The sequence below is a fragment of the Coregonus clupeaformis genome, chromosome 18 (genome assembly GCF_020615455.1).
Source record: "Coregonus clupeaformis isolate EN_2021a chromosome 18, ASM2061545v1, whole genome shotgun sequence".
In the NCBI taxonomy this organism is placed as follows: Eukaryota; Metazoa; Chordata; class Actinopteri; order Salmoniformes; family Salmonidae; genus Coregonus; species Coregonus clupeaformis.
In genome coordinates this window covers 56,112,228-56,256,406 of record NC_059209.1, presented here as the reverse complement: position 1 = coordinate 56,256,406, position 144,179 = coordinate 56,112,228, and the positions used below count along the sequence as shown (strand labels likewise).

The 144,179-nt window shown below is 44.6% G+C and overlaps 4 protein-coding genes across 6 annotated transcripts in view; 3 read left to right on the top strand and 1 right to left on the bottom strand.

The window, feature by feature from the left end:
• LOC121550450 (E3 ubiquitin-protein ligase DTX1) overlaps positions 1–48,017 on the top strand; it is a 60,738-nt gene extending 12,721 nt beyond the window's left edge. For all 3 annotated transcript variants that reach the window (XM_041862715.2, XM_041862717.2, XM_041862716.2), the window contains exons 4-11: positions 22,510–23,290; positions 35,533–35,594; positions 35,758–35,919; positions 39,701–39,762; positions 39,909–40,067; positions 40,442–40,603; positions 43,072–43,161; positions 43,286–48,017. In XM_041862715.2, coding sequence (XP_041718649.1) covers positions 22,510–23,290; positions 35,533–35,594; positions 35,758–35,919; positions 39,701–39,762; positions 39,909–40,067; positions 40,442–40,603; positions 43,072–43,161; positions 43,286–43,510 — 1,703 coding nt within the window. In that variant the 3' untranslated portion in view covers positions 43,511–48,017. The remainder of the gene's footprint in view (positions 1–22,509; positions 23,291–35,532; positions 35,595–35,757; positions 35,920–39,700; positions 39,763–39,908; positions 40,068–40,441; positions 40,604–43,071; positions 43,162–43,285) is intronic.
• Positions 48,018–51,004: 2,987 nt separating this feature from the next.
• LOC121551355 (rasGAP-activating-like protein 1) lies at positions 51,005–101,944 on the bottom strand. The gene is made up of 21 exons (XM_041863963.1): positions 101,344–101,944; positions 100,845–100,901; positions 89,899–90,012; positions 89,199–89,260; positions 80,879–81,008; positions 76,961–77,042; positions 76,690–76,830; positions 76,404–76,495; positions 63,259–63,376; positions 62,798–62,951; positions 61,667–61,731; positions 61,329–61,441; positions 59,820–60,012; positions 59,495–59,632; positions 58,471–58,615; positions 57,250–57,425; positions 55,886–56,023; positions 55,581–55,716; positions 55,246–55,366; positions 53,252–53,319; positions 51,005–53,114 (listed from the first exon to the last, which is right to left on the bottom strand). The coding sequence occupies exons 1-21, from the start codon at positions 101,439–101,441 to the stop codon at positions 52,966–52,968; spliced, it is 2,490 nt and encodes an 829-aa protein (XP_041719897.1). The 5' UTR covers positions 101,442–101,944; the 3' UTR covers positions 51,005–52,965.
• Positions 101,945–102,112: 168 nt separating this feature from the next.
• Positions 102,113–105,440, top strand: dgcr6 (DiGeorge syndrome critical region gene 6). Its single transcript, XM_041862672.2, has 6 exons — positions 102,113–102,384; positions 102,622–102,734; positions 103,041–103,201; positions 103,333–103,433; positions 103,620–103,760; positions 104,585–105,440. Exons 2-6 carry the CDS (start codon positions 102,625–102,627, stop codon positions 104,663–104,665), a joined length of 594 nt encoding a protein of 197 aa, XP_041718606.1. The 5' UTR covers positions 102,113–102,384; positions 102,622–102,624; the 3' UTR covers positions 104,666–105,440.
• Positions 105,441–107,797: 2,357 nt separating this feature from the next.
• On the top strand, positions 107,798–115,069 carry LOC121550565 (cationic amino acid transporter 4-like). Its single transcript, XM_041862877.2, has 5 exons — positions 107,798–107,979; positions 109,062–110,129; positions 110,419–111,137; positions 111,847–111,955; positions 114,401–115,069. Exons 2-5 carry the CDS (start codon positions 109,148–109,150, stop codon positions 114,610–114,612), a joined length of 2,022 nt encoding a protein of 673 aa, XP_041718811.1. The 5' UTR covers positions 107,798–107,979; positions 109,062–109,147; the 3' UTR covers positions 114,613–115,069.
• Positions 115,070–144,179: the final 29,110 nt, after the last annotated feature.

Here is a 144,179-nt window from a genome sequence, read left to right as displayed (position 1 = left end):
ACTATGACCCACCATGGACTAAGATTAAAGGCAGCAGGTATATCTTTGATCTGTGCAGTCACAGAACATGATTGATGAAGTTAACTATTAATTAAGTATGGTAACAGATGCTCTAATGAATCCAACTGTGCAGAGTAAACTGCTCACAGGTCTCTATTTCAGCCATACAGCACACTCATGCTTAGCAGCACAAAACGATAGTTAGACACTTGTTATGTTAAAGGTGGCAGAGGAATGTTAAGTCAGCAGTGGTGTCTTTGATCAGTAGGGTATGTGGTCTTTAGTGCAGAAAGAGCATTGTTTGACTGTATTAAGGGAGCTTTGCACAGCTAGCTTGGAGCACATGGCTCCCCTTTATCACTCACAGTACAGATCTCAGCATGGGCCTTTTATTTTGGTTCCAATCTTCCCTCTCTGTAGAACGCACTATTCAGCCACCACACTGTGTGCATTCTGCACTGCAAAGCTGAGAAAGCAGAGCTTAGTTTGAGGCTTTAATGATTGAATAGATGTAATGACAAACTGACACCAAGTTTATATTGGTGCTGTTTTATGTTTTGAATCATTATGGAAATAAATGGATGATACTGCCAAGAGTTTACATCAGCTCTCACCTACCCACATGAAAAAAAATACTATAGTATACTATCGGATAAATACTACAATATTCACTGTAGTGTTTTTGCGGACTTTACTGTAGTGTTTTTGCAGAAGTTTGTCTGCAAAAACACTACAGGGAATACTGTGGCATTTACTGTAGTATACTGTAGTATTTACAGTTAACTATCATATAAATACTGTAGTAAAATAAAACTTTAGTATATACTATTGTAATTAATGTAGTGTTTTTGCAGATTGTAGTATACTGTAGTATTTACTAAAGTGTTTTTGCAGACATTACTGTAGTATTTACTATAGTGTTTTTGTTTTATTATCTTTGACGTATAAGTGGAGGCTTTATCCTTCAGAAAACCTACTGGAGATACTAAAAGAGCACATTTTTTATAACCTGTAGGTAGGTAGGACTGGGGTCTGAACAGACGGTTTAGCGCTTCTGCTCTTTTCTATAATCTGTAGGGAACACAATATGGTTTATACTTGGCATGTAGGTTTCTCACTTATGGGTGGCACAAATTGCAACATGGGGGAGGGAAATGGGCAGGGTATACAGTTGAAGTCGGAAGTTTACATACACCTTAGCCAAATACATTTAAACTCAGTTTTGTCACAATTCCTGACATTTAATCCTAGTAAAAATTCCCTGTCTTAGGTCAGTTAGGATCACCACTTTATTTTAAGAATGTGAAATGTCAGAATAATAGTAGAAACAATGATTTATTTCAGCTTTTATTTATTTCATCACATTCCCAGTGGGTCAGAAGTTTACATACACTCAATTAGTATTTGGTAGCATTGCCTTTAAAATGTTTAACTTGGGTCAAACGTTTCGGGTAGCCTTCCACAAGTTTCACACAATAAGTTGTGTGAATTTTGGCCCATTCCTCCTGACAGAGCTGGTGTAACTGAGTCAGGTTTGTAGGCCTCCTTAATCGCACACGCTTTTTCAGTTCTGCCTACACATTTTCTATAGGATTGAGGTCAGGGCTTTGTGATGGCCACTCCAATACCTTGACTTTGTTGTCCTTAAGCCATTTTCCCACAACTTTAGAAGTATGCTTGGGGTCATTGTCCATTTGGAAGACCCATTTGCGACCAAGCATTAACTTCCTGACTGATTTCTTGAGATGTTAGTTCAATATATCCACAACATTTTTCTTCCTCATGATGCCATCTATTTTGTGAAGTGCACCAGTCCCTCCTGCAGCAAAGCACCCCCACAGCATGATGCTGCCAACCCCGTTCTTCACTGTTGGGATGGTGTTCTTCGGCTTGCAAGCTCCCGCTTTTTCCTCCAAACATAACGATGGTCATTATGGCCAAACAGTTCTATTTTTGTTTTAACAGACCAGAGGACATTTCTCCAAAAAGTACGATCTTTGTCCCCATGAGCAGTTGCAAACCGTAGTCTGGCTTTTTTATGGTGGTTTTGGAGCAGTGGCTTCTTCCTTGCTGAGCAGCCTTTCAGGTAATGTCGATATAGGACTCGTTTTACTGTGGATATAGATACTTTTGTACCTGTTTCCTCCAGCATCTTCAGAAGGTCCTTTACTGTTGTTCTGGGATTGATTTGCACTTTTCGCACCAAAGTACGTTAATCTCTAGGAGACAGAACACATCTCCTTCCTGAGCGGTATGACGGCTGCGTGGTCCCATGGTGTTTATACTTGTGTACTATTGTTTGTACAGATGAACGTGGTACCTAAAGCCATGACATCATTTTCTGGAATTTTCCAAGCTGTTTAAAGGCACAGTCAACTTAGTGTATATAAACTTCTGACCCACTGGAATTGTGATACAGTGAATTATAAGTGAAATAATCTGTCTGTAAACAATTGTTGGAAAAATGACTTGTGTCATGCACAAAGTAGATGTCCTAACCGACTTGCCAAAACTATAGTTTGTTAATAAGACATTTGTGGAGTGGTTGAAAAACGAGTTTTAATGACTCCAACCTAAGTGTATGTAAACTTCCGACTTCAACTGTATAAAAATGTAATACCGTAGTATTTATTTACTATAGTTAAAAAATGGTAGTGTTTTTTGCGGACTGTAGTGTTTTTGCGAACATTACTGTAGTACTACAGTATACTACAGTTGTGACGAGGTGTGAAAGAAGGAGTCAGGCGCAGGAGGTAAAATACCGAAGTCCAGAGTTTAATCCGTTTGCATAAATCAAACGCCCCAAGCGTCAAACAAAACTATACAAGGGAAAACATCCACCTTGGCAATAACACAGTGAAATGTAGCTCAACCGAGCTACACGCTCTCACAACAAACAATCACTCACAAAGACAAGGGGAACAGAGGGAACACTTATACACATACTAATTAGGGGAATGAGCACCAGGTGTGTGTGATTGACAAGACATGACAAGTGGAGTGATGAGAATGGGATCGGCAGTTGCTAGTACTCCGGTGACGACGAATGCCGAAGCCTGCCCGAACCAGGAGGGGGGGGGGCAGCTTTGGCGGAAGTCGTGATAACAGTTTACTATAGAATTCTATAGTAAGTACTGTAGTATTCTACAGTAAACTGTAGTATTTTTTCATGCAGGTAAAGACAAACATAATTAATTGTTTGGCACTTTGAAATTAAGTATTGGTGTAGGAGTGTTTGTTGGTGTTATTTCTGCATACTTTCTTTCCAAGCCCCAGAGGCTTGAAGGTCTGCCTTGTGCAGTCTGTCTGTTGCCAAGTTTTTGGTGTGGGAATCATTTATTCAAAGCCTCAAAGGCTGTCAGTCCCAGGGACTAATGAAAATGAGAGTGGGGATGACTGCGACAAGCCAGGGGAGGTACGATACACACCTGGCAGACAACCCGGGGTTCACACTCCCACACACACACTGACTCCTCCCTCCCTCCCATCCACCCATGGAACTACAATCACTTATTTTGAGTGTTTGCATCATGGCCACTCTGCAGAATATCATTGTGAGTCTCTCTCTCCTCTCTCCTTTCTCTCCTTCATCTCAGTCTTTCTCTCTTTCACCTGTAAGTGCTGCTAAATCGCTGTTCTTGGTCACACTCCAAGTCCTATGACTGGCCAGCAGGAGAAACATCCTGCCGCAGCCTGTGAGGTGAGTAATATTGGCCAGGTGTTCTTGGCACATGGAGCACTGTGCTGTCGATCCTGAATGGGGCATCGAGCGGCTTCACTTTCCAGATGTCTCATTAATAATGACAGCTAACACACTCTCAGGGGGTTTGTTACTACTGTCTCAAGGTGAATTGTCTTCAGGCAAAGAAATAGCCAATCCTGTTATGATTTACCAGTATTAGAACCCAAATGCAGACAAGTACACCAAGCCAGAGAAGGTTTAACAGGTTTATTTAAAATGTTCAATAGTCCAGGTTTCCAATAATAGGGGAAGAGCAAGTCCAGGTTACAGGGAGGGTAACAGATCCAGGTCAGGGCAGGTGTGGTACCGTAATGTCCTAGTGTCCGTGGTGAGTCCAAAAGAGAGGTCCGGTAGTGGAGAGCAGGATGGTGGTGGCAGGAGTGAAGCGGAGGCAGGAGTCAGGTTCCAAATATCTGTGGCACAGGAGAAAAGTAAATAGAACAGGCCAAAACACAAAGAGCAAAAATAAACAGGTTGAGTCGGCAGCGAGACTAACATGGTCATCTTGACTATGATCTGACGATGAGTGGTAAGTTTGACCGGGTCTTAAAGGCTGAGGTGATTATGGTGAATGAGCTGCAGCTGGAACCCTGACTCCCGCACACCAGACTTCACTCCTGCAATCAAGGACAGACAGAGGGGAGGGAGAGAGCAGAGAGAGAGCTACCTAGCAGCAGTAGGCCTAACAGTACCCCCCTCTACGGACGCCACCTGGCGGCCGACGGGCTGATCGGGATGTAACCTATGAAACTCTCGGACCAGAGCAGGATCCACAATGAAGCTCCTGGGCACCCAGGAACGTTCCTCAGGACCATAACCCTCCCAATCCACCAGGTACTGGAAACCACGACCCCGGCGGCGAACATCCAGAAGTCGCCGGACAGTGTAGACCGGACCCCACCCACGATCCTGGGCGGAGGAGGGGACGAGAGGGCGGGCACAGAGGGCTAACCGACACAGGCTTAATCTGGGAAACATGAAAGGTGGAATGAACCCGTAGGGAGGCAGGAAGCTGTAGCTTAACCGCGCAGGGGTTAACAATAGACAGTATCTTGAACGGTCCTATAAAACGAGGCGCCATCTTCTTAGACTCCACCTTCAATGGAAGGTCCCGTGACTTCAGCCATACCTCTTGACCAGGAGAGTAACCGGGAGCCTGGGACCGGTGACGGTTGGCTTGCCTCTGCATGTACGCCGAAGCTCGGGACAGAGCTACCCTGGCCTTCCTCCAGACCTTGAAGCAGCGGCGCATGTGGGACTGCACCGAGGGTACCGCCAGTTCCCTCTCTTGAGAAGGGAACAGGGGAGGTTGATAACCCAGAGCACACAGAAAAGGAGACAAACCAGAGGAAGCGTTAGTCAAGGTGTTATGAGCATATTCCACCCAGGGGAGCATGGAGCTCCATGACCCAGGGTTAGACCCTGTGACACAGCGAAGAGCGGTCTCCATCTCCTGGTTCGCTCTCTCGGCTTGCCCGTTGGTCTGGGGGTGATATCCAGAGGACAGGCTGGATGTAATGCCCAAAGCTTTACAGAAAGCTTTCCACACCTGGGAGACAAACTGGGGACCCCTGTCAGAGACAATATCCGTGGGTAGACCATGAGAGCGGAACACATGTTCAACCAAAATATCAGCCGTCTCTCTGGCAGTGGGCAGTTTAGGTAGGGCCAAAAAATGAGCGAACTTAGAAAAACGATCAATCACCGTAAGAATTACAGTCTTTCCAGACGAGGGGGGAAGTCCAGTGACAAAATCCATAGCGATATGCGACCAGGGCCGGCTGGGTATAGGTAGAGGTCGTAGATGACCAGCGCTGGCCTGGGTGGAGTTCTTACTTCGTGCACATACCGTACAAGCAGCAATGAAGGCTCGAGTGTCCGCCTCCATCGTGGCCCACCAGAACTTCCGTCGCACAAAGTCAAGGGTCCGCGAAACTCCAGGGTGACAGGTAAGGGGAGACGAGTGAGCCCACTGAAGTACCTGGGAGCGAGCAGACTCAGGGACAAACATCCGGTTAGGAGGACCCCTCCCAGGGTCAGCTTGATGATGTTGAGCCTGTCTAACAATCCCCTCGATGTCACATGTGACGACCGCAATACTGCAGGTAGGAGGCAAAATGGGTTCAGGGTTACTACCAGTATCAACAGCCGAATGAACACGAGACAGGGCGTCAGGCTTGACGTTGCGTGACCCAGGACGGTAAGACAGAGAAAAATTGAATCTCCCAAAAAATAGTGCCCACCTGGCTTGACGGGGGTTGAGCTGCTTCGCTGACTGGAGGTAAGCCAGATTCTTATGATCCGTCCAAACGATGAAGGGTTGTTCCGCCCCCTCCAACCAATGTCGCCACTCCTCGAGAGCCAGCTTAACGGCGAGCAGTTCACGATTGCCAACATCATAATTCCTCTCTGCCTGAGAAAGTTTCCTTGAGAGAAAAGCACAGGGATGCAGTTTGTTATCTTCAGGAGAACGCTGTGACAACACCGCACCTACCCCAGTGTCGGATGCATCCACCTCCACGACAAACTGGCGGTCGGGGTCCGGCTGCATCAGAATGGGAGCCGAGGCGAAGCGATGTTTCAGTTCTTCGAACGCTGATTCGGCCCCTTCATTCCAAGCGAACGGTCGTGAGATGGAGGTGAGAGCGGTGAGTGGCGCCGCAATGCGGCTGTAGTCCTTGATGAACCTCCTATAGAAGTTCGCAAACCCCAGAAATCGTTGAAGTTGTTTGCGGGTAGAGGGGCTGGCCAGTCCGTGACAGCAGAGATCTTAGCTGGGTCCATCCGCAACTCCCCCTGAGCGATGATGTAACCCAAAAAAGAGGTCTCAGACACATGAAATTCACATTTCTCCATCTTCACAAACAGTTTGTTCTCCAACAACCTTTGCAACACCTGGCGCACATGCAGTTCATGTTCCTGGGAGGACTCTGAGAAAATCAAGATATCATCCAGATAGACAAAAACAAACCGATTCAACATGTCCCGAAGGACATCATTGACTAGTGCCTGAAAAACAGCAGGGGCATTAGACAACCCAAAAGGCATAACCAGATACTCAAAATGTCCCAAGGGTGTGTTGAAGGCAGTCTTCCATTCATCACCTTTACGAATGCGCACCAGGTGATACGCATTTCGTAGATCCAGTTTCGTAAAGATGGTAGCACCATGAAGGAGGGGAAAAGCAGAATTAATCAAAGGCAGAGAATACTTGTTCTTAATGGTGATGTTGTTAAGTCCACGGTAATCAATACAGGGTCTGAGGGTCTTATCCTTCTTAGCAACAAAAAAGAATCCCGCTCCTACAGGTGACGAGGAAGGACGCATAATACCTGCCGCCAAGGAGTCCCGAATGTAGTTCTCCATAGCCTCCGTCTCCGGCCGGGAGAGATTGTACAGGCGACTGCTGGGGAGCGGGGCTCCTGGCTGGAGGTCAATGGCACAGTCGTAAGGCCGGTGAGGAGGAAGAGAAGTAGCTCTGTGTTTGCAGAAAACGGATGCCAGGTCATGATACACGTCAGGAACATTAGAAAGATCCATGGACTCCAGTGGAGGTCGAGGCACAGTACTGGCAGGAGTCAGAGCAGAACACAAACAATTCACATGACAAAATGTGCTCCATGAAACAATTCTACCTGTCACCCAATCAATGTGTGGATTGTGTCTTATGAGCCAGGGGATACCAAGGACCAGAGGGGTCTGTGGGCAGTCGATAATATGGAATTGAATGTTCTCCTGATGATTTCCCGACACTCTAAGACAAACAGGAACAGTCTGATGGGTAATATGGGTCAACAATTGTCCATTCAGACCCTTAGCCTGCAGCGGACAGTCCATAGGAACAGTCTCCAAATCCATTTGTTGAGCCCACTCTCTATCCAAAAAGCTTTCGTCTGCACCAGAGTCAATCAGCGCACTAACAGAGAGATTCTGGAACTGCCACTGGAGGGATGCCTGGAGCAGAATGCGGGGAGAAGAGGAAGAATCCGCTGCTCGGCTCACCAAAACTTCTCCCATTAATGATGAGCCGGCCCTTTTCCCGGACGAACTGGGCAGGAAGGAACGAAATGACCAGCTTCTCCACAATACAGGCAGACCCGAGCCTGAATGCGACGTGCACGCTCCTCTGAGGACAACCGTACCCGACCCACCTCCATGGCTTCGGGTTCAGTGCTCCTCGTATCGACTCGGGAAGACACGGCTTTCTCCGTAGGGAAGATGCGGGGAGGAGTTTGTTGATGACAGACAGGTTGCTTGGAACTAACACTCCTCTCCCGGCGGCGCTCCCGAATCCGATTATCCAACCTGATGGTGAGTGAAATAAGATTATCCAGCGTAGGCGATTCATCATATGACACCAATTCATCTTTTAAAGTCTCAGACAAAGCATTGATGAACACTCCTTGTAATGCCTCGTCATTCCAACCACTCACTGCTGCTAAAGTCCGAAACTCCACTGCCATCTCCGCCACACTGCGAGCCCCTGCCGAAGAGAAAACAACCGTTTCGCAGCCTCCTTGCCTCGTACGGGGTGGTCAAAAACCTTCCTCATCTCAGTGGTGAAGGCAACGTAAGCGTTGCAAATGTCTGACTGACTCCCCAGGCACGAGCGGAACCGCTAGTAGAGTTGATAAGGTAGGCAATACGGGCTCTTTCTGAGGCGTAGGTGAGGGGCTGTTGTTCAAACACTAACGAGCATTGAGTCAAAAAATCGCCACAGGTTCCCATGTTCCCGTCATAGCGCTCTGGAGCAGGAACAAAAGGCTCTCTGATCTGGGCTGAAGGGGTAGTAAGGGCAGACACTTGATTGGTGAGTAATTGAACCTGATTAAGCAGCACCTGACTGTCCTCAGCAATCGTCTTAAACAGGGTATCATGTTGGCCAAGTAAAATGCCCTGATTGGCTATGGCAGTCCAAATTTGAGTGCACTCTGGGGTGGTATCCAAGCTACTGTCTGCTGGGTTCATGATGGTCAGATCATACTGTTATGATTTACCAGTATTAGAACCCAAATGCAGACAAGTACACCAAGCCAGAGAAGGTTTAACAGGTTTATTTAAAATGTTCAATAGTCCAGGTTTCCAATAATAGGGGAAGAGCAAGTCCAGGTTACAGGGAGGGTAACAGATCCAGGTCAGGGCAGGTGTGGTACCGTAATGTCCTAGTGTCCGTGGTGAGTCCAAAAGAGAGGTCCGGTAGTGGAGAGCAGGATGGTGGTGGCAGGAGTGAAGCGGAGGCAGGAGTCAGGTTCCAAATATCTGTGGCACAGGAGAAAAAGTAAATAGAACAGGCCAAAACACAAAGAGCAAAAATAAACAGGTTGAGTCGGCAGCGAGACTAACATGGTCATCTTGACTATGATCTGACGATGAGTGGTAAGTTTGACCGGGTCTTAAAGGCTGAGGTGATTATGGTGAATGAGCTGCAGCTGGAACCCTGACTCCCGCACACCAGACTTCACTCCTGCAATCAAGGACAGACAGAGGGGAGGGAGAGAGCAGAGAGAGAGCTACCTAGCAGCAGTAGGCCTAACAAATCCCTCTTTACCTTTCTTTCCCTCACGCTGGCTATCAGTCTGTGAGACATTAGTCAATGTGAAAGGGAGTGGGGGTCACAGCAGAGATATGTATTGTCTCTGGTTGAAATGTGTGTGGGTTTTCACTGCAGATGGTTTCCAAGTTAATATGGACGCCTGAACAGACGATAGATCTGAAGCAAGGCAAAGATCACACATTGCAGCTCAATCTGTTAGATGGAACATTACCATGGGCATTTACATATGATGAATAATACAATTATTTAAATATTTTGATCAAATGCATACATTGAATTTAGTTATACTTTATTGTATTCCCTTGGGGACTTTGTCTTGCATCTCATGAAATATACACAGAGTATACCAAACATTAGGAACACCTTCCTAATATTGAGTTGCACCCCCCCCCCCACACTCTACAAGGTGTCGAAAGCGTTCCACAGAGATGCTGGCCCATATTGACTCCAATGCTTCCCAAAGTTGTGTCAAGTTAGCTGGATGTCCTTTGGGTGGTGGACCATTCTTGATAAACAGGGGAAACTGTTGAGCGTGAAAAACCCAGTAGCGTTGTGGTTCTTGACACAAACCGCTGCGCCTGGCACCTACTTCCATACCCCGTTCAAAGGCACTTAAATATTTTGTCTTGCCCATTAACCATCTGAATAGCACACATACACAATCCTTGTCTCAATTGTCTCAAGGATAAAAAATCCTTCTTTAACCTGTCTCCTCCCGTTCATCTACACTGATTGAAGTGGATTTAACAAGTCAAATCAATAAGAGATCACAGCTTTCACCTGGTCAGTCTATGTCATGGATAGAGCAGGTGTTCTTAATGTTTTTTATGCTCAGTGTAAATCAATATAGCCTCTTGAACATCTAATTATCTGCATAAGAATGACCTAGATACTTTTTTCCCTCAGAATAATGTATTTTTTTCGTTTGGTAAATGCATCCAAAGTTGTTTACTTTATTTGAGAAAGAATAAGCATCCTCCCTAGCTATTCAGAGGATACTACAGTTGAAGTCGGAAGTTTACATACACCTTAGCCAAATACATTTAAACTCCGTTTTTTACAATTCCTGACATTTAATCCTAGTAAAAATTCCCTGTCTTAGGTCAGTTAGGATCACCACTTTATTTTAAGAATGTGAAATGTCAGAATAATAGAAGAGAGAATGATTTATTTCAGCTTTTATTTCTTTCATCACATTTCCAGTGGGTCAGAAGTTTACATACACTCAATTAGTATTTGATAGCATTGCCTTTAAATTGTTTAACTTGGGTCAAACATTTCGGGTAGCCTTCCACAAGCTTCCCACAATAAGTTGTGTGAATTTTGGCCCATTCCTCCTGACAGAGCTGGTGTAACTGAGTCAGGTTTGTAGGCCTCCTTGCTCGCACATGCTTTTTCAGTTCTGCCCACACATTTTCTATAGGATTGAGGTCAGGGCATTGTGATGGCCACTCCAATACCTTGACTTTGTTGTCCTTAAGCCATTTTGCCACAACTTTGGAAGTATGCTTGGGGTCATTGTCCATTTGGAAGACCAATTTGCGACCAAACTTTAACTTCCTGACTGATGTCTTGAGATGTTGCTTCAATATATCCACAACATTTTCCTTCCTCATGATGCCATCTATTTTGTGAAGTGCACCAGTCCCTCCTGCAGCAAAGCACCCCCACAGCATGATGCTGCCACCCCCGTGCTTCACGGTTGGGATGGTGTTCTTCGGCTTGCAAGCGTCCCCCTTTTTCCTCCAAACATAACGATGGTCATTATGGCCAAACAGTTCTATTTTTGTTTCATCAGACCAGAGGACATTTCTCCAAAAAGTACGGTCTTTGTCCCCATGTGCAGTTGCAAACCGTAGTCTGGCTTTTTTATGGTGGTTTTGGAGCAGTGGCTTCTTCCTTGCTGAGCGGCCTTTCAGGTTATGTCGATATAGGACTCGTTTTACTGTGGATATAGATACTTTTGTACCTGTTTCCTCCAGCATCTTCACAAGGTCCTTTGCTGTTGTTCTGGGATTGATTTGCACTTTTCGCACCAAAGTACATTCATCTCTAGGAGACAGAATGCGTCTCCTTCCTGAGCGGTATGACGGCTACGTGGTCCCATGGTGTTTATACTTACGTACTATTGTTTGTACAGATGAACATGGTACCTTCAGGCGTTTGGAAATTGCTGATGAACCAGACTTGTGGAGGTCTACAAAAAAAAAATTCTGAGGTCTTGGCTGATTTATTTTGATTTTCCCATGATGTCAAGCAAAGAGGCACTGAGTTTGAAGGTAGGCCTTGAAATACACAGGTACACCTCCAATTGACTCAAATGATGTCAATTAGCCTATCAGAAGCTTCTAAAGCCATGACATCATTTTCTGGAATTTCCCAAGCTGTTTAAAGGCACAGTCAACTTAGTGTATGTAAACTTCTGACCCACTGGAATTGTGATACAGTGAATTATAAGTGAAATAATCTGTCTGTAAACAATTGTTGGAAAAATGACTTGTGTCATGCACAAAGTAGATGTCCTAACCGACTTGCCAAAACTATAGTTTGTTAAAAAGAAATGTGTGGAGTGGTTGAAAAACAAGTTTTAATGACTCCAACCTAAGTGTATGTAAACTTCCGACTTCAACTGTAGCTATATGTAATGATACATTTACTGTACTGTACTGAAAATACAATACTTACAGTTCGCACCAGTGTAGGCTAAAGACTATAACAGATAGAAGACAGTTATCCCATACTCTGGAATCTCCTACAGTGTCTTGCGAAAGTATGCACCCCCCTTGGCATTTATCCAAGACAAAAAAACAGAAAACTTGAGCGTGCATAACTATTCACCCCCCCAGTCAATACTTTGTAGAGCCACCGTTTGCAGCAATTATAGCCGCAAGTCTCTTGGGGTATGTCTCTATAAGCTTGGCACATCTAGCCACTGGGATTTTTGCCCATTCTTCAAGCCAAAACTGCTCCAGCTCCTTCAAGTTGGATGTGTTCCGCTGGTGTACAGCAATCTCAAATCAAATCAAAATAAAATCAAATTGTATTGGTCACATGCGCCGAATACAACAGGTGCAGACATTACAGTGAAATGCTTACTTACAGCCCTTAACCAACAGTGCATTTATTTTAAACAAAAAAAGTAAGAATAAAACAACAACAAAAAAAGTGTTGAGAAAAAAAGAGCAGAAGTAAAATAAAATAACAGTAGGGAGGCTATATATACAGGGGGGTACCGGTGCAGAGTCAATGTGCGGGGGTACCGGCTAGTTGAGGTAGTTGAAGTAATATGTACATGTGGGTAGAGTTAAAGTGACTATGCATAAATAATTAACAGAGTAGCAGCAGCGTAAAAAGGATGGGGTGGGGGGCAGTGCAAATAGTCCGGGTAGCCATGATTAGCTGTTCAGGAGTCTTATGGCTTGGGGGTAGAAGCTGTTGAGAAGTCTTTTGGACCTAGACTTGGCACTCCGGTACTGCTTGCCGTGCGGTAGCAGAGAGAACAGTCTATGACTAGGGTGGCTGGAGTCTTTGACAATTTTGAGGGCCTTCCTCTGACACCGCCTGGTATAGAGGTCCTGGATGGCAGGAAGCTTGGCCCCAGTGATGTACTGGGCCGTACGCACTACCCTCTGTAGTGCCTTGCGGTCGGAGGCCAAGCAGTTGCCATACCAGGCGGTGATGCAACCAGTCAGGATGCTCTCGATGGTGCAGCTGTAGAATTGTTTGAGGATCTGAGGACCCATGCCAAATCTTTTCAGTCTCCTGAGGGGGAGTAGGCTTTGTCGTGCCCTCTTCACGACTGTCTTGGTGTGTTTGGACCATGATAGTTCGTTGGTGATGTGGACACCAAGGAACTTGAAGCTCTCAACCTGTTCCACTACAGCCCCGTCGATGAGAATGGGGGCGTGCTCAGTCCTCTTTTTTTTCCTGTAGTCCACAATCATCTCCTTTGTCTTGGTCACGTTGAGGGAGAGGTTGTTGTCCTGGCACCACACGGCCAGGTCTCTGACCTCCTCCCTATAGGCTGTCTCATCGTTGTCGTGATCAGGACTACCACTGTTGTGTCGTCGGCAAACTTAATGATGGTGTTGGAGTCGTGCCTGGCCATGCAGTCATGGGTGAACAGAGAGTACAGGAGGGGACTGAGCACGCACCCCTGAGGGGCCCCCGTGTTGAGGATCAGTGTGGCAGATGTGTTGTTACCTACCCTTACCACCTGGGGGCGGCCCGTCAGGAAGTCCAGGATCCAGTTGCAGAGGGAGGTGTTTAGTCCCAGGATCCTTAGCTTAGTGATGAGCTTAGAGGGCACTATGGTGTTGAATGCTGAGCTGTAGTCAATGAATAGCATTCCTCTTGTCCAGGTGGGAAAGGGCAGTGTGGAGTGCAATAGAGATTGCATCATCTGTGGATCTGTTGGGGCGGTATGCAAATTGGAGTGGGTCTAGGGTTTCTGGGATAATGCTGTTGATGTGAGCCATGACCAGCCTTTCAAAGCACTTCATGGCTACAGACATCAGTGCTACGGGTCGGTAGTCATTTAGGCAGGTTATCTTAGAGTCCTTGGGCACGGGGACTATGGTGGTCTGCTTGAAACATGTTGGTATTACAGACTCAGTCAGGGACATGTTGAAAATGTCAGTGAAGACACTTGCCAGTTGGTCAGCACATGCTCGGAGTACACGTCCTGGTAATCCGTCTGGCCCTGCAGCCTTGTGAATGTTGACCTGCTTAAAAGTCTTACTCACATCGGCTACGGAGAGCGTGATCACATAGTCATCCGGAACAGCTGGTGCTCTCATGCATGCTTCAGTGTTGCTTGCCTCGAAGCGAGCATAGAAGTGGTTTAGCTCGTCTGGTAGGCTTGTGTCACTGGGAAGCTCGCGGCTGTGCTTCCCTGTGTAGTCTGTTATAGTTTTCAAGCCCTGCCACATCCGTCGAGCGTCAGAGCCAGTGTAGTACGATTCAATCTTAGTCCTGTATTGACTCTTTGCCTGTTTGATGATTCGTCGGAGGGCATAGTGGGATTTCTTATAAGCGTCCGGGTTAGAGTCCCGTTCCTTGAAAGCGGCAGCTCTACCCTTTAGCTCAGTGCGGATGTTTCCTGTAATCCATGGCTTCTGGTTGGGGTATGTACCTACGGTCACTGTGGGGACGACATCATCGATGCACTTATTGATGAAGCCAGTGACTGATGTGGTGTACTCCTCAATGCTGTCTGAAGAATCCCGGAACATGTTCCAGTCTGTGCTAGCAAAACAGTCCTGTAGCTTAGCATCTGCGTCATCTGACCACTTTTTTATTAACCGAGTCACTGGTGCTTCCTGCTTTATTTTTTGCTTATAAGCAGGAATCAGGAGGATAGAGTTATGGTCAGATTTTCCAAATGGAGGGCGAGGGAGAGCTTTGTATGTGTCTCTGTGTGTGGAGTAAAGGTGGTCTAGAGTTTTTTTTCCTCTGGTTGCACATTTAACATGCTGGTAGAAATTAGGTAGGTCATACCACAGATTCTCAATTGGATTGAGGTCTGGGCTTTGACTAGGCCATTCCAAGACATTTAAATGTTTCCCCTTAAACCACTCGAGTGTTGCTTTAGCAGAATGCTTAGGGTCAGAGTCCTGCTGGAAGGTGAACCTCCGTCCCAGTCTCAAATCTCTGGAAGTCTGAAACAGGTTTCCCTCAAGAATTTCCCTGTATTTAGCGCCATCCATCATTCCTTCCTTCTGACCAGTTTCCCAGTCCCTGCCGATGAAAAACATCCCCACAGCATGATGCTGCCACCACCATGCTTCACTGTGGGGATGGTGTTCTTGGGGTGATGAGAGGTGTTGGGTTTGCGCCAGACATAGCGTTTTCCTTGAAGGCCAAAAAGCTCAATTTTAGTCTCATCTGACCAGAGTACCTTCTTCCATATGTTTGGGGAGTCTCCCACATGCCTTTTGGCGAATACCAAACGTTTTTGCTTATTTTTTTCTTTAAGCAATGCCTTTTTTCTGGCCACTCTTCAGTAAAGCCCAGCTCTGTGGAGTGTACGGCTTAAAGTCGTCCTATGGACAGATACTCCAATCTTGTTGGGTGGTTTTGGATTTGTGAAATGAGTTTCTCCAAAGGCTCTGACCCCATCTCTAGGTAACATTGTTACGCTGCTTTACCCTTTGATGAAGCCCTCTGGACTTGTGTTCTGGCTAAAGCTGGGTGAAGCCTCTTACACCTCCTACACCAACTTCCTATAGAAGACTTGTCCCTGATTTAGAGCCTGAATATGACTTTTAGCCTCAACAAGCACATTCTCCCATTCTCAGGAGACCTGGTTGAGCTTGTCCTGTTTCTCTAAACACCCTGCTGGCTCAGAAGAGAGAGTTAATGCAGGACAGATACCTTTTTGTATCAAAATGGAATAATTGTAACATACACCAGATCGGAACAACATGGAATAATTTAAACATTCATCTTTTTTTTAAAGACACCAACATCCATTTGTTTGTAACAGGCTGCAGTGTCAAGACATTTCCAGTGGATGTAGGTTGCAAAGTTCATAGAAAAGAGTGCATTAGAATCTTTCTCTTCAGCCGTGTTGTTCCAGTAATAAATCAGTGCGGCTCTGTCTCTATCTGTCTGCAGAGGGAACAGTGTGGCCTGGCCTGCCTGCTGACCTGCTGCCTCACACCACATCTGAATGCTTGGACGTGTTAGAGCTGATCAAAGCTGACCAGCACAGACAGGAAATGAAAGTGACACCTTGCTTTTATGTAGGGTCTTCACAGATAAGGCCAGACACTGAGCCTGTCTGGCAGCTGGCTGGGTAGACCAGAGGGTTTAAAAAACCCTGTCTCAGCAGCACAGGGGATACTAGCCTGCCCACTCAACCAAAGCAGCATCATCCCACAGGAGGCTAAAGGACACCATATCCACACCAGCTATATCTGTTCATCTTCTATATTTGCCAAGAATGAATTGTATTATTTGATATGCAGTACTTAGCAATTGAATCACCTCACTGGGGCTTGATTAAATCCACCTATGAGCGTCTAGGTTCAGAAGGATTGCACTGCACTGCACTGGGATTGCATTGTCATATCCATTGACTCATAACCATTAGTTTGTGTTTTATTTGCATTTCCATGCAGCTAGTACAGCTCCCCTTGAGGCTGAGAAGGGAGTGCACAAACATCCCTCAACGGCCCCAAAGACTAGTATGCCTCTCAATTGGCTTTCTGCTGAGTTAGTGAACCATTTTAACTGCCTTACACGCTTGCTAACTGGTTGATGGCTGACATGAAATATCATCCTGTCACATAGATAAATACTGCTTGGAGCAGGCAGGGTTGTGGTGGAGGGGTTGCGTGTCCTTGTCACTCTTTCTTGTAGTGAGTGGAGTGAGAGGCTGTCTGCTCCACAGGTGGTTGGTGGCACCTTAATTGGGGAGGACTGACTCATAGTAATGGCTGGAACAGAATGAAAGGAATGGTATCAAACTCATGGTTTCCATTTGTGTTTGATACCACTCCATTCACCTCATTCCAGCCATTATCATAAGCCATCCTATCCTCACCAGCCTCATGTGGTCTTCTCACATGCAAGGTCACCTGTCAGAGATAGAGAGGAGAGGCGTCTGAGCTCCAGCACTCCACTGTGTCTCCAGATGGCTCAGACAGACACCTGCACTCACTTCCCCACCTGCCACCACCCACCACCCGCCTTAAAACAGTACAGTACTGCCACCACCCACCTTAACACAGTACAGTTCTGCCACCACCCACCCCCCACCACCTGCCTTAACACAGTAGAGTACTGCCACCACCCACCTTAACACCGTACAGTACTGCAGAGTGCCTGCTCTGCTAACAAGAAGGCTGCTTGCTGTATCCTCTGTGGCAGGTCTGGACAGTGTCTTATGGAGAGGCAGTGGCAGGCTGAGGCTTTGTGGCACCCCAGGCCCGGGGTTGAGTGGGGCTCTGTGTTTCCATCCCAGTGACGTGCTAATGATGCAGGCTCCTGCTAGACCTGCTGCCTGATGAGGGGCTTTGTCTGTGTGGCCGTGTGAAGTGGAAGTGACGACTTGTGACACACTCAACGGGGTGGCAGAGAAGGAGAAAGAGAGTACACTTGACAGAGCTGAAGCACCTTGACACAGGACAGTCACGACACACACACACAGTCTGGAGGGTTGTTTCGGGGTCTGTTGCATTGCTGCAGTACAATATCTGGCAGGTACCCCAAGACTAACTCAATTTGAGAACGTATGTTTTTTTTGGGGTCTTTGTTACCACCATAACTGCACAAGTAGCTGCATTGTAACTGACCGCTACCTTGTCTTGTTTGGCAGCCTGTCTTAGGAGGACTGAGTCATTGAGGGCTGCTCTGCAGTATTCACATTGTAAGCTTGCCTGGGTAAGAGAAAGTGAGACATCCTCATTTCATTCCAAGCTCTCTGCATATCATCAACCCTCCCCCGCCAGCCTCTTGCTCTCCTCCCAACCACCTGTACCTTTTCATCCTTTGTTCATCCATCACGTCAGCTAGAGAGAGAAGGCTGCTGCTGTAGGGATTCTAGGTTGCTTACCAGCACCATGGCTCCCTTATAGCTAAGCTCTGCATTATTATGTCAAAACTGTACAGTGGCTCAGCAGTATAGAAATTATCTTTGTTAAAGTGATCTGGGTAATTAAGTTTGAGGGAGCTTGGGTGGGATAGGATGGTGAGGAGTAGTATGTTGTAGCCAGTAACATTCTCAAGCCAGCTACTGATACCACACTGTCATCATCATTACATAGCTCTGTGATCCCAGACGAATTAGTGACATGCTGGTATAACGCTAGTACAGTATCTCAGTACGATGTATATTTTATTACTTTGTGAACATATTTGCTGATACTGTATGCATGTCATCCATATGTTTCAGGGGTCCTAATTGGTACATACCTAGAGATTGTATTTTCACTACTTCACAACAGATCTTTGACCTAGATGTTTAATCTCATCGACACCCTCCTAGTTCTGTGTGTTCTCTCATAACTGTATCGGGTTAATTGTTTGTGAAGGCCTTTTTCAGGAGATGAAAGTGATATTTCCTTTCAAGCTGCGCTAGTGGGGTTTATGGAAAACATCAAACATACCTCAATTACTTTATTGCCTGTATACAGTTGCAGCACATAATGGAATATTTATTGTTTATTCACTGCGTTCACTGATATACAATATTCGCATAGAGAATGTGTCCAGGATAATAAATCAATTTAAGTGCAAACTGATGTACAGCCCAATAAACATTTAGTTAGAAATTAGGTCGATGAACTGTACCAAATGGCTATATATCCCACAGCAGTAAAATGGAAAAGCTTGTCTATGTCAAACCCTGATTTAGGAAAGGTACAGCTATAATAAATCTTATGTTATGATATAATAGTGAGAAAAAGAGTGCACCTGACCCAGCACCACAGTGTTTGCCACTGGCCAGTCAGTTTGGCTGCTGTACAGATGTAGGATCTTAATTTGATCACCCTGTTGCAGGCAAACTTGTAGTGTACAGTATTTCAGGTTTAAAAAGGCTTCTGAAGTTTTCCCTTATGAAAAATGTAGTAACCCCTACAAAATTGTCCAGTAATTATAATCCACAAATAATTCACATTTCCTGTTGCTGCAAGATAATTTTCCTGCTGTAGCAAACTGCCTCAAATTAAGATCCTACATCTGTAATAAAACAAATACATTTACATTTACGTCATTTAGCAGACGCTCTTATCCAGAGCGACTGACAATACTACTTAGCTAGCTAGCATTCAGCAGCCTCACAGTGTACCTGTTACTGGCCTCTCTCCCTCTGTAGTTACAGGAAATCATGGAGCTATTTTTAATAAGCTCAGGGTGGCCCGGGGGGAATTGGAGAAGCTTGTCAATTGTTAGGATACATAATGGACCTGTATCTAGAGGCATACAGGGGCTTATCATCAACCTGTCTAGTGCAGCACTAGTGAGAGCATGAGTGCTGGGTAATGTGGACAACAAGAGTGTTGTCTAAGATCAGGATGGTGGCCAATGAGTGACAGGGTGGAAAATGTGAAAAATTAGTCAGAGAGTTGGTGACTAGCCAGGAGTGACAGGAGGGGAAAGGGAAGGCTGGCGTCAGTGGGAGATGAGAGGACAGGGGGCAGTCCTGCTAGCACTCTGCTCTGTGAGGACCTGTCTTCAGCTGAAGACCAAAACAACCCTATTAAAGAGAGTGATAGAATGATAGACTCTGTCAGGGAGGGAACAGATCTTCAGGAAGCCACAAAGTTTTCCACAACTAGAGGAATAAGAGTCTTAACAGTTTAATTCACCCTGAACTCACCTTTCCATTTTTCCATGTGTGAGCTAGGGTTAGAGTCCCACAGTGAGGCTTGGCACAGTGATACATGACACAGCCACGTCTCCACACCCAATGGGACCGCTGTTGTGTTGGGCAAGGACAGCTGGAGGATGTCATGAGGAGGGGGAGGAGGATGGGATGGGGGAGAGGAGAGGAGAGACTTAGGGGGAAGGGAGAGACCACTGCCAAAGGCACATAGGGTCAGACAGGAAGTGACCACTCTCTCTTGCCGTTTCCTGTCAGGAAGAGCATAGAGGGTCGGCTGGGTCGCACGGAGAGCATCAACAACTCAGCCTCAGTCTTTGGGCTGGAAACATTATATATACAACAGTAAATTAGTGCATGAGACAGACAGCCATATCAGGTGCTGTGAGGTTGTTTGTGCTGTATGTGAGTGGAGCTTCCAGTTATGGTTCCATGTGATTACTGTACTGCTCTGACCTTCACTCTCTCCTTGAGGCCCTATCTAACCCCAGTCAATACCCCCATCATAGAAATACGCACAGTAGACCAGATACAGTCCCTCAGCTAGAGGGTTAGCTCTTGTCTGTTCGACATTCCCATGTTTCTTCTTTTGACAGGTTATATCCTGGGGTTTATATGTGAGGTATATGATTAATGGTCTGGATTTCTCATGGGAATGTCATGGCCCTACATCATATCCTGTTGAAGTAATTAGCTGTAATAACCAGGGTAACATGATTTCCAATCAAACCTCCGTTTGGGCATGTCACCATTTTATAGAATATATTTTAGCAATGTTGTGTATGTTCTCTACATTAGCTTCCATTAGGGCATATGAATACCTAATTGGCTCTTAAAGGAAGGTAATGTTTATAGGGTCCTATAAAATCTGAGATACAGAACGCGGTCAGAATCCAGACATTAAAACGGAATTCAACAAAATTCAAAAATGCATTGAACTTAGTAGGGAATCAACTAAATGTATTGAAAATGAATTCATTTGCAAAAGTTTATCATAAGACATGAACACTAACGCATCAGTGATTCGTATTTCCTGCAACTTTCTGAAGAGGCAACAAGAATCCCCCATCTGTGTATGTGTGATGCGCACATCTACCATTTTGTGTAGCAGTTAGTGATGACGCTAATGAAAAGTCTTCTGGTAGATGGAAAGGCTTTCCCGAAAACCTTCACAATTAAATGTTAACTACAAAGTAGCTTATGCTTACCTGGCAGAATGATATCATGATTATTTGTGTCAATCCAGTTGGTATTTGTTTTGCAAACTCTACCAACACATGTGCGCTACAAAAACACCCACTAAAAAACAGCCTGGAATTAAAGGGTTACTACACCCAAAAATGTAAAAAAAAAAAAAAAAAGATACCCAGACCTCAAAGTGGTCTTCTGATGTAGCTTAAGCGTTGTTTTTTTTATTTTTTTTATTTAAAGTGTGGTTTTTGAGAGTGAAAACCTGAAAAAAACAGGGAAATGGAAACCTGGAAAAACAAACAAAGAAAAAGAAACTTTGGAATTTTATTTACTGAATCAGGCAAAAAAGAAAACAGATTTTTATAGGGCCCTATGTTTATCTTTCCTTGCTGAAGCTGAATTGATGCCCAGCAAATAAGTCTCCACACAATCAAATATTTATAAGTCTAGTGTTAACTCACCGTTTAACAAGAGAGTGTGGCGCTGCTGCACATCCATTGATTGGGTCTGAGACATGAGAACACACACACACACACACACATACACACACAGCCTAACAGGGAGAAAGAGAGCGTGTTTGTCTGTTGCATGTTAATGAATCCCACAGGAGAGAACACTAAGTGATAAAAGCCTACTCTGTAGAGAAGCTGTTCACCATTAAAGTGCACTCCGTCTCATCCTCTATCCCCACCTGAGGCTCTGGGTATACTACTGTAAATCAACATGCTAGATGAGTAATGGTAGTCAGGAGTGAAACAGTGAATAAGTGATGCAGTGAGTGAGCTCATTGAATGGATGAAACAGTGGTAGCTATGAGTGAGTGAGTGTAAATTGGTGAGTTTTATCCTAACATCAGGCATGGGAAGTAATGCGTGAGGGAGAGGGAGAGAGTGAAGAGAGAGTGTGTGGATGAAATTGAAAGTCAATCAATAGGCCACTGAGGCAGGGAGAATGAATGAAGGAATGGATGACTGACTGCCTGGGGAGGTGAGTGAGAGAGGCAGCTGGCTGTGTGTCTGTGTGCAGAGGTTATCATGCAGCCTTCCAAATGAAATGAGCCTCCAAGCCAAGTCCTTTAGCACCGTTTGCGGCAGGGATTCAAGGTCAGCGCTGCTGATTCTGCTGATGCGTTTTATTCTCTGGTGCCAGTGATGCTATGTTGTATGGCAGCCTTTTTACGCCAGCCTTTCCCCCCACCACACACATGTCCTTCCTTCCATTATCACCCCGTTGCTCCACTGCAAGGGAGTCTGCATTTAGCCGTTACATTTAAATGGGGGAAGGGTGGTGGTGGTCCTAGCCGTAGAGCCTGTATACCCTTGCTGGTGTGCCGCGTAGCAGGCAGGAGATGGATGGGGAGATGTGTCCCATGTGACCACAGTAATTGTGTTATAATGGAGGTGGGGGCTGAGTGGCCATCAGCAGGAGGGCAGAGGTACACATCCGTCTCCCCCTCCCCTTCTTCTTTCTCAACACAGAGACATGAAGAAAATTATGACTGTCTGTCATTTTCGCGTATTAGAATCTGGGTTACTTTTTGATTTTGAAGTATGCTTGGCCAATTTATTCAATGAGTTATACATTTAAATGCATGATTATTTAAACGAAAAGTGATTTGAGATCTTGGTAAGTGAATCATCTACGGTAGTTCCCTCTCTTCTGACCTCCTATCCTCTCTCTTTCTCCCTCCAGGCACCATGAGGCCGGTCCACAGGAACTTCTATGAGCCGTCGTCAGCCCCAGGGAAGGGTGTGGTGTGGGAGTGGGAGAACGACAGCGGCTCCTGGACGCCTTACGACATGGAGATCTGTGTGACCATCCAGAACGCCTATGAGAAGCAGCACCCCTGGCTGGACCTGACCTCTCTGGGCTTCTGCTACCTCATTGACTTCAACAGCATGGCCCAGACCAACCGGCAGAGCCAGAGGAAACGCCGCCTGCGCCGACGCATGGACCTGGCCTACCCTCTCATCATGGGCTCCATCCCCAAGTCCCAGTCTTGGCCTGTGGGCGCCAGCTCCGGCCAACCCTGCTCCTGCCAGCAGTGCATTCTAGTCAACAGCACGCGGGCCGCCTCCAACGCCATCCTGGCCTCTCAGCGCCGTAAGCTGTACGGGGGGGCCGCAGGAGCCACAGGGGCCACAGGCACGCCCACTGTGGTGCGGCAGAGTAACACCTTCGCCGGAACCACCCTCTGGTCCCCTACCTCCAGTGCCGGGAGCAACAATATACAGCATAACAACATAAGTGCAGGAGGTGGCAAAGCTAAAGCTGAACAGGTGCAGTCGCCCCTGTCTAGTGCCAACTTCCCCTGTTCCCCAGCACTGCAGTCCCTTCCACCCGCACATGGCCACTCCCACACCCATGCACACTCCCACGGCCACCATGTCATCATCAACGGGCAGAACAACCTGAACCGGCCGGGCACCCAGCGCATTTCCATGGGCACTGCTAGAGGAGCCATCCCACCAGGGTAACCATGACATCAATGATTCATTTTGATCACATTCCACTATAGATTTGCAAACCAAAACCACATCACTTTTAATATGAACATTAGAATAACACACAAGCAGTAGGAACATAACAAAAGCACATTCAATTAGTCTATAGATTGCTTTTTCAATGAGATGACAATAGATGAAAGTATAAAAGGAAAAAAAGAACACCATCTCGCTCTGTCTGTCTACCTGTCTACTGTGCCATACAGCTTTACAACACCTCTGCTGACATATACAGTGCATGTGTCTGGTGCATTGTGTTGTGTTGGATCACATTATGTCTCTTTGTCTCTCTCTCGCTCTCTTTCTCTCTCTCTCTCTTTTCTCTCTCTCTCTTTTCTATCTCTATGTTGTGTGTCTGCTGATTTACTGCACCTCTTGTTAACTGGGTGATCAATGGCTCTGCAGAGGGAGCTCCAGGTCCTGGGTGCATTGACAGCTCTACTGCCTCAGCTGCCTCTCTCTTCTCTTTCTTCTCTCTCTCCTCTTCTCTCTCCTCTTATCTCCTCTCTCCTCTTATCTCTCCTCTTATCTCTCATCTTATCTCCTCTCTCCTCTTATCTCTCCTCCACTCTCGCTTCTCTCGTCTGCTCTTTCTCCTGTTTCATCTCTTCTCTCTACTCCTCTCTCATCTCTCTGCACTGGGGAGTGTGGGGAACTGTTCTGCTCTACATTTGAATCTTAGCATGGTTGTCCTGGATATCAAGCTTACACTTGCCTCAGTAGACTCCGAATAGTTTTCTGCTCCATGCCTCTAATTTTACCCAGTTAATTTTTACCACACAGTAAGCTATGTGTCATTTTATTCTATGCTGAACACTGTATGTGTGTTTTGGGGTGGTTGTTATGTTGTTTGTGTGTGTGAAGGTGTGTTCTTGTGGGAGTGTAAGCCTGTGTGTGTGCATGTGTAAAGCTGTGCACCCATGTAGCTGTGGAAACCCATTTGCCATGGAGGCAGAGATAAACTGGGGAGAGATGAATAATGGATGAAGGAAAAATGGGAGCTTGAGCAGAGCGATCTGACCCGAGAGCAATTTAGTGAAGGGAACTAAAGGAAAGTAGTGTCTAGAACTGTAACCAATACCGCAGTTCCTATCCTGTTTTCTTTACTCAAATAAACCCTCTGGTGATCTCATTTCATTCCATTTCCCTTTCACAGTTAATGGGGAGAGACACAGTTAGACAGTATATATTGAAATGATACTGTCCTTCAGGCAGACACACTGACTTCACAAGGCCTGGTTCTGTGTAAGAGAATGTGTGATGTTGGCAGTTCATGGCAGCACATTACTGAGTGGATAGGTGGCAGCTGGAAACCTGAACATGTGAAACAGGCAATAGTGTATTATTGTGTGTGTGTGTGTGACAGCTGAGAACCCCTGTAGTGATTTTTAAGGGTCCTATCAAATCAGAGGGCTGGAGTGGATGGAGTGCTCGTTTCTCACCTCTCTGTGCAGTAGGCGGGAGGGAGCTGTGAGAGGCTGTAGGAGAAGACTGTGAGAAAAATGGAGAGAGACAGAGCGAGAAAGAGAAAGTGTTGAGGTGGAGAACAACATTTCCCATGCGAGTGGCTCTACACACACAGGATGAGTGTGGTTAACAACAACACACACGAGGACACAGACACGTGAACACCCAAACACATTCCCACAAGTGCATTGCAGACAGATAACACAGAAACCCACGCAGAATAAAAACATTTCAAGTTTGTTTTTCACACACCCACACCCAAATATCACCTGTTTTACACACCCTATAATATAACTACCTCATAAACACACTGCGTCTTTTCTGTTCTCTGTGCTGATTTTGAAACACACTCATTCAGGGTGGATGGTGCGAACTGGCTGAAATGAAAACATGCCTCTTTTCTGATGTGGCAGTAATTCTCTCCATAGTAAATGTTCAAAAAACATGTTCCACTCTGCAGCACTGTGTAGGATGAATTTCACACATGCCGGTAGTAGGCAGGTGCTATATTACACATTCATCCACATTGTAAGTTATCACCGATGACAAAGAATGCAGTTGAACTAGTAACCTTGTGATAACATCAAATCAAATCAAATCAAATTTTATTGGTCACATGCGCCGAATACAACAGGTGCAGCCATTACAGTGAAATGCTTACTTACAGCCCTTAACCAACAGTGCATTTATTTTAAACAAAAAAAGTAAGAATAAAACAACAACAAAAAAAGTGTTGAGAAAAAAAGAGCAGAAGTAAAATAAAGTGACAGTAGGGAGGCTATATATACAGGGGGGTACCGTTGCAGAGTCAATGTGCGGGGGCACCGGCTAGTTGAGGTAGTTGAGGTAATATGTACATGTGGGTAGAGTTAAAGTGACTATGCATAAATACTTAACAGAGTAGCAGCAGCGTAAAAAGGATGGGGGTGGGGGGCAGTGCAAATAGTCCAGGTAGCCATGATTAGCTGTTCAGGAGTCTTATGGCTTGGGGGTAGAAGCTGTTGAGAAGTATTTTGGACCTAGACTTGGCACTCCGGTACCGCTTGCCGTGCGGTAGCAGAGAGAACAGTCTATGACTAGGGGTGGCTGGAGTCTTTGACAATTTTGAGGGCCTTCCTCTGACACCGCCTGGTATAGAGGTCCTGGATGGCAGGAAGCTTTGCCCCAGTGATGTACTGGGCCGTACGCACTACCCTCTGTAGTGCCTTGCGGTCAGAGGCCAAGCAGTTGCCATACCAGGCGGTGATGCAACCAGTCAGGATGCTCTCGATGGTGCAGCTGTAGAATTTTTTGAGGATCTGAGGACCCATGCCAAATCTTTTTAGTCTCCTGAGGGGGAATAGGCTTTGTCGTGCCCTCTTCACGACTGTCTTGGTGTGTTTGGACCATGATAGTTCGTTGGTGATGTGGACACCAAGGAACTTGAAGCTCTCAACCTGTTCCACTACAGCCCCGTCGATGAGAATGGGGGCGTATAAACATGTAGATGTTTATAAGGTAGTTTAATGAGCTAGTTTATGACTGGATAATTTTAGGCTTAGTCTCACTCTCCTCGAACATGGTTGTTGTAATGTAGTCATGATTATCAGAGGTGGAGTAAAGAGCTTGCCTGGCTACCCAGACTCCTTGCTCCGGCCAAACGCTATGCCATGCCCAGGGATGTTAGTTTCTTGAGTCTGGATCTGAGAACCTCCCCGACCCTTCACCGAATGCGAACGCATTCGGGGTGGTCTGATTGGTCCAGAAACCGATGGGTTGGGCCAGAGCCAGAACACAGGTGGGTAAAGCGGCAGTTTAAAAGGTCGTCATTGGCTTTGATATTCTGATTGGTTAGAGACGATCCAATTGCTGATGACTTTGCGCCTCGTCACCACAAATGACTTCAGTGATGGCAGTCTCAGACTAAAGTATGCAGCGAACGACAGAGCAACGGAATAATTTGTATTTATATATATTTATATATATATATTTTTAGGGGTATATCAGCTTTAATATTTCAGATAGATTGTGGATTCAAGCAATATAATTGTCTGCATCATTTCCAATCCCCCACATATATTTTTTTGTAAATCTATATATTATTGTAAATATTTTTAAAATATATTTCCCTTTATTATTTTTCCCCTAACCCTACCCCCTAATTGGAGTAAACTAATGGACAACAATACTTAGGCTTCTACTTCCAGCTTATACATACTATATACAGTGCATTCGGATAGTATTCAGACCCCTTGACTTTTTCCACATTTTGTTACGTTACTGTCTTATTATCAAATGGATTAAATAAAACATTTTCCTCATCAATCTACACACAATACCCCATAATGTATTTACATAAGTATTCAGACCCTTTGCTATGAGACTCGAAATTGAGCTCAGGTGCATCCTGTTTCCATTGATCATCCTTGAGATGTTTCTACAACTTGATTGGAGTCCACCTGTGGTAAATTCAATTGATTGGACATGATTTGGAAAGGCACACACCTGTCTATATAAGGTTCCACAGTTGACAGTGCTTGTTAGAGCAAAAACCAAGCCATGAGGTCGAGGGAATTGTCCGTAGAGCTCCGAGACAGGATTGTGTCGAGGCACAGATCTGGGGAAGGGTACCAAAACATTTCTGCAGCATTGAAGGTCCCTAAGAGCACAGTGGCCTCCATCATTCTTAAATGGAAGAAGTTTGGAACCACCAAGACTCTTCCTAGAGCTGGCCGCCCGGCCAAACTGAGCAATTGGGGGAGAAGGGCCTTGGTCAGTTTGGAATCCGGCATCGTTTTGTGTATCAGTTCATAAACCATGTGCCATGTACATCGTTAATCTCCTCTCAACTATTTTGCAACCTGTATGGCGCTGATGCGAATTTTTTGGTCCTTAAATTAAACGGGATACTTTTTTATTTATCACAATTTTCTTTATCCTATTTTGGTCTTTAATGCAGGGCCGACAGACAAGTTCCTTACCTTCTCCCCTTTCCAATTGCCTCCTCCATTTCTGCAGTAATGCTGCAGTCAGTTGGTTGTAATATTGGATAGAGGAGACATTTCCATATATTTTTGTGAACTGCATGTGTGACACAACTCCACCAGTCCTATTAATGATTTAATTTACAAAGATTATACCATTTTAAAACATTTTTCCAAAATATATTGTATTTTTTATCAATTAGTATATTTGAGTTTAACCATAATATTTCTTTTAATATTTGTTCTGTATTTTCTGGTGGATGAAACTGAAATTGCAACCATATTTCTATAGCTTGTTATAAAAATTGCGATATTTTGGAGATAATTTCATTTTCAAATAACTGAAATTGAGAGGTTGTAATCTGAATGGCCATTCTTGAACACGGGGTGAGCTATACTTACTGATGTGCTAGAGAACCTGTTCGGATTTAAGTATGTTTTTTGTATGACTGAAGCCTTTAGTGAGAGGTCCAATGCTTTAATATTTAATCATTTCTGCCCTCCGAATTCATATTCTTTATATAAATAGGCCTGTTTAATTTTGTCTGGCTTGGCGTTCCAAATAAAGTGAAATATTTTTTGCTCATATCATTTAAAAAACAAGTCGTTAGGTGTAGGTAGGGCCATAAGTAAATAGGTAAACTGGGATATGCCTAAAGAATGAATCAGGGTGATTTTTCCACAAATAGACAGGTGTTATCCTTGGTAAACTATACAGATCCAATACGTAATATGGTGCACTTATCATACTTTGGTTTTAATGCAGAGAGGTTAGACAAATTATCTAGATCCTCTATGAGGCTGTGCAGGGATCCAAATTGCGGATTTCAAAGAAAACATGAATTGTCAGCATACAATGACACCTTTGTTTTTAAGTCCTGGATTTCTAGCCCCTTGATATTATTGTTGGATCTGATTTTAATAGCTAACATTTGATGGCCATAATAAATAGATATGCCGATAGTGGACAACCTTGTTTTACTCCTCTTGACACTTTAAAACTTTCTGAGAAATAGCCATTATTTACTATTTTACACCTATGGTTACTATACATGATTCTAACCCATTTTATAAGAGATTCTCCTAAATTGAAATGCTCCAGGCATTTATATATAAACTCCAGTCGTACTTTATCAAATGCCATTTCAAAGTCTGCTATGAATAGCAGGCCTGGTTTCCTAGATTTTTCCTAGTGTTCTATTGTTTCCAGTACTTGTCTTATATTATCGCCAATGTATCGTCCATGTAAAAAAAACAGTCTGATTAGGATGAATAATATCCGACAATACCTTTTTAATTCTATGCGCTATGCATTTTGCTAGGATTTTGGCATCACAACACTGAAGTGTAAGTGTTCTCCAGTTTTTTTAGGTGGACTGGATCTTTATATTTACCACTTGGGTCCTGTTTCAGTAATAATGAAATCAGACCTTCTTGCTGAGTATCTGATAGTCTACCATTTTTATAGGAGTGGTTAAAACATGTTGATAACAGACCTTTGATATACCTCAACTGGTATGCCATCCAGCCCTGGAGTTTTCCCATACTTGAAGGCTTTAATTGCCTTCACATGAAGCCTTCACATGAGTCTTTCTGTATAGCTGTTAATTTTACACTATTAATAGAAAAAAAATCCTTACAATTAACTTTAGTTAGTGGAGATGGATGAGACTGAAATGAAAACATATGCTTAAAGTACTTTGCTTCCTCTTTCAAAATATACTCCGTCATTTGTAACATGTTTCTGTAAATAGTTTTTGGTAGCATTTCTATATTGAAGAGTAAAACATTATTTGGTGCATTTTTCCACATATTCCATCCTGTTCGCTTAATTTTTTTATAATATATTACACTCAATCTTTCTTGAGTAAGTTCCTCCATTTCTTTTAGTTTTTTCCGTCTAACGTATTCTTTTTTTTCCTCAATTTCCTTTGTTAAGACAAACTCTTTTGACCTAAATTGTTTTAGTTTTAAAGATGAGTGTTGAATTCCATGTCCTCTAAAGGCACATTTAAAAGGGTCCCATACAATAAGGGAATCTGCTGTACCTATGTTATGTAGGAAAAAGTCAGTTATACATTATTCTGTCCTGGTTAAAAACAAGTTGTCATCCAGTAGGCTTTGATTAAATTTCCAATATCCTCGCCCTTGCGGAAATTCTGTAAGAGTAATGTGTATACCAATTATTTGATGGTCCAACCACATTCTGTCCCCTATTAACACTTTTTAAACTTTTGGTGCCAGCGAAAATGACATAAGAAAGTAGTCAAGACGACTAGCTTGATTGAGCCTCCGCCATGTATATCTCACTAGGTCAGGATATTTAAGCCTCCATATATCCACTAGTTCCAATATATCCATAATATTTGTAATTTCCTTAAATACATGAGGGTGATAGTTTGTAGTGTGATTTCCTTTACGGTCCATTGAGGTACTTAAAACCGTATTACAATCTCCCACCATAATAATTGAGTCATAAATTAAGCTTGATAAATTATTATATATATTTTCAAAGAAGCGTGGATCATCATTATTTGGACCATATAGATTAATGAGCCAAATATGTTTATGGTCCAATTGCATATTTAAAAGGATCCACCTTCCTTGCGTATCTGTTTGAACTGTTTGCACATTCGGATCAAAATGATTGTTAATTAATATCATCACCCCTTTCGAGTTTCTTTGCCTATGGGAGAAATATATTTAGTCCCCCCAGTCCCTTTTCCATACAACTTCGTCTAAAGGTGTAGAATGAGTTTCCTGTAAACAATATATATTATATTCCTTCTCTTTTAGCAGGTAAATATTGATCGTCTTTTCTTATTATCTGCTAAGCCATTACAATTATAACTGGTTATACTTATTTCACCACCTACCGTAATGAGATACAAGTTTTCATTATACTTAGCATAATATATGTTTGTAAACTTACCATTAAGAAGTACCATGATAATTGAATGTCCATATAACTGTAGCATGATATTTGCACTGTTAAGCATACTGTAGCTGCGACTAAGTAAACCTCTAATTGTCCTCCAATATTCCACCCGCTAAATCCTCTCCCCCATCTCAAGTTGGGTTGTCGTCCCAGTGACTGGCTGACCCCCCCTGTAGACATGGATCCTAGGGCCTTTAAGAGATAGGGGCCCATCCTTTAAAAAGAGCACATGGTGCCACCTACAGTACAGAACCAGATTCGCAGTGGAAGAATTTTGTGCGAGTCTTCAGGCTAGTAAAGACCACCACCTACTGGTCTGGCCTGGCATGTCACATTTGCTTTTCATATTGGGTTTCCATGGTTTTCATCTGCAATTCACTTTCCAACTGGCCTTTACTTTTGATCTTCTGTACCTAAATCAGAAATGTCAGAACTTGTATCAGTAAAAACAATCTCAAAGCTACGAACATATTCATCCAAAGGAAGAAGAAAGTGGAATTGAATAGATGTTAGTGTTCCAACAAGGCCTTTGATTCTCTGCCTATTTGGAGTGTATAAAGCACTCCTCTTATGAACATTTCCTCTGTTATCATACCAAGATGTTATACTCAAAACTTGCCATATATCTGGACATTGAGTTTCCTAGGGAGTTTGACAGTTACAGTAAAGGACAGAGAGGCAGTTTGCAGCTGATTTTTTAGTAATTTCAACATCAGCAACCCACTTCCTCATCTCAACTTTCTCAATTCACTTCCGCAGTCTAAGGTTTTGTGCTGTCGGACAGGAAATGTTAGTTTTACTTTATCCGTGTATGTACTAAAGATGGCTGCGGGGGATACATGGTAAGAGAGATCGTTTCTACTTGCACTACTAGCTTGTTTGATAATGAGACAGTGAATAGGGCGGCAGGTAGCTTAGTGGTTAAGAGCGTTGTGCCAGTAACCGAAAGGTCGCTGGTTCTAATCCCCGAGCCGACTAGGTGAAAAATCTGTCGATGTGCCATTGAGCAAGGCACTTAACCCTAATTGCTCATGTAAGTCGCTCTGGATAAGTGCGTCTGCTAAATGACTAAAATGTAAAATGTAAATGTAGTACTTTACTATGCAGTTGCCCAGCAGTTCTCTCTGCCCTTGGCTGAGTGAGTAGGGTTGGTTTGTCGCTCATGTCTCCTTGTGTTAAGTGATTATTAACAACGTTGTCCTCTGTTCAGCTAGCTATCTGATGAGAGGAAGCCAGTGGATGAAGCAGGGATTACACAGCCCTGTGTGTAGCCTACCCTTCTCTGCTCTCCACTAGACCCCTCAGCCCTATCTCCATTAGATAGAATTAAAGGAGAAATAACTGAATAAATCATGAAGGCCCATCCAGACCAAACTGATGCTATGTAAAAGTTGCTCTGTGTCATTATTGCTTATTTGTCTGTTTTGGGGGTGCTTTGTAAAGTGCATTACATTCTTCCCCTGGGCATAGCCGGGGTCAGGGTCTGCCTTCCTCTCCCAGTCCTCCACCACATCAATATGCGATTAAGCACTTTTGGAGTTTTCTCCTCTCCTCCACTTCCCCCTGTCTTTCTGGTGCATGATAAACAGATGAGGAGAAATAAGGGCTCCGTCAGCACTTCTGTAACTGGGCCTAATTTGGTCTCTGTATCCGGAGGAAATCACATTGCTCTCAGCCTAATTAATTCCTGCTCAAGTCAGGCTGGGGAGTCAGTCTGGGAGAGGGGAGGAGAAGGAATAGAGGAGAAGAGAGGGATGCAGGAGAGGAGGGGTAGACTGGACTGTGAAAAGTGAACAGAGGATGAAGAGAATGATAAGGGTTGATGGAGCGAAAGAGATAGAGGTTACTGGGTCTGTACTCACTCATGGAATTTACTTGAATGTGAAATACCTGAACACTGCTATGGTATTGTTTTAAGTGAAAATGTGTCCATATACTGCACATTTGTAAGGTACTACCTCCTGAACAAATCTGAACACCAGTTTTAATAATAGATGAAAATACAGCTAAATGATCAGTAGATCTTAGGAGTGACTGTGAGGCTTTTATGTGTGCAGCATGGCATCCAGCTGTGGACTCGTGACCATGTCCCTGACCACAGAGGGAGAGGAGCGGAGGGGGGATGTAGGTCAGCAGTGGCCCATCACATGAACCCCAGCCCCAGCCCTAGCCCCAGCTGCAGGAAGGACCATGTCACTGGCCCCAGAGACGGTCCTTTCCCTGAACCAGGTCAATGATAAAGAGCAGAGCAGAGAAGAAGAGGGATACTATAACCATATGCTTACAGATTACACCCTGAATGTTATCAGATCACAACATCTCAATTGGGTTTAGGTCTGGACTTTGACTAGGCCATTCCAAAACTTTGCATTTGTTGCTTTTCAGCCATTCTGATGTAGACTTGCTTGTGTGTTTTGGAATGTATGATAAACTTAAATGTTGTATAGATCTCCATTATGATTTTTCCGTAAAGCACATGGATGTGTGTGAAACTGATAAGCAAAAACTTGGGACTTAGTCATATATGCAAAAACTTGCCTTTTTGAATTTTGTCTAACGTTAGTAACTAGTAGCCTAGTCAAGGCTGCGTCGTGCAATATTGTCACACTAAACTTGTTACAGACCAAGCGGAACAATAGTAAACCTTGAATTTGGGGGTTGAAAATATCCCTCTGGTGGCCAAGTTGACCTATTTTAAGAAATGCCATTGGTTGGTGGATATAAAGTCTAAGATCTTTGGTTGGCTGATGAAGATTTTGTTACAGGAAATAATCATGGCCAGCTGGTTTTGTTATCATAGGGCTAACTGTGCCAGGGTATCCCATGGGAGCAGATAACAATAAACATTTTTAGATTTTATTTGGCTGATGCGGATTTTGAGACGGAGAAAAGGTTTAAATGTTTTAAATGTTTGCAAGTGTGGACCAGGTGTTACTAAGAATAACTCAAGGGTCTTGTTAAAAGCTTAAAGTTGGAGTTACTAGCGTCCCATATTCAGAAATTAAATGTGGCAAGAAATGCTGTTGTGTGCTTTTGTGCAACAAGAGATTATATGGTTGAATGATCTCATGGTGTTAAAACATTATGCTTACAAATGCTGTTACACTTCCACTGTCTCAAGATGCATCCTGTGTGCACTAGCGTGTGTGTATGCATGTGTGTGTACACATGTGTGCAACAGTGCCAAGGGCTCTTGTTGTATGTTGCTCTCTCCTGGTGGAAATGTGTTGTTTAATCATCCTCCATGAAATTCCTGAATTATACATGTATTTCAAGAGGCAGGCACACTTGATTTGAGATACTGTAAGTGCATGTTTAAATATAGGGAGGAATTCTCCCCGTGGGCAATGCCTAATTTGTTTTCTTTGTAAATGCCTTATTGTCTGCTTGAGCTGATTTGCCATTTTGAGGCGCTGTGTACAGCATGCACTGTAGACATGCCAGTACGATAATCTTATTGGCTTTTGGCCTTTCTCCAACACAATACATACTTTTTTTCAGCCTTCCTGAGCATACATGGGCCACACATGCACACAGCTGTCTGACATGCATCATGCTATAGTATAGGCCATTACCCAGCTAGCTGACCTTGTCCTGGCCACAGCTTCATATCTCTACTCCACTATGTAGCCTAGCTGGCATATCACTACACTAGTTCCCCTGAGAGTGAGTGGAGATAAGGCAGATCAGACCCAGAGTGTCCAGGACACGAAGGCCTTTGTTAATTCTGTAGAGCTCATTGAAGGGCTCCCCTGGCATAGGAACACAGGGTCTACTCACATCAAAGCGGCCTTTCGTTAGGGATTTGTGAGGGAGGTGCTGAAGAGATAATGGGCTAAGGGTCCTGGACACTGCCTGTACATGGAGAGAGAGAGAGAGAGAGAGAGAGAGAGAGAGAGAGAGAGAGAGAGAGAGAGAGAGAGAGAGAGAGAGAGAGAGAGAGAGAGAGAGGCCGGTGGGAGGGGCTGATTAGTGTGGAGCACTTATAGTCAGAGCTGCTATTGGGGGAAGGGATCTCTTAGATCAATGGTATTAACGTTACACAATACCTTTGGGAAAGTAAGAAAATGTTATTATTCTACTGTAATTCAGTGACATGCTTCTTGCATGTACTGAAATACTGTGTAAGTTAATACAGGATAATAATTCAATCATCAAAGCTGCTCTTTTTTCATTGCGATCATTGCATGACCGCTAAACTGTTTTGGCTGTGTTGACATCAAAATGGCTTCCTTTTCTTCTATGTGGTCCTCTCCATCACCACAGATCAGTTGTTATTTTCTCTGCACATAGAGTAGCAGAAGCAGCAGCAAAAGAGGCTCAGTCTGCGGTCTCTAACCCTAGCTCCTCTGACAGGTGACCTTTCCCTGAAGCCTGGTCTGCCCTGTGTGGGAGGGCACTCCATTACCAGACTGAAGCTGAGGCCGTGGTTTCTTAAAAGGGACACACACTCACACAAGCTCATCATGACCCACATGCTTTGTGCACAGCTCTCTATGACTTCCTATTTTAGATGTCTTTGCGAGTAAACAACAGTGTTTGTCCTCTGTGTGGAGTGTGTGTGAGTATGTGCTCTCTAAGTGTCATTCTGAATCATGCTCTGGTACAGCAGTGACTGTTGATGAGTCAGGCTGTCTTGTCTGTGTTTTTGGTGTAGTTGCTAGCTAGGACACGTGATGTGACCATGGACTCTTTCGCACTATGGCGACATATTCTACATCTGTGTAAGTGTGGCCATTCTGACTGAGAATGTACAGTACTTTATAACAGTGAATTGTAGTGTCATTATGTTTAGTCTTTTGAAAACCTGATGATTTCATATTGGACGTTTTTCTCTCTGCAGGGTCCCGGCCCTCCCTGTTAAGAACCTGACTGGCTCTGGACCAGTTCACCCAGCAATTGCAGGTAATGGTTCTATTTTTCTTATCTTTTGCAATTAAAAATACATTTTTCTCCCTGTAGGCTGCATTTACATGAGTTCTTTAGTTTTCGCATCCGTTCTTACTCATAATACTAAACCAACATGGCTATTTTCTTTCCTGTATGAATGTGTGTGTGTGTGTGCCAGGTATGACTGGTATCCTGATGTGTGCTGCTGGCCTGCCCGTGTGTCTGACCCGGGCCCCTAAACCCATCCTGCACCCACCGCCCATCAACAAGAGTGACATGAAGCCTGTGCCCGGGGTCAATGGCATCTGCCGCAAGACCAAGAAGAAGCACCTCAGGAGAGGTATGTACAGATGTAGGATCTTAATTTGATCACCCTGTTGCAGGAGAACTTTCCTGTAATGCAAATTGTAGTGTATTTGAGGTTTAAAAGGCTTCTGACGTTTGTAATTTCCACTTTGAAATGTCAGAGTTGATTCTCCCTTACGAAAAATGTATCAACCCCTACAAAAATGTCTATTAATTATAATCCATTCACATTTCCTGTTGCTGCAGGATTATTTTCATGCTGTAGCAAACTGGCTCAAGTTAAGATCCTACATCTGTATGTATGACAGGGAGGGCTCACAGGAACACTAGAGAGGAGGGGCTGTCATGGAGTGTGAGAGGAATTCAATTGAGACATTAAGATGTAAAGTAAATCTCTCCTCTGGATAATCAGAAGAATCAGAATAACTTTATTCACTAAGAACATTTAAACATACCCGGTATTTGACTTAGTGAGTAGGTGCTGCCAGCAATAGACAATATACAAACAGAATACAGACACAAAGTCAACATACAGAATATACAATATAAATACAGTAAACATACAGTCGTGGTCAAAAGTTTTGAGAATGACACAAATATTAATTTTCACAAAGTATGCTGCCTCAGTTTTTATGATGCCAATTTGCATATACTCCAGAATGTTATCAAGAGTGATCAGATGAATTGCAATTAATTGCAAAGTCCCTCATTGCCATGAAAATGAACTTAATCCACCAAAAACATTTCCACTGCATTTCAGCCCTGCCACAAAAGGACCAGCTGACATCATGTAAGTGATTCTCTCGTTAACACAGGTGAGAGTGTTGACGAGGACAAGGCTGGAGATCACTCTGTCATGCTGATTGAGTTAAAATAACAGACTGGAAGCTTTAAAAGGAGGGTGGTGCTTGAAATCATTGTTCTTCCTCTGTTAACCATTGTTACCTGCAAGGAAACACGTGCCATCATCATTGCTTTGCACAAAAAGGGCTTCACAGGCAAGGAAATTGCTGCTAGTAAGATTGCACCTAAATCAACCATTTATCGGATCATCAAGAACTTCAAGGAGAGAGGTTCAATTGTTGTGAAGAAGGCTTCAGGACGCCCAAGAAAGTCCAGCAAGCGCCAGGACCGTCTCCTAAAGTTGATTCAGCTGCGGGATCAGGGCACCACCAGTGCAGAGCTTGCTCAGGAATGGCAGCAGGCAGGTGTGAGTGCATCTGCACGCACAGTGAGGCGAAGACTTTTGGAGGATGGCCTGGTGTCAAGAAGGGCAGCGAGGAAGCCACTTCTCTCCAGGAAAAACATCAGGGACAGACTGATATTCTGCAAAAGGTACAGGGATTGGACTGCTAAGGACTGGGGTAAAGTCATTTTCTCTGATGAATCCCCTTTCCAACAGTAAAGCATCCTGAGACCATTCATGTGTGGGGTTGCTTCTCAGCCAAGGGAGTGGGCTCACTCACAATTTTGCCTTAGAACACAGCCATGAATAAAGAATGGTACCAACACATCCTCTGAGAGCAACTTCTCCCAACCATCCAAGAACAGTTTGGTGACGAACAATGCCTTTTCCAGTATGATGGAGCACCTTGCCATAAGGCAAAAGTGATAACTAAGTGGCTCGGGGAACAAAACATCGACATTTTGGGTCCATGGCCAGGGAACTCCCCAGACCTTAATCCCATTGAGAACGTGGTCAATCCTCATGAGGCGGGTGGACAAACAAAAACCCACAAATTCTGACAAACTCCAAGCATTGATTATGCAAGAATGGGCTGCCATCAGTCAGGATGTGGCCCAGAAGTTAATTGACAGCATGCCAAGGCGGATTGCAGAGGTCTTGAAAAATAAGGGTCAACACTGCAAATATTGACTCTTTGCATAAATGTAATGTAATTGTCAATAAAAGCCTTTGACACTTATGGAATGCTTGTAATTATACTTCAGTATACCATAGTAACATCTGACAAAAACATCTAAAAACACTGAAGCAGCAAACTTTGTGAAGACCAATACATGTGTCATTCTCAAAACTTTTGACCACGACTGTGCAACTCTGGAGTATAAGCTGATTCACAGTGAGGACATACAATTTACAGAGGGGATATATCTATATATGGAGAGGTGTACATAGTGCAAATGCAGTATAGTGCAGTTATTATTATTTCACCTCATTGATGGCAAGGTGCAGTGTTCGGCTCAATGCAAAGTCTCTTAATTCCTATGAGCCTCATGGCCAGTTGGTGAGGACCACGGTACCGGGGAAAAAACTGTTCAGGCGGCGGGGGGTTTTGGTCATGTTTGACCTGAACCGTTTGCCAGAGGGGATTCTTTGAAAGATGGGGTGTCCAAGTTGGGGGGGTCGGCGATGATCTTTCCTGCATGCTTCCTTGTCCTGGAGTCGTGCAGGTCCTCGGTGGAGGGCAGGTCAATCAATACAATGTATTTATAAAGCCCTTTTTACATGAACAGATGTCACAAAGTGCTATACTGAAACCCAGCCTAAAACCCCAAACAGCAAGCAATGCAGATGTAGAAGCGGGTAGCTAATGACCCTGTCAGCAGATTGGACAATGCAGTCCTGATGACCCTGATGAAGGGAAAGGGAGGGATTACAGTCACACTCACCACATTTAATGGGTTTCCCACCACATTGAAATTAACTATTTATTAAATTAGCTATTTCCACAACTATAATTAAGATGAATCTATTGTAGTGAGATGGGTTGATGATGATCCTGTGGTGAGATGTGTGGCTTTAGCTAAAATGGCGCCAGGCCAATGTCAATTTGATGCCGTTGAAACCACAGGCGTCCCCGTTTGAGTGTCTGTCCTAATTGGTCAGTGCAGGCGGTGGGTTTTTCAGCCCTGCATCACTCTGTTCCACCCAGACACCTCCGCCATCTCTCCCCTCCCTCCCCTTCATCACTCCATCCCCGGGCCGCAGACTCAGGCGGGGGCATTGGGACGGGAGGACACCACGGACTGATAGATGGGTTGCAGCCAATTATCATTATTTTTTTTACATTTTAGTCATTTAGCAGACGCTCTTATCCAGAGCGACTTACAGTTAGTGAGTGCGTACATTTTCATACTGGCCCCCCGTGGGAAACGAACCCACAACCCTGGCGTTGCAAGCGCCATGCTCTACCAACTGATGCAGCATAGCCCCCATGGAACGAGGCAGAGAGGGAAAGAGATTTGGGGTTATCCTGTTCCGGCTGCCACTCTAAAGGAGGCTAGAGAGGCCTTTGATCTAGCAAATGAAACCATCAAAAAGGCAATGCCGGAAAATGCATAATGCAGTCCTTCTCCCTGTCTCTCCCTCTGTATCTCTCTCTCTCCATTGCTTTCTCTCATCTCTCTCGCTTCTCTGTCTCTTTCACTCTCTTCCTCCCCCCTTCCCCCTTTCTCTCTCTCCCTCTCTCTGTTCCCCAAATGAGCAAACAAATGTGCTGGGGGAAGAGTGCCCGTCTGTAAGCGTATTAGAGGTGTAAGCTGTGGGTGAGCTCTGACAGCCATGCTAGCTTAGTTTCACATTGGGATTAGCTTGGTGTGTGGGTGATGGCTCATTGTTCTGTGTCACTTTGAAGGTGACCTCCTCTTCAACATCACACACAGTATTATTCACACTCTCTTATTGGACTGGTCTGTCTCATCATAATCAAGTAGGTCTATGGTACTTTAGAGCCAGACCAGTCACTGGGTTTACCTATTGCTCAAATAGACAGCATTCACTTCTCCTTATGCAGATCTATCTAGTCATATTTTCCTTTTAACCATATGCCTTCAATGTTGTGTTTTATTGCTAGGGAAAAACCCAGAGGATGTAGTGCGGAGATACACAGAGAAAGTGAAGGTAGCCCCTGATGAGGTAAGGAGAGTCCTGGGTGACACACACTTTAATGCGGTTTGAAATCAATATACTGTACAGTGTATCATTGCTATGCATCCCAACCCTACAGTAAGATACAGTAGCTGTTAGGGTCTAACTGGTGCCCACTCACTTTCCCTTCCCAGGACTGCACCATCTGCATGGAGAGGCTGGTGATGTCATCGGGTTACGAGGGTGTCCTGCAGCACAAGGGCATAAAGCCAGAAATGGTGGGCAAGCTTGGCAAGTGTGGGCACATTTACCATCTGCTGTGCCTGGTGGCCATGTACAACAATGGCAACAAGGTGAGAAAGGGCATTCGCGCCAGCGCTTGTTATGGTATCAATGATACCATATCATAATATGATATTGTATAGTAGTGGGTGAAATTACACATCCCATTTGATGTGATGTGTTATACTTTGATATCATTCGATTAGATGAGATGAGATTAGACTAGATTGAGATCAAACTCATTCAGAAGCAGGCCTTACTCTGCAAAGCACAGTTCATGCTCATTTGAATGCATAACCATTAAACAAAATTACAATTATTTTTTTATTTAAAGTCTATTTAGTACAGAAGATGGCTCTATGTCCATGAAATCACTCTAGATTAGATTAAATATGTTTGATTAGATTAGGAATGAATATTGAACATTTAATGTGTCCCTGTCCAGGATGGCAGTCTACAGTGCCCCACCTGTAAGGCTATCTATGGGGAGAAGACAGGCACACAGCCCCCTGGGAAGATGGAGTACCATGTCATTCCCCACTGCCTGCCTGGCTACCCGGAGGCCAAGACCATCCGCATCGTCTATGACATTCCTGCTGGCATACAGGTAAGCACGACACTTTACGTCCCACCCTTATATCCTTCACACTCACACAGTCCACTCATCCACTGGCTCTCCTTCCTAGGTCTATTGTCTTCCATCTACATTGGTATAAGACTGTTGTGTCTGACATGAGGATGCTTCAGAGGGTATTTGATTATGTGTTTAGTGTTGCTGAGGGGGTTGAAATGTCCCAAAGCCGCGTGACTGCATCCTCGTAAAGAGAGAGAGAGAACGATTCACCTCCTCTCTTTGCAGTGGGCGGAGGCGGTCGAGAGGAGGGAAGAGGGCTGCATATTTCATCCTGACTGCAGAGCGGAGCTTTAATAGAGTCAATGAAGTGACCTTTATTTTCAGAAGAGCAGGCTTAGTCTCCCTGGGGAGGGAAGAGGGAGACTATGTCTGTCTGTCCCCTGCCCTCCACACTGCATCAGCACATCACACCACAACCCACCCACAGTGCCCCATCACACCACTCACCCTCCTCACTTCCCCCTTCAAACACATCTTCACTGACAGCTGTACTCTGTGTAAGAAAGTCATGATATAGTAATGATACAGTACATTATGAAGTAGAGTGGAGTACAATGAGTATGGTGTGGCATGTCAACACATATCACCTGCATCACAGAGCATGGCAGTTACTTGTTTGTTATACAACTGGTATAAAGAACATGTTTCTTTATTTTATTTTTTATTTATTTATTTTTTTTTGGGGGGGGGGGGATAGATCAGCTTAATATTGCAGATAGATTGTAACTTCCATCAATCTAATTGTCTGCATCACTTCCAATCCCCCATGTTTTTTATATATATACTCCCCTTTATTACTTTTCACCCCCGCCATCCTTTCCCTACTTGGGGTAAATTAGTGAACAACAATGCTTAGGCCTCTACTTCCAGCTTATACTTACTATCAAAATTTTATGGACACAGTCAATTTTACAATAATTATATTTTGTTTGTTTTTCTTGATGAACATGTTTCTTGATGAAAAGTAAAAAGGTTTTGTTTTGGCAGTGGCATTCACCCCCCCAATTAATGCTTTGATAGAGTGCAAATAAACTCACAGAGTAGTCTGAGTACTAGTATAGAATCTTGTCCCAGGGGCACATTTGACATTTCCCTCTGACTGAATGTTAATTGAAAGAGAAAGAGCAGGGTTGTGAACAGGGGCGGTGTGTTCATTAGGGCGATATGGGCGACGCACTGCCAAACGGGAAAAGGAAGGGATTTTTTTTCTAATCAATTATATCACGGCAACAGTAGTTATCAGTGTTCTAATCTAGACGTCTGATCTGCCACTAAATGTCCAATCAGGCTAAAGTCGTGCTTCAAATGGCCCCGCCCCTTTTGGGGCGATTTCAGTCAGGTTGAAAATCGCCCCAGAAGTCTCTCATAGACTCTCATGTAAAATTTTTTTTTCAAATATCAGAGCTTTCAATACAATCTCTATGGGTTCCGGGAGGGCTTGCACTTACGCGCTTTCGTCATACGTAACATAACCATGAACGTAACTAAGAAAAGAGCGGGTAGCAGCGTCAATCAATTCACGTACTACTGTCAAGATGGCTAGCGTTCAGTGCAACTCGATTGTCTCTTTGAAAGAAGTTCCTTTTTGTCGGCGAACAAATCAAGATAAATTGGCAACGAAACAATTAGGACCTCCCAGACCAAATTTAATAATTCAGCAGGTTTCTACTAAAGGGGGGAAAGTCCTACACCCGAGGATTTTCCAAAAATTGGTACGAACGAAAAACCTGGCTAGCAGGCTGCGATGTAGCTAATGCAGTCTTCTGCTACCCCTGCTTACTCTTTCACCCTGAAGGCGGCACGGCAGACAGCACCGCTTGGACAGCGACTGGTGTAACAGACATGCACCATCTTTCAGAAAAGATTAAGAAACATGAGCTGTCAAAGACCCACATGGATAGCTGTTTGAGATTGTCTGCTTTGGGGAGAGTGAACATTGCCACTCACTCAACTGGATGAGGGATACAGGCTAGCTGTCCGCCGCCACAACGATGAGGTTAGCAAGAACCGCCACATCCTCAGCCGGCTAATCCAGTGTGTGAAGTTTTGCGGAGTGTTTGAGTTAGCTTTGCGAGGCAAAGATGAAACTGAGGGCTCCACCAACCCTGGTATTTTTCTTGGACTTGTCAACTTTGTGGCACAATTAGATGAGGTGTTTTATGGAAATGCATATTGTTTATGCAGTGTTGAGGAATGTGAAAGAACACCCTTGATTATTTTTACTGTGATAACTTATTTTGCTTTTGTAAGCCAACACTTTTGAGATCAGTCAATAAATGCTTCTGGTATTGACTTATATGCTGCCCCTGTCTTCATGTTGTTGCTGGACATACCTTTTTTAAAATGTGTGTAGGTCACCTAAATCATCAGAAAAATTGCCCCCCCTGAGAATTTTTTCAGGAGCCGCCACTGGTTGTGAATGTTTTTGTCCTTTTCACCAGGCCACAGAGCATCCCAACCCAGGGAAGAAGTTCAGCGCTAGAGGCTTCCCACGGCACTGCTACCTCCCAGACAATGACAAGGGCAGGAAGGTAAGACTTACAGTACTGTCTGTGTGTATATGGGAATAACATGTTTTCCACAATACATGCTGTAGTAGGCAACACCCTTGACTGGACTAGAAAAAGACATGTAAGTCTGTCTGTCTGTCCCCAGGTCCTGAAGCTCCTGATCATGGCGTGGGACCGCCGCCTCATCTTCACCATCGACACGTCCAGCACCACGGGCGAGTCGGACACGGTGGTGTGGAACGAGATCCACCACAAGACAGAGTTTGGCTCCAACCTGACAGGGCACGGCTACCCAGACCCCAACTACCTGGACAACGTCCTGACAGAGCTGTCAGCCCAGGGGGTGGGAGAGGACAACCTGAAGGACTGAGGGGGGCAGAGAGGCCACCGAGGACCACCACCCATACAATACTCCTCTCTGACATAGAGTGGGCCTCTGCATGAAGAGGCAACATGCAGCCGAGATAACTATATTTTACTCCCCACACCCAAAACACACCTAAAGACCCTCAGATTCTGTATGTGGCCATGGAAATATAGCAAATGACATTATAACATCATGATTGTGTTATACTGTTATTTGCATTTACCTAAACATAACTGTAAAACTTTGTCCGTGCCTTGAGCATGTGTATTTTTGCCAAGATTTCAACCTGATAGGGTAAAGGAACGTGAAGACAGGATTTAAATGAAAACAGATCTCAATGTGTATTGGCTGTTGTGGGATTTAGACATTATTGCACATCAACTGTTAATTGATTCCTCTGAGACAGGATTTTGATCCTCCTCTTTTGTACTGAAGAAGATTTTAGGACTGTGACATCATGGCATTGAAAGAGATGTCTGTTTATACTCACCACCAAACCATATGGCCCAGAGTTTGATATTGCATTTTAATGTTGACCGCATACCTGGGACTTTTGCAAAGACAGTTGGCTAGGGCTCTGAAGGCTTTAGATGTCTGTCACAGTTTGTTCTAGTTTTATCAGATGTGTATTTTTTAAAGAGTAGGGAAGTGATTTCTCAAGTTGTAGTTGGTATTTGTGTGGAAATCTTCAGGAGAATTTTAATATGCAGAATTGTAAAAGCGTGGTTGCTTTCCCAGATCTGACACTTATTAGTCCAATTCACACTAAATCTACACAGTTCAACTTGTTGTGACATGCTGATGTGGTTGCTAGTGAGAGTCTTTTGAAAGTGAGGCCTTTTGCTTAGTTTTAGCTTGGTGGTTTTCTGCACCAAAACTGTCTGTAGATCTGAGTGGACGGTCACGGTGATGTGATTCTCAGGAAGGAGAGAGGGCATCTCTGATTGGCTACACAGGGCCGTTTCACAAAGGCTTGGCGTCACTGGCCAGTGAGTCTGTTGAAGGTTGACATGCACCACCTGACAGAGAGACAGTCAGATGATTTGAGGATTCAGCTGTCTCACAGTAAATGTATATTCTAATGGGGTGCCAACCTGAGGAGGCCTTTGGAAGTTAACCTGATATAGATCCATCCACAAGCATCTTAACGACCAGTTAGATGATTGTTAAAAAATGTATGCTTCTATAAGTTAAGAACTGAGGCAGTCGAGCAAGCCTCGCTCCACTCCAAGGTTAACCTAATTTGTTTTGTTGAAACACTGGTGACATTGACCTCTGTGAATAAGCCTGTCTTAGAGGAGGCCCAGGCGTTGGAATGATCTATCACGCTCGCATCACATGTGCTTGCCTACTTGCGTGTGTTTTTGAGTGTGTGTTAGTGTGTGTGTGCTGTGGGGTTAATTCGCTCTCTAAGGGCTCTATTTAATCCGTATTGCGGTAGTTGAGCATTACAGCGTGATTTAAATTTAAAGACAATATTCCCGAGTTAGCAGAGACTGCATTCACGGTAAACGCTGTATATGTCGGCTCAATCGGAAATTACTTTTACATTTCTATGGCGCAATCTCGAACGCTTCAGTGCTTCAACAGAGAAGCAGAACATGCTTCTCAGAGAGCGATGTCCTCCTCAAAGAATGACTCTCTCCTCTGATCCATCATACAGTAGAGTAGGCAGAGCGTGCCACACACACACACACACACACACACACACACACACACACACACACACACACACACACACACACACACACACACACACACACACACACACACACACACACACACACACACACACACACACAGTGATGTACGAGCCCCTGGTGTTCATCCTCTGCTCTGCAATGCTGGGCTGGTTGCATGATAAGCCTCTGCTGCTCCCTGGTGCTGCAGACAACAGACCCCCACCTGTCTAAAGGCTCTTAGGTCTGATACTGATGTACGGGCCACTGCTGCGTTTCCCCTTCCCTCAGCAGCTAGAGGAGCTCATTCTACAGTAGGATCACTCAGAATGTTGTTCTTTAAAGTACAGTACGTGAAGCTGATGTTGCACTGGGAATGTTACTCCCTTTGCTCCTTCCCATCTCCCTTCCCACAGATTCTATGCCCATAAGCTAAAGAGTTATTGAAGATTTTAGTCATGATGAAATCTTGTGAGTTTCTTTTCCGAAAAATAACAGTTAACCTTTAAGCTGCAAAAATCTATTTCCTTCAGTAGGATCTGACAAATTTTAATGAGTGGAGATGTTGGTATAATCTAGAAGAGATTCATGTTGAAGTTTTATGGTGTGCCACCCACTTCACGGGTTTTGATCCTTTAAATGCTTTTGAATATTTTGGACTGAATCATAGTCTTCCGTAGCACTTTGAGGCAGCAGTTTTCTTTAATTAATCCTTTCATTTTAGGAAGATGTCTTTAAATGTATTGGCTACAAATTCAGCTGTTTATGTTTATAAACTTGTCTTGCATTGCTTCAAATATATATATCTATACATTTGCAGATCTGATCTACCTTTAAATGTACATGTATGCTCAATTTGAGTCATATGGTGTAAGTTTAATTGATTTTTTATACTCTTCTATATAATGAAAATATACACTCACATTTACCCGCCCACAAAACTATACACACAGGCACATATTAACATTAATACATCAAATCTGGCATATGTGATTTGCCAGTATGTCAGGGACTGTTGAAATATGTATGCCATGTTATGAGCGTCTTATATTAGTAGTAGTCTTAGAATTTGCTGCTGTCGTTAATGTAGATTCTGTATTGGAGTCGCTGAGGTATTCAGTAAAAACAGTAGGTCCCTCTTTATTATTGGTTGGGGGGAGTTTAGCAGCATGTAGTCGACCCTATCCCCCAGATGGGTCATTGACCATAGAAAGAGAATTCTAATTGTGTCATTTACCTTGTATAACCTAATAGAACCAAGAGGAGGATACTGTCAGTACCCCCAAACTGGTGAGTGAAAAACAAGAGTCATCTTCCCTGTTCATTTCTTCTTTATCCTTGTGCAAGTGTGACTAACTTTAAGCTTTTTGTCACTCTCTTAAATGGGGAAAAACAGGAAAGAAATGCTTCCAGTCTTATCAGGGAATTTCCTATTTAAAGTGAGACTCATTAAGTTGTACAGATAAAACATTTTTGCTTGGCCAACCCTATTTTCCATGTCATTGTACTTTAACTGATGTACTGTATCAGTTCATATTTATAGACTTACATTTCCAGTCTCCAAATGCTTAAGTATGTAACTGTAATTTTATGGTCTAGGCCTCCTCAGCCTTTCAGGTGTGTACATAAGGTCAGTATGCTTTCAGTGGAGTCTGTACACCGGGGAATTTTAATGTGAGCATACATTTTATTGTCTGGTTTTGGACAGAGGAATAGAGTTTATGCAATTATATATGCGAGCAATTTGTACCTCATGTCACGTGTAGCAGGAGGTTTTGGGGACAGGAGAATGGATGTTCAACATTCTGTAAGGTATGTCCATTTGTGATCCAAGGGTATTGCTCAAATGCTCCGTATAGGAGAACACATATTTTTGATGTATTTTTTTAAAGATTGAATATCTTCAATTGAGCATTCATACTGTGTAACATTGTTACATTACAGTAATTAATATACATTCCATACGATTTTCCATAGCATATATTGATTAGGTGTGGGAAATGGGGTAACGCTGACTTGTAAGGATACATTAACAGGGATACTTTCTCATTAGGAGTTTACATTTTCAATCATATTGATAACCTCCACAGCATACTGTGCTTATGTCTACACAGATACACCTGCAACAATTTGGTGGGAATCTGTGTAGGTGTGAGATAGGGGGTCTGCGTGTGTGAGCGTATGTGCATGTGTGTGTGAAAATGTTTGGTTTAAGCTCCAAAAAGATTGAAACAGTAAACGTTTGGGGGTTGAGACAAAAATGTTTTCATAGAAGTGCATGTTACTCAAGACCTAAAGAAGTCTGCTGACAAAGAAAATATTTTGTATGTGACAATTGTTATTGAGTCATTAGAGATGTCATCCAGCTGTGTCCCGTGTGGAGTGGCATGGTGGACTGCTTGTCTGTTTTTTTACCTCTAAAGAGGGTTTGATGGAGAGAGATGAGAATGAGCTAGCGCTTTGCTGCTCCGTCCTCTCTTCAGGTTGCACATAAATGGTGATCGTATGTATGAGGTAATCGTCTGCATTTTAAGTGCCCATTTTCTCCTGACAAAATGTCAGAGAGCCATGTGGCTATGGTTCAATATTCAAATAATCATTTCTCATCAGAAGCAACATATTATGATTTAAAAAAGAAACCACAACACACAAAGAGAAATTGAGATTTGAAATGTATAATCAAATGACTAGAAATAAAGGCAAGATTAGAGACATAAAACATTGAAGGGCTTCTTAATCTATCAGTCTTTATTGGATTGTGATGACTTTGTTGCATGTTTGTGTGTTTCATGTGAAAAATAAATGTGCCCTCAACAGGGTAGTTTGTTTGACCTCGTTCTTTACTGTCTTTCGTTGCCACCACGTCCTCCTCTTCCTTTAGCTCTGCCGATATAAACAAGCTTTGCTCGAGCTGTGGAGTGTGGTGGTAACAGTTTGCACCGGCAGTAAATTGTTTTTTTTGGGGGGGGTAGATCAGCTTAATATTGCAGATACATTGTAACTTCCATCAATGTAATTGTCTGCATCACTTCCAATCCCCCATGTTTATATATACAGTGGGGAGAACAAGTATTTGATACACTGCCGATTTTGCAGGTTTTCCTACTTACAAAGCATGAAAAATCCAGAAAATCACATTGTATGATTTTTAAGTAATTAATTTGCATTTTATTGCATGACATAAGTATTTGATCACCTACCAACCAGTAAGAATTCCGTCTCTCACAGACCTGTTAGTTTTTCTTTAAGAAGCCCTCCTGTTCTCCACTCATTACCTGTATTAACTGCACCTGTTTGAACTTGTTACCTGTATAAAAGACACCAGTCCACACACTCAATCAAACAGACTCCAACCTCTCCACAATGGCCAAGACCAGAGAGCTGTGTAAGGACATCAGGGATAAAATTGTAGACCTGCACAAGGCTGGGATGGGCTACAGGACAATAGGCAAGCAGCTTGGTGAGAAGGCAACAACTGTTGGCGCAATTATTAGAAAATGGAAGAAGTTCAAGATGACGGTCAATCACCCTCGGTCTGGGGCTCCATGCAAGATCTCATCTCATGGGGCATCAATGATCATGAGGAAGGTGAGGGATCAGCCCAGAACTACACGGCAGGACCTGGTCAATGACCTGAAGAGAGCTGGGACCACAGTCTCAAAGAAAACCATTAGTAACACACTACGCCGTCATGGATTAAAATCCTGCAGCGCATGCAAGGTCCCCCTGCTCAAGCCAGCGCGTGTCCAGGCCTGTCTGAAGTTTGCCAATGACAATCTGGATGATCCAGAGGAGGAATGGGAGAAGGTCATGTGGTCTGATGAGACAAAAATATAACTTTTTGGTCTAAACTCCACTCGCCGTGTTTGGAGGAAGAAGAAGGATGAGTACAACCCCAAGAACACCATCCCAACCGTGAAGCATGGAGGTGGAAACATCCTTCTTTGGGGATGCTTTTCTGCAAAGGGGACAGGACGACTGCACCGTATTGAGGGGAGGATGGATGGGGCCATGTATCACGAGATCTTGGCCAACAACCTCCTTCCCTCAGTAAGAGCATTGAAGATGGGTCGTGGCTGGGTCTTCCAGCATGACAACGACCCGAAACACACAGCCAGGGCAACTAAGGAGTGGCTCCGTAAGAAGCATCTCAAGGTCCTGGAGTGGCCTAGCCAGTCTCCAGACCTGAACCCAATAGAAAATCTTTGGAGGGAGCTGAAAGTCTGTATTGCCCAGCGACAGCCCCGAATCCTGAAGGATCTGGAGAAGGTCTGTATGGAGGAGTGGGCCAAAATCCCTGCTGCAGTGTGTGCAAACCTGGTCAAGACCTACAGGAAACGTATGATCTCTGTAATTGCAAACAAAGGTTTCTGTATCAAATATTAAGTTCTGCTTTTCTGATGTATCAAATACTTATGTCATGCAATAAAATGCAAATTAATTACTTAAAAATCATACAATGTGATCATACAGACCTCTACATGCTTTGTAAGTAGGAAAACCTGCAAAATCGGCAGTGTATCAAATACTTGTTCTCCCCACTGTGTGTGTATATATATATATATATATATATATATATATATATATATATATATATAACATACACACACATATACATACATACATACATACACATACCCTTTCCCTAATTGGAGTAAACTAGTGAACAACAATGCTTCAGCCTCTACTTCCAGCTTATACTTACTATCTACATTTTATGGACACAGTCAATTTTACAATAATTCTATTTTGTTTGTTTTTTCTTCTGAACTTCTTCTACTCTCAACCTCTCCGATCATTTTCATGATATCCATCCGGTTTGCTTCTATATGTCATATCTTTCTAACTGTGCTCCTTCACAAAAGTTCTCAACCTATAACCGGCAGTAAATGTTGCTTTATGGTCATTTTCTGTCACTGGCTGCTGAAGGTTGGTGCTGTGTGAAAGAAATGGAGGCTGGGTATGCAGGCACTGTGGCGCATATTAAAGCAAATACACCCCAGTCCTCCCCCCTCCCCTCCAGGTCTGGAGGAACAGCTTGTGGGGCTGTCATGGGAGGTCTCCCTACTGGTCCTGTGGACAGCCTGTGGTGTCTGTCATGTGGCTCATCTCCCCTCTCCCAAGCATAGCTGTGACACAGCAGCTTAGAGGGTCTATCGTGGCCGGGGCTGACATCCCAGACTCCCCTGTCCCAGCCGAGCCCCCCTCCTCTCATCACTCACCTCCGTCACTAATGTAATGAGGGTGTTAACGAGGGAGTCTCTGCTGCCCCATGGCAGGTGCCTCTCATTAGCATTTTAATAAGGTTAGGAAGGGGAAAGTGCTGCGAACACATTTTACTCATTCTTAAATATTAATCTAATATGAAGGGAAACTGACTTTGTACTTCTCAGGCCACTTTCAATGACTCATATTTAACATGATTTACCTGGTCTGAATACAGGGGGATTTGACATCTGTGTTCACAGAGCTTAGAGTAATAATCAGCTGGGAAAAGTATCACTGTGGTGGGTAGTGTGATATAGCCTGCATTGGGATTCAGTAAATACACTGAAGTAACCCTACCTTATCTTGATAAGTAACACAGGACGGATCCTTTTGTGACCACACAATCGGGCTCCAGTTAACCCTAGTCAGAAAGAGCACTCCCAGCTGTGCTGTGGGAATTGGGACCTACTGAAAGAGCTGGAGGAGGTGTCCCCAGACCCTCCAACACCTCTTACAATCAGTCAAGTGTTTTTTGCAAGTTGAAAAGGTTTTCCATTGTGTGCATAAACACAGTTTCAAACTAAACAGTAATAGTGGTAACATTCCATTTTACTGAATATTTCCAATACAGTTCACAGTAATACAGCTGATGTTACCATTTATCTGTAACCACCCACTTTGTACATGCAGTCACTTTGTGTCAGCACTAAAATTGAAGCTCATTTTCAAAATTGCAGCCCACTTTCAGTAAATAAGTCAATGAGCGACAATCAATATTTGTCCAGATTTGAAATTGAGAGCCTGCTTGGTGAATTTCAGTGGAATACAACAGTGGTCTAAAATAAGCTTCCAAAGATGGCAAGCCATGGTAAATACAATTTGGAATGTATAGAATACAATTTACAAAACAGATTACAGTAATAGGTCAATAATCTATTTGGATAACAGTAAAATATAATTTGATAACAGTGAAATTGTAACATTCCAATAAGTTTGGCTTTTCTATCTTGATCGATTAGACTTATTGAAATAAAATATTCTTCCTTGTTACTAATTAAAGAAAGTATTACCAAAATAAAGACAGTTTGGCATTTGAAACATCTCCCACACCTCCACAGAAAAGCATTTCAAATGGCGCACACCATTCCACGCAACTCAACTCACACACTTGGAGTCTGACTACTCCTCTCTACTCCTCTGAGCTTAGCTCGAAACCAGCAAACTAAATTTGGTCAATACTGTAGGGGAAAAACATAAATGTATACAAAATATAAGGTAGAGCATATAAAATGTAATGTAGTGTGTACATCAATGCTGAGACAGGACATGCTCATACTGTTACGAGTCGCCATCATAAGCTCTCTACAGAGAGCCCAACTGAAGTAGAACAGAAATGATCTACATAATATGTCCGATTTCATTCAATGCATGACAGGTACTGTATGACACTTCACTCAAAATCATCTGTCTTAAAATTACTTAAAATACAAGCACCTGAGAAGAAGCGCAAACACACGTTACTGGATTGACTGGATAAGATTGTCAGTAGTACTGCTACAAAGAAACGTTAACCAATTAACCAATCAACTGTGAACCCTATACTGTATATGTAAAATATATATTATCTCAAAGCCACAGCTTTGTGTTTGAGTTACTCCACATACATGCACGGAGCAACAGTACCAAACACAAGCTTCACTAAATATTAATCTCAGGTGCCCATGGCAACAGTGAAAACAATATCCTAATAGGAAACACGTGACTGTTCAAGCAATTATGGCGCGTGTGCCGTTGTATTAATAACATTTACTTAGGCATCTCACAGGGCAATGTCCTCAGTGATATGAACACCAAATCTCGCTGCTACATTGAGGCTGTTCTCAATTCAAATATGTACAATTAGAGAGTACAAAACATCAATAAAAGCAATATCAAAATAGCATACATTCAGGTAAATTCAGCTAAAACTAGAGTAGATTGCATAATCGTCCTCCTTCAAGGTATGATAATATTGAATACAAAAGCATTTTCTTCACGTTTCACAAACGCTGGATGCAGGGCATGCATTACATTATAGCCATACAATAATGCAGTATCACCGAATGACACACTATGTCCAACCCCTCCACTCCACATAACAGTTTGTGTCCTGCTCAATCGACAAGAGCCCAAGCTTTGTGAGAGTAGCAGAAGTTAATATGTGGCAGTCAATCTGCATGCAAGGCCTATAGCAATCAGTTATGTCCCTAGATAGCCCCTCTGCCACAGCTGAAAACCTGTAAGTGTGATGTCAAACGTTCATGGAAAAGAACGTAGCAGAGGGGCTTGGCATCCTCTCCATTCTGTCTTTTGAAGAAGTTATCTGGATGAGAAGAGAGTTCCTCTTGATATCACATGTAACAGACAATATGACAGGGAGAAGGGAAACGCTGCCTTCATTGTGATAATTTAGCTTTCCTACACAGTTGGGAGGGTATGTATGGACACTCTTCTGTCAAACCTCCATTGAGTCTGATGCAGGACGCTGCTCTCCCCCTCAGGCCCGGGCTCATGCTGCTGGGAAGGCCCAGTCTAGGGGGTCAGGATGAGGCTGCTGGCCTCCTCTCTTTCCCGCTGCTGGAAGGTGGCATGGGCCTGCTCCAGATCCAGAACCACCCCCAGCAGCCGAGCCGCTGCAGCCTGCCTGTGCTTCAGGAGCTGCCTGCTACTGTCTGTTCCATCTAGGGGAGAGAAAGATTTAAAGCAGGAGAACGCTTTAAATTACAGTACAAGAGTCTAGTGAACCAACCTCTGAGGGCTAAGGTGTTACAACTGTTCAAACTGCATATTGAAAAAGGCACTGTTTTGACAGTCTCACCAGGGAGCAGCCCAGAGTTCAGTCTCTTCTCTTCCTCTGTGGTCGTCTCAGCCTCCACATACTGCTTCCTGTAAACACACAGTACAGGGTACGGCACAGCACAGGGCACAGCACGGCACACTCGCATTAACACACTGATCAACATGTTTATCAAAGTTTAGATAGTGTGTAACAGAGTTTGTGAGAGAGGCTTGACTTACTTTCCTTGATACCATGGTACTACTATGGTACTTTCACTTATACCATGGTATAGTCTGAATCATAGAAATGTACCATGGGTTTAGCCTTGAAGTATGATGGTACTACCATGGTACTGCCATTGTACCTAAATATTACCATGGTATTGCATCATTTATACCATGGTATAGATCTGAATCATGGAAATGTACCATGGTTTTAGCTTTGTAGTACATGTATGATACATACCCTCCCATGCACCTAAATAATACCATGGTATTGCATCATTTATACATACCATGGTATAGATGTGGATCATAAAAATACCATGGTTTTAACCTGCATTATACATTCTACCATGGTAACGCACAATTAAGATAAATGGTTCCAAACATCATATGGCACCATCTTTATTAATTGTGCGCTACCATGGTACAATGGCAGTATAATGCATTAAATAAATGTGCTCTCACTCCACAGTGGCTCTAGCCTGCTTACATTTGACATGTTTGTAGACGCTCTTATCCAGAGCGACTTACAGGAGCAATACCTTGCTCAAGGCCACAGACAGATTTTTCACCTAGTCTGCTCAGAGATTCGAACCAGCAACCTTTCGGTTACTGGCCCAACGCTCTTAACCGCAACGCTATCTGCTGTCCCATAGTCAGCGAGTCAGTGGAATGAGAGAGCCAATTGAAAACTGACGAGAGAAGCACCAGATAAACTAATTATTTTAAACCTTATCTTCACGGTGAGAGAGTTATAAAGCATAGGATATGAAACACCAAGTTAAGTGGAGTTTAATTAATCTATAAAATCCTTTAGCATAGAAGCTAACATCGGCTAACGTTAGCGCCAGTCAAGCTAGCTTGTCGTAGTCATGGCGGAATCCAACGAACATTGTAACTTGCTATTGTTAGGGATGTGTTGAGAATGACATGATGAAAATGTATTTATGAAGTAAGATGATAATTCATATTTGTACAAATAGTTTTTTAGTATGTTGGCTATTTACAATTGTATTTAGAGTAGCCTAGTCAGTTGAATGAGAGAGAAACAACTGAAAACTGTATTGAAGAGTGCCAGATAAACTAGCTAATTATTTTAAACCTTATCTTCAAGGTGTCAGACTCCATTCTTCTCACCATACCCTATCCAGGTCCCAGGTTTTAAGAGGGTACACTACAGTACTAGACCATGTGTGTTGTGGTTTTTCACTATGAGCTAAAGGGTTTTAAGAGGGTACACTAGGCCTACACTTTTCCATTGCAGAGCAAGAAGTCAATGTCACTTTACACGAAAAATGGTGGGACACAGACCATCATGATAATACATTGTAAACAACTACCATGCTTTCATGTTTCACTACATGCTGCTAGCACAAAACCATGTTATTTTTAAAATTGTACTACCATGGTACTGTACATTTCAATACCATGGTACTATCATATGTTTTGGGAAACTACCATGGCAGGAAAATACCATGGTACTGGTGCAAATACCATGGGATTTTCCTGCAAGGGAAGTACAATGAAAAAAATACCATGGTACTATCATGGTTTTTTGGTCACTACCGTGGCAGGAAAATCCCATGGTATTTCCTTGCCATGGTAGTGACCAAGTGTGAGAGAGGCTGAGCATATCAATCCACATTGATATGTTCCTGAGTTACAGGCTATTTCTAATTCATGTGAGTAGAGAGTAGTCCTAATGTTGCAATGTAGACCCCTTGTGATAAGTAAATGAACTGCACCCTCTGTTGGAGGAGGTTTATCATAGCCTCTAAATGTTCTAATGTCAAAGTGTATGCCACTGACCTGAGTTTGTCTCTTCCCTGAAGAAGCTGTTTGTAGATGGTCTGAGTCTCTGCGTCTGGATCCAGTGGGTCACTCCAGTCACCCAGAGTCACTGCAGAGTGAGTGCGACTGCAACCTAAAGCTGAACAAGAGAGAGGGGCCATACAGTGTATTCACTTTCCTTTCTGTCTGTGAGTTACTTAGTCTGAGGGAGCAAACAGTTATGGGCTGGTGTAAGAGCAGTGCACATAAATGTGAGGTAAAAAGATCATTATGAAGTGTTAAAAAAGCACTAACATGTTAAGTGTGTGGCACTTGAACAAAGCGTCCTACATAATGGTCAATGTTATAATTACTAGTGCGGTTGGCCTGTAGGCAGCAAGTCCACTTGCCACTGCGGTACGCCCCTGGGTGGAAGGAGGGCAGCATGCGCTCGTTGTAGATACTGGCCTTCCTGATGGCTGACAGCCACTGGTTCAACTCATTCACATTCTGCAGACAGACAGACTCTACCTTTTATATTGTCTCTGATAACGGCCACCATTTTGTAGTGGGGAGGCTGCACTCAAACATCACAGTGATGCAAAGAAAGCACCACATAGTCAACCCAGTCAAGGGTCAATTGTAATAGTGTGGTCAGTGACTGGAGGTCTGCCAGTACCTTGCACTGGATATAGATGGTGTGCATCTGTCCATCGTTGTCCTGGGTGACGACCTGCATCACATGCTGCTGTTGGAAGGCATTCTCATCCACTCTCTCCACGACACACACACACTGGATGGGGATGGAAGAGCGCACCTGCAGGACACGTACATAATACAGTATCAGCAGCCACACACAGGTCCACGTGGCACTCCTGTATTACTCTGTAGGCAATCTTATGAATACAGGCAAATACATATCAAATGAATAATTTAGCTATCAGCTTTTCCTCGGGAGAGTTAAGGCCCGGCTTCAAGTGTCTGTACAGTATGTATCAGCTTTTATCCTTCCCCTACGTTTTATTATTATGCAAATCAAGATGTGCAACCATTTAGCAAAGAAAGAGGACTGAGAAGAGAAAAGAGTGTTGGAGAGATAAAGAAAAAAAGCGGAGAAAGTGAGAGAGAGCAGGACAGGAGAAACCCGGCAGAACGGCTGCTTTAATGTGTAAATCAGCCGCTTCCATGGGCAGCCTGCCTCACTCAGGCTAGAGCACAGTGGGAGGGGAGAGGGGGTATTGTCCACAGTCTGATTTGCAATGTTATTATGAATATCCACAGCCTTCAATTAACCTAGCCTTTATTCCAGCCACACAAAGGAAGGAGCCCGCTCAAAGAGAAGAGCCTTTTACTAGTCTCTCTCTCTCTCTCTCTCTCTCTCTCTCTCTCTCTCTCTCTCTCTCTCTCTCTCTCTCTCTCTCTCTCTCTCTCTCTCTCTCTCTCTCTCTCTCTCTCTCTCTCTCTCTCCCCTCTCTCCCTCTCTCTCTCTCTCTCTCTCCCCCCCCCCCCCCTCTCTCTCTCTCTCTCTCTCTCTCTCTCTTCTCTCTCTCTCTCTCTCTCTCTCCCCCCTCTCTCTCTCTCTCTCTCTCTCTCTCTCTCTCTCTCTCTCTCTCTCTCTCTCTCTCTCTCTCTCTCTCTCTCTCTCTCTCTCTCTCTCTCTCTCTCTCTCTCTCTCTCTCTCTCTCTCTCTCTCTCTCTCTCTCTCTCAAAGGCTGGGCATCACATGACAATAGCCTCCCCACTAACGATGTTCTCATACAGAGCCAAACACAAATAAATGAAGGCAGAGGGATGATGAAAATGTTTCCTCTTTTTTATGAGGCAGGATGACGATCAAACACCCTTTGAAGGGTACATGAGCCAATTCATCACCAGAGGAAACGTTGTTACCTTGTTATAATGAATTAGTCAATTTCAGAGGACTTTGATCCTTAAAGTTTTCTTGTCCGGCTTTCTCTGACGTAACAGAGTGGAGGAATTACCATCAGAGCTGTTATCAGAGCTGGTCATGGATAGGTTTCTGAGTGTATGTTGGGATCAGACCTGCCAGGGGTCCAAAGTCTTGGCGTAGGACAGGGTCTCACTGCTCAGCCAGAAGTATCGCTTCTTGAAGGCAAAGCGGGACAGGAGCTGGGGGCCCTCGGCCTTGTGCTTCTGGAGATAGCCCTCCTTCACTGTCACTGAGGGCAGGAACACAGCTCTCTGGGGCACCTCAGACACTGCAGAGCGAGAGAGGATGGGGGGATGGAGAGAGGGAGTAGGAGAGTGGAAGGGAGATGAGGTAGGACGGGAGAAAGGAAGAGAGAGAAATAAGACGGGTGATATGGGGGAGCACACAAACAAAAATGATATTTTTTATCAATGTGGACACAAGGTGGAGCTGCAGCAGTATTATTATGGCTAACTTATACATATACCACAGGAGGTTGTTGGCACCTAAATTGGGGAGAACAGGCTTGTGGTAATGACCGGAGCGGAATCAGTGGAATGGTATCAAATACAGCAAACACATGGTATCCAGGTATTTGATGCCATTCCATTTGCTCCGTTCCAGCCATTATTATGTAGCCTCCTCTATACAGCACATTACTGTACATGCATCATCTCATCATGACATCATAGTTTGTGTTATCTTGCCTCCCTTTTGTCACCCTCGTGTTCTGAACACCCTCAGACAGATGGAACAATACAAATCCACTCCTGCATAATAAATTCACCTCAAGTGCATTAAATGTCAAAGTGGCTTTTGTTGGAGAGCCCAGTGGCTGAGATGACACATGGAGATTGGAACGTGATATTTCAGAGGGATAAGACAGATCACAACAACAGAGTCGCTGACACATGACCACGAGAAAGGGGCATGGGCGTGCTATCTAATCAGTGTGGTGTGTAGGGGTGGCGAGGGCTCCACAGTCCAACGCCCAGCCCACCCCGCTCCCTTGATACCCCAGTATCAGCTCCCAGCTGCCCATTAATATTTCACCAGTGGGTCTATTCTTACTATTGATACCAGTAATAACTGGCCTTGCCACACTGGCACCTGGTGGGTTAGCCTGCCAGGACAGGAGCCCAGCCAAGTTCTGATGTTCCTCTCCAGTGGCTCTACCTTATCTCTGATCTCTACAGTAACCTGCTTGCTCTTCATCAGGCTACTGATGCATTACTACTAGGGCCCAGAGTTTCCCCTAGTCAGGTGATGTGGTGATGAAAAACTCCTGGCCCTATGCATTATTGAATAAACAGTGTCCTGCTGGTGCCGCTTACCGCTATCTTGGTCTATGTCGATGAGCTTGTCCAGGAAGTCTTTAACAGAGGCCACGCTGCAAAGGATGATGGGATGCAGGGGCTCCATCCACAGCTCCTTACCGTGGCCCAGCTGCAAGCCCAGATTCCCCACACTCTGCACTGCCTGGAGCACACAGAAAAACATCCATGTTCACCCACCACTCTCTCATGTAACCATAACCATCAATCAAATGGACAGGGAGTATCATGATCAATTCTGGTATTAAATGAACAGCACAGTATGATCAGGTTCTGCTTGTGCTTTCAGTAACAGAGTACTACTACTCTCTCTCTCTCTCTCTCTCTGTCGCTCTCTCTCTCTCTCTCTCACACACACACACACACACACACCTGGCCTAGAGCGCAGAGGAAGCCCCTCTCCACCCCTCTCTGAAGCTCTGCTTTGAACCACAGCCAGAGGTAAAAATAGACCATTTTCTGTAGAGGACCCATAGCAACAGGACTTCAGCACCACGGACAGCAACTCTATCCTCTACAACTCTTTTACCAACAAGATCTCATAGTTTCCCTCCGAAATTCGACGTATTATGGATGAATTTCTATTTTTTACGCATTAATTCCGCATGGTTACAGGGTTAATTCAGCGTGGTTACAGGGTTGAAACAGAATCAACTCAATGGTTAACCGTTTAGGCATGAATGCTGAGTGGTTAAGGTTAGGGGAATGGTTTGGGGAAGGTTTAAAAGAAAAATAATTTAAAACGACTCGCTATTACCATCAAGTATCATCAAGTATTCTCACGGCTTGCTAGAGCATTGTGAACTGCGGTGGCGCAGTGGTCTGAGCATCACAAGTTCGCGCCCAGCGCTGGGCAATCGTTTTTCTTTTGTTTTGTATATCAACATTCTCAGGACTTTTCAAATATCTGAAATCAAAGTCTATTTCTAGTAATCAGGCTGGTTTTACTGTGTGGCACGGTTTGTGAATGTGTGTTTGTGTGTGTGTGTGTGTGTGTGTGTGTGTGTGTGCAAGGGCACAGTACCTTGGCCAGTAGTAACAGTGTCCTGCTGGTGCGTGTATCTGCATGCTGGTCCCTCAGGTGGAAAAGCTTAGGTGTGAGGATAGCAGGGGCAAAGAATCGCAGAAAGAAGAATCCACTGATGGCCAGATACTTCACATCCTGCAGGGAGAAGGTTAGGAGGGAAGGTCAGGAGGGAAGGTCAGGCGGGAAGGAGTGCAAGAGATATGAATAAATAAAACCACTGACACCATCCCCATGGTTATTCTCTATCCAGCATTGAAAGCACACCTTCATCTAGGTGACCTTTGTATGTGCATTTGACCATTGACCTCTTGGTGAGACTGACCTCATTCTCTGGCTCAGGGAACTGCTCCTCCACCCTCTTGTGCAGCTGTTTGAAGGCCACCCTCATGACGGGAGGGCACTGGGCAACTGACCCAACGATGGACTCCACGATGCTGGACAGATAGCCCTGCAGCATCTCCACACTGCTCTCCCTCAACTCAGCCTCAGACACCGCACCTTTAAATGAGATACGCCTCCAGAGAGAAAGAGAGGGGTCAGTGTTACATTGAAATTAAATGTATACTGCCAAATCAATGACGCTCTGAAACGCAAGGGTCTGTGGGACCCATACTGTGACCTTTGCTTTGTACAAACAGCATTGTCACCAATTATGAAGTCTGTGCACAGGGCAAATCAATACATCAACATCAAGACATTCCATGTGTCAATAGATGCCTCAGTGTTATGATGTCTGTGGAGACATGAGCACAAATGTGGACGGATAGCATAGTGGTACAGTATATAGCAGGTTAAGTCTGAGGATATTTAGGATCAGTCTGTGTAAATATCAGGTCTGGTCTGGGCTGTAGGGATGATAGATACTAGAGATGGGTGGGTATTAGAGATAGGCATAGTCCCAGTCGGTATTCACATAATAATAAGGAATTCCCCTCGACCACGCCCACAAATTGGGGAAAACCAACATTCTTTCCTATTGACCCCCATTGTAAAAGAGGCAACTTCGTTGTACATTTTTGTTATACAAAAATAACAAAACATGCTGAAAAGCTGCTGTGTTGTTCAATGTACATGCAGCCAGGTCAAAAATCCCAACCTACGATTTGTAATGCTTCCACCAAGGGAAATAGAGCCTGCGAGAAGAGCCCTCTGGCTTCAGGCTATTCACTGTTGGATAGTGGGAAATGTTCGGATGCGGTGTCCAAGTAGGCTAAACGTAAAACATTTCATCACAGGTAAGACATTTAACTTGTTTAGTACAGTCTGTTTGTAACTCCACTTACTACTTGTAGCTGTATAGTCCGTTTGTTTGTGTTGTTGGTCTTGGCTAGCTTAATGTTCCAGTCGGTAGCTAGCTAGCACTCACTCAAGTGGCTGCTAGCATCGTCATGAAAAGGGGCATGAGGGAATCCCTACAATATTACATTTTCTAAGTAGTGAGAACACTAGGGAGCAGGCAATGTTGAAAAGTAATCTTTAGACATGTTGTACTTTTCTTAAACGTAGTTTTGTAATTGACTAAAACAAGCAGACAAGAAAATTGCGTTTGAAAAAGATCACGTTTTTTCTGTGAGCCAATGGGGTAACCTAGGTAACCACAGGTTTTTTTTCCCCACATGCGGGCAGGGTCGTGGCGTTCTATCTTAGGGGGTTCTCTCTGGTTGCCAGGCAACAACCTTCCCCCATTTTTACATTCCTTTTTCATGTCTTGATGTTATCGTCTCTAGTCAAACTGAAGATTGTGCTTCACATGTGCTGTTATCCAGGAAACTATTACATCTCATAAACCATTTTTTACACCTTTATTTCTACACCAGTATTTCCTGTTTACCTGGTTCTGTTCAGGTCAATTTTACACGGGTCCAGCTCAATGTACTTCTTCTCCTCAAAGATGCGGTTAATGATGGGCTTCAGGACCTCATGAAGGTACAGCATCCCCACAGCCTGCCAGTGCACAATACCACACATTTACAAAACATCCATTCAAAGCTATTTTATATTTATCCAGCTAATACCAGTTATTCAGAACAATAGTGGTTCTTAGATTTAAGTCATTGGCATGTATTTAGGACTATGCTATAGTGCTATACTGTGGGACAGGTGTGAGCATAGTGAGACTGTCAAGAGAGAATCCAGCTAACATGTTGGATTTACTGGAGTTCCACTCACCTTCATGAACTGCTCCATGGCTTTAGAAGCTAGAGAGTTGGACCGGAACAGGGTGTTTGGATCCGCTGTTAGAAGGATACATGAAAGAGAAGGGGAATGTAAATCATAAAAATGTAACATATCTTTATAACATAGGACAGGCTATACATTTCAGGGACATCATATTTCTAAACCACTGTGTAAGGGGCTAAGAGGAGTCATGAACCAGATATTGATCTTGGTCTACTAGGGTTACCCAAATACTAGCGCTACTCTAATTTCAGTATTCATTGGCCCTCTTTGCTACACAGTTACCTTTATCTTGGAGGGAGGAACATTGATATAGTCATGGTGATATGACCTGTTGCCGGGCAAAGTGTTTTAGTTGTATACCTAAAGGTCATTTGTGAGAGGAGATAGGGAGGAGCTGCCTGCACTTTCATGACATAAAGGATATTTAGAAGTTTGGGTCCACCACACAACTTCTAAGGTTGTTTTTTTCTAATTTGTCCTTGCTTTAATGTCTTGCTGCTCCCCAACATCTATTTTGATCTCCCTTTCAGATCGTGTGGAGTTGCTATGGAAACCTGGGCACTTTGCTTGTTATCGTAAGCTACACTAACAGAAAGAGAAGAAAACACACAGAGCACAACAAAACTCCTTATGACTAAGCCTGGGGACCCGGGTGGAGACAGAAACATAATTAATGAACACGCAGAACTTGTGAAACGACTGTAAGGGTGGATAATTGTCAGAGGTCTGATAAATATAGTGCTGGCTGGTGTGCACCGCCCACCCACACAGATCAACTGTGGCTGCGGCTGCGATTAGAGAAAGAGCGTCAAATCAAAGTTAAATACCAACAACGCTTAGAGCCTCTGTGGGATACGCAGGAACAAGAGCAGGTGAGCAGCTGGGCTCTTATTCAATCTGCCTAGCACACACACACTCAAAGCTCCTTCCCAAACTGTACACTACCCTAACCTACACACTGTCTGGTTGTTCACAGCTGCACAAGGATTTGTTTCACTACATCTAAGAGACTCAGTGGTCATATAAACACGATTCTTTACAAGAGCATATAAAAAAATAATTAAAAAATATGACTTTCCTATCCTATGTTAAATTCCCAAGCCAGCCAGTGTCTCTTACAGGTGTGGTTGACCTCACGGGTGCTGAGGTAGTCCAGAAAGGGCACCACCAGGCCCTGGCCTAGGTAGATCTTGACCAGGGTCATGGCCACGTCCTGCCGGCTCTCAACCGTGGTCACCTCCTCCAGCATTGTCAGAGGGCTGCTGTCCTCCACCTGGGATGGGTCAGAGGGTGGAGATAGTCAGAGTCTATTAGCCAGGTGTTCATATATGAGAGGAAGCTGACTTTGTGTCTGTCAGCCATGGAGCACATTATGCTCTCTATATAACCCTGTGGTGGAAGGATGTGGCATATTCTAAGAAATCTAAAGAAGGACATTTTCATAGAAAGGAATCACGTATCATGGCATCTTCATATGGCATGAAAATGGAATTCATTAGTGGTTGAATAAATCATAACAATATCCTGTAGAATTAGTTAATAACAATGGGTTGTGTTTGTGACAGCAGTGTGATGCTGACCTCAGCAGGAGAGATGACAGACTCCACCAGCAGGTCAATGAGAGGCTGGTAGTACATGGAGGGCAGGATAAGGTCCTCCACCAAACGCACCTTTAGACGCAGTGCACCCAGCTTACCTCTGTGGACAGAGAGAGAGAGAGGGAGGGAGGGAGGCCTCAGAGACACTACAGTCACGACACTCAAACAATACTCACACGAAGTTTGTTTAGCACAAGCATGTTATAGCACAAGCAGTGCTGAGCATTACCAAGGGAATGTTCCCTCACCGGGGATAGGTTTGGTGGATTGCCATGCGGGGTATGATGTGTGACAACCACCCTGTAATGGCCTTTCCAGTTTCCTGTACCCTGCCATCTTGGGAGTGACAGACCTCCCTTCTGATAGTACCTTGTCATTCCTTCCGGAACAAACACCCGCCTAAAGCTGTGACTCATTCCCTAATGACTCTGTGTGTGTGTGTGTGTGTGTGTGTGTGTGTGTGTGTGGTGTGTGCTTGCTATCACAGTTCCCCTTGTTCTAATGTTATCACAGAGAACAGATGCCTGCAGAGCCCTAGCTGTATACCCTTGTCCCTTGATGAAACTCAGTGAGGGAATAAGATCCTTTAGCAGTGATCTGTCAGCTGTCTTCCAGACATTTGCCTTATACTTATTAGGCTGACATTCACCTGACAGGGTAATAAACACCTAAGAAAATACCTGGGGATCCGTTTTTCAGTTGTCCATATTATTTCAGTAATTCATCATTTTAGCTAAATATACTGAACAAAAATATAAATGCAACATGCAACAATGTCAAAGATTTTACTGAGTTACAGTTCATAGAAGGAAATCAGTCAATTGAAATACATTTATTAGGCCCTAATCTATGGATTTCACATGACTGGGCAGGGGCACCCACTGGGGAGCCAGGCCCAGCCAATCAGAATTAGTTTTTCCCCACAAAATGGCTTTATTACAGACAGAAATACTCCTGGGCTGGCGTGGTTACACGTGGTCTGCGGTTGAGGCCGGTTGGACGTCCTGCCAAATTCTCTAAAACAACGTTGGAGGCGCCTTATGGTAGAATGAACATTAAATTCTCTGGCAACAGCTCTGTTGGACATTCCTGTAGTCAGCATGCCACAATTGCACGCTCCCTCATAACTTGAGACATCTGCGGTATTGTGTTGTGTGACAAAACTGCACATTTAGAGTGGCTTTTTATCGTCCTTGCACAAGGTGCACCTGTATAATGATCATGCTGTTTAATCAGCTTTTTATTTTTTTTATCATGGGCTGGAGCTTCTTGTATGCCATTTTATGCTGTTGACTGTGTTTGCTGTGTCTTTTCTGTTTGTTCAGTTCATTTTAATCACTAAAAAAGGGATGACTGTCCCTCTGTGTTTTGAAAAGGAAAATATCAAAATATAAATAAAACCCCATCTCAGACAAGACACCTGACAAGCAACTCTGACATCAATTGTGACCTCTGGCATTAAAGAGATGGGGACACACACACACACACACGTTTGTTTTACTATCCTTGTGGGGACCAAAATCCTATTTTCCCTAACCCTAAACCTAGCCCATGATCATGACTCTCAGTTCCATTACATTACACAAAAGCGTAATTGGACGAAGGCTTCTTCTGTAGGGGGGAGTTTTGTTAAGATCCCCAACGCTCAATCTGAACATTAACACGTGTCACTTGCGGTACGGTATTGGAAGCATAAGGACCTTATCTTTCATATCAGCAAGAAACTATTTTCAAAAAACAAAAAGGTTAATTGATACACACCTTGATAGGGTTAGGGTTAGTGTTCCCACACGGCCATATCACCAGGTTACAGCGCTTGTTTACAGAAAACAGACAGAAGACGAGGCAACTCCCTGTGCTAATTAGTTATCTAGCATGCTCCGAACACCTGTGTGTAAGCGTAACTCGGGAAGTGTAGCGGAAGTGTAGTTTCGTTGGATGGAGGCACCAATAGCTGTATGGATCTGTGCAAAGCTACTATGGTAAGTATATATTTTTTTATTTGAAGGATTCCTTCTCGCTGATGAAAGATAAGGGCAATATGTTTCGAAAGCCGTATCACAAGCGATGATTATTGACGTTTCTAAATGTTAAAATGCCGCGTCGGGATTGTAGTTCACATGACGCAGTCGTGGGCGAAGCGAATGGCTGAGAACAGTAGGGAAAGGCAGAATCCCGCCTAGAGTTTTCGAGAGCTACCCTAAACCTAACTAGGGCTTGGCAATATATCAAATCATTATCATTTGATTTTAATGTATGTTTTAGCGAGATGTTCCAAATGCCTGTATCACAAGAATCTATTTTGGGTTTGTGTCTTTTTCGTCTCCTCTCCTTCGCTCCTTCTGTGCTGTGTGCACTGTGCACCGTCCCACTTGTACACAAACACCAAGTCCCTCCCCTTGACACTCACAACAACAAAGACAAAACATCATCTTCTTCCTCTCTGACAACAAGCAGTTTCAACTCGCTATTTGAATTTGAGGTTTGGTCCAACATAAAATCGGTCATATGGACACCGAAACACATTGTAATAGAGGAGAACTTAACCTTTGTAATGATACCCTTTTTATTTCTCAACTCCCAAAATTCTGAACAGAGCAGACCCTACTAAGATTAACGTGATTGTGAAAATGTATGTTCAGTTTCTATCGCGAGCAGCATTGCCAGAATTTTTGCCACAGACTGTTATGTGTTAGCTGTCTAGTCTGTGTTTTATAAATGTGCAATGAGCATAAAAATACGCATTTATATAAGAATTGCATGGCAACTCATTCTCATTCTGAGAAATAAGCATATTATCCAGGTAGGCCACTTGATTTCAACTAACACATTTTTTTTTCTAAACATAGTGAACAGGCTATGTTGTTCAAACAGCTGGAGATGGACAGGAGGGTGTATTCATAACAGTTCAACTGTTCTACAATGTTAGCAAGAAAATGGATGCAAGTTGGCTAGACTTAAACATTAAGATTAGCTGGTTACTCACTAGCAGGTAGGCTTGTAATGATAGATTGTTTATGAGACCTGTGTATATTTTCAATAAGGCCTGCTACAAGAAATTAGTCATTATTAGTGAATGTGCATTATGCATGATTCTGGTTAAATTTGTTACAAAAAGTGCATTTTCATACACAGACTTGAAAGCCATATAATATGCCATTTAGCAGACGCTTTTATCCAAAGCGACTTACAGTCATGCGTGCATACATTTTTTGAGTATGGGTGGTCCCGGGGATCGAACCCACTACCTTGGCGTTACAAGCACCGTGCTCTACCAGCTGAGCTATCAGCGATTATTGCAAAAAAGCAGGTTAAACTATTTTGATAAAGTAATTACATGATTAGTGTGTTTTATGGTTGAAAGCTTATACACTGCTCAAAAAAATTAAGGGAACACTTAAACAACACAATGTAACTCCAAGTCAATCACACTTCTGTGAAATCAAACTGTCCACTTAGGAAGCAACACTGATTGACAATACATTTCACATGCTGTTGTGCAAATGGAATAGACAACAGGTGGAAATTATAGGCAATTAGCAAGACACCCCCAATAAAGGACTGGTTTTGCAGGTGGTGACCACAGACCACTTCTCAGTTCCTATGCTTCCTGGCTGATGTTTTGGTCACTTTTGAATGCTGGCGGTGCTTTCACTCTAGTGGTAGCATGAGACGGAGTCTACAACCCACACAAGTGGCTCAGGTAGTGCAGCTCATCCAGGATGGCACATCAATGCGAGCTGTGGCAAGAAGGTTTGCTGTGTCTGTCAGCGTAGTGTCCAGAGCATGGAGGCGCTACCAGGAGACAGGCCAGTACATCAGGAGATGTGGAGGAGGCCGTAGGAGGGCAACAACCCAGCAGCAGGACTGCTACCTCCGCCTTTGTGCAAGGATGAGCACTGCCAGAGCCCTGCAAAATGACCTCCAGCAGGCCACAAATGTGCATGTGTCTGCTCAAACGGTCAGAAACAGACTCCATGAGGGTGGTATGAGGGCCTGACGTCCACAGGTGGGGATTGTGCTTACAGCCCAACACCGTGCAGGACGTTTTGCATTTGCCAGAGAACACCAAGATTGGCAAATTCGCCACTGGCGCCCTGTGCTCTTCACAGATGAAAGCAGGTTCACACTGAGCACATGTGACAGACGTGACAGAGTCTGGAGACGCCGTGGAGAACGTTCTGCTGCCTGCAACATCCTCCAGCATGACCGGTTTGGCGGTGGGCCAGCCATGGTGTGGGGTGGCATTTCTTTGGGGGGCCGCACAGCCCTCCATGTGCTCGCCAGAGGTAGCCTGACTGCCATTAGGTACCGAGATGAGATCCTCAGACCCCTTGTGAGACCATATGCTGGTGCGGTTGGCCCTGGGTTCCTCCTAATGCAAGACAACGCTAGACCTCATGTGGCTGGAGTGTGTCAGCAGTTCCTGCAAGAGGAAGGCATTGATGCTATGGACTGGCCCGCCCGTTCCCCAAACCTGAATCCAATTGAGCACATCTGGGACATCATGTCTCGCTCCATCCACCAACGCCACGTTGCACCACAGACTGTCCAGGAGTTGGCGGATGCTTTAGTCCAGGTCTGGGAGGAGATCCCTCAGGAGACCATCCGCCACCTCATCAGGAGCATGCCCAGGCGTTGTAGGGAGGTCATACAGGCACGTGGAGGCCACACACACTACTGAGCCTCATTTTGACTTGTTTTAAGGACATTACATCAAAGTTGGATCAGCCTGTAGTGTGGTTTTCCACTTTAATTTTGAGGGTGACTCCAAATCCAGACCTCCATGGGTTGATCAATTTGATTTCCATTGATAATTTTTGTGTGATTTTGTTGTCAGCACATTCAACTATGTAAAGAAAAAAGTATTTAATAAGATTATTTCATTCATTCAGATCTAGGATGTGTTATTTTAGTGTTCCCTTTATTTTTTTGAGCAGTGTATTTAGCCTAGGTATAATTTTTCAAACTCAGCATTCATTCGATTATTCCCGGATGTTTGAAATGCAGTATATTGACATTTAATTGTGCAACAAAGCTTATTTCGAGAAAACAGTAAAAAAAAAAATATATATATATACGGTACCAGTCAAAAGTTTGAACACACCTACTCATTCAAGGGTTTTTCTTTATTTTTACTATTTTTTACATTGTAGAATAATAGTGAAGACATCAAAACTATGACATAACACATATGGAATCATGTAGTAACCAAAAAAGTTTTAAACAAATCAAAATATATTTGAGATTTGAGATTCTTCAAATAGCCACAATTTGCCATGATGACAGCTTTGCACACTCTTGGCATTCTCTCAACCAGCTTCACCTGGTTCCCACAGTGTTGAAGTCGGAAGTTTACATACACCTTAACCAAATACAATTAAACTCAGTTTAATTCCTGACATTTAATCCTAGTAAAAATTCCCTGTTTTAGGTCAGTTAGGATCACCACTTTATTTTAAGAATGTGAAATGTCAGAATAATAGTAGAGAGAATCATTTATTTCAGCTTTTATTTCTTTCATCTCATTCCCAGTGGGTCAGAAGTTTACATACACTCAATTAGTATTTGGTAGCATTGCCTTTAAATTGTTTAACTTGGGTCAAACGTTTTGGGTAGCCTTCCACAGGCTTCCCACAATAAGTTGGGTGAATTATGGCCCATTCCTCCTGACAGAGCTGGTGTAACAGAGTCAGGTTTGTAGGCCTTCTTGCTCACACACGCTTTTTCAGTTCTGCCCACACATTTTCTATAGGATTGAGGTCAGGGCTTTGTGATGGCCACTCCAATACCTTGACTTGGTTGTCCTTAAGCCATTTTGCCACAGCTTGGGGTCATTGTCCATTTGGAAGACCAATTTGCGACCAAGCTTTAACTTCCTGACTGATGTCTTGAGATGTTGCTTCAATATATCCACATGATTTTCCTTCCTCATGATGCCATCTATTTTGTGAAGTGCACCAGTCCCTCCTGCAGCAAAGCACCCCCACAGCATGATGCTGCCACCCCCGTGCTTCAAGGTTGGGATGGTGTTCTTCAGCTTGCAAGCCACCCGCTTTATCCTCCAAACATAACGATGGTCATTATGGTCAAACAGTTCTATTTTTGTTTCATCAGATGAACGTGGTACCTTCAGGCATTTGGAAATTGCTCCCAAGGATGAACCAGACTTGTGGGGGTCTACAATTATTTTTCTGAGATCTTGGCTGATTTCTTTTGATTTTCCCATGATGTCAAGCAAAGAGGCACTGAGTTTGAAGGTAGGCCTTGAAATACATCCACAGGTACACCTCCAATTGACTCAAATTATGTCAATTAGCCTATCAGAAGCTTCTAAAGCCATGACATAATTTTCTGGAATTTTCCATGCTGTTTAAAGGCACAGTCAACTTAGTGTATGTAAACTTCTGACCAACTGGAATTGTGATACAGTGAATTATAAGTGAAATAATCTGTCTGTAAACAATTGTTGGAAAAATTACTTGTGTCATGCACAAAATAGATGTCCTAACTGACTTGCCAAAACTACAGTTTGTTAAGTGTTTGAAATACGACTTTTAATGACTCCAACTTAAGTGTATGTAAACTTCCGACTTCAACTGTATGCTGAGCACTTGTTGGCTGCTTTTCTTTCACTCTGCGGTCCGACTCATCCCAAACCATCTCAATTGGGTTGAGGTTGGGGGATTGTGGAGGCCAGGTCATCTGATGCAGCACTCCATCACTCTCCTTCTTGGTCAAATAGCCCTTACACAGCCTGGAGGTGTGTTGGTCATTGTCCTGTTGAAAAACAAATGATAGTCCCACTAAGCCCAAACCAGATGGGATGGCGTAACGCTGCAGAATGCTGTGGTAGCCATGCTGGTTAAGTGTGCCTTGAATTCTAAATAAATCACAGACAGTGTCACCAGCAAAACAAAAACACACCATAACACCTCCTCCTCCATGCTTTACGGTGGGAAGTACACATGCGGAGATGATCTGTTCACCCACACCGTGTCTCACAAAGACACAGCGGATGGAACCAAAAATCTCCAATTTGGACTCCAGACCAAAGGACACATTTCCACCAGTATAATGTCCATTGTTTCTTGACTCAAGCAGGTCTCTCTTCTTATTGGTGTCCTTTAGTAGTGGTTTCTTTGCAGCAATTCGACCATGAAGGCCTGATTCACACAGTCCCCTCTGAACAGTTGATGTTGAGATGTGTCTGTTACTTGAACTCTGAAGCATTTATTTGGGCTGCAATTACTGAGGCTGGTAACTCTAATTAACTTATCCTCTGCAGCAGAGGTAACTGTGGGTCTTCCATTCCTGTGGCGGTCCTCATGAGAGCCAGTTTCATCATAGCGCTTGATGGTTTTTGCGACTGCACTTGAAGAAACTTTCAAAGTTCATGAAATTATCCGTATTGACTAACCTTCATATGTCTTCAAGTAATGATGGACTGTCGTTTCTCTTTGCTTATTTGAGCTGTTCTTGCCATTAAATGGACTTGGTCTTTTACCAAATAGGGCTATATTCTGTAAACCCCCCCTACCTTGTCACAACACAACTGATTGGCTCAAACGCATTAAGAAGGAAAGAAATTCCACAAATTAACTTTTAAGAAGGCACACCTGTTCATTGAAATGCATTCCAAGTGAATACCTCATGAAGATGGTTGAGAGAATGCCAAGAGTGTGCAAAGCTGTCATCAAGGCAAAGGGTGGCTATTTGAAGAATCTCAAATATAACATAACACTTTTTGGGTTACTACATGATTCCATATGTGTTATTTAATCGTTTTGATGTCTTCACTATTATTCTACAATGTAGAAAATAGTAAAAATGAAGAAAAACCCTTGAAAGAGTAGGTGTTCTAAAACTTTTGACTGGTAATGTGTGTACATACATACACACATTCACTACTGTTCAAAAGTTTGGGGTCACTTAGAAATGTCCTTGTTTTCGAAAGAAAAGCTATTTTTTGTCCATTAAAATAACATCAAATTGATCAGAAATACAGTGTAGACATTGTTAATGTTGTAAATGGCTATTGTTGCTGGAAACGGCTGATTTTTAATGGAATATCTACATAGGCATACAGATGCCCATTATCAGCAACCATCAGTCCTGTGTTCCAATGGCACGTTGTGTTTGCTAATCCAAGTTTATCATTTTAAAAGGATAATTGATCATTAGAAAACCCTTTTGCAATTATTGAAACTGTTGTGCTGATTAAAGAAGCAATAAAACTGGCATTCTTGAGAGTAGTTGAGTCTCTGGAGCATCAGCAATTGTGGGTTCGATTACAGGCTCAAAATGGCCAGAAACAAATAACTTTCTACTGAAACTCGTCAGACTATTCTTGTTCTGAGACATGAAGGCTATTCCATGCGAGAAATTGCCAAGAAACTGAAGATCTCGTACAACGCTGTGTACTACTCCCTTCACAGAACAGCGCAAACTGGCTCTAACCAGAATATAAAGAGGAGTGGGAGGCCCCGGTGCACAATTGAGCAAGAGGACAAATACATTAGAGTGTCTAGTTTGAGAAACAGACGCCTCACAGGTCCTCAACTGGCAGCTTCATTAAATAGTACCCGCAAAACACCAGTCTCAACGTCAACAGTGAAGAGCTGGAGGCAACTCCGCTGGAGTTCCGGACGCTGGCAGCGGGGTCCGGGTGGAACAAGCGGGCCCTGATCGACCATTTCCGGTGCCACCTACGGGAGGACGTCCGACGGGAACTAGCCTGCCGGGATGCCATGCTATCGTTCTCCCAACTGGTGGACATGGTCATCCGGCTGGATAATCTGCTGGCAGCCAGAGGTCGTCCTGGTAGGGGTCTGCCCGTTCCCACCCCGGACGACTCGGATCCCGAGAAGAGGGAGCTGGGTGGAGCCGCCAGTCGAGAGAGCGGAGGAGGACAGCGACAGTGCCACTCTGGTGGCACGAAGGGACAATACACCTCACGTCGCAGTCAACGTTCTTTTGGGTCTGGTATCGAACACCCACACTCGTTCAGATCCCTTTGCGGCGCACTGTACCCTATCTATCTCCTTTCCCGATCGAATGGTAGTTCCCCAGTGTAAGGCGCTAGTCGATTCAGGCGCAGCTGGGAACTTTATGGACAGGGCATTTGTACGCCGTCAAGGCATTTAATTGGTTCCCCTATCCATTCCACTCCCCATCAGAGCCCTTGATAGTCGACCATTAGGGTCCGGGTTAGTTAAGGTGGTTACTGTACCAGTCACCATGATCACACAGGAGACTCATTTTGAGCAGATCACCTTTTTGATTAATGAATCTCCTGCTTACCCTGTAGTATTAGGTATCCCGTGGTTAGCCCTTTACAACCCCAATTTCTCATGGCCGCAGACGGTTCTTACGGGGTGGTCGCGAGAGTGTCCGGGTAGATGTCTAGGTGTTTCCGTTGGTGCAACCACGGTGGAAAGTCCAGACAGTACCCCCACCGTGCGCATTCCCCCCGAATACCATGATCTGGTGCTCGCATTTTCCAAGACGCAGGCGACTAAATTACTACCTCATCGGGAGGGGGACTGCGCGATAAACCTTCAGGTAGACGCTGTACCTCCCAGGAGTCATATGTATCCCCTGTCGCAGGCTGAAATGGAGGCTATGGAGACATAAGTCACCAAGTCCCTGGGCCAGGGGTATATACGTACCTCCACTTCACCTGCTTCCTCGAGTTTCTTCTTTCCTTCAGTAGACTGCGGGGTCTGTTCACTTCAGCCCCGGTACTGGCCCACCCCCGATCCATCACAACCATTCGTAGTGGAGGTGGATGCGTCCAAGGTAGGGATAGGCGCTGTCCTGTCTCAACGCTCAGGCACTTCACCCAAGCTCCGCCCCTGTGCCTTCTTTTCTAAGAAGCTTAGCTCGGCGGAGCAGAACTACGGCTTTGGTGATTGGGAGCTGCTGGCTGTTGTCCGAGCTTTGACCGTGTGGAGGCATTGGCTCGAAGGGGCGAAACACCCTGTCCTCGTCTGGACAGACCACCGTAACCTGGAGTACATCCGGGCAGCGAGGAGGCTGAATCCTCGCCAGGCCAGGTGGGCCCTCTTCTTCACCCGGTTTGATTTCACACTATCGTACATTCCGGGTACGAAGAACGTGAAGGCAGACGCACTGTCCCGACTGTATGACACAGAGGAGAGGCCCAGAGACAACACCCCCATAATTCCGGCCTCCTGCATCGTGGCGCCGGTAGTGTTGGCGATGGACGCGGATATAGAGCCGGCATTACGCACAGATCCATCTCCACCTCAGTGTCCAGCGCGTCAAGGGGGGGGTACTGTCACGACTTCCGCCGAGGCTGCCTCCCCTCCTTGTTCGGGCAGGTTTCGGCGTTCTTATTAGCTACTGCCGCTCCCATTCTCATCACTCCACTTGTCTTGTCTTGTCAATCACACACACCTGGTGCTCATCCTCTAATTAGTCTGTGTATAAGTGTTCCCTCTGCCCCCTTGTCTTTGTGAGTGATTGTTCTATGTGGGAGGAGAGTAACTCGGTTGAGATACTCTCTCATTTATTTTGCCAGGGTTGATTTTCCCCTGTGTCATTACATTTATTGTATTTTCTGAGACTGTGTTTGGTCAGGGAGGATTGTTTCCCCTGTACCTGTTTCGATTGCCGTTGTAGGCACATTGTATGTCTGGAAGGAATAAATCTGCATCCAGTTATTTTACTCCTGCGCCTGACGCCGTCCATCATTCACCACAGACACAATTATTATTTCAATTAAAAATCATTATTTCTAACCTTGTCAATGACTACATTTCCTATTCATTTAGCTATATTTCCTATTCAAACTTATTTCATGTATGTTTTCATGGAAACAAGGAAATTTCAAAGTGACCCCAAACTTTTGTATGTATATATATACACATATACACAGTGTATTCGGAAAATATTCAGACCACTTGACTTTTTCCACATTTTGTTACATTACAGCCTTATTCTAAAATGGATTAAACCCCCAAAGAAATCCTCATCAATTGTACCCCATAATGACAAAGCGAAAATAGGTTTTTAGAAATCTTTGCAAATTTATATACAAAAATATACACTACCGGTCAAAAGTTTTAGAACACCTACTGATTCAAGGGTTTTTCTTAATTTTTAAAACTATTTTCTACATTGTAGAATAATAGTGAAGACATCAAAACTATGAAATAACACATATGGAATCATGTAGTAACCAAAAAAGTGTTAAACAAATCAAAATATATTTTATATTTGAGATTCTTCAAATAGCCACCCTTTGCCTTGATGACAGCTTTGCACACTCTTGGCATTCTCTCAACCATCTTCATGAGGTAGTCACCTGGAATGCATTTCAATTAACAGGTGTGCCTTCTTAAAAGTTCATTTGTGGAATTTATTTCCTTCTTAATGCGTTTGAGCCAATCAGTTGTGTTGTGACAAGGTAGGGGGGGTATACAGAAGATAGCCCTATTTGGTAAAAGACCACGTCCATATTATGGCAAGAACAGCTCAAAAAAGCAAAGAGAAACGACATTCCATCATTACTTTAAGACACATGAAGGTCAGTCAATACGGAAAATGTCAAGAACTTTGAAAGTCTCTTCAAGTGCAGTCGCAAAAACCATCAAGCACTATGATGAAACTGGCTCTCATGAGGACCGCCACAGGAAAGGAAGACCCAGAGAAATTGCAGCCCAAATAAATGCTTCACAGAGTTCAAGTAACAGACATCTCAACATCAACACTTCAGAGGAGACTGTGTGAATCAGGCCTTCATGGTCGAATTGCTGCAAAGAAACCACTACTAAAGGACACCAATAGTAAGAAGAGACTTGCTTGGGCCAAGAAACACGAGCAATGGACATTAGACCGGTGGAAATGTGTCCTTTGATCTGGAGTCCAAATTTGAGATTTTTGGTTCCAACCGCCGTGTCTTTGTGAGACGTGGTGTGGGTGAACGGATCATCTCCGCATGTGTATTTCCCACCGTAAAGCATGGAGGAAGAGGTGTTATGGTGTGGGGGTGCTTTGCTGGTGACACGGTCTGTGATTTATTTAGAATTCAAGGCACACTTAACCAGCATGGCTACCACAGCATTCTGCAGCAATACGCCATCCCATCTGGTTTGGGCTTAGTGGGTCTATCATCTGTTTTTCAACAGGACAATGACCCAACACACCTCCAGGCTGTGACCTGGCCTCCACAATCCACCTTTTACCAAGAAGGAGAGTGATGGAGTGCTGCATCAGATGACCTGGCCTCCACAATCCCCCGACCTCAGCCAAATGTAGATGTTTTGGGATGAGTCGGACCGCAGAGTGAAGGAAAAGCAGCCAACAAGTGCTCAGCATATGTGGGAACTCCTTCAAGACTGTTGGAAAAGCATTCCAGGTGAAGCTGGTTGAGAGAATGGCAAGAGTGTGCAAAGTTGTCTGTAGAGCTCCGAGACAGGATTGTGTCGAGGACAATTTCTGTAGCATTGAAGGTCCCCAAGAACACAGGTCCCCAAGAACACACTTCCTAGAGCTGGCCACCTGGCCAAACTGATTAATCGGGGGAGAATGGCCTTGGTCAGGGAGGTGACCAAGAACCCGATTGTCACTCTGACAGAACTCCAGAGTTCCTCTGTGGAGATGGGAGAACCTTCCAGAAGGACAACCATCTCTGCAGCACTCCACCAATCAGGCCTTCATGGTAGAGTGGCCAGACAGAAGCCACTCCTCAGTAAAAGGCACATGACAGCCCGCTTGGAGTTTGCCAAAAGGCAGCTATCAATCAATCAATCAAATTGATTTATAAAGCCCTTTTTACATCAGCAGATGTCACAAAGTGTTATACAGAAACCCAGCCTAAATTGCCCATGCGTTTGGAAAAATCGAGATATGATTTTTAGGCCATATTGTCCAGCCCTAAACCTAACCCTAAACCTAACCTTAACCCCAAGCCATAAACCTAATTCTAACCCTAACCTTAAATCTAACCCCTAAACCTAAAATAGCCTTTTTCCTTGTGGGGACTAGTGAAATGTCGCCACTTGTCTGAATGTTCCTTGTTTTACTATCCTTGTGAGGACTTCTGGTCCGCACAAGGTTGGCAAAAAAACTAACAAAAAACACACACACATTCTCCTTACCCAGCATCATCCTCATGGTTTCCCAGGGGTAGCAGACGAAACCAACCCTGCAACAGAGGTGTCTTGTGCAGGCAAGCAAAAGGGATTTCCACCTGAGCAGGAAAACAAATAACCAAAACATCATCCCATACACTAAACTGAAACGGCACTCTAGCACCAACAATACATATTTGCATTTGTAAAAATATGAATGATTCTACATAGTAGAAATAAGTATAATGTGTCCTCACAGAATAACATAAGTAACCCATAGAAGGATTGGACATTAGGAACATAACCTCTTCACCTTTCCCAGGAAGTCATTCTTGCCCACCATGTCCCAGTCCCAGACTTCCACTGTGACACTCCCTCCCTCAGTCAGCTCCCTGTTCTCCAGCTCCAGCTCCAGGGTCTCACTCCAGTGTGGGTAACGAGTCTTCTTAATGATCTGACACACACACACACACCAGAAAAACCCTTTACTATTTCACGTACTCAAATCAGTCTTTGTTTCCACTAAAATGTGTGATAATTCAGACATGTATATGTTTTGTTATCCGGCCCATCTCCCTCCTCACCGAAGTTTCTGCACTGTGGTTATTGAAGAGGATTCTGGCAAAGGGGTCAGAGGTTCCAGAGATGTCTCTTGGTGCCAGGTCTCTAAGAGGTCAACGAACAGAAACACATTAATGCAAAAAATGTATGCACGCATGACTGTAAGTCGCTTTGGATAAAAGCGTCTGCTAAATGGCATATTATTATATTATGAGCAACCACCCTGCCCCTTTACCTGTCCCTATACATGGTGCTGGAATGATTCAATGAGTGGGATGATATGTGCAGATATTACCCTAGATTTTACATTACTCTGCCAAATCTAAAGATGCAAGAACTTTGAGCAGCATAGAAGCCTGTTAGATGGGCCTGTGTAGTGAGATAGTGAGACAGTAAGTGTAGTGAGAGTATGACTCAGACTGAACTGCATCCATGAGCAGAAGGCAAGCTGCTGAGTGACAGTGATGAAGCGTGAGCAGAACAGAGACAGTGACTTCACCACAGAGGTCGGCTAGAGACAGATTCTTTCACAGAGAGCCAGTTAGTGACCTGTTTATACAAAAATAAATAAAAAAGTGTTCCCATATCATACTAAATTCTCCTTTCCTCTCCTGTAATTTTGCTATCATTGATTCATGAGATGCAGTTTCCATCAAGAGTTTGAGCCAATCTGTTGATTTCGGACAATCTGCACTCTTCCAGTTATGTAGTATGAGTCTAGCCGCAGTAAGAAAACCCACTGAGTCAAGACCAAATTCTTCTTTGCTAACGTCTGGTGGTAAATAAGATATATCCCCTAATAAGCACAGCTGTGGGGACTCTGGGATAGGCTGTCCCACCCATTCTTCAAGTTTTTAAGAACCTACTTCCAGAAAAGGAGCACAATGGGACATTTCCCATACAGCATGCAAAAAGGTACCTACTTCACCCTTGCATTTCCAGTAGAAATTATTGAGCAATAAACCATTTGATGTAATCCAACTGGGATCCAGTAGTATCTATGAACAATCTCATAATGTGTACATTTACCCCTTGTATCCCTGGTACACCAACCTACATTGGAAACCATTTTTTCCATACATCCTCCTCAATGTCACAATTAAGATCCCTCTGCCAAATCAACCTTAAATTCTCACAATTTCCATATTGTGCATACGAGACTGTTTTATAAAACACTGAAGCGGAGTGTGATATTCCTGGTAACATGAAATATTGTTCTAACAAGTTTGTATCTCTCATAAGGAGGAGCATTGCAGAATACATTTTTTTTTCCTTTTTTTTCTTTAGGGGGTAGATCAGCTTAATATTGCAGATAGATTGTAACTTCCATCAATGTAATTGTCTGCATCACTTCCAATCCCCCATGTTTATATATACAGTATTTAGTCAGCCACCAATTGTGCAAGTTCTCCCACTTAAAAAGATGAGAGAGGCCTGTAATTTTCATCATAGGTACACTTCAACTGTGAGAGACGGAATCTATAACAAAAATCCAGAAAATCACATTGTATGATTTTTAAGTAATACATTTACATTTTATTGCATGACATAAGTATTTGATCACCTACCAACCAGTAAGAATTCCGGCTCTCACAGACCTGTTCGTTTTTTCTTTAAGAAGCCCTCCTGTTCTCCACTCATCAGGGATGTAGCTCAGTTGGTAGAGCATGGCATTTGCAACACCAGGGTTGTGGGTTCGATTCCAGTATTTTAAAAAATATAAAAAAATATGCACTCACTAACTGTTGCTCTGGATAAGAATCGTTACCTGTATAAAAGACACCTGTCCACACACTCAATCAAACAGACTCCAACCTCTCCACAATGGCCTAGACCAGAGAGCTGTGTAAGGACATCAGGGATAAAATTGTAGACCTGCACAAGGCTGGGATGGGCTACAGGACAATAGGCAAGCAGCTTGGTGAGAAGGCAACAACTGTTGGCGCAATTATTAGAAAATGGAAGAAGTTCAAGATGACGGTCAATCACCCTCGGTCTGGGGCTCCATGCAAGATCTCACCTCGTGGGGCATCAATGATCATGAGGAAGGTGAGGGATCAGCCCAGAACTACACGGCAGGACCTGGTCAATGACCTGAAGAGACCTGGGACCACAGTCTCAAAGAAAACCATTAGTAACACACTACGCCATCATGGATTAAAATCCTGCAGCGCACGCAAGGTCCCCCTGCTCAAGCCAGCGCATGTCCAGGCCCGTCTGAAGTTTGCCAATGACCATCTGGATGATCCAGAGGAGGAATGGGAGAAGGTCGTGTGGTCTGATGAGACAAAAATAGAGCTTTTTGGTCTAAACTCCACTCGCCGTGTTTGGAGGAAGAAGAAGGATGAGTACAACCCCAAGAACACCATCCCAACCGTGAAGCATGGAGGTGGAAACATCATTCTTTGGGGATGCTTTTCTGCAAAGGGGACATGACGACTGCACCGTATTGAGGGGGAGGATGGATGGGGCCATGTATCGCAAGATCTTGGCCAACAACCTCCTTCCCTCAGTAAGAGCATTGAAGATGGGTCGTGGCTGGGTCTTCCAGCATGACAACGACCCGAAACACACAGCCAGGGCAACTAAGGAGTGGCTCCGTAAGAAGCATCTCAAGGTCCTGGAGTGGCCTAGCCAGTCTCCAGACCTGAACCCAATAGAAAATCTTTGGAGGGAGCTGAAAGTCTGTATTGCCCAGCGACAGCCCCGAAACCTGAAGGATCTGGAGAAGGTCTGTATGGAGGAGTGGGCCAAAATCCCTGCTGCAGTGTGTGCAAACCTGGTCAAGACCTACAGGAAACGTATGATCTCTGTAATTGCAAACAAAGGTTTCTGTACCAAATATTAAGTTCTGCTTTTCTGATGTATCAAATACTTATGTCATGCAATAAAATGCAAATCAATTACTTAAAAATCATACAATGTGATTTTCTGGATTTTTGTTTTAGATTCCGTCTCTCACAGTTGAAGTGTACTTATGATAAAAATTACAGACCTCTACATGCTTTGTAAGTAGGAAAACCTGCAAAATCGGCAGTGTATCAAATACTTGTTCTCCCCACTGTATATATAAACCCCAGTCGTACTTTATCAATGCCTTTTCGAAGTCTGCTATGAATAGCAGGCCTGGTTTCCCAGATTTTCCATAGTGTTCTATTGTTTCCAGTACTTGCCTTATATTATCTCCAATGTATCTTTCATGTAAAAAACCTGTCTGATTAGAATGAATAATGTCCGACAATACCTTTTTAATTCTATGCACTATACATTTTGCTAGAATTTTTTCATCACAACACTGAAGTGTAAGGGGCCTCCAATTTTTTAAAATGGACAGGATCTTTATATTTCCCACTTGTATCCTGTTTCAGTAATAATGAAATCAGACCTACTTCTTGAGTGTCTGATAATCTACCATTTACATAGGAGTGGTTAAAACATGCTAATAACGGTCCTCTTAGTATATCAAAAAAGGTTTGGTATACTTCAACTGGTATGCCATCCAACCCTGGAGTTTTCCCGGACTTAAAGTCTTTAATTGCATCCAGAAGTTCCTCCTCTGTAATTTCACCTTCACATGAGTCTTTCTGTATGGCTGTTAATTTTACATTATCAATAGAAAAAAATCTCTACAATTAGCTTCAGTTAGAGGAGGAGGCGGCGACTGAAACGAAAACATATGCTTACAGTACTTTGTTCCTTCATTCAAAATATCATTTGATGAATCATGGGTGACTCCGTCAATTGTAACCAGTTTCATTAAATTATTTTTGGTAGCATTGCAGATTTTATGAATTCAACCCCATAGCACTGCATGATGATCTGTCAAACAGAGGATGACCATTTTGACGACCTTTTGAGATTGAAGAAGCAGTTATACATTTCAACAAGAGACCATAACGGCTTACAGTAGCATCAACTAGGCAATAAAGTGTGTGTCTTACCTGGCCTCTATGAAATGGCAGCGCAGTCCTATCCTCTTGGCATCTCTGAGAAGCTCCAGACCCAGGTGGATCTCACCCTGCACCTCCTCATCTGGGTCCACCCGGGTCAGATTCAGCCAGTTATCCAGCCCTAAAACACAGGTGACATTTTACAACACATACACCATATATACAAAGGTATGTGGACATCCCTTCAAATTACTGGATTCGGCTATTTCAGCCACACCCGTTGCTGACAGGTGTATAAAATTGAGAACACAGCCATGCAATCTCCATAGACAAACATTGGCAGTAGAATGGCCTTACTGAAGAGCTCAGTGACTTTCAACATGGCACCGTCATAGGATGCCACCTTTCCAACAATTCAGTTCATCAAATTTCTGCCCTGCTAGAGCTGCCCCGGTCAACTGTAAGTTCTGTTCTGTGGAAACGTCTAGGAGCAACAACGGCTCAGCCGCAAAGTGGTAGGCAACACAAGCTCAAAGAACAGGACCTCAGAGTGCTGAAAAATCGTCTGTCCTTGTTTGCAACACTCACTACCAAGTTCCAAACGGCCTCTGGAAGCAACATCAGCACAATACCTGTTCGTCGGGAGCTTCATGAAATGGGTTTCCATGGCCGAGCAGTGGCACACAAGCCTAAGATCACCATGCGCAATGCCAAGCGTCGGCTGGAGTGGTGTATTGCTCGCCGCCATTGGACTCTGGAGCAGTGGAAACGCGTTCTCTGGAGTGATGAACCACGCTTCACCATCTGGCAGTCTGATGGATGAATCTGGTTTTGGCGGCTGCCAGAAGAACGCTACCTGCCCCAATGCATAGTGCAAACTGTAAGGTTTGGTGGAGGAGGAATAATGGTCTGGGGCTGTTTTTCATATTTTGGGCTAGGTCCCTTAGTTCCAGTGAAGGGAAATCTTAACACTACAGCATACAATTACATTCTAGACAATTCTGTGCTTCCAACTTTGTGGCAACAGTTTGGGGAAGGCCCTTTCCTTTTTCAGCATGACAATGCCCCCGTGCACAAAGCAAAGTCCATACAGAAATGGTTTGTAAAGATAGGTGTGGAAGAACTTGACTGGCCTACACATAGCCCCATCGAACACCTTTTGGGATGAATTAGAACGCCGACCGCGAGCCAGGCCTAATCGCCCAACATCAGTGCCCAACCTAACTAATGCTCTTGTGGCTGAATGGAAGTAAGTCCCCGCAGCAATGTTCCAACATCTAGTGGAAAACCTTCCCAGAAGAGTGGAGGCTGTTATACAGTGAGGGAAAAAAGTATTTGATCCCCTGCTGATTTTGTTCGTTTGCCCACTGACAAAGACATATATAATATAATTTTAATGGTAGGTTTATTTGAATAGTGAGAGACAGAATAATGACAAAAAAATCCAGAGAAACGCATGTCAAAAATGTTATAAATTGATTTGCATTTTAATGAGGGAAATAAGTATTTGACCCCTCTGCAAAACATGACTTAGTACTTGGTGGCAAAACCCTTGTTGGCAATCACAGAGGTCAGACGTTTCTTGTAGTTGGCCACCAGGTTTGCACACATCTCAGGAGGGTTTTTGTTCCACTCCTCTTTGCAGATCTTCTCCAAGTCATTAAGGTTTCGAGGCTGACGTTTGGCAACTCGAACCTTTAGCTCCCTCCACAGATTTTCTATGGGATTAAGGTCTGGAGACTGGCTAGGCCACTCCAGGACCTTAATGTGCTTCTTCTTGAGCCACTCCTTTGTTGCCTTGGCCGAGTGTTTTGGGTCATTGTCATGCTGGAATACCCATCCACGACCCATTTTCAATGCCCTGGCTGAGGGAAGGAGGTTCTCACCCAAGATTTGACGGTACATGGCCCCGTCCATCGTCCCTTTGATGCGGTGAAGTTGTCCTGTCCCCTTAGCAGAAAAACACCCCCAAAGCATAATGTTTCCACCTCCATGTTTGACGGTGGGGATGGTGTCCTTGGGGTCATAGGCAGCATTCCTCCTCCTCCAAACACGGCGAGTTGAGTTGATGCCAAAGAGTTCGATTTTGGTCTCATCTGACCACAACACTTTCACCCAGTTCTCCTCTGAATCATTCAGATGTTCATTGGCAAACTTCAGACGGCCCTGTATATGTGCTTTCTTGAGCAGGGGGACCTTGCGGGCGCTGCAGGATTTCCGTCCTTCACGTGTAGTGTGTTACCAATTGTTTTCTTGGTGACTATGGTCCCAGCTGCCTTGAGATCATTGTGAAGATCCTCCCGTGTAGTTCTGGGCTGATTCCTCACCGTTCTCATGATCATTGCAACTCCACGAGGTGAGACTTGCATGGAGCCCCAGGCCGAGGGAGACTGACAGTATTTTGTGTTTCTTCCATTTGCGAATAATCGCACCAACTGTTGTCACCTTCTCACCAAGCTGCTTGGCGATGGTCTTGTAGCCCATTCCAGCCTTGTGTAGGTCTACAATCTTGTCCCTGACATCCTTGGAGAGCTCTTTGGTCTTGGCCATGGTGGATAGTTTGGAATCTGATTGATTGATTGCTTCTGTGGACAGGTGTCTTTTAAACAGGTAACAAACTGAGATAGGAGCACTGTCTTTAAGAGTGTGCTCCTAATCTCAGCTCGTTACCTGTATAAAAGATACCTGGGAGCCAGAAATCTTTCTGATTGAGAGGGGGTCAAATACTTATTTCCCACATTAAAATGCAAATCAATTTATAACATTTTTGACATGCGTTTTTCTGGATTATTTTGTTGTTATTCTGTCTCTCACTGTTCAAATAAACCTACTATTAAAATTATAGACTGATCATTTCATTGTCAGTGAGCAAACGTACAAAATCAGCTGGGGATCAAATACTTTTTTCCCCTCACTGTAGCAGCAAAGCGGGACCAGCTCCATATTAATGGCCATGATTTTGGAATGAGATGTTCGACGAGCAGGTGTCCACATACTTTTGGTCATGAAGTGTATGTGGCATTTAATAAAGCCCATCAGCAGTGTTGTAGTACTTGAGACCACATATTGAGCGTCTCTGTCTTGTCTCAGGGTTGGATACATTTTTACTCGGTCTTGACTCGGTCTCAGACAATGAAAACTCGTAATTTCTTTCAGATACCAGCCAAGACCAGAGGAGTATAAAAACTCAGCTCCCATTCACTCAGCGCATAAAACCGCTTGGTCAGGCCATATATCCACACTCTGTTAATGACCCATTAATATGTTATCGCCCATTGAAACCTGGGCTTCCTACTTTACTCATAGAATTACTGTCCTTTACTTTAGTTGAAAAATATCCTCAATATCCTTGTCACTCTCGTCAGAATTTCCTTGATTCGCTGGTAGGGAAGAATGGGAGAAATTGTTTGAAAGTTATATGCCCACTATTATTTGGGGAGACCGGGGGAAGTTATAACATAGTATTTGTATCTATTATAGACCTGTTTGGGTTAGTGTTCATTTGTAGAGTGGCTCTCTATTTTCCCTCGCATGTATTTTTTCACCATTCTGAATGTCTAAAGAATCCATTTGTTCTTTTGAAATATCAACACAGAAATACTGGACATTTTTAACTCTTATTATGGTGGCGATTTGACACAATTACAATCATGGTCTAGAATTGGACTCGCAATTTTCTGGTCTTGGTCTTGACTCTGTAATAAATAAAATAAAAATAGTAGAACATTCAAAAAGTTATCCTTTTTAGAAAAAAACTATACTACATATATTCACGTCACCAAATAATTAATTAAAGCACACTGTTTTTCAATGAAGGTGTACAGTAGGAGGACAGCGTAGATGCGAGAAGGAATTATACAATGAGCAAAGTGATCATGCTGTTTGTATGTGGCTGCTATGAAAGTGAACTGTGTTTCCGGGTGGTTAGGTGTGTATTCATTACGCCGATTCTGTTGAAATAAAAATATTACATGGAAGCAAACAGAACGAAACACGGATAAACATACCTGAATTTGTCCAATATAAACTCTCGTTGGACTAATGATTACACCCTAAATCAGCTAGATGCAGGCAAGAGAGTGCAAGGTGGTATTGAATATGTCACTGTCTGTCACCTTGATTACAAAATAATTCTCTAGACCAGTGCACCTACATTGTAAACTTTAATTCGTAGGCTAGGTTGTAGCAACCTCATGATTGGTATAGGGAAAATGTGAGTATAATGTAGCAGCCTAAATCTATCGATATTACATTGAGCTGGGTAAATGGAATATGAATGACAGTCATCCAATATGCTGTAATAGAAATAAGGCCATGCTCATAAAAACATTATTGTCCTCCCTCATCTTAAACGGCACCGACCGCCACTGTCTGCTACATACAGTGCCTTCAGAAAGTATTCATACCCCTTGACTTATTCCACATTTTGTTGTTACAGCCTGAATTCAAAATGGATTAAATATATTTGTTTTCTCACCCATCTACACACAATACCCAATAATGACAAAGTGAAAACAAATGTATTGAAAATGAAATACAGATCTCATTTACATAAGTATTCAAATCAAATGTAATTTGTCACATGCTTCGTAAACAACAGGTGTAGACTAACAGTGAAATGCTTACATACTGGCCCTAGTAAATAACAAGTAAAGAACAAGAAGGCCTGCACACTGTTAAAGCTCAAAATTCACCGCTTTATTGACAATGTTTCGATCCGAAACGGATCTTCGTCAGGTCAAACAAACAAACTGAATGCTCATATCCCAAAATATACACATTTCACCTCACATGACCATTACGCACATGACGCATGGTGGGTGCAAAAACAATTTGTGTATCTCTAATAATTTTACATCAATGAGATGGGCACATGTAGTAGTTACAGAAAATAATATATATTTACAAAATGACCAAGTAAGAGACCTGGAAGACAAGACAAATCAAAGTGACATATTAATTTAAGAAATTATCTGATATCAAACTCTTGGTTCAGACTTACTGGCCCTTCCCGACAATACAGAGAGAAATAAAATGAAATAGTAGAAAAAAATGAAAAAATTGGAATAAATAGAAAATAAATTGTCTATATACACGTGGTACCAGTACCGAGTCAATGTGCAGGGGTATGTGGTAATTGAGGTAGATATGTACATATAGGTAGGGGTAAAGTGACTAGGCAAAGGGATAGATAATAAACAGTAACAGCAGCATATGTGATGAGTCAAAAGAGATGAGTGAGGGTCAATGCAGATATTCCGGGTAGCTATTGGTTAACTATTTAACTGACTATTTAGCAGTCTTATAGCTTGGGGATAGAAGCTGTTCAGGGTCCTGATGGTTTCAGACTTGGTGCATCGATACCGCTTGCCGTGCGGTAGCAGAGAGAACAGTCTATGACTTGGGTGACTGAAGTCTTTGACAATTTTTAGGGCCTTCCTCTGACACTGTCTGGTATAGAGGTCCTGGATGGCAGGGAGCTTGGCCCCAGTGATGTAATAATAATATGCCATTTAGCAGACGCTTTTATCCAAAGCGACTTACAGTCATGCGTGCATACATTTTTGTGTATGGGTGGTCCCGGGGATCGAACCCACTACCTTGGCGTTACAAGCGCCGTGCTCTACCAGCTGAGCTACAGAGGACCACATTTACTACCCTTTGTAGCACCTTGCGGTCGGATGCCAAACAATTGCCATACCAAGCGGTGATGCAGCCAGTCAAGATGCTCTCAATGGTGCAGCTGTTTAACTTTTTTTCACACCACTGAGTAAATACTTTGTAGAAGCACCTTTGGCAGCAATTACAGCTGCAAGTCTTTCTGGGTAAGTCTCTAAGACAGGGATCATCAACTAGATTCAGCCACGGGACAATTCTTTCTTGAGCGGATGGTCAGGGGGCCGGAACATAACTACAAATAATTTGTATACTGCAAATTGACTGCAAGAAGCCCAAACATATTTAATATTTGACTCAAACATAATAATTTCAAACCTTACTTACATTTGTATATGATCACGTCTCTTTGTTATGCGTGGAAATACTTGGGAACAGATTTACCAAATTAAAATCACTTGGAGCTGATTTCCAGTTGGGGAACCCTGCTCTAAAAGCTTTCCACAACATTTGCCCATTATTCTTTTCAAAATTCTTCAAGCTCTGTCAAATTGGTTGTTGATCATTGCTAGACAACAATTTGCAGGTCTTGCCATAGATTTTCAAGTAGATTTAAGTCAAAACTGTAACTCGGCCACTCAGGAACATTCGCCGTCTTCTTGGTAAGCAACTCCAGTGTAGATTTGGCCTTATTTTAGGTTACTGTCCAGCTGAAAGGTGAATTAATCTCCCAGTGTTTGGTGGAAAGCAGACTTAACCAGGTTTTCCTCTAGGCTTTTGCCTGTGCTTAGCTCCATTCTGTTAATTTTTTTATCCTGAAAAACTCCCCAGTCCTTAATGATTACAAGCATACCCATAACATGATGTAGCCACCACTATGCTTGAAAATATGGAGAGAAGTACTCAGTAATGTGTTGTATTGGATTTGCTCCAAACATAACACTTTGTTTTCAGAACAAAAAGTTAATTGCTTTGCCACATTATTTGTAGTATTACTTTAGTGCCTTGTTGCAAACAGGATGCATGTTTAGAAACATTTTATTCTATACAGGCTTCCTTCTTTTCACTCTGTCAATTAGGTTAGGATTGGGGAGTAACTACAATGTTGTTGATCCATCCTCCATCACAGCCATTAAACTCTGTAACTGTTTTAAAGTCACCATTGGCCTCATGGTGAAATCCCTGAGCGGTTTCCTTCCTCTCCGGCAACTCAGTTAGGAAGGACGCCTGTATCTTTGTAGTGACTGGGTGTATTGATATACCATCCAAAGTGTAATTAATAACTTCATCATGCTCAAAGAGATATTCAATGTCTGCTCTTTTTTTTTTTTTTTTCTACCCATCTACCAATAGATGCCCTTCTTCGGCGAGGCATTGGAAAAACTCCCTGGTCTTTGTGGTTGAATCTGTGTTTGAAATTCACTGCTCAACTGAGGGACCTTACAGATAATTGTATGTGTGGGGTACAGATATGAGGTACAGAGATGAGGTAGTCATTCAAATATCATTTTAAACCCTATTATTGCACACAGAGTCAATGCAACTTATTATCTGACTTGCTAAGCAAATCCTGAATTTATTTAAGCTTACCATAAAAAAGGGATTGAATACTTATTGACTCAAGACATTTCAGCTTTTCATTTTTAACAAAACAAAATGTTTCAAAAGTCAAGGGGTGTGAATACTTTCTGAAGGTACAGTATATCAAAAGACAAGAAGATTGTTTGTTTGTAATAATATGGGCACTGCTGCTGACATTTCTGGATGAGATACAAGGTGGCGAGGGCAGTGACTTCAGTTTCACAGCCAAAAGAGGAGAGATCCTGTGAAGGAGTTCCTAAGATCCTGTGAAGGAGTTGTTGACTCAGTGGCAACATGTTGCAGTGAATCACCGGACTGAATGCAGAATGTTCCCAGGAGAGAGGACTGGTATCAGACACTAACTAACAGAAAAGCTTTCACATTTAGTTTTATGTAGCAATAAAACACATTCAAAGTAACAATATATTTCTAACAAATCAACTTGTTATTTTTTTCTTCTGGGTTTTTTACCTAGTTGCCATGGATAAGAAAAAGCACTGCATGGCTATACCATTATGCTAGAAATTCTAACTAATTCCCACGTTAAAAGCCACTGTATGAGAGCCAGGTGTGCTGTGGTGAAGAAAGCTGCAGGCTGACTGTTTGAAAAGCTTTGGCTGCTTCTCACAGACTACAGTGGGGTTTCAGACAAAAGGACAGCTGCACGGTACAATGAATGATCCTGGAGTTGATGCAAACCCTGATTCAAAGAGCAATCCTGCTCAAATGTAACCATGTACAGGCCGTTCCCTCTGCATGTTGCCTGTCCAATGAAATGGGAGCCTTCTTGCTCATTGAGACAAATCAGTAGAGAAAAGAGGTGGACAGTATGTGAGCAAATGAACAAGCGTAAGTCAGAAAATAAATCTCTAAATTAACCCATGGATGTGTGAGAATATACTGGCAACATTTCCCAGCAAGAGGACCTAGAAAAGGCCCAGCTCCTCAATCACAGTGACCTACATCGCAGAGCCTTACTCAGAGTCATAGGAATAATTTGGCTTGCCCTCTCTAGCATGGCATAGGCAGAGAAGACCCACAGATATCAACCGCAGCACTGCAAATCAATAAGCATTTAGTATTGTTTCTGTGCTGGTAGTTTTTCCCCACCATGATGGTGCCTCCCTTTAATTTAAAGACACCAACAGTATTGTGGCATAGTGATCAGGTATACCTTTAGCCTGGGCCCCGATGGAGTCTTTGCTCAGCGATATCTTTCCAATGACGTCATCATGGCTAGGGCAAAAAAGAGAGCATTTTAATACCACAATACCATATTAATAAAAACTTCTTATAGAAAATACAGATACACTATCATAAATTGACCCTGCTTCACACAGCATGAAAATAATCCAGCAGCAACAGGAAATGTGAATTATTATGTGGATTATAATTAATTGACATTTTTGTAGGGGCTGATACATTTTTCGTTTGGGCAAATCAAGTCTGAAATTTTTAAGTGGAAATTACAAAAGAACTTAATATTCTATAGAGTTCCCTGATATAACAGCTAGAATATATTCATAGACTGACGAGATTGTTGATTAGGAGAAGAAAGAAAATACTGAGGTTATCTTTCATTTCTCAATCTGTGGTACCATCTGCGTGTTGATGTTTGTTTATTCAAAGTATGCAGTTTTTTCCAAAACACACATCCATGGCTCCTACCCCAGTCTGTCTGGCTAACAAAACTCTCAGTCACAGCCTCTGCTAAACAAGCAAACACAATCATGAAAATCTCTTACATTACAAAACTATGATCCCTTTACAGGTTATATAGATATAACCTGTTTATAGACCATTATCAACTAGTTTGTGGACAAACTACAACAATTCTCTGAATTATCTTTGACAGCTGTTGAAGACCATCTTACCCAATGGTGTCCTCATCCATGACATAGAAGGAGAGAGAGTGGAACCCCATTGGGAGGTGCAGTGTGTATTCTTCACCCCAGAAAGGGTTAAGATTCTTCCACACTGTGGCTGTCCTACAAGGAAAGGTTGCAAATAATTGTGGCAGTAACCTCAGAATGTACTGTATGGCCCTTATTTCTTATTTATAACAATATACCTTGTCGTCGTGAATGTCTGTAACAATGAAAGATGACAATTTAGAATTAAGTTTGTGTGGGGAATATTTTGATGTGTTGAAAGTAATTAAACACAGTGACAGAATAACAATGCAATAACTTCAAAAGGTAGTGTGTATAGCATAACAAAATACAAGTCTACATGCAATCATTCTTAACCTTTCCATTATGAAACATTAAACTACTGCAGATCCTCTAACCATAAACTGGAGATTGCAAACCTGCTGTCTAGACATGATACTGAGGAATGACATCTGCATCATGTCTTCTATGCCAATGGGTAGCTGGAAGGTCTATTTTCATCAGTAATGTGCATCCCTTTATTATAATGACACTCCGCTTTTCCAGACACCATTAGCCCACAGCAGGGTCAAAACACCATAATGCTGACAATGAGCCAGCCAGAGACTGATGCAGATCTCTGCAGTTAGTCAACCCTCGAACTCATCACATTATGGGAGAGCAAACAACAAAATGAAAAGACAAAACAAATGCAACTTATCAACCTCTGAAACACTTCAGTTTGTCAGGAAGTATAAACTGTGCCTTGGGATCTTGTCTGCATTCAAATACACCATGATTAGTTTGATTGGTAAAAATGTTCCCACTGTAAAGCGACAAGGCAGCTACTGGCTTTATTGGCCTTTGCACCACAGACTCAGTTCCTCATTTTATGATTGGATTCCCCCGCTGCTAAATATGCTTTTGGTTCTGCAGGTCTCCAGAGGCAACCGGCTGTTCGGTAAGCGCAGCAATGCGCACAAGCAGTATAGGATAAGTGTGAATGTTCCAAAATGCAATTAGCGGGAACACACAGTTCTAAAAAGCGCACCGCACATGCGAGCGGTTTCATGTGACAGAGATGAAAGAGGGGAGATCTAAAGATGCAACAACTAGCATGGGTTGCTAATATTACTAAGATTGTGTCTTTGGCTGCTGGACAATGAAAGAAGGTTGATTTTAAAACCAATAGAACATTATAGAAATGCTGGTTTCAATAGTATAAGGAAGTGTTTATAAAATCATTCCCTCAACATTTCTATGGTCTGATTTTGGCTAGGCTACTTTGAAACAAGATAAGACATGCCTCATAAAATGCCATAAAACATCCAGGTTTTAAACCATTAAGTTTATGGTTAAATTGTTTCAAAACGCTGACTGCCTCCACTCAGATTGCAAAGTACGTGATGTGGCTTTCTCTCGGCTCGTGACCATTTGATCTGAACGAACTGTGCCTCGAGTATGTCAACAGAATCAAGCCTTTAGACATTAATGTTAATTATCCTACATTATATTTGTCAAACATGACTGCCATTTAGTCTATATTTATGTAATTAAAAGTTTGGCTACATTTTCTGGCGCCTCCCTCATGTCAGCATCGGTGTGGACATATCACATTTCAGGCTACACTTTGAGATGTTGGCTAATTATATATGTACAGATAACTGCCAAAATAAAGGAAACACCAACATAAAGTGTCTTAATAGGGCATTGGGCCACCACGAGCCTCCAGAACAGCTTCAATGCGCCTTGGCATAGATTCTACAAGCGTCTGGAACTCTATTGGAGGGATGCAACACCATTCTTCCACAAGAAATTCTATCATTTGGTGTTTCGTTGATAATGGTGGAAAATGCGGTCTCAGGCGCCGCTCCAGAATCTCCCATAAGTGTTAAATTGGGTTGAGATCTGGTGACTGAGATACACCCTTTAAACCCCCTATGCTCCTTTGAGACCCCTCTTTCAAAGTCAATGAGATCCTTACGACATGGGGCCATTATCATGCTAAAACATGAGGTGACAGCGGCGGATGAATGGCACGACAATGGTCCTCTGGATCTCGTCATGGTATCTCTGTGCATTCAAATTGCCATCGATAAAATGCAATTGTGTTCGTTGTCCGTAGCTTATGCCTGCCCATACCGTAACCCCACCGCCACCATGGGGCACTATGTTCACAACGTTGACATCAGCAAACCACTCGCCCACACGACGCCATACACACTGTCTGCCATCTACATTAAACCAGGATTCATCAGTGAAGGGCACACTTCTCCAGCATGCCAGTGGCCATCGAAGGTGAGCATTTGCCCACTGAAGTTGGTTACGATGCCAAACAGTCTGGTCAAGACCCTGGTGAGGACGAAGAGCACGCATATGAGCTTCCCTGAGACGATTTCTGACAGTTTCTGCAGGAATTATTTGGTTGTGCAAACCCACAGTTTCATCAGCTGTCCGGGTGGCTGGTCTCAGACGATCCCGCAGGTGAAGAAGCCAGATGTGGAGGTCCTGGGCTGGCGTGGTTACACGTGGTCTGCGGTTGTGAGGCTGGTTGGATGTACTGCTAAATTCACCAAAACGACGATGGAGGCGGCTTATGGTAGAGAAATTAACATTCAATTCTCTGGCAACAGCTCTGGTGGACATTCCTGCAGTCAGCATGCCAATTGCACACTCCCTCATCTGTGGCATTGTGTTCTGTGACAAAACTGCACATTTTAGAGTTGGTTTTTATTGTCCCAAGCTCAAGGTGTACCTGTGTAATGATTATGCTGTTTAATCAGCTTCTTGATATACCACACCTGTCAAGTGTATGTATTATCTTGGCAAAATAGAAATGCTCACTAACAGGGATGTAAACTAATTTGTGCACACAATTGGAGTTAAGTAATTTTTTTGTGCATATGGAACATTTCTGGTTTCTTTTATTTCAGCTCATGAAACATAGGACCAACACTTTACATGTTGCGTTTATACACTGCTCAAAAAAATTAAAGGGAACACTAAAATAACACATCCTAGATCTGAATGAATGAAATAATCTTATTAAATACTTTTTTCTTTACATAGTTGAATGTGCTGACAACAAAATCACACAAAAATGATCAATGGAAATCAAATGTATCAACCCATGGAGGTCTGGATTTGGAGTCACCCTCAAAATTAAAGTGGAAAAACCACACTACAGGCTGATCCAACTTTGATGTAATGTCCTTAAAACAAGTCAAAATGAGGCTCAGTAGTGTGTGTGGCCTCCACGTGCCTGTATGACCTCCCTACAACGCCTGGGCATGCTCCTGATGAGGTGGCGGATGGTCTCCTGAGGGATCTCCTCCCAGACCTGGACTAAAGCATCCGCCAACTCCTGGACAGTCTGTGGTGCAACGTGGCGTTGGTGGATGGAGCGAGACATGATGTCCCAGATGTGCTCAATTGGATTCAGGTCTGGGGAACGGGCGGGCCAGTCCATAGCATCAATGCCTTCCTCTTGCAGGAACTGCTGACACACTCCAGCCACATGAGGTCTAGCGTTGTCTTGCATTAGGAGGAACCCAGGGCCAACCGGACCAGCATATGGTCTCACAAGGGGTCTGAGGATCTCATCTCGGTACCTAATGGCAGTCAGGCTACCTCTGGCGAGCACATGGAGGGCTGTGCGGCCCCCCAAAGAAATGCCACCCCACACCATGACTGACCCACCGCCAAACTGGTCATGCTGGAGGATGTTGCAGGCAGCAGAACGTTCTCCACGGCGTCTCCAGACTCTGTCATGTCTGTCACATGTGCTCAGTGTGAACCTGCTTTCATCTGTGAAGAGCACAGGGCGCCAGTGGCGAATTTGCCAATCTTGGTGTTCTCTGGCAAATGCCAAACGTCCTGCACGGTGTTGGGCTGTAAGCACAACCCCCACCTGTGGACGTCGGGCCCTCATACCACCCTCATGGAGTCTGTTTCTGACCGTTTGAGCAGACACATGCACATTTGTGGCCTGCTGGAGGTCATTTTGCAGGGCTCTGGCAGTGCTCCTCCTGCTCCTCCTTGCACAAAGGCGGAGGTAGCAGTCCTGCTGCTGGGTTGTTGCCCTCCTACGGCCTCCTCCACATCTCCTGATGTACTGACCGGTCTCCTGGTAGCGCCTCCATGCTCTGAACACTACGCTGACAGACACAGCAAACCTTCTTGCCACAGCTCGCATTGATGTGCCATCCTGGATGAGCTGCACTACCTGAGCCACTTGTGTGGGTTGTAGACTCCGTCTCATGCTACCACTAGAGTGAAAGCACCGCCAGCATTCAAAAGTGACCAAAACATCAGCCAGGAAGCATAGGAACTGAGAAGTGGTCTGTGGTCACCACCTGCAGAACCACTTCTTTATTGGGGGTGTCTTGCTAATTGCCTATAATTTCCACCTGTTGTCTATTCCATTTGCACAACAACATGTGAAATGTATTGTCAATCAGTGTTGCTTCCTAAGTGGACAGTTTGATTTCACAGAAGTGTGATTGACTTAGAGTTACATTGTGTTGTTTAAGTGTTCCCTTAATTTTTTTGAGCAGTGTATTTTTGTTCACTGCATTTCAGTAGTACTCTTATTAGCCTTTCAGATCACTGTGAATGACCTAGGTCCTAGAGTAAACACGTTGGCATATCAAAACATAAAAATATTTTCATCAAATTGTATTTATCACATGCGCCGAATAAAACAGGCTCTTAACCAACAATGCAGTTTTAAGAAAAATAAGTGTTAACTAAAAAATAGATAAGTACAAATTAAAGAGCAACAGTAAAATAACAGTAGCGAGGCTATATACAGGGGGTACCGGTACAGAGTCAATGTGCGGGGGCACAGGTTAGTTGAGGTAAATGAGGTAATATGTACATGTGGGTAGAGTTAAAGTGACTATGCATAGATAATAAACAGCGAGTAGCAGCAGCGTAAAAAAAGGTGGGGGGGACAATGCAAATAGTCCAGGTAGCCATTTGATTAGCTGTTCAGGATTCTTATGGCTTGGGGGTAGAAGCTGTTAAGAAGCCTTTTCGACCTACACATGGCACTCCGGTACCGCTTGCCGTGAGGTAGCAGAGAACAGTCTATGACTAGGGTAGCTGGAGTCTTTGGCAATTTTAAGGGCCTTCCTCTGTCACCGCCTGGTATAGAGGTGCTGGATGGCAGGAAGCTTGGCCCCAGTGATGTACTGGGCCGTACGCACTACCCTCTGTAGTGCCTTGCGGTCGGAGACCGAGCAGTTGCCATACCAGGCGGTGATGCAACCAGTCAGGATGCTCTCGATGGTGCAGCTGTAGAACTTTATGAGGATCTGAGGACCCATGACAAATCTTTTCAGTCTCCTGAGGGGGAATAGGCTTTGTCGTGCCCTCTTCTTTGTCGTTCATCTTCAGTTTTGGACGGTTGAAATTGCACTTTGGGACGGTAATGAAAAAAGTTAGTCTCGAGCCCTGGGTAGCTACAGTACATGACCAAAGGTATGTGGACACCTGCTCATCAAACATCTCATTCCAAAATCATAGGCATTAATATGGTGTTGGTCCCCCCTTTGCTGAGATAACAGCCTCCACTATTCTGGGAAGGCTTTCCACTAGATGTTGGAACGTTGCTGCGGGGACATGCTTCCATTCAGCCACAAGAGCATTAGTGATGTCAGGCACTGATATTGGGCGATTGGGTCTGGCTCACAGTCGGTGTTCCAATTCATCCCAAAGGTGTTCGATGGGGTCATAGGCAGCATTCCTCCTCCTCCAAACACGGCGAGTTGAGTTGATGCCAAAGAGCTCGATTTTGGTCTCATCTGACCACAACACTTTCACCCAGTTCTCCTCTGAATCATTCAGATGTTCATTGGCAAACTTCAGACGGCCCTGTATATGTGCTTTCTTGAGCAGGGGGACCTTGCGGGCGCTGCAGGATTTCAGTCCTTCACGGCGTAGTGTGTTACCAATTGTTTTCTTGGTGACTATGGTCCCAGCTGTCTTGAGATCATACCTCCCGTGTAGTTCTGGGCTGATTCCTCACTGTTCTCATGATCATTGCAACTCCACGAGGTGAGATCTTGCATGGAGCCCCAGGCCGAGGGAGATTGACAGTTATTTTGTGTTTCTTCCATTTGCGAATAATCGCACCAACTGTTGTCACCTTCTCACCAAGCTGCTTGATGATGGTCTTGTAGCCCATTCCAGCCTTGTGTAGGTCTACAATCTTGTCCCTGACATCCTTGGAGAGCTCTTTGTCTTGGCCATGGTGGAGAGTTTGGAATCTGATTGATTGATTGCTTCTGTGGACAGGTGTCTTTTATACAGGTAACAAGATGACATTAGGAGCACTCCCTTTAAGAGTGTGCTCCTAATCTCAGCTCGTTACCTGTACAAATGACACCTGGAAGCCAGAAATCATTCTGATTGAGAAGGGGTCAAATACTTATTTCCCTCATTAAAATGCATATCAATTTATAGCATTTTTGACACGCGTTTTTCTGGATTTTGTTGTTGTTATTCTGTCTCTCACTGTTCAAATAAACCTACCATTAAAATTATAGACAGAATTTCTTTGTTAGTGGGCAAACGTACAAAATCAGCAGGGGATCAAATACTTTTTTCCCCTCACTGTGTGTATATATATATATATATACACACACACATACATACATACATACATACATACACACAGTGGGGGGAAAAAGTATTTAGTCAGCCACCAATTGTGCAAGTTCTCCCACTTAAAAAGATGAGAGAGGCCTGTAATTTTCATCATAGGTACACGTCAACTATGACAGACAAAATGAGGAAAAAAAATCCAGAAAATCACATTGTAGGATTTTTAATGAATTTATTTGCAAATTATGGTGGAAAATAAGTATTTGGTCAATAGAAGTTTCTCAATACTTTGTTATATACCCTTTGCTGGCAATGACACAGGTCAAACGTTTTCTGTAAGTCTTCAAAAGGTTTTCACACACTGTTGCTGGTATTTTGGCCCATTCCTCCATGCAGATCTCCTCTAGAGCAGTGATGTTTTGGGGCTGTCGCTGGGCAACACGGACTTTCAACTCCCTCCAAAGATTTTCTATGGGGTTGAGATCTGGAGACTGGCTAGGCCACTCCAGGACCTTGAAATGTTTGGGATCATTGTAATGCTGAAAGACCCAGCCACGTTTAATCTTCAATGCCCTTGCTGATGGAAGGAGGTTTTCACTCAAAATCTCACGATACATGGCCCCATTCATTCTTTCCTTTACACAGATCAGTCGTCCTGGTCCCTTTGCAGAAAAACAGCCCCAAAGCATGATGTTTCCACCCCCATGCTTCACAGTAGGTATGGTGTTCTTTGGATGCAACTCAGCATTCTTTGTCCTCCAAACACGATCGAGTTGAGTTTTAACCAAAAAGTTCTATTTTGGTTTCATCTGACCATATGACATTCTCCCAATCCTCTTCTGGATCATCCAAATGCACTCTAGCAAACTTCAGACGGGCCTGGACATGTACTGGCTTAAGCAGGGGGGACACGTCTGGCACTGCAGGATTTGAGTCCCTGGCGGCGTAGTGTGTTACTGATGGTAGGCTTTGTTACTTTGGTCCCAGCTCTCTGCAGGTCATTCACTAGGTCCCCCCGTGTGGTTCTGGGATTTTTGCTCACCGTTCTTGTGATCATTTTGACCCCACGGGGTGAGATCTTGCGTGGAGCCCCAGATCGAGGGAGATTATCAGTGGTCTTGTATGTCTTCCATTTCCTAATAACTGCTCCCACAGTTGATTTCTTCAAACCAAGCTGCTTACCTATTGCAGATTCAGTCTTCCCAGCCTGGTGCAGGTCTACAATTTTGTTTCTGGTGTCCTTTGACAGCTCTTTGGTCTTGGCCATAGTGGAGTTTGGAGTGTGACTGTTTGAGGTTGTGGACAGGTGTCTTTTATACTGATAACAAGTTCAAACAGGTGCCATTAATACAGGTAATGAGTGGAGGACAGAGGAGCCTCTTAAAGAAGAAGTTACAGGTCTGTGAGAGCCAAAAATATTGCTTGTTTGTAGGTGACCAAATACTTATTTTCCACCATAATTTGCAAATAAATTCATTAAAATCCTACAATGTGATTTTCTGAAAAAAAAAATCTCAATTTGTCTGTCATAGTTGACGTGTACCTATGATGAAAATTACAGGCCTCTCTCATCTTTTTAAGTGGGAGAACTTGCACAATTGGTGGCTGACTAAATACTTTTTTTCCCCACTGTACACTACCGTTCAAAAGTTTGGGTTCACTTAGAAATGTCCTTGTTTTCGAAAGAAAAGCAATTTTTTTGTCCATTAAAATAACATAAAATTGATCAGAAATACAGTGTAGACATTGTTAATGTTGTAAATGGCCATTGTAGCTGGAAACGGCTGATTTTTAATGGAATATCTACATAGGCGTACAGAGGCCCATTATCAGCAACCATCAGTCCTGTGTTCCAATGGCACGTTGTGTTTGCTAAATAATTTACATTGAAAAATAGTATGTTTTGAATCCGGCGTCGTTTTGCGTATCAGTTCATAAACCATGTGCCATGGTAACGGTACGTCAAAAATCTCTTCACAACTATTTTGCAATCTATATGGGACGGCTGTCAATCCTTTGGTCCTTAAATGAAACTGGTATACTTTTTTATTTATCACAATTTTCTTTAACCAATTATTGTCTTTAATGCAGGGCCGACAGACAAGTTCCTTACTTTTTCCACCTTCCACTTTCCTTATCCATTTTTGCATAATGTTTCAATTGGTATGCTATCCAACCCTGGAGTTTTCCCAGACTTAAAGTCTTTAATTTTATCCAGAAGTTCCTCCTCTGTAATTTCGGCTTCACATGAGTCTTTCTGTACGGCTATTAATTTTACATTATCAATAGAAAAAAATCAATATAATTAGCTTCGGTTAGAGGAGATGGAGGCGACTGAAACGAAAACATATGCTTAAAGTACTTTGCTTCCTCCTTCAAAATATAATTTGGTGAATCATGGGTGACTCCGTCATTTGTAACCAGTTTCAGTCAATTATTTTTGGTAGAATTTCAATGTTGAAGATTTAAAAAGAATTTGGTGCATTTTTCCCCATATTCCATCCAGTTTGCTTTGTTTTTTATAATTTATTACACTTGATATTTCTTGAATAAGTCCCTCCATTTCTTTTTGTTTTTCCTCTAACTTATTCTGAGCGTCTATGTTACAGTTTTTATTGGCTTATATGCATATAGGCCTACTGTAGCTCTGATTGGCTATGGGGCACCGGTCTGCGTAGACTCCAGTCCTGGGCAAAACATGTTTTTATTAGATGTATTTACTGCATTATTAATTGTCCAAATGCACTGCTGTCTTCCCACTCTATATGGCTACAGAATTTTCACAAATGCCTTAGCACATCATTCCCAAACATTCTATGAATTTATGAAAATTTGAAAATGACCATATCTAAGTGCTCACTTGTCAGAAAATGTAAAACATGGTGTCATATTCTTCCTGGTGGTTTATATGAACAGATTTTAATACAATTTCATGTTGCTAAAATGATGTCAGTTCCACTTTAATGGAGGTGCCAATGCCAAAGAGGTGCAGGATATAAGATTTTTGGGGGGAGTGCAGAGGACTGTAAGTAAATGTTAGCTTAATAACATGAATTAGATTCTGCTTTTATTAGCTAAATTATGTATTTACTGTCTGGCAATAGGTATAGCTAGCTAGCTAACTACACTGTACAATTCAATAGACTGGTACTACGTAGTCAGCTAGCTAGATATACCTATAAATAGTAAATAATTTCGCTAATAAAAGCAGAATCTAATTCATGTTAATAAGTTAACCCCATCATTGTTAAGGCTAGCCATTTTTGTCATATGATATTGGTATTTGGTCATAAGATTATGGCAAGGTTCAAAGACAGGCAATAGAGAGAGAGAGCAAGAGAGCACTGCCCATGTTGAGGCAAGGAGAGGACGAACAAGTCATCAGGTGAGAATTTGAGTTGTGTAACCAAGTAAGACGTTTCTGGACTCAGATTGCCTCGACTCCTTTAAAGTTAATTGGGTATATGAAATGTGTTATTGAAGACCATGTACTGGCCAAGCGTGGTGAAGGGTACACAAATAGAATAATGGGTTTTGACTTTTAAATGTAGTTAAAGAAGGGTTGTGGCTGTACTTTCTGAAGAGTTTAGAATAAGAACACAGTTTAAAGTAATATAGAAAAATATTGGTGTTTCAGTTGTGATTGGGGTATATTGACCAAATGATCAGGACATTTTTTGATGTATTTTCCCTTCAATATTCACCATAAACAACCATTTCAAAGCTTTTTTATATATATATATACCACCGGGGGGACCTTGGACACCCTAGAGGGGTGAACTGACACCGGAAACCATTGACCCTGACCCCCCAATATCAAACACAAACTTACACCCTTGCTTGTGTTGACACACACACAGCCAAAAACAGAGCAATGCACTGCCTGAACCATGGTTACCTGCTGGTTTTAAAGGCAAGCCCTGGATCAGGTTCTCAAGTGCTTGGGGGTGGGGCTCAAGCTAAGAACACCACAGTCCTGGTCAGTAATCACACACCTAGCCTACTGTACCACACCCCTAACCTGCTTGCCTATATAAAACATAGCAGGGGACCCACTCTCTCATCATACATTCTGTTCTCATCCAGTTCTGAATTCAACGTGTGCGAGGGTAATCAGAGGTTTTGTATAGTTTAGAGTAAGGACAACATGATAGGATACAACAGTTAACTGATCAATATTTTTGCATTTACAGTAGTCCCCTTATGTACATCAGTTATGTTCTTGGCAGCAGCATGCCACTTGCTGTCACATGAAATTCTAAAGTAAACGTATAGCCCACTTAAAATAGTCAAATTAAGTAGCAAATAAAACAAGAACGCATAGGACTTGATGGACTCACCTGGCCACAACTTCATTGTCAACTTTTACAATGCAGTATGGGTCACTGGTCCCAGAGCTTGAGAGATACAAACATTAAAATAATAATAATAATATTATATATAATATATAAATTGAATTAAGATAGCAGCCCACTGTGCACAGAGGTCAATTCAACGTCTATTCCACATTGGTTCAGCGTAATTTAATTGAAATTACGTGGAAACAACGTTGATTCAACCAGTGTGTGCCCAGTTGGAGAGGAAACCTACAGACATCTCTTCACTTCTATTTGCTTAAGACCTTATTGATAGACATTTCTTAGAGTACACCAGTCAAGTCTACTTGTAGACTAATTTTTTACATACTATAATCTTTCAATAAGTGCTATAAAACAAAGGTATTATTGACTTCAAACAAGTGTACGTCCTATAAGTGTACTTCACACAACGAGAAACCTATAAATAAGCAAATATGAGTAATTGCTGCCTGTTGCATAATTACAATTACGACATACTCACACGTCTTTGGCTGGTAGGCTCCTGCCCTCTACAATACGGAAATATAGGGATGTGTTTTTGGCCATTTCTGACAGAGTGGTTTTGCCACTTGTTTTCATCTGCCAATTCGCGATCCTTACAACGGTGCTCCCTATGGTGCTCCCCTCCTCAGCAAGTGTGTTCTCTTCATTTGTGGCACCTTTGGCGCGTGACGGCGCGTCGTGCACATGTTAATCAATGATGTATCGTTTGCAATGTACAGGTTTAGTATATATATAGAATTAACAGCCACGTTGCAAATTTATGATAAGCGTAGGGTCAATGTATGCAAACGAACAATGTTGTTAAATGTTTGGGTGGAAACGACCACATTTTTTATATATGTAAAGTATCGTGCCAATAACCAAATATATATTTTCTGACTGCCATTTACTTTCCTCATGTGGGTCCTTTGAAGAAAATAATTATCCCATGCGTTATTTTCGAATTTCCAGATAAAATTTGTAGCCACCTATTTTCATCCAAAAATGCAGATCATAGTAGCTACTTAAAAAAACGATACATCTTTAGGCTTCATTGACGTCTCATTAACCTGCACGACTTGCCGAAATGGCACACATTACATGGTCAACTACAGCTGGAAACCCAATCATCCTCAAGTCATCAGCGATGCTCAGCTGCTCACCTGTTGCGGCTTCACCTCACTCGATTGACAGACAGTGTGCGGCGCACGCCATCTAGCGGACGAATTACCTCGTGCAAGTTCTCGCGCCCCCACACTCGCTTTTGTTTGTGTAAAATAATATTGAAATATTGAAATTGAACTTATCTTTGCTAATATAATAAATACCAAGAATAATAACAACAATTCCATTAAATAAAAATCCTAGCAAAACTATGAATTACAAACAGGCATCTTATAGACAACAAACCCTTTGTTAGGGTCCTTCCACAGAGCATCAGCCGCTTGATAGCTTCAGCTACAGTAGAAATGCACAGTACTTTGTGTATACTACCTTTTGATGAACTTCTAAAGAAAAATAACTGTAGCTAGGTTACTTGGTAAGTATGTGGTTCATCTAAGCTTTTACGGTAAATGGTTTGATAATAACCAATGCTATAGCTCAGAGTGAAGCTAGCTAGCTAGCATGATGGATTGCTAACCCTTATTCATGACTCCAATTCCTTTGGGCTCCCTTGGGTTTTCGAAAGCTAGCTCGGGGCTAGCTAACAACATCATCCTTCTGGTGTAATATTATGGATTTTGGTGATTGATATGATTATTTGACTTCACTTTAGAAAATGGAGGGTTATCCTGCGGTCTACGAAGAGCAGACCGATTCTACAAAACAGCAAGAAAGACATTACTACTTACTTTCAGAACTACAAACCCTTGTCAAAGATTTGCCCAGGTAACCAGCCCAACCAAGCACCATGGGAGAATCTCAATTGCATTTACTTTATTCCTCGCGTCCATCTAAAAGGTGAGGAATCAAGTAAATGCAATTGAGATTCTCAACATAACGTTATCTTATATGCACTCATGGTCCCTAGTTATCTACAGTTGTTGGATGTCAGAGGCATGTCAGAATTTCAGGTAGTTCAGGTAGTCCTTGTTATGGTCTGTTTGGTTCCTAGTGAATACACCCCAGGTGTTACAGAAACTAGACTTGACCTCCAGGCACAAATCTGTTTAACTATTTCTCCCACATGTCCAGCTCCTTTCAGCAGCGCCTGTCCTACACCACACTGAGTGACCTGGCTCAGGCACTCATAGACGGAACAGTGTATGATATAGTACAGGGACTCCTGGACATCCAGCACCTGACTGAGAGGAATCTGTACAACCAGAGACAAAAGCTGCACTGTGAACATCGAGGTGTGTCTCTCTTTAGGTTTCAAATGTTCTCTGTCTTATTAAAAAAAAAACATTTGAGTGTATGTTGGTGTGCCAGGGATCTGAGGTCATTCACCATTACAATGTCTCAATATTCTCTTCCTCATGCCCAGCACTCAAGCAGGATTTGGTTCGTAAGCATAAAGAAGCCCTACAGGTTTGCAAGTCCCACAACCTTGCAGTTATGAAAACCAATCAACAAGGAGAAACAGAGGTATGGAATTGACAAAGCATCATGCCATTATTAAAATTCAGTTTTTCTCTGACTGCACACTATTTTGTTTGATGTGCAGTTAAATTAGTTTTACACATGTTATCCAAACATCCCTCCATCTATATCACAGCCACATCGTTAATTTCTATTGATCATGTCTGAGGACATTATGATTGTCTCTATCAGGCTCTGGAGAGTCGAGTGAGAGAGGAGCAAAGGATGATGGATGAGAAGATTGTGGTGGAGATGGACCAAAAGGTGATAGACCAGCAGAACACCTTGGAGATGGCTGGAGTCCCAGGGTTCTACATAACCACCAATCCCCAGGTGAATCAAAACTTTAAATGTACATTCTAGTGCATATGGCAGATACATGAAACATAATGGTTAAATGTCATTGTGTGCCTCTACATAAGCCCCTACTCATAACCAGATGTCTATTCTATCAAATAATATGGTCGATTTTACTTTGTGTCACCATTCTAATGTTGACGTAATCCTGATTATTTAGATAAATGTATTGCCTTGAATTCTAGAGAAATTATTTGTTCTGCAGTTTGAAGTGTTGAAAGCTAAGTACACTGCCATTGGGGTCAGGGGGTGAAACACAGATTGCAGTGCAGAAACATTTCCAGTAGATGGTGGTAGAGGCTCTCTCGTTCCACCATTGTAACAGACCTGCTACGCTGCAGGCGTAGCCAAAGCACCCCATTATTGTGTGGTTTTAGCTGCTTTACTGGAAGCATATCCTGGAGGCAGTGCAAGCAGAGCCCCAGCCACTTTAAAGGGATACTGTGAGATTCCGGCAATTAAGCCGTTTTTCTACTTCCTACTGTACCTGTAGACTTCCAGTAATTGCGCCAACGCTAATTAGCATTGGCTTGCGAAACTACCTCTAACTTCCTTCATACTGCACACAGAGACATAAAAATGGTACCCACAAGTTAATCTGACTTAATTGCCAGAATCTCGCAGTATCCATTTAAAGTGATTTTGGGCGAGAGCTGCTTATCAAATTCTTGTTTTTGCGGGACTGCACTGCTCATGTGGCCAGTGTAGCAGGCTTCGTTGACAGCAAAAGTTGCATGTCCAGTGTAGTAGTAGGTCTGTAATGACTCGGGAGGTTTCATGTTCCCTTCTTGTCATTTCAGGAGCTGACGATGCAGATGAACCTGCTGGAACTGATCCTTAAACTTCAACAGAAAGAATCACAGTCAGGAGTTCTGTCCTGAGAGACAGACAGACCGCCAGGGTCTGATTGTGTTAAAGCACTGGACACTAAAGAGCATATCCAAGAGTGGATTGACACTTCAAAGAGCATCCTGTCCTTTTGTTAGTGAGCACTTGAGCAGGGCTCAGGATTCACGTTCACTTCCAAAATGTTCAGGTTCATGTCCTCAGGAGCTGTATGTGTTCCTTAAATGCACATGGAAACCAAGAAGTTGTATTGCTTTGTGATTCTATGTAGAAATCACTGGTTCTGGATGGCAATGGGGCTGTGATGAGAGTGCAGGAATTTGAAAAATCACTGAAAGCTGTACATACGTTTCTATTTGTGTTGCCACTCACTCACACAGATGAAACATGGAAATAATTAATATTATTCATCCAAGTTGTCATGTTCATGATGATATTAAATTATTATTTTTCATTCATGTTAATCAGCATTACATGTTTACCATGATTTTGGCCACTGTAAAATGTGTTCATGAAATAGTCAATTTACTTTGATTATTGAGACTCATGTTTCATTATTAGTCTAGTCAGTGACAATAGGGTCAACCTACATTGGTTAAAATATATTAAAATTGACTAGTACTATACAAACTTAGAGGACTTGAATATAATTTGCATTCTGATACTATAGCATCCAGTTATTTGTTACTATGGTAGATGAATACTTCTGACAGCTTCAAACTTTACTTTAAGCCTATACACTTGTGGGAATTGGCAATATGGATAGAGCTAAATTGAAATGTTTCTTACAGAATAAATATGAAAAGCATATCCAAAACCATGGTAGCAATTACAATTGAAGAGTTTGGAGATTATGGGAAAATGATTAGACTAAAGGTGAGGACACAATAGTTCACCTGACACAAGACTGAATTCAAACATTACACTCTTGATTTTATGTGCATTTTACAATTTCTGTACTTTTCACTGTATTTGTTCATAACGAAATCTTAAAATACGCAGGATACATTCAATAACAAGAATATTCATGGTAAAATGTGGGGTTGGTGCAACATAAGACACGAAAATGACAAGGGTTTGAGTGAGAGGTCTAACTGGTGTCTCCCAAGTTGCAACAGATCTCTCCAAAGTGTTCACAGTTCCTAAGTCATTTCAATGCACCTTTATGACTCAAAGAATAATCTTAAACTATAAGGTGCTTTTTTGAGCTCTCTTAGGTGTGCCATTGAGGAACTACTAGAGCAAGCACACTAGTATTTGTTTTGTTTGGAACACAGCCCTGCATCCCAGCCATCACATAATAACTGTTGTTTACACAATCCAAAAACGGTCCATTAAAAATCGCAATCTGGGTCAGGTGGACATCAATTTGAAAGCTTGTTCTATTGCCAACATGATTAGCAAAATGATAAAATCCGATTTTACAATGTTAGGCTTTCACAAGGCAATTCAAAGAAGCAGATAGTAATTTTGGTGCGCATAGAATGGATTCGTGAGTGCATTTAGGTGCGTGTTCCGCGGCCAATTTTCTTCACAATAGACAAACAAAAGCTCATTCTGTTCAGAACAACCCAGAGTATGATGCCATGTCATCTTGTAATGTCATCCACACACAATACCCCATAATGTCAAAGTGAAATGTTTTTAGTCATTTTTACAAATTAATAAATAATGAAAAGCTGAAATGTCAATTCAACAACAAAGACCAGGGAGGTTTTCCAATGTCTCGCAAAGAAGGGCACCTATTGGTAGATGGGTAAAAATAAAAAAGCAGACATTGAATATCCCTTTGAGCATGGTGAAGTTATTAATTACACTTTGGATGGTTTGTCAATACACCCAGTCACTACAAAGATACAGGCGTCCTTCCAAATTCAGTTGACGGAGAGAAAGGAAACCGCTCAGGGATTGCGCCATAAAGCCAATTGTGCTTTTAAACCAGTTATGGAGTTAAATGGCTGTGAAAGTAGAAAACTGAGGATGGATCAACAACATTGAAGTTACTCCACAATACTAACCTAAATGACAGAGTGAAAAGAAGGAAGCTTGTACAGAATAAAAATATGCATCATGTTATGGGTATGCTTGTCATCGGCAAGGGAGGTTTTTTGGATGAAGAAAATAAATAGATTCAAGCACAGGCAAAGTCCTAATATGCAAGGCCAAATATACAGTGGAGTTACTTCCCAAGATCACATTGAATTTCCTGAGTGGCCTAGTTACAGTTTTGACTTAAATCGGCTTGAAAATCTATGGCTGCCTAGCAATAATTATAACCAACTTCACAGAGATTGAATTATTTAAAAAGGAATAAGGACAAGTATTGTACAACCCAGAAAGACTCAGTAAGACGCAGAAAGTAAACGCTGCCAAAGGTGATTCTAACATGTATTGACTCAGGGAGTTGAATACTTATCTAATCAAAATATATTAGTGTTTCATTTCAATTAAGACTTTTTCTTCCACTTTGACATTACAGAGCATTTTGTGTAGATCGTTGACAAAAAATGACAATTAAATCAATTTTAATCCCACTTTGTAACACAACATGTGGAAAATATGTGGAAAAAGTCAAAGGGTGTGAATACTTTCTGAAGGCATTGTATGACAACAATCCATGCTTTGGTTGAGTTTCCCTGGGACTGTATCCACATGCTAATGTTTTAGCATTTGTGGCACAAATCCAATTAAAGTAATTTGACCGATATTAGCGTTTTTCAGCATCATGTTCAAAACATATATAAGTGACTTTGTAGAGCTTCACAATCAATTTTAGATACTTTCGGATTATGCTAATATCTGTCCCATGATTTAAATGGGATTTATACCATTGTGCTAAAACGTTAGCATGTGAAAACAGTGCCAGGGAAACTAAACCAAAGGATGGATTGTTATCATACCTTGTCCATACACTGCTTGCAAGGTAAGGAAACCAATGTGTAATTTAGGTGATCTATTCCTTTAAACACTGTCTGTCCACAGGCCTTGTAGGTGCATTCCTCTTCCCAGGCATTACTGACTTATTCCAGATCTTATAACTTGTGGATAGGTATGTTAACTTTCGGCTAACCACATCATTATGTTCTAACAATCTGTCAGTAGGTGATACAGTCGATGACAAGGCACGAAACCATTGGTTGATGCATGCAATGTCTGAGAAGGGAATGCGACCCTTGTCTGATGGCTGATCCCATCGTCATCAGATGAAGAATAAACCCGTACTGTGCCTTTAAGAATCGAGAGCTCAGCTCACTATCCTGGTTCTCCACCTCCCTCCCTGTTGTTGCGCTTCAAGGGATATCAACCAGGCGTGAGTTAGGCTACTGATAAGCGATATTCATCTTTCAAGGTAAACCAATAAATTAATTTGTTACCATATTAGAGCATTTTATATTACACTCTATATGCAGAAAAGCAGTAATGGTTGTGTTTCTCACCTGGCTTTTGCTATAGGCAACCTATTCAACCACCTTGTTTGTGCCATAATAAAACAATATAAAACGTAACATTTCATAGAATAGTCAGCAATCGCTTTATTGAAATACCTTATCGTTTGTCATTAATAAGATTTGCATGAGTTTCCATTTTCTTTTACATTATTAATGTGGCTTTTGTAAAAACGACGCACATAAAGCTATTCATTCTCGCCTTGACCTTACAATTATTACACACGAATCACCCGGTTATTATAGAGGACGGATGTATGGGTCGGTGTTTATTTCTAGGGAATAAAAGCGTTACGTAATGTATTTCTAGCATTGAGGCAGAACTCCGCCGCCCGCAGTCGTCGGAAACGGTGCATCAAAAAAGTCGGATACGGATATTTCTAAATGTATTCTATCACATAAAGCGTCCATTGATGATTGATTTTGGTACAACAGCGTTAAACCTAGACAAACAGTTGTGTATGAATATGGTTAGGCTACTTTTATTGTATTTACTGATATAGGACGCTTTCAGTGTCATTACAGGAAGCTGAATATAATAGCCAACAGGCCTACCATCGTTAGGCCTATTGGACTTCCAGTGACTATAAGACGTGTCAAACATCCAGAGCAGATCAAACACAGAACTCTTTAGTATGGGCAGTTATTAATCAGTCATAGACAGAGAGATCACATTTGTTAAATTGCATACTTTATAGCTTTATTTATAGGTTTTACATTACTCAGATAGGCCCAACAGACATTTATTAAGCTACCCCACATAAGGCAAATATGAAAAATCTGCAATTCTGAAAATGTAGTTTTCCATTTTAGTTTCCACCTTTGATAAGGGCAGACATCAGGCAGCAGTGTGGATAGGTGATCGATGGATGAGTCACTCAGAGAAAGGTTGAGTTGCTTTTGTCTACCTGCTCTGAAGTCCCAGAGTCAATGATGGCTGCTTTGTCCCTGCATGATGGCATGCATGTGTGTTTTTGTCTCTCAGGTTAGTCGATCAGGAGAAGAATGGATCCAGTTTGAGCATCTTGACTGATAAGACCCTGTCCAGTTGCTGAGGGTGATCCTGTAACCATGGCGACCTGCGGGCGTGGCTGTGTCCCGGCAGTGCGTTTCTGCCAGAGGCTGAACCGACTGAAGACCCTGGATGATGACTTGATGGTGACGTCAATGAAGCGCTGCCTGACCATGGTGGACCTGGCCCTGCTGGGTGTTGGGGGCATGGTGGGCTCTGGCCTCTACGTCCTGACTGGCACTGTGGCCAAGGACACCGCCGGACCTGCCGTGGTCCTCTCCTTCCTCATAGCAGGCATCGCCTCCCTGATGGCCGCCCTCTGCTATGCAGAGTTCGGAGCTCGCGTTCCCAGAACGGGCTCGGCCTACATGTTCACCTATGTTTCTTGTGGAGAGATCTGGGCCTTTCTCATTGGCTGGAACGTAGTGTTGGAGTACATGATTGGTGGGGCTGCTGTGGCGCGGGCGTGGAGTGGTTACTTGGACTCCATGTTTAACCACACCATCCAGAACTACACAGAGAACCACATAATGAAGTGGAATGTTCCCTATATCGCCCACTACCCTGACCTGCTGGCCGCCGGGATTCTAGTTGTTGCCACCATCTTCATAACCTTCGGAGTGCGAGTCTCCTCTTGGCTCAACCACATCTTCTCCGCCGTTAGCCTGCTTGTCATACTCTTCATCTTGGTGTTTGGCTTCATGCTGGCCGACCCAGTCAACTGGAGCCAGAAGGAAGGAGGTTTTGCACCGTTCGGTGTCAATGGGGTGATGGCGGGCACAGCCACCTGCTTTTACGCATTTGTTGGCTTCGATGTGATTGCAGCTTCCAGCGAGGAGGCAAAGAACCCCCAGCGAGCCATTCCCATGGCCACAGCCATTTCCCTGGGCATGGCAGCCACAGCCTATATCCTGGTCTCCATTGTCCTCACTCTCATGGTGCCTTGGCACTCGCTTGACCCCAACTCAGCCCTGTCTGATGCCTTCTTCCGCCGAGGCTACAGCTGGGCTGGCTACATTGTGGCAATAGGGTCCATCTGTGGTAAGTGTCTCTTGAAAGACTGTTGCCACACCAATGTTAGCCTCGCAAGCCGCCTGATATCGCAAGCTTACATTAATGGTTTGCTACCACGGAATCATGATAGCACAGCGGTAATCAGTCTGGTAATTACGAGGCTACACCAATGTATCATGTCATTAATTTTATTTTGGTTAGTTGATGATATAAGTGATTGAAGGGCAAATGTGTATGACTTTTATTTATTTTGACTTCATACAGTAGCGGTCTTGCACTGATAATAATGTGACTCTCTGTCCATCCCCTCTTCCAGCCATGAACACAGTGCTCCTCAGCAACCTCTTCTCCCTCCCTCGGATTGTTTACGCTATGGCGGAAGATGGCCTCTTCTTCTCCTTCTTCGCCAAGGTCAACCCTGTCACCAAGGTCCCTATGAATGCCATCTTGGTATTTGGCCTCCTCATGGCCATCATGGCCCTCATCTTTGACCTGGAGGCCCTGGTCCAGTTCCTGTCCATCGGCACCCTCCTGGCCTACACCTTTGTGGCAGCCAGTGTCATCGTGCTGCGCTTCCAGCCTGAGAAGGAGAAGACCAGTTCCAAGGCTAACTCCACCACCTCCCCCAACCCCAACTCTAACCCTGAGCCCTCGCCTGAAGCCTCAGAGTCTCAGATCATATCTCAGGACAGCGGGGAGCTGAAGGAGTACGAATCCTTCTCAGACAAGTTGCAGCTGGTGGAGATGCAGAAGACCAGGGAACGGAGTGCCCCAGGGGTGTTGAAGGCCCGCTGGGAGCCCTACCTGGGCAGGGTGCTGGGGGACTTTGAGCCGGGGGAGGTGGTGGCCTTCTCTGTGCTGGCGGTGATGGTGAGCTCTGTGTCCCTCTGTGCCGTGTTTGTGTTTGGGAGTAACCAGCTCCAGCTGCCTACGTGGAGCTTCGCCCTGCTAATAGTGGTGTTTGGCTCAACCTTCCTCCTCAGCCTGGTCGTCATATATGCCCATGAACCTCATATCAACACCAAAACCTTCCAGGTGAGCCAAACAGATTCTCACTTTTGCATTTTATGTCTGCTCATATGCCCAAAGTTTACATGCAAAGCAGTTCACAACTTTGTTGACTTTCCCTGAGTGTAAGCCCACTCATAAAGTTAGGGAAGCAGAACTAAACCCTCTCCTTAGAGTTATTAGCTGTATAATGTTGTCTGCCTTTTATATTTCACTAAGTCCTTATGTAGCTATGATAAACTGATACTACTCTTTATGAGTTTTAGGTCTCTCACAGACTAATTGTAGCTGTTGATACACCTCAGGTGAGATAAACTCTGCTCAGTCTGATTAGAGCCCAGACTGACTAGAGCCCAGAAGACAGGGACTCAGGGAGCCACATTATCAGCCAGCTCTTAGACTGAGTCCCAGCAGACACTCACTCTCCTCATATAAAAGAAAAGCTGTTTCTGTGACTCATATCTGAGAGGCAGACATTTCTGTGAGCTCAAGCAGGACCCACGTTCCCCCTGGCACCAACCCATTATGACATTTTGTCACGAAGACCTATTAATTCTGCTGAATTATATTAAGTGAACCAAGCTCTATTAATCTTTTAGTCAAGACTAGTGGTCTTTTTGGCTCTCCAGCTTCCTTTTTGTCAATGACAAACACTTATCGAATTGAGGAAGGCTATGATTATTTGACACATTTTAATGTATGTCAGAATGGTTGTTTGCTATTGTAATTTTTCTAGGTACCCTTGGTCCCATTCATTCCCGCTGCAAGCATCCTCATGAATGTGTTCCTAATGCTGAAGCTCAGCCCTATGACCTGGATCCGCTTTACTGTATGGGTGACTGCAGGTAAGATTACGTCCGCTAATGGCACAAATATGTGTTGTGTAAAGACCATGTGCTATGTAGCACAGACGGGCCTTGTAAGCCAAACATCATGTCAGGCAGAACTGAAATGGTTGCATTCAGTGGTTGAAATACTGTGCCTTTTAACCTAAATGATCGACAAATATTGATTGATGATAAATAGCAGGATACGAAACAGGGTTTTATACCTACAGGGTTTTGTACATAGTACATGTTTGTATTAAAACATTTGCAGATTCAGGGCCTCCCGAGTGGCACAGCGGTCACTACAGACCTGGGTTCGATCCCTGGCTGTATCAAAAAGGGGGTAAAGAAAAATACATCTGCAGGTTTCTTGAGGGTAAACCCACCAAGTAAACCTATGGCAGGACAGTTTGTTTTCTAGCCAGCACCTGCTGCAGTGAGAAGGTATTAATTGGCTGTAGAGGTTGCTGTCATCAAAGAGGATCATCAAGGAAATATGAGTGGCTATATGGGCTCAGAGATCTTCTGGACCATGTAAACCATTTAAACACACCTGTCTGCCTACAGAGAGTTAACTGGCTTCACAGGGAATATTGGACATGACAGGGGCTTGGGCTAAGCCATGTCTAAGTAATCATTTCCCTGGTGAAAGTTATGTGACTATAACACACAGCTGGGATGGGCCAAGATGTATCTATAGGCTGTGGTGACTGTTGACCACCACCATATTCCTGCTATAGCTGTATGTTCTCAACAGTGTTGCACATACAGTATGATAACAATAACAACATGTCTGTGTGATTCTGATTATGTAAGCATACAGTGGGGGAAAAAAAGTATTTAGTCAGCCACCAATTGTGCAAGTTCTCCCACTTAAAAAGATGAGAGAGGCCTTTAATTTTCATCATAGGTACACGTCAACTATGACAGACAAATTGAGAAAAAGAAATCCAGAAAATCACATTGTAGGATTTTTAATGAATTTATTTGCAAATTATGGTGGAAAATAAGTATTTGGTCACCTACAAACAAGCAAGATTTCTGGCTCTCACAGACCTGTAACTTCTTCTTTAAGAGGCTCCTCTGTCCTCCACTCGTTACCTGTATTAATGGCACCTGTTTGAACTTGTTATCAGTATAAAAGACACCTGTCCACAACCTCAAACAGTCACACTCCAAACTCCACTATGGCCAAGACCAAAGAGCTGTCAAAGGACACCAGAAACAAAATTGTAGACCTGCACCAGGCTGGGAAGACTGCATCTGCAATAGGTAAGCAGCTTGGTTTGAAGAAATCAACTGTGGGAGCAATTATTAGGAAATGGAAGACATACAAGACCACTGATAATCTCCCTCGATCTGGGGCTCCACGCAAGATCTCACCCCGTGGGGTCAAAATGATCACAAGAACTGTGTGCAAAAATCCCAGAACCACACGGGGGGACCTAGTGAATGACCTGCAGCGAGCTGGGACCAAAGTAACAAAGCCTACCATCAGTAACACACTACGCCGCCAGGGACTCAAATCCTGCAGTGCCAGACGTGTCCCCCTGCTTAAGCCAGTACATGTCCAGGCCCGTCTGAAGATTGCTAGAGTGCATTTGGATGATCCAGAAGAGGATTGGGAGAATGTCATATGGTCAGATGAAACCAAAATATAACTTTTTGGTTAAAACTCAACTCGTCGTGTTTGGAGGACAAAGAATGCTTAGTTGCATCCAAAGAACACCATACCTACTGTGAAGCATGGGGGTGGAAACATCATGCTTTGGGGCTGTTTTTCTGCAAAGGGACCAGGACGACTGATCCGTGTAAAGGAAAGAATGAATGGGGCCATGTATCATGAGATTTTGAGTGAAAACCTCCTTCCATCAGCAAGGGCATTGAAGATGAAACGTGGCTGGGTCTTTCAGCATGACAATGATCCCAAACACACCGCCCGGGCAACGAAGGAGTGGCTTCGTAAGAAGCATTTCAAGGTCCTGGAGTGGCCTAGCCAGTCTCCAGATCTCAACCCCATAGAAAATCTTTGGAGGGAGTTGAAAGTCCGTGTTGCCCAGCGACAGCCCCAAAACATCACTGCTCTAGAGGAGACCTGCATGGAGGAATGGGCCAAAATACCAGCAACAGTGTGTGAAAACCTTGTGAAGACTTACAGAAAACGTTTGACCTGTGTCATTGCCAACAAAGGGTATATAACAAAGTATTGAGAAACTTTTGTTATTGACCAAATACTTATTTTCCACCATAATTTGCAAATAAATTCATAAAAAATCCTACAATGTGATTTTCTGGATTTTCTTTTCTCATTTTGTCTGTCATAGTTGACGTGTACCTATGATGAAAATTACAGGCCTCTCTCATCTTTTTAAGTGGGAGAACTTGCACAATTGGTGGCTGACTAAATACTTTTTTCCCCCACTGTATGTTTGAGACCTAACAGTATGTGTTGCACCTCTCCAGGTCTGCTGGTGTATTTTGGCTATGGGATCTGGCACAGTAAGGAGGGCCTGAGGGAGCTGCAGCCCAAGGATATGGCTGCCAGGTATGTGGTGCTCCCCAGTGGCAGCCTGGTAGAGACAGTCCAGTCTGTGCAGCCGAACGGACAGCGGGACGCCAGCACCCTACACACCACCCCCTCCCCGTCTGCTGAAGAGCAGCAGGCAAAGAGATGATGTGTAGGAAGGTAGCCATTCTTATTCAAGTGGGCCATTATCGTCTATCTGCTCCTGCTCCTGCTCCTGCTCGTATACTTTTACTGCTTTCATTACCTCACTCTCTTCTCTTCTCACCCCTCCCTCATGTGACTGGCCTAATACAGTTAGTGTGTAACCGCACAAGGCTCTGTTTCTCTGCATTAGTAAACACACATCACACGATGGGACTCACTCTCATTATGAAACATATTTATATCTGTTAATATGGGAACATACCTTTATAGCTATCCAGCATTGTTTAGGATATTATTTACCGGTATTTCAATTAACCAGCACAGGTGTTTTTTCCTTGTTAGTATTGCTCTCAACTTTAACGTCCCTTTGTCACTCACAATTGAATGTTTTTGGAAGATGGAAAGTGCTTATGATCATGGCATACATTGAGTCATGATTAATAAAAAATTAATTTGCTGCACTTTTTGTTTTGCAAGCACAGGAATGAATGGACCTTTGTACACATACCCATGTACAAACAAATATTCTAATTTTCGCTTTGTCTAAGATCCTATTTTCCCTAACTCTAACCCTTACCCTAACCTTAACCCCAAAACCTAACCTTAACCCTAACCCTGGCTCCTACCCTTAAACTAACCCTAGCTCCTAAACCTAATTCTAACCCTAACACTAATTCTAACCTTAACCCTAAACCCACTAGAAATCGCATTTGACTTTGTGGTTACTAACAAAATGTCCCCAGTTGGTAAAATGTCTGTTTGTTTACTATTCTTATGGGGACTTCTGGTCCCCACAAGTATAGTTAAAGACGTCCACACACACACACACACACACACACACACACACACACACAAATGCATTATTCTCGCCTGAGGAGAGAGTAGGTTCTGTCAGTGGGTCATGTGGCTCTACTTACAACCCCTGGGACCACCTCTGTAGCTCCCTCATACCCACACACTGGTGGCTGCTCAGCCACATGCAAATCAACTACTTTGCTGAAGTTTCTTAAACATACTTTTTCTGTTTTAAATAATGTTTTGATATTTATCTATTTTGTGTATTCTCTGAACTGTGAAACATTTTATTTTTGCTTTTCACTGATGATGGCATCTCTCAGATGGTACTGTCTTTAATGAATCTGTTTCTTTCCCCTATCAGTGACTAGGCCAATCAGCATATCACACACATATTATATTATGGGATGTTTTTGTACCTCGCTTCGTATCATAGTGACCCGACTCCACTTGAGATGGTCAAGTGACAATTCTTCTAATGGTGAGAAGACCTTTCAACCTCTCACTTAATCCACTGACTCCCATCCCATGACCTCACTCTCTCTTATGTGTCCCAGATTTTGCAGTCTCAATCAACTTAATCTCTGCTGAGAAGGGTTTTTTCCCATGCACAATAACTAGACAGCGGCCCATTCCCCGTCGCTCTGCTAGCATGAGGTTAGATTATACAACCAGCTGATATAAAAGCACATGGATTGTTTTAGCTATTGTTTTGTTCTCATTTCTCCTCATACACAAGATGGAAAACGAGAGTTATAAACATATGTTTTAATATATGCTTTTTGTAAGGCAGGTACAAACCCAGTGCATGATGTACCTGAACAGGGTGTTTGGTGGTGGTGCTGCTGCTTTAAAGCATATTGACAAACAGAGATCGGGAGTTTTGTCAGACTATGCCAGCCATAGGACATCCCTCATCCTCATGAAGCCTCTGTAATCTGACAGATTTGCTGCAGTCCCTGCAGCTGCCTAATAGTTTGACCTAGATTATAAAACACGCATATGTTAGATCACTCTCAGTCACAGTGCTGGATTACACTGACTGTTTCAGAGGGATAGCACTCTCACCCACAGTTACTCCCTACCCTATCTGCTAGCACCGTGTCTAAGATGTCACAACAATGGAACAACGTCTCAAAGTGATAATCATAGCATTCCAATGGCTGAAGTTTTCAGTCAAGTCCTGAGAAAGGGTTATTTTGTTACCTATTAGGTGTAGATTTGCATGGTTGTCACGTTTGGAGATTGCGGTAAAACTTCTACGATTTATCTGTGTTATAATAATGTTACTAAAACATTGCCTTAATGTTATTAGCATTTTCTATATACCACAGTCCTTAGAATGATGAAGAATGAGTCCCCCACTGCCAGCTACCAACCTCACAAAAGTCTGTAGCTCAATTTAGTGTTGTACTCGAAAATATGTTGTTTTGTCTCTTATTTATCACTTTGTATTAGTTATTGTAAACATACTGATTTGTTTATGTAAATATAGGACACAAGCAACCGATGGCCTTAAAGATGTTTTCATGAATACGGAAATATTCCCAAAGCTTACGTGAAATCTAAATGACTTTAGTTGTTCAGGTAGTTTTCTTTTTCTATCCAAGTAGTTTTCGCTGTTATAATCTCAGTATTTACTCATAGGATATTATATCGTAAATGATTAAATAACATTCAATTGATTTCAACAACAGATATAACCTTTGAAATAATCGAATGTTGGTGGATGTAGGGATACCAAAAATATTCAATAGATTTTTTGTACAACCACCTGTGGGGGCAAGTTTTTCCTGTGGGAGCAAGTGGCAGGTGTTGACACAGTGGTGCTTTTGGCAAGCTGAACATTTCCTCACCTCTATAAGTTACGGTCTCTGTCTTCTGTGTGCCAGTAAGCACAGTGCGCTGTGAGGTCTGACTGTACCTATGTACTCTATACTCGCATATCCAAATGTTAAGTATTTTTTGTTGTATAAAGTCTAAAAGAAGTTGTGTTATTTTGTGACAAATAAATGTTTTGAAGCAGCATTCTGAATATTGTTATTTTTACAGGGTATCATACTATTAAAATAACTAAATTGATTATACAATGTTCCATTTAACATTTTCAGATAAATACTGTGTGTCTGCCATATTGTGTTTTTATACACGATGCAACAATTAACAATTAGGCTAAATCAGTCTGTCAAGCATGAGACAAGCATACTATAGACAATACATTCATCATCTATCGGGGGAGGCGGGGACAAATCTCAATTACATGCTTGACTGATGATGACAGTTGTATAATTAGCACAACTGAAAGACTGAACTCAGGTCAAAGGTTAGACTTGATCAAGCAATTTTGTCACAGAGGAGCAGAATTTGTGAGACATGGCATTTATCCATTCAACAGTGGGTTTTAAGAAATTATTAATTTGATTAGTACATCTGCATTCCGCAAATACTTCAGTATCTACAGTTGAAGTCGGAAGTTTACATACAGTCGTGGTCAAAAGTTTTGAGAATGACACAAGTATTGGTCTTCACAAAGTTCGCTGCTTCAGTGTTATGAGATATTTTTGTCAGATGTTACTATGGTATACTGAAGTATAATTACAAGCATTCCATAAGTGTCAAAGGCTTTTATTGACAATTACATTAAGTTTATGCAAAGAGTCAATATTTGCAGTGTTGACCTTCTTTTTCAAGACCTCTGCAATCCGCCCTGGTATGCTGTCAATTAACTTCTGGGCCACATCCTGACTGATGGCAGCCCATTCTTGCATTATCAATGCTTGGAGTTTGTCAGAATTTGTGGGTTTTTGTTTGTCCACCCGCCTCTTGAGGATCGACCACAAGTTCTTAATGGGATTAAGGTCTGGGGAGTTTCCTGGCCATGGATCCAAAATGTCGATGTTTTGTTCCCCGAGCCACTTAGTTATCACTTTTGCCTTATGGCAAGGTTCCATCATGCTGGAAAAGGCATTGATTGTCACCAAACTGTTCTTGGATGGTTGGGAGAAGTTGCTCTCGGAGGATGTGTTGGTACCATTCTTTATTCATGGCTGTGTTCTTAGGCAAAATTGTGAGTGAGCCCACTCCCTTGGCTGAGAAGCAACCCCACACATGAATGGTCTCAGGATGCTTTACTGTTGGCATGACACAGGACTGATGGTAGTGCTCACCTTTTCTTCTCCGGACAAGGTGTTTTCCGGATGCCCCAAACAATCAGAAAGGGGATTCATCAGAGAAAATGACTTTACCCCAGTCCTCAGCAGTCCAATCCCTGTACCTTCTGCAGAATATCAGTCTGTCCCTGATGTTTTTCCTGGAGAGAAGTGGCTTCTTTGCTGCCCTTCTTGACACCAGGCCATCCTCCAAAAGTCTTCGCCTCACTGTGCGTGCAGGTGCACTCACACCTGGCTGCTGACATTCCTGAGCAAGCTCTGCACTGGTGGTGCCCCGATCCCGCAGCTGAATCATCTTTAGGAGACGATCCTGGCGCTTGCTGGACTTTCTTGGGCGCCCTGACGCCTTCTTCACAACAATTGAACCTCTCTCCTTGAAGTTCTTGATGATCCGATAAATGGTTGATTTAGGTGCAATCTTACTAGCAGCAATATCCTTGCCTGTGAAGCCCTTTTTGTGCAAAGCAATGATGACGGCATGTGTTTCCTTGCAGGTAACCATGGTTAACAGAGGAAGAACAATGATTTCAAGCACCACCCTGCTTTTAAAGCTTCCAGTCTGTTATTCTAACTCAATCAGCATGACAGAGTGATCTCCAGCCTTGTCCTCGTCAACAATCTCACCTGTGTTAACGAGAGAATCACTGACATGATGTCAGCTGGTCCTTTTGTGGCAGGGCAGAAATGCAGTGGAAATGTTTTTTTGGGGATTAGTTCATGTTCATGGCAAAGAGGGACTTTGCAATTAATTGCAATTCATCTGATCACTCTTCATGACATTCTGGAGTATATACAAATTGCCATCATCAAAACTGACTTTGTGAAAATTAGTATTTGTGTCATTCTCAAAACTTTTGACCACAACTGTACACCTTAGCCAAATACATTTAAACTCTGTTTTTCACAATTCCTGACATTTAATCCTAGTAACAATTCCCTGTCTTAGGTCAGTTAGGATCACCACTTTATTTTAAGAATGTGAAATGTCAGAATAATAGTAGAGAGAATTATTTATTTCAGCTGTTATTTATTTAATCACATTCCCAGTGGGTCAGAAGTTTACATACACTAAATTAGTATTTTGGTAGCATTGCCTTTAAATTGTTTAACTTGGGTCAAACGTTTCACGTAGCCTTCCACAATCTTTCCACAATAAATTGGGTGAATTTTGGCCCATTCCTCCTGACAGAGCTGGTGTAACTGAGTAAGGTTTTTAGGCCTCCTTGCTCGCACATGCTTTTTCAGCTCTGCCCACAAGGTGGTTTACTGATTCGATGAGCTATGGGAAGCAGATTGCTACTGGTCCTTTTTCATTGTGAAAAGTTCTCAAGTCACCCTGGTTCCAATATGTAAAGTTCTAGAAGTCCTGGTGGTTCCATGGTTCCAGTGGCGTATCACTTCCTACTTCAGGACCAACCAACCACACAACATGGAGATGATGTCATCCTATCCCAAAGACTTCTCTATTCTCCACCTAAAGATTCATGGGAGAAAAACTCACATTGTGATCAATCTCTCTTTAGTTAGTAGTGAAATGGTAAAGGGTTCCGTTTTTGGTCAAAGTCTTGAAGCACCGTTGGTTAGTTAGTCCTCACCCGTTGTTAATGCAGAGAGAAAGCCCAACCCAGTAGTAGAGAAGCTAGTCAGCTAGCTTTCAGACGAGAAACACCTCCACATGCAGCGCAAGCAATGTAAAATGTCACGCATGTTGTCATAGAAACCATTTTGACACTTGCAACCACAAAGCATCCACTCGGTTAGACATCAGTTGGGTGCAGTACTTGAGATGTCTCTCTCCGTTATTTTATTCATTCCTCCCTTTCTCTCTCTCCCTCCTTTGTTCCCTCCCTCCCTCTCTTCCCACTGTGTTTTTAGGCATGGTAATGCAACAACGCCATAGCTGCCACCCACATTTGTCTGTCTTGTCTCCATCCCTCTCTCTCTATCTCTCCTTCTCTCACCTCATTCTCTCCCCCACTCCAATGCATCTACAATATCTCTCTCTCTCTCTGTAGCTCAATTGGTAGAGCATGGCGCTTGTAACGCCAGGGTAGTGGGTTCGATCCAAGGGACCACCCATACGTAAAAATGTATGCACACATGACTGTAAGTCGCTTTGGATAAAAGCGTCTGCTAAATGGCATATTATTATTATTATTAAGGTCAGGGCTTTGTGAAGGCCACTCCAATACCTTGACTTTGTTGTCCTTAAGCCATTTTGCCACAACTTTGGAAGTATGCTTGGGGTCATTGTCCATTTGGAAGACCCATTTGCGACCAAGCTTTAACTTCCTGACTCATGTCTTGAGATGTTGCTTCATTATACCACATAATTTTCCTTCCTCATTATACCATCTATTTTGAGAAGTGCACCAGTCCCTCCTGCAGCAAAGCACCCCCACAGCATGATGCTGCCACCCCAGTGCTTCACGGTTGGGATGGTGTTCTTTGGCTTGCAAGGCACCCCCTTTTTCCTCCAAACATAGTGATGGTCATTATGGCTAAACAGTTCTATTTTTGTTTCATCAGACCAGAGGATATTTCTCCAAAAAGTATGATCTTTGTCCCCATGTGCAGTTGCAAACCGTAGTCTGGCTTTCTTATGGCGGTTTTGGAGCAGTGGCTTCTTCCTTGCTGAGCGGCCTTTCAGGTTATGTCGATATAGGACTCGTTTTACTGTGGCTATAGATACTTTTGTACCTGTTTCCTCCAGCATCTTCACAAGGTCCTTTGCTGTTGTTCTGGGATTGATTTGCACTTTTCGCACCAAAGTACCTTCATCTCTAGGAGACAGAACGTGTCTCCTTCCTGAGCGGTATGATGGCTGCGTGGTCCCATGGTGTTTATACTTGCATACTATTGTTTGTACAGATGAACTTGGTACCTTCAGGCGTTTGGAAATTCCTCCCAAGAATGAACCAGACTTGTGGAGGTCTAAAAAAAAAAATAATTCTTTTGATTTTCCCATGATGTCAAGCAAAGAGGCACTGAGTTTGAAGGTAGGTCTTGAAATACATCCACAGGTACACCTCCAATTGACTCAACTGCAAATTTTCCAAGCTGTTTTAAAGACACAGTCAATTTAGTGTATGTACACTTCTGACCCACTGGAATTGTGATACAGTGAATTATAAGTGAAATAATCTGTCTGTAAACAATTGTTGGAAAAATTACTTGTGTCATGCACAAAGTAGATGTCCTAACCGACTTGCCAAAAATATAGTTTGTTAACAAGAAATTTGTGGAGTGGTTGAAAAACGCCTAAGTGTATGTAAACTTCAGACTTCAACTGTAGGTATATCCCTGAATATGAAACCTACTATTGGGCTACCTCTGAACTCATGCAGAACCATTTGAACAGGCATGAACAATAGTATGGGCTTGAATTGCATACAAAGAGCTCTCTCATTCTGTTAGTTTCAGGTCTAGTCAATATCCAGTCTGTGGGTCTGTAGGGCTTTTAACAGGTATCTCCATGACCACAATCCCCCTGCAGAAAAGTCATTTGGCATTTCTAGTGCAAGGAAATACGAACAAAGGACACAAATATTGCAACCTAACGCACCATGGGAACCATACTTCACAATGAAGTGGTGGGTCTACCACCAAGTATACTCCTCAATAGGTGAAGGGTTGGACTGACAGTAAGGACAGGAGTGAACCCACACAACATGTCATGCTCTGATCACCAATGTTGCCATGGGAACTTTCCCGTCCCTTGTCAGAGTACTCTGTAAATCATTGGACACGTCTGCGTTCGTGGCATTGTGTTGGTGACACAATAGTAGAGCCTTTAGAAATCCACACACTTAGCTAAACACACAGACACACACCATGACACCATGGCTTGTCTTTTACCTCTCCCTTTTCTAGACTGATCATTTTAAGACACTTATTTTTAGGGTGTGTTTGTGCATGACCACATTCTTTATTCATGAGTTTAAATAATGAATGTGCTTTGATAGGCTCGTTATGCTCAGTCTATTATTGCTTTGCCTTCCAAACTAGGTTAAACTGTTTCACTATCCCCTTGTGGATAATTTTGCTAAATGCATTTGGGAGAAGTCCGCAATTACACATTTGTAATCCAAAGTAGCAAAGTGAATAACACAACAGTTCAAGAAAGAAAAAACATGATACCACAGTTTAATTGTGTATGAATACAAATTCATTTTCATTTAAATAGCAACTTCAAGCCAGCTCAATGTTGCCAATATCCTGAACTCTATAACTTGTCTGTGTCTGCCTCAGCTGATGCACAAATAACTATGTGTACAAGCCAAAATGCAATGCCTTACTGCAGTCTCCTGATGGAGAAGCCTGACATACACTTCAAACAACAGCCTCTTTCAGCCTCAACCTCTTTCAGCATTATAATGCTCCAAAGGTGTAGTCGATAGATCAAAACATGGAGTACAGATGTAGGATCTTAATTTGAACCAGTTTGCTACAGCAGGAAAATAATCATGCAGCAACAGGAAATGTGAATTATTAGGTGGATTATAATTAATTTTTTTTTTTTGTAAGGGTTGATACATTTTTAATTAGGACAAATCAAGTCTGACATATTAAATGGTAAATTACAACCTTTAGAAGCCTTTTTAAACCTTGAATACACAACAAGATTGCATTTCCTGCTGAGCAGAAATATTCTCAGCAACAAAAGAGTGATCAAATTAAGATCATACATCTGTAGTTCTCCAGCAGCAGTATTGAAGTATTATCCCCTTTGTCCCTTTCATCAGTTTCCACGGTCAAAACACTTTACACTGAAGGAGTAGAATTGTCCCCTGGACCCCACCTTGGAGGCCCCATGTTGGGCTCTATCCCTCAGTTTCACCAGGCTGCTGCGCAGGGTGCTGTTCTCCTGCTCCAGAACCCTAATCCGAACACAGTTAGCTTGCAACTGCTGCTCCATATCCTACAACACGTCCCCTGTGCCTGAGAAAAGAGACAGAGTCAAGTTTAAGTTTAGAAAATGCACAGAGCTGTGACAGGCAACTTCACATGATGGGTCAATATCACCATAAGGTGCCTTTGAGACTTCCCCATTTCCCCCCAAAAAAGCTGTGATTTTCCATTGAACTTCATATTCATTGTATTAAGTATATGTTATGCTGTTAGAAATGCATATTGGTCAAGCTCCCACACTTTTTATAAATTAACTGCAAGCAGACAATTTACATGCAAACAGCAAAATATGTCCACCCTGTCATGGACAATTTCAAAGCAGAATAAATACATTGTAATTACATAGTGATTATAAAACGTACATTTTCAGAAAACTATTTAGTCACTTTCTCAACAATATATTTTAGTTTATGGGAAAAGTATTTGGATAATAATGAAATTATGGCAAACTATTTGTTTCTCTATAAAATCAGCGAGAGTTGCACTTTCTTTTCTAAATAAAATCTAACAAAAAATATATCTGGTCAAACTTTCAAACAATACTATTTGGCCCTCATTTGTTTATAAAGGAATCACACAAAAGATTTTGCTAACTTGTGAAAATAATTTGTTTATTTTCATAGAACATGAAAATAACAGGGTGGACAGTGACATGACAGGGTGGACCCTGTGTCATGAGCCCTCTCACTCCACCGGGTTACCACCTTAATTTGCTTCCACTCTGCTCACCTCCCTCTCTCTACTCAGCCTAACTAGCTCCACCTGTCCCTGCTCTGCTCGGCTCTAATTACTCTGCCAGCTGCGCTGCATTACCCACTAACCTCTCCCAGTATTTAAGGCCCTGTCTTTCAGCTCTCCGGTGTCAGATCGTCTGCAAAGCTCACACCCGGAACCTGTTTGCTCGCGCTTCTGGCTCACCCTGGTTTTGTGACCCCGGACCTGCCTGTTTTTTGGATACTCTTCTGCCTCAGGAGATCCAGACCTGCTTCTGCCATTACGACTCCTGACTACTCTTCAATCCCGGTAACTCCGACCAGCCTTCTGCCTTGCTACTACGTATTTTTGGATTTCCCTTGAACTGTACTGCTGCCTGGTTTCATTCCGCCCTGTTGTGTCTGTGTCTCCCCCCCCCCAGGACTTCTGGACCACCCACCACCGGCTTCATAGGACGCCATCGCTGCCACTGGGGGGCACAGACCCAGCGCATTGGACGGATCCCTGTTACCCCTGGAGCCTTCATTCACTCCCTACTTCCCTTTTCCCTTAAGTTTAATAAACTTTCTGGTGTGACGCAATTGTGGTCCTCTGGTCGTCTGTCTGAACCGTGACAGTACGATCTGACCATTATGGACTCAGCGCACACTTTCCCCGACATGGAAACCGATGAGCATGAGCAGCAGTTCCAGCAGCAGCAACAACAACTCGCCATGATCATTCAACTCCTCACCAACCTTACCCCAGCCAGTCTGCCCACCAGCCCAGCCCCCGAGTTACCTGCCCCGGTCATTGCAGCCGCTGCTCCGAACCCAAAATTGGAAACCCCGAGCGGTTCAACGGCGATTCAACCCAGGTCCGGCCATTCCTGACTAGCTGCCGACTTCAGTTCTCCTTGCAGCCAAGGACCTTCGCACGGAGGGGCTAAAGTTGGGTATGCCATCACTCACCTGACGGGCCGAGCTCGACTCTGGGGAACAGCAGAGTTCGAACGTCAAACCCCCGCATGTGCAACCTTCGACCTGTTTGCTGAGGAGATGCTGAAGGTGTTTGACCTGGATTCACCCACCGCAGAGGCGTCTCGTGAACTGTTCAGTATTCGACAAGGCAGACGTACAGTCGCAGACCATTCCATCGACTTCCGAACCCTGGCTAGACGAAGTTCTTGGAACACACCATCGTTGGTGGACGCGTTCTTCCATAGTTTGGCTGACTATATCAAGGACGAGTTGGTCTCCCCATGAACTGCCTTCCACTCTTGATGAAGCCATCGCACTGACTGTCAGGATCGACAGAAGGATACAGACCCGTCGTCGTGAGAGGGGGCGCCAAGGTCCACCTACTACCGGCATTCGGAGAGATCCGACTGGGCTCCTGTCATCTACTGCCACTCACCCAGGTCAGCTTGATCAGTCTGAGCCTATGGAGATTGGGCGAGCCTCCCTCACTCCTGCAGAGCGCCAGCGCCGCTTCACCTCAAACCTCTGCCTCTATTGTGGAGGTGATGGACATCGTGTGGTAACCTGCCCTTTAAAGGGCCGAAGCTCACCGGGCGTAGGGGAGTCCGGTTGAGTTCAATGACCATCCAGTCCTCCGACCGCAAACCCCCTGCTGCAAGTTCACCTCCGCCTCTCTGACTCAACTCACACCCTGGCTGCTCTGGTGGATTCTGGCGCCGAAGCCAACATAATGGACATCAAGCTGGCACGCCAACTGGGACTGGAGAACCTCCGTTTGACACCTCCTATTCCTGCCCGGGCACTGGACGGACACTTACTCGGATCGGTCACTCATGTCACGGCCCCGGTCTCGATGGGTCTGTCCGGAAACCATCAAGAAACTATCCAGTTTCACCTGCTCCCCTCTCCAGGCCAACCCCTCATCCTGGGTTACCCATGGCTCCGCCCGGCACAACCCTCAGCTCGACTGGGTGACCGGGGTGATCAGGGAGTGGGGAGAGGACTGCCACCGAACCTGCCTGCTTGCTGCCGCACTACCCCCTCGGCCAGTACCTACTAACTCCGCTCCTGACCTCTCCAATGTCCCAGAATGCTACCATGGTCTCAGAGAGGTGTTTAACAAAGCAAGAGCCACATCTCTGCCCCCTCACCGACCAGTACGACTGTGCCATCGACCTCCTCCCTGGAACAGCTCCTCCCAGGGTCGTCTTTATTCGTTGTCTGCTCCTGAAAGAAAGTCCATGGAGGACTACATCAATGGCTCTCTGTCCGCAGGATTAATCCGTTCATCTTCATCTCCTGCTGGTGCTGGCTTCTTCTTTGTGGGGAAGAAGGACGGATCTCTTCGCCCCTGCATCGACTACAGGGGACTCAACGACATCACAGTGAAGAACCGTTACCCTCTGCCTCTGCTCACCTCTGCTTTTGAGTTGCTCCAGGGAGCCACTGTGTTTACCAAGTTGGATCTCAGAAACGCTTACCACCTAGTGCGGATCCGGGAGGGAGATGAATGGAAAACCGCATTCAATACACCAACAGGCCACTACGAGTATCTGGTTATGCCTTTTGGCCTCACCAATGCTCCTGCTGTGTTCCAGGCTCTAGTGAATGATGTACTGCGGGACATGTTAAACAAGTTTGTCTTCGTTTACCTGGATGACATCTTAATTTACTCCAGAAACCTGTCTGAACACACCCGCCATGTCCAGCAAGTCCTTCATCGTCTTCTGGAGAATTCCCTCTACGCCAAGGCAGAGAAATGTGAGTTTCACGTCAAGACAGTGGCCTTCCTGGGGTACATAGTGGCAGAAGGAAGTATCCAAATGGATCCTGCCAAAGTATCAGCAGTCACTTCATGGCCAGTTCCGGAGAACAGAAAGAAGCTGCAACAGTTTCTGGGGTTTGCTAACTTCTATAGGAAGTTTATCCGGAACTACAGTACCGTTGCTGCCCCTCTCACTGCTCTAACCAGCACCAAGCAACCCCTTCACCTGGACCCCAGCAGCCGACAAAGCCTTCAGTACCCTCAAGGTGAGGTTCACCTCCGCTCCCATCCTCCAGATGCCTGATGTGGACCGGCAATTCATTGTGGAGGTGGACGCCTCGGATGTGGGAGTTGGTGCTGTGATTTCTCAGTGGGCTGCGGAGGATAGGAAGCTCCATCCCTGTGCCTTTTTCTCACGTCGGTTGTCCCCCTCTGAGTGCAATTACGACATAGGGAACCGTGAGCTGCTGGCTGTGAAACTTGCCTTGGAGGAGTGGCGTCACTGGCTGGAGGGGTCCACCATTCCATTTCGTTTGGACCGATCATAAGAACTTGGAGTACATCCGCCGCGGCCAAACGGTTGAACTCCAGGCAGTCCCGCTGGGCTCCTGTTCTTCACCAGGTTTAATTTCACTCTGTCATACCGGCCTGGATCACGCAACACCAAGCCAGACGCCCTCTCCGTCAATTCCAGAAGGATGACACCCCCTCCAAGGACCCTGTGTCGATTCTGCCAAGTCCCTGCATCGTTGCAGCTCTGACCTGGGCTGTTGAGGAACAGGTGCTGGAGGCTCTCCGTAACCAGCCAGGTCCCAGCACTTGCCCAGCTGACCGCCTTTTTGTCCCCCGAAGACCTGAGGTCCCAGGTCATTCAGTGGGGACATGACTCCCGCCTAGCTTGTCACCCTGGCTCCACCCGCACTTACAACCTGCTCGCCCAGAGGTTCTGGTGGCCCTCTCTGAGGAAGGATGTACGGGAATTCGTCCAAGCCTGCCCCATCTGCAACCAACACAAGTCGTCCTGCCAGCCCCCAGCCGGATTGCTGCAGCCCCTGCCTGTGCCCAGACGTCCCTGGTCTCACATCGCCCTTGACTTTGTCACGGGGCTGCCCCCTTCAAGTGGCATGACCGTCATTCTCACCATCGTTGACCGTTTCAGCAAGATGGCACACTTCATTCCCCTCCCCAAGCTCCCAACCGCCAAGGAGACCGCCCAGGTGGTCCTGGAACACGTCTTCCGGATCCACGGACTGCCAAGGGATGTTGTTTCTGACCGTGGTCCACAATTCTCCTCCGCTTTTTGGAAGGAGTTCTGTCACCTGCTGGGAGCCACAGTCAGTCTGACTTCCGGATTCCATCCCCAATCCAATGGGCAGTCAGAGCGGGCTAATCAGGAGCTCGAGAAGGCACTGCGATGCATGACTTCACGCAACCCCCACTCCTGGTCGCAGCAATTGACATGGGTGGAGTACGCACACAATTCTCTGACCTGCTCTGCCATCGGTATGTCCCCTTTCCAATGTGTTTGTGGATACCAGCCTCCTCTATTTGCCAGCCAGGAGGAGGAGGTTACTTGCCCATCTGCACTTGCTTTTGCCCGTCGATGTCGCCGCACCTGGTCACAAGCCCGAGCCACACTCCTCAGGTCCGTTGCCAGCTACACTACCGGGGCCAACCGTCGGAGAATTCCTGCTCCCACCTACCATGTTGGTCAAAGGGTGTGGTTGTCATCGAAGAACCTGCCACTCAGGGTGGAGTCGCAGAAGCTGGTACCTCGGTTCATTGGCCCATTCCCTATCATAAGAGTGATTAGCCCAACTGCTGTCCGGCTCCAACTGCCTAATTCCCTGAGGGTGCACCCCACTTTCCATGTGTCTAAGATTAAGCCCATCCATGAGAGTCCGCTGGTCCCTGCTGCGCCTGGTCCTCCTCCTCCACGGCTCAGTCGATGGTGGTCTGGTTTACACCGTCCGCCGCCTGCTTCGGTCCAGACGGAGGGTAGGGGTCTCAGTACCTCATTGACTGGGAGGGCTATGGACCTGAGGAAAGGACCTGGGTGCCAGCTAGTCGGATTGTGGATAGGACTCTCATCACCGCTTTCCACCAACGGCATCCTGATCAACCTGCAATCCGTGAGGGCCGCCCCAGAGGGGTCCCCTAACCGTCCGGCCCGCTCGGCTTCCTGTCCTGTGCCTGATCCTGTCTCGGGACCTGTCCCATCTCCCCGACCACGGCCCTCCGGCTTCCTCCGAGGATGAGGACGTTCACTCGGACCGTTCGGAGGAGTTCTAGCCCTCCTCCGGCTCCCCTCCTCCCGCCCGGCGTGAGTGTTGCTCTTGGGACTTCTGGGGCCGTCCCTTGGGGGTTCTGTCATGAGCCCTCTCACTCCACCGGGTTACCACCTTAATTTGCTTCCACTCTGCTCACCTCCCTCTCTCTACTCAGCCTAACTAGCTCCACCTGTCCCTGCTCTGCTCGGCTCTAATTACTCTGCCAGCTGCGCTGCATTACCCACTAACCTCTCCCAGTATTTAAGGCCCTGTCTTTCAGCTCTCCGGTGTCAGATCGTCTGCAAAGCTCACACCCGAACCTGTTTGCTCGCGCTTCTGGCTCACCCTGGTTTTGTGACCCCCGGACCTGCCTGTTTTTTGGATACTCTTCTGCCTCAGGAGATCCAGACCTGCTTCTGCCATTACGACTCCTGACTACTCTTCAATCCCCGGTAACTCTGACCAGCCTTCTGCCTTGCTACTACGTATTTTGGATTTCCCTTGAACTGTACTGCTGCCTGGTTTCATTCCGCCCTGTTGTGTCTGTGTCTCCCCCCAGGACTTCTGGACCACCACCACCGGCTTCATAGGACGCATCGCTGCCACTGGGGGGGCACAGACCCAGCGCATTGGACGGGATCCCTGTTACCCCTGGAGCCTTCATTCACTCCCTACTTCCCTTTTCCCTTAAGTTTAATAAACTTTCTGGTGTGACGCAATTGTGGTCCTCTGGTCGTCTGTCTGAACCGTGACACCCTGGGCATGACAGGGTGGACACGTTGTGAAATGTCATTGAATGGCCTCATAAATGCAAGGAACAATGCAAGAAAATGATGTAAAAAATGCCTTTTCCCATGTAGGGGGAAATTACAAGTTGAACAGACTGTTTTTGATCCACTCTACCTGCATGCAGCCACTGAATAAAGATGCCCAAAATGAGACATTAATGTGGCCTTCTAGCGTTAAACTCTGTACATAATTCTGCACAGTGAAAGTCAAACATTCAACTGTAGAACAAGAAGAAAAATGTTTTTTAAGTGGAGAACAGTTGATTTGAAAAAACAGAATATTACAGAAAGATCACTTGGACGCATCTCCAAACAGTCTCTCCCTTTCTGCAGAGACATGGCTCAGTTCTGCAGTTGCTGTTCCACATACTTCCATGCAGACACTTCAATCTGTACAGAGCGCTTGTTCAGAGCCTGTGGTTCTGGTATTAGGCAAAGTACCTGCCAGTCATGGTACCAACAGATGTCGTCCCGAAGACTTGGCCATTTGAACTTGTTTATGCCATGGCGTTGCATACACTTAACTTTCACACTGTGCCCTTCTGCATCCATGATGATACCTGGGTATGCTTCATTGTCATAATTAACGACGCAACACTCTCCAATGTGCTTTACCTCAATCATTTCTGGTCTCCTAGGATTATCTGGTGTCTTTCCACATGCTGGGGACTTGTCAGATGAAACAGGAACATTAGCTAGAGTGACCTCTTGAAGGTTAAAGCAGGGGCAGTCCAAAACACCTTCCTCCCTTTTACACAGACATGAAATGTCTCTGTATTTCATTTGGCCGGGTGTCAGACTGATAGCTTGGTGGATTCTCATAGTGCCTTTTATGGCAGCTATTGCAGGTACCTCAGGCTTTGATTCTGACTGTAGCAAAGCACTGGCCCTGTTTCTGGCTCTGGCTTGACTTTTTGCCTCTCTCCATTTCTTTCTTTTGCCCTCTTCTCTCTCTCACTGAGCTCATTGACACCCTTCTTCTTTCCAGTCTCTCTGTCTTTTTTCCATTTGACCCTTTCTTTCTCAAGGTACTTTCTTCTTCTGTCTGGGTCAGCATCACGACGTTCCCGATATCTCCTTGCTATCTCAGCTCCTTTTGATCTCATTCCTTGAAAAAGACGATTCAAAATGTTCCCTTACACACTTTAATTGGCAGTCCCGGTAAACTAGGCTTGCATTATCAAACTAGGTTTGCTGATACCGATATCGCCAAAAAATTGTCCATATTGTCCATTCTTACGATGTATAGCATGTACTGTTATAAAATGTGTGTAATAGCTGTTGTAATATGTGTAACATTATCAGTATGTGGCCTAAACTATGCACATGTCCTTCCTGTCATGAACCATGTCCACCCTGTCATGGAAGGCTTGCTGACAGGGTGGACAATGACAGGGTGGACATTTTTGGCTAATGTTAGCATTTAATGAGCACATGGTGGACCTTCACTTAGCAACATACTACAGTTAGCAAGCTGACTGTGTACTGTTTTACAAATATATTTCAAAGTTCTGATAGGTTTTTCTATCAATTGATATTTCACTATGACAGAGTGGACATGTTAAGCTTGACAACATCCAACTACACACATAATATGATGAAAATTATGAAACATAAGTGTAAATACTTACTCTGCAACTAGACACTGCTTCAGCCTTCATTGAAGAAAGACAAAATGCTCGTAGTGATGTCACTGAAAACATCAGTGGGTTTCTTAAAGGGGCAGTTACCCCATAATGACAGGGTGGACAGCAATTTCAGGGACACATGCAAAATTTTCAATATGATTATGAAAATACAATATACATGATCAAAATTACTTGTTTTATCAAATAACTTATTGTGGACAGTAAAACCATGTTAAAAAAAAATGGATTTAGTATCATTTAACCACTTATTACACACACTGTAGTTAGCAGAGCAGTGTGTGCAAAATCACGTACATCCAATGAAAAAAATTTAATAAAATGAAGGAAACACTTTTTTAGAGACTTATCATTCTACTGATATGTGTGCAAATGTTTGGCCACTTATAATAAGACCTCAGACTTTCATTATTCTGCTACATTTTCATGATGACTGAGTGAGTCTGATGAGGACACCAAAGGCACCTCATAGTGATATTGACTCTGATAATAGAAATGAACAGTTAGCATAGTCAACATAGTTGTAACCAGGTCTATGCTTGTAATACCGGTATTTCTATTCAAAACCATAAGTAACTAAACCCACATTAACAAACAAATGTCAAACAGGTTGTACAAGTAAAGTCAACATGGTGGTCCACATACAGAAAAAGCTCTGATCTATTTAGGGAAGTGATCCTACTCTTTGGAGGTCCCTGAGGCAGAGGGTTGAGCTCCGGGAACGCCACCAGCAGCCTCTCACTCTGGGCTAACTCCTGCACCTGTAACGATCCCGGCAGTCTGAGTCGGGTCCTGTCTGTGGACTAGTTTTTATGTTCGTGAGCTCCAGTTTCCCGAGGGTTCTGGAACGCTCCGGGGAGCTCTCTTGATGTCCGCACCTGCATCCCATCAGCAATCTGCACACCTGGTCCTGATCATCACCCTTCTTAGGCTCTGGCCTAACATCCATTCCCTGCCGGATCGTTAGCCATGAACAGTAGGTTTACCAGAGTATCAGTCATAGAGCCTAGCGTTAGTTTTGTTGTTTTTGCACCTTGTTGGGTTGTTGCTTACTTACCCCCGTTTTGTTCCATCTGCAGTCACCCGTCCGGAACCTTCATCCAACCTCTGCCTGGTGGTCGGCGGCTGCCGACCCAGGATGGGATCAACCACTGCACCCCCAACAACTAATCAACGCGCCCGCTCTGTTCCCTGGATTATTCAGCATCACTCTTGAATTTGTAATAAACACTCACCTTCGTGTCAACTTACCTTGTCCTGGTCTGCTTCTGGGTTCTGGCTTAGCAACTCGTGACAGAACGATCCGGCCAGTAATGAACCCAGCGGACCTGGACTCTGTTCGCCATGCCATTACCCAGCAGGAGAAGATGTTGGGCCATCATAGCACGGTACTACAGGAGATCGCGTTGTCAGTTCGAACCTTTCTACCGGTCTGACGGAGGTCCAGAACCAACGCAAGTGTCCGGTGGAGGATCCACTACCGGGTTTCACCCATCTCGCCTGCCGCTTCTGAAGCTGTGTCCTTCCGTGAGCCCAAGGTTCCGACGCCGGATAAATATGAGGGGGAGCTGGGAAGATGCCGTTCCTTCCTTATGCAGTGTGGATTAGTGTTCGATCTACAGCCCTACTCTTATGCCACAGACAAGGCTAGGATAGCCTTTGTGATTGAGTTGCTGCGTGGTCGAGCGCTGGAGTGGGCTTCAGCCGTTTGGGAACGACAGGATCCCTGCATGGCTTCATACCAGGGGTTCACGGCCGAGATGAGGAAGCTCTTCGACCATTCCGTCCGAGGGAGGGACGCAGCTAGGCGCCTGTTTTCGCTTCGCCAAGGAACTCGCAGCGTGGCCGACTTCGTGATCGAGTTCAAGACGTTGGCTGTGGAGAGTGGGTGGAATGAGGAGGCTCTGCAAGCGGCCTTTTACCAGGGTCTGTCGGAGCGGCTCAAGGATGAGTTGATCTCCTATCCGGAGCCTAGTGACCTGGACAGCTTGGTAGCCTTGTCTATTCGGGTGGATAATCGAGTCCGAGAGCGAAGGAGGGAGAAGCAATGGGTTCCGTCCAACCGATCAGCTTCTCAGGTTCCAGTCGGGTCGTCAAACTGCGCGGCTCGCTAAAGTTGGGAGGACTTTTAGCGAGCCAGTTTCGACCTCTCAATACCTCTGTCAGTGTCATGAGCACTCTCTCTCCCTGGTAGCAACATTAATTGCATTCAATTATCTTCCACTCTGCTCACCTCCCTCTCTCTACTCAGCCTAACTAGCTCCACCTGCCCTGCTCTGCTCTTGTTACCTGGCCAGCTGCACTGCATTTCCCACTCACCATCCTCACCTTGCCTCACTCTGTTCTAATTACTCTGCCAGCTGAACTGCATTTCCCCACTACCTCTCCCAGTATATCAAGCCCTGTTTTTCAGCCAAGCCCTGTCAGATCGTCTTCAAACCCGGACCAGTAACCTGCCTGTCTGCGCTCTGACTCCTGTTTGTGATACCCGATCCTTTCTTGACTGCCTCCTTGTTCTACTGCCCCGTCTATCCCAACCTGCCTTCTGGACCTCGACTACTCTCCGATCTTCAGCCCCTCCGGTAACTCGTTTCTGCCTTCTGTCTCTCACCACGATATTTGCCCAGCCCTGATCTGTACTTCTGCCTGCCATTCATTTTGCTGTTGTGTGTGTGTGTTCCCCCAGGTCTCCGACCACCAGATGAGCGTGCCCAGACGTTTCACCACCCTCAGCCCGATACGCTCGCTCCATCACTGGGGAACACACACACTAAGCACTTGGACTGGACACCCCCGGACATTTGGTGACCCCGGAGCACAGGTACCCACAGGAGGACCCTGAAAGACCCCTGACACCCCTGGGACTCCTCTTCCCGCCTGTAACCTTGAATAAAGAACTCTGAATTTGAACTTGCGCTCTTGGGTCCTCTTCTGTTCGTGACAGAACGATCTGACCATCATGGACCCAGCGCACTCCCTGACCACGATGGAGGAAGAGCCAGGAGAGGACTGCCCTACAGCGACTGGAACGCTCTGAGGGAGACATAAATCGGATGGCTGGCGACATCGCTTCCCTTCTCCAGCTATTCAACCAGCAGCAACAACAGTTCCAACTGCAGCAACAACAGCTAGCCCAAGCCCTGCAACTACTCTCAAGCCCGGCTACTCCACCTGCACCCCCCTGGTCCTTTTGTTCCTGTACCACCGATACTCCTTCATCCCTCCGCTGGAGGTCCCAATGCTGCAGGCCCGGCAGTGCTGCCACCAGATCCCCACGCTCCTGAACCAAGGATTGGGAACCCGGAACGTTTTGATGGCAACCAGAAGCAAGTAAGACCATTCTTGAGCAGCTGCCGAATCCAGTTTGCACTACAGCCCAGGACTTTCTCAACAGAGGGAGCCAAGGTGGGGTATGTCATCACACATCTCACCGGTCGAGCTCGGTTGTGGGGAGCGGCGGATTCGACCGGCAAACCCCAGCCTGTGCCTCCTTCAGTGCCTTTGAGGAGGAGATGTTAAAGGTCTTTGACCTAGGCTCGCCAACAGCCGAAGCGTCACAAGCTCTGCTCACCATCCGTCAGGGCAATCGGACAGTGGCAGACTTCTCCATTGACTTTCGTACCCTGGCCAGTCAAAGCTCGTTTAACCCAGAGGCACTGGTGCAAGCCTTCCTCCATAGCCTGGCGGACTATATCAGGGACGAGCTTGTTTCCCATGACCCGCCCTCAACGCTTGATGCCGCCATTGACCTTGCCGTTCGCATTGACCGCCGTATACAGACCCGGAGGAGGGAGAAGGGCCGTCTCAGTCAACCTGCCATCCGTACTCGGGTCGATACCGCTTCTGTCCAGCCCCCTGCCTGTCAAGTCCCATAGCCAACTCAATCAGCCTGAGCCCATGGAGATTGGCCGTGCCTCTCTGACTCCCGAGGAGCGTCGGCGCCGTCTAAGCTCCAACCTTTGCCTCTACTGTGGTGGCGAGAATCACCGTGTCGCTACTTGTCCGGCAAAAGCCGCAGCTCACCAGGTGTAGGGGAGATCCGGGTGAGCTCAACAAGCCTTCAGTCTCCCTCCATCCGAAAGACCCTGCTTCATCTCCGCCTTCAGCTTTCTGACAAGACTCATACATTGGCCGCCCTTGTGGATTCCGGGCGAAGCAAACATCATGGACCCTGAGCTTGCACAGCAACTGGGCGTGAACCATCATCAACTGACACAACCCATTCCTGCACGAGCCCTGGATGGGCATCATCTTGGCACTGTCACTCATATCTCCGCCCCTGTGACAATCCTGCTGTCAGGGAAACCACCAGGAGTCCATCCAGTTTCACCTCCTACACTCACCTGGCCAACCACTCATTCTTGGATACCCGTGGCTCCGTCAGCACAACCCCCACATCGACTGGGAGACAGGAACAGTCCGTGAGTGGGGAAGGAGTTGTCACCAGACCTGTTTAAGGGGGGCCACCCTGCCCGTTCACCGGGGAAGGATCTAGCGCTACCTCCGACATATCCAATGTTCCGGCCTGTTACCACAGCCTGAAAGAGGTGTTCAACAAATCCAAGGCGACATCTCTACCCCCCACACAGACCCTATGACTGCGCGATTGATCTCCTGCCTGGCACAGTACCTCCCAAGGGTCGTCTGTATTCACTGTCAGCCCCGGAAAGAAAGGCCATGGAGGACTACATTAATGACTCTCTTGCCTCCGGGATAATTAGACCGTCGTCTTCCCCCGCAGGGAGCGGGATTCTTCTTTGTCGGCAAGAAGGACGGTTCTCTTCGTCCATGCATAGATTACCGGGTCTGAACGACATCACGGTTAAGAATCGCTACCCACTGCCCTTACTTTCGTCTGCCTTCGAACTGCTGCAGGGAGCCACTGTATTCACTAAGCTGGACCTTCGCAATGCCTACCATCTGGTGCGGATGAGGGAGGGAGACGAATGGAAGACAGCGTTCAACACACCAACCGCCACTATGAATATCTCGTCATGCCCTTCGGCCTCACCAATGCCCCAGCAGTTTTTCAAGCCCTAGTGAATGATATCCTCAGGGACATGCTAAATACGTTCGTATTTGTGTACCTTGGCGATATTTTAATATTCTCAAAGACTCTGTCAGAACACCACGCACCACGTCCGGTTGGTCCTGCGCCGCCTGCTGGAGAACTCTCTTTTCGTGAAGGCAGAGAAGTGCGAGTTCCATGCCAAGACCGTTTCATTCCTGGGGTATGTGGTGACCGAGGGCAGCATTCAGATGGATCTCACGAAGGTGTCGGCTGTCACTTCCTGGCCAGTTCCTGAGTCTCGGAAGAAGTTGCAACAGTTCCTGGGCTTTGCCAACTTTTATAGGAGATTCATCAGAAACTATAGCACAGTGGCTGCACCCCTCACGGCGCTAACCAGCACTAAACAACCGTACCAATGGACATCAGCTGCTGATAAGGCCTTCAATATCCTCAAGACATGTTTCACTTCTGCTCCCATCCTCCAGATGCCAGATGCAGCAAGGCAGTTTGTGGTGGAGGTAGATGCTTCGGACGTGGGAGTGGGTGCAGTGCTTTCTCAAAGAGCAGCTGAGGATGGCAAGATGCACCCCTGTGCCTTCTACTCCCGTCGGCTAACCCCTGCCGAATGCAACTACGACATTGGGAACCGCGAGCTGTTGGCTGTCAAGCTCGCCCTTGAAGAATGGCGGCACTGGTTAGAGGGGGTCAAAGGAACCATTCGTAGTGTGGACAGACCACAAGAACCTGGAGTATATCCAAACAGCCAGGAGGCTGAACTCCCGTCAACAGCGGTGGTCTCTGTTCTTTACGCGCTTCAATTTCACGCTCTCCTACCGCCCGGGATCTCGCAACATCAAACCTGATGCTCTTTCCCGGATGTTTCAGAAGGACGAGACCACCGCCATGACAGCTCCCATTCTTCCCAGCCACTTGGTCGTAGCGGCCCTCACCTGGGAGATCGAGAAGCAGGTCATGGAGGCTCTTCGGGACCAGCCAGGTCCAAGCACCAGCGCCCCCAACCGTCTGTTTGTTCCAGCAAATCTCAGGTCACCTGTGATTCAGTGGGGCACGAATCCCGTCTGGCCTGTCATCCCGGCATCACTGCACCCTTCATCTGGTCCGCCAGCGGTTCTGGTGGCGGGGGGATGAGACGGGATGTCCGAGAATTCATCCGAGCTTGTCCCACTTGTAACCGAAACAAGACTCCCAACCAGCCTCCTGCTGGGTTGCTGCAACCCCTACTCATACCCAAGAGGCCCTGGTCCCACGTTTCACTGGACTTTGTTACGGGCCTGCCGCCCTCTGACGGACACACAGTCATCCTTACCATTGTTGACCGCTTTAGTAAGATGACCCACTTCGTGCCCCTTCCCAAACTACCCTCTGCTAAAGAGACCTCCCAGGTGGTCCTGGAACATGTGTTTCGTATCCATGGCCTACCCCAGGATATAGTGTCAGACCGGGCCCGCAATTCTCAGCAACCTTTTGGAAGGAGTTCTGTCATCTCCTTGGGGCCACCGCCAGCCTATCGTCTGGATTCCACCCGCAGTCAAACGGCCAGACTGAACGCATGAACCAGGAGCTGGAGAAGGCACTGAGGTGTGTGGCTTCCCAAAATCCCCGGGCCTGGGCTCAACACCTGCTCTGGGTGGAATATGCCCATAATTCACTCACCAGTTCCTCCACCGGGCTCTCCCCTTTCAGTGTGTCTACGGGTATCAACCTCCACTGTTTGCCAGCCAGGAGGCGGATGCCACCTGTCCGTCTGCTCTTGCGTATGCCCGCCGCTGCCGCCGCACTTGGGCCCAGGCTCGCACTGTGCTCCTGAAGTCTGGAACCAGCTACGCCGTCGGTGCCAACCGACGGAGGACCCAGCACCTACTTACCGGGTTGGTCAGAAGGTCTGGCTGTCTGCCCGGGATCTGCCGCTGCGGGTTGTATCACGAAAAAGCTGGCTCTCGCTTCATTGGTCCTTTTCCTGTGCAGAAAGTCATCAGTCCAACGGCGGTCCGACTTCAGTTGCCCGCTTCCATGCGGGTCCACCCCACCTTCCACGTCTCCAAGGTCAAGCCGGTCCATGAAAGTCCCCTGGTCCCTGCAGCTCGGGCGCCACCTCCTCCGCGCCTCGTAGATGGCGGTCCTGTCTTCACCGTCCGGCGGCTGCTCCGCTCTAGGCGAAGGGGTAGGGGGTCTCCAGTACCTCGTTGATTGGGAGGGATATGGTCCAGAGGAGAGGACCTGGATCCCGGCCAGGAGGATAGTGGACCGGACCCTTATCACTGACTTCCACCGACTACATCCTGATCAGCCTGCAATCCGTAGGGGCCGTCCAAGAGGGTTCCTAGCCGTCCGGCCCGCCCCTGCTCCTGTCTCAGTGCCTGTCCTGTCTCCCGACCGTGACCCTCCAGCTCCTTCTGAGGATGAGGAGATTCACTCGGACCGCTCGGAGGAGTTCTGACCCGCCGCCTGCTCCCCTCCACCCTCCCGGCATGATGTTGTTCTTGGGACTTCTGGGGCCGTCCCTTGGAGGGGGTCCTGTCATGAGCACTCTCTCTCCCTGGTAGCAACATTAATTGCATTCAATTATCTTCCACTCTGCTCACCTCCCTCTCTCTACTCAGCCTAACTAGCTCCACCTGCCCTGCTCTGCTCTTGTTACCTGGCCAGCTGCACTGCATTTCCCACTCACCATCCTCACCTTGCCTCACTCTGTTCTAATTACTCTGCCAGCTGAACTGCATTTCCCCACTACCTCTCCCAGTATATCAAGCCCTGTTTTTCAGCCAAGCCCTGTCAGATCGTCTTCAAACCCGGACCAGTAACCTGCCTGTCTGCGCTCTGACTCCTGTTTGTGATACCGATCCTTTCTTGACTGCCTCCTTGTTCTACTGCCCCGTCTATCCCAACCTGCCTTCTGGACCTCGACTACTCTCCGATCTTCAGCCCCTCCGGTAACTCGTTTCTGCCTTCTGTCTCTCACCACGATATTTGCCCAGCCCTGATCTGTACTTCTGCCTGCCATTCATTTTGCTGTTGTGTGTGTGTGTTCCCCAGGTCTCCGACCACCAGATGAGCGTGCCCAGACGTTTCACCACCCTCAGCCCGATACGCCGCTCCATCACTGGGGAACACACACACTAAGCACTTGGACTGGACACCCCCGGACATTTGGTGACCCCCGGAGCACAGGTACCCACAGGAGGACCCTGAAAGACCCCTGACACCCCTGGGACTCCTCTTCCCGCCTGTAACCTTGAATAAAGAACTCTGAATTTGAACTTGCGCTCTTGGGTCCTCTTCTGTTCGTGACAGTCAGACCCCGTTTCCCGGCTACCCTTATGAACAGGAATCAGAGCTTAGCGATTAACGCTTTTATCGATTCAGGTGCCGATGGAAGCTTTCTAGATGCCGAGTTGGTGGAACAGCTGGGGCTTTCCAAGGAGCAATTGCCGGAAGCCATTGAAGCTACCACTCTGGACGGCAGTAGTCTGGCACGTATCACGATGAGGACTGAACCGGTTAAGATGCGGTTGTCGGGGAATCATTCTGAGATGATTTCATTCTTCATTCTGCCGTCTTCCCATGTTCCTCTGGTCCTTGGATACCCCTGGCTGAAGGAACACAATCCCACGTTCGATTGGGTGACGGGCAAGGTAACGAGTTGGAGCCTTGATTGTCATGCTAACTGTCTCAAGACTGCCTGCCCCCATTCGGTTCCCAGTCAGGTGATTGAGGCTAAACCCCCAGATTTGTCCCTGGTTCCCGAGACATATCACGATTTGGGGGAAGTTTTCAGCAAGCAGAAGGCTCTGTCACTCCCTCCCCACCGACCATATGATTGTGCCATCAACCTGTTCCCTGGAGCTGTCTACCCCAAGGGAAGGTTATACAGTATCTCCCGACCTGAACGTGAGGCTTTGGAGACCTACATCAAGGAGTCCCTAGCTGCTGGTCTCGTTCGTCCCTCGTCATCACCCCTGGGGGCAGGATTCTTCTTTGTGGGTAAGAAGGATGGCTCTCTTCGACCGTGTATTGATTATCGGGGGTTGAATGACATCACGGTCAAGAACAAGTATCCCCTGCCCTTGATGAGTTCTGCCTTCGACTCCTTACAGGGTGCTACGGTGTTCACCAAGCTAGACCTACGCAATGCGTATCACATGGTCCGGATCAGAGAGGGGGACGAGTGGTTGACGGGTTTCAATACACCGATGGGTCACTTCGAGTATCAGGTGATGCCGTTTGGACTGACCAATGCTCCAGCGGTATTCCAGAGTATGGTGAACGACGTCCTGAGAGATATGATCGGTCTCTTTGTGTTTGTTTACCTGGATGACATTCTGATCTTCTCGAAGGAACCTTCCGACCACGTCCAGCATGTCCGGCAGGTTCTGCAGCGATTGTTGGAGAATCGCCTGTTCGTGAAGGCCGAGAAGTGCGAGTTTCACGCCCACACGACATCCTTTCTCGGGTACATCATCTCCAGGGGAGAGATTAGGATGGACCAGGAGAAGGTTAGAGCGGTTCTGGAATGGGCCCAGCCCGGTACGAGATTGCAGCTCCAGAGATTTTTGGGGTTTGCGAATTTCTACCGCAGATTCATCCGGGGATTACAGCCGTGTGGCCGCTCCGTTAACTGCCTTGACTTCCAGTATCAGGACCTTCAAGTGGAATCCGGAGGCGGATCGAGCGTTTCTGGATTTGAAGAGGCGATTCACTAACGCACCGATTCTCTCTCAACCGGACACGGCCCGTCAGTTCGTCGTTGAAGTGGGCCGCGTCTGATGTGGGAGTTGGCGCCATCCTGTCGCAGCGATGCTCCACGGACAGTAAACTCCATCCCTGCGCCTACTACTCTCGTCGCCTTTCGCCTGCGGAGAGGAATTACGATGTGGGTAACCGGGAGCTTCTCGCGGTGAAACTTGCCTTGGAGGAGTGGCGCCACTGGTTGGAGGGGGCGGAGCAACCGTTTATTGTCTGGACTGACCACAAGAATCTTGCTTACGTGCAATCGGCTAAACGTCTCAACTCCCGTCAGGCCAGGTGGGCGTTGTTTTCGGACGATTCAAGTTTTCCCTGACGTTCCGACCGGGATCTAAGAACGGCAAGGCGGACGCCTTGTCCCGGATGTTCTCCAAGACGGAGGAGTGGGTCCAAGACCGAGACAATTCTCCCCGGAACTGCGTCGTGGGAGCAGTTATGTGGAAGATTGAGGAGGAGGTGCTGGCGGCCCTTCGGACTCAGCCCGGTCCCGGTAACGGTCCACCCGGTCGGTTGTTTGTGCCTGAGTCGGTTCGTCCTGCTGTCCTCAAATGGTCCCACGCCAGCAAGATGGCTTGTCACCCTGGCGTGGCTCGGACAATGGCGTTTCTTCGCAGACGTTTTTGGTGGCCTGCCATGGCCGAGGATACTCGGGGTTATGTTGCTGCCTGTCCAGTGTGTGCACAGAATAAGAGTACCAATCGGCCCAGCTCTGGACTACTTCACCCCCTTCCTATTCCCCGGCGACCATGGTCGCATCTGGCCCTGGACTTTGTCACTGGGTTGCCCGCTTCTGAGGGGAACACGGTCGTTCTGACTATCGTGGACAGATTCAGCAAGTTCGCCCACTTTGTGCCAATTGCCAAGCTTCCCTCTGCCTCGGAGACGTCCGAGATCCTGGTTAGGGAGGTTTTCAGGGTCCACGGGTTGCCCAGTGATATCGTTTCCGACCGTGGCCCTCAGTTTACCTCTGCTGTCTGGAAGTCCTTCTGTTTGGCCATTGGAGCTACAGTCAGTCTCACATCTGGTTTTCACCCCCAATCTAATGGTCAGGCGGAGAGAGCCAACCAGAAGATGGAATCCACGCTACGCTGCCTGGCCTCTTCCAACCCCACCTCCTGGGTCTCTCAGTTGCCTTGGGTTGAGTATGCCCACAATACTCTCCCTACATCTGCCACTGGGATGTCTCCCTTCCAGTGCCTGTATGGCTACCAACCTCCCTTGTTCCCTTCTCAGGAGAAGGAGCTCTCAGTGCCTTCTGTTCAGGTCCATATTCGTCGTTGCCACCGGACCTGGCATCGGGCCAGAAAAGCACTCCTTAGAGTTTCGGACCGGTATCAGCTCCAGGCGAATCGTCGCCGGATCCCCGCTCCCACCTACACCATCGGAGATAGGGTCTGGTTGGCCACACGGGATCTTCCTTTACGGACTGAGTCTAGGAAGTTGTTACCGAAGTTCATTGGTCCGTTTGTGGTGGAGAAGGTGATCAATCCGGTGGCAGTTCGACTCAAACTCCCGAGGACGCTCAGAGTCCATCCCACCTTTCATGTCTCCTGCCTCAAGCCTGTTTTCCTCAGTCCTCTGTTGCCTCCTCCGCCTCCTCCTCCTCCTCCTCGGATGATCGGAGGTGGTCCTGCCTACACGGTGCGTCGCATCATGGATTCCAGACGGCGGGGCCGGGGTTTCCAGTATCTCGTGGACTGGGAGGGGTATGGTCCTGAAGAGAGGAGTTGGATTCCGCGGCGACAGGTCCTAGATGCTGACCTCATCAGTGACTTCTACCGCCTCCATCCTGGCGCTCCGGGGAGTCCGCCCGGTGGCGTTCGTCGGAGGGGGGGTACTGTAACGATCCCGGCAGTCTGAGTCGGGTCCTGTCTGTGGACTAGTTTTTATGTTCGTGAGCTCCAGTTTCCCGAGGGTTCTGGAACGCTCCGGGGAGCTCTCTTGATGTCCGCACCTGCATCCCATCAGCAATCTGCACACCTGGTCCTGATCATCACCCTTCTTAGGCTCTGGCCTAACATCCATTCCCTGCCGGATCGTTAGCCATGAACAGTAGGTTTACCAGAGTATCAGTCATAGAGCCTAGCGTTAGTTTTGTTGTTTTTGCACCTTGTTGGGTTGTTGCTTACTTACCCCCGTTTTGTTCCATCTGCAGTCACCCGTCCGGAACCTTCATCCAACCTCTGCCTGGTGGTCGGCGGCTGCCGACCCAGGATGGGATCAACCACTGCACCCCCAACAACTAATCAACGCCGCCCGCTCTGTTCCCTGGATTATTCAGCATCACTCTTGAATTTGTAATAAACACTCACCTTCGTGTCAACTTACCTTGTCCTGGTCTGCTTCTGGGTTCTGGCTTAGCAACTCGTGACAGCACCTCTCCTTTCAGCTGATCCACACTGTCTTTCAGCTTGCCCACATGACTCTCCAGTCTCTGCTTCTCCTGCTGCAGCTCAGAACACAAGGCCTCAGGGACTGCAGTGGCAAGGCAGCTAGTTACACACAAATTATTGCTATTTGAAAATGAAATAGGATAATTTTTATACTGTATCTGCTATGCTGAAATATGGCTCTGCCTAACGTATGCAAGCAGCACTATAAAATGAACTATAACGTGAAACATTTCATTGTGCTTAATATTGTGTTGAGTCATACATCTGTCTGGTAGTAATGTACCTGTTTTTGGGTGAACTGGGTTTTAAGTTGGTCCTTCTCCTCTGAGATGTGTGTCAGTCTATCCTGTAGGTCTGTCTGTGTGTCCTCAGTCTCCCCCAACTG

Bases quoted from the DNA above. Each gene is read 5' to 3' on its own strand.
- LOC121551355 (XM_041863963.1), bottom strand. From the start codon at position 101,441: ATGAAAACAAGTGGCAAAACCACTCTGTCAGAAATGGCCAAAAACACA. The intron at 89,261-89,898 runs GTAAGATGGTCT...TTTTTGCCCTAG, and splicing joins ATGGATGAGGACACCATTGG to CCATGATGACGTCATTGGAA. The intron at 57,426-58,470 runs GTAAGCGGCACC...CTCGCTCTGCAG, and splicing joins CGACATAGACCAAGATAGCG to TGTCTGAGGTGCCCCAGAGA.
- dgcr6 (XM_041862672.2), top strand. From the start codon at position 102,625: ATGGAGGGTTATCCTGCGGTCTACGAAGAGCAGACCGATTCTACAAAA. The intron at 103,202-103,332 runs GTGTGTCTCTCT...CCTCATGCCCAG, and splicing joins GCTGCACTGTGAACATCGAG to CACTCAAGCAGGATTTGGTT. The intron at 103,761-104,584 runs GTGAATCAAAAC...TTGTCATTTCAG, and splicing joins ACATAACCACCAATCCCCAG to GAGCTGACGATGCAGATGAA.
- LOC121550565 (XM_041862877.2), top strand. From the start codon at position 109,148: ATGGCGACCTGCGGGCGTGGCTGTGTCCCGGCAGTGCGTTTCTGCCAG. The intron at 110,130-110,418 runs GTAAGTGTCTCT...CCCCTCTTCCAG, and splicing joins GGCAATAGGGTCCATCTGTG to CCATGAACACAGTGCTCCTC. The intron at 111,956-114,400 runs GTAAGATTACGT...GCACCTCTCCAG, and splicing joins TACTGTATGGGTGACTGCAG to GTCTGCTGGTGTATTTTGGC.